Raw genomic sequence first — 142,009 nt, forward strand, 5'->3', positions numbered from 1 at the left:
CAACCATCTGCTTCAGGCTGGAGTCTTTCATTAATTAATTTACCTCAGTTTGCCTGAACAAATTCCAAAGTGCAGATGTTTTCTATTGGTTAAAAACAGAACATGCAAGAAGTATAGAGTGGAAAAAAAAGTTTTGTGAACCCTTTGGAATTACCTGGATTTCTGCATTAATTATTCATAAAATGTGGCCTGCTCTTCAGCTAAGTGATGACAATAGTCACATTACATTTACACACACACACATTTTCAGAACCGCTTGTCCCATACAGGGTCACGGAGCCTAACCTGGTAACACAGGGCGTAAGGCCGGAGGGGGAGGGGACACACCCAGGACGGGACGCCAGTCCATCGCAAGGCACCCCAAGCGGGACTCGAACCCCAGACCCACCGAAGAGCAGGACTGTGGTCCAACCCACTGCGCCACCGCACCCCCCTCTCATTACATTTACATTTGCTGTAATTATATATATTTATTCAGCAGATGCTTTTTTTTCCAAAGTGACTTCCATCAAACTCTATGTAGTGTTATCAGTCCACACACCTTATTCACCATGGTGACTTACACTGCTAGATACACAACTTACAATGGGTCACTCATCCATACATCAGTGGAACACACTCTTTCTATCACTCACACACTATGGGTGAACCTGAACGGCATGTCTTTGGACTGTGGGAGGAAACCAGAGCACCTGAAGGAAACCCACACAGACATGGGAAGAAAGTGCAAACTCTATACAGACTGAGCGGAGATTGAACACGTGGCTTCCTGCACCACCCAGGTGCTGTGCGGCAGCAGTGCTGCTGGCTTTGCCCCCCGCACCTGCCCCCGCCCTTAGTAGCATGCATATGTCAATAGACAAACACAGCGTCACAACCACACCCACACCTCAACCAGAAGAACCTGACTCTAATTAGAGCAACTGGCTATAAAGGGCAACAGTCCACTACTGCCCAGTTGCAGAATCTCACTTGAGACAACTGTCTCCTCTGCGCTCTTGAACCTACCTCAAGCCATGCATTCCTCCTCTTTGCTCCCAAGCCCAGCTTCACATCTCCCTGCTCACAATTTCGACCCCATCCTTGAATCCTTGCTCTAGCCCTGTCTCCCGATCGACCGAACATTTGCCAGTCCTCAACTACGTGAACCAGCCTAGTCTTTTGGTTTTGAATAAACGATCCTGCACTTGGGTCCAGCTTCCTCTGTTTGCCTTGACACACAATCTGCTTAAAACAATAACACACAAATATTTGTGTTTCTTGTCAATACTGAATACATCATTCAAACATTCACAGTCCAGGCTGGGAAAAAAGTACACGATCCTTGAGGTTAATGACTCTTCCAACAGATGTTAAGAGGCACCAGGGCAACCCAGAATGTCTATCTTTATCATCTCCTAGTGGTCTCAACTCAGATCTCCAGCCAACTTACCAAACTGGGCTCTAGAAATAGCTGTGTAAAGGGTTGTGGGATATTTCATTTTTCTTTGCGGATCAATCACTGGTGAACTTCAGCCTTTTAATAAAAAAATTTTGATGTGCCAAGTACAGACATCTATAAATATCTAAAACTCTCTACTTTTTGAAGTAGAGCTTATTATGGAAACCACTCTTTGCACCACACATCTCCAGGGGCCCGATTTCTGCATGACATACCATTTTATGAAGCACCTGCTATTGGTATCTCTGCCTGCCCCTCCCTCAGCACCCAGGAACAGAATTTTAAGTTCTCTCAAAGAGTCTACCTTACTCCAGTGCGTCTTCATAGGATATTCCCAGGAACATCTGAGCTGTGCCTCAAAGCCCCTCCCAGCACTTTGACACATCTATTCTGGAAATATGATAAGATACAAGTTTACTGGACTGGGGTTCGATATCTCCAAAACTATTCTCTTGTAAAATCACAGCAAAAAGTGCTTTCTTGATGATGTTATGGTATGTAGGCTATGCACTCCTACAAATTTGGCAAAGAAAAGTATTTTAATTTCAACACTAGAAATCCCCTCTGCAAATATGTGGATGACTGTACGTAAATGTTTGTACTCTAGAATCACATGTCTGCGAAAGTGTCTCTTTCTCCTTATGTAATGAACACATTGTATTTTCTATGAAATGTACATCGCTTTACAGAGAAGCATCTGCTAAATGAATCAATGTAAATGTAAAAAATGTAAATGTAGTAAATGTAAATGTAATAAATGTAAATCACCGAAGTACGGAAAAGGATGGCGTGCCCCCTCCAGGTAAGGGGAGACAATTTGCCCCAGGTGGAGGAGTTCAAGTATCTTGGGGTCTTGTTCACGAGTGGGGGGAGAAGGGAGCGTGAGATCGACCGCAGACTGGGAGCAGCGGCAGCAGTAATGCGGTCGGTGTACTGGAATGTAGTGGTGAAGGGGGAGCTGAGCCATAAGGCGAAGCTCTCCATTTACCGGTCGATCTACGTCCTTACCTTCACCTATGGTCGTGAACTTTGGGTAATGACCGAAAGAATAAGATTGCGGATACAGGCAGCTGAAATGAATTTTCTCCACAGGGTGTTGGGACTCATTCTCCGTAATAGGGTGAGGAGTTCGGACATCCGGGAGGAGCTCAGAGTAGAGCGGCTACTCCTTCACATTGAGATGAGCCAGTTGAGGTGGTTCAGGCATCTGATAAGGGTGCCCCCTGGGTGCCTCCCTTTGGAGGTATACCGGGCACGGCCAACTGGGACGAGGCCCCGAGGTCAGCCCAGGACCCCCTGGAGGGATTATATCTCACAGTTGGCCTGGGAACGGCTGGGGATCCCAATTCCAATAACCGTCTTGGATAGATTGAATGTTTCAGCGTATTTTCATTGTTTTCCTGTCAGTTGCAGGATTTTGCGTAAAAGCACATATGAGTATTGCATTAAGTCATGGAATTCATAATGAAAGTGAGAGATAATGAGAAAGAGAATGGGTATCCACCGTAAATGGTGCGGCTGAGGAGTGCAACGGCAGCTGGAGGGGAATGTAGAACAACAGATCAAGTTTGACTGGCCATCCATGTATGGATCCTACGTTCTGGCTGGTATCTCAATAAGAGAAGTGGTCTGGCTTCCATATGGGGCAGATAGTTTCATTCTTAATCAGAATCCATCCGTGCAAGAAAACGTCAAAGACGGCTGAGTGAAAGAGTGCATCGCTGAGTTAAATACTGAACTATGACAGCATAAGAAAATGATCTGAGCAAAGGGATTACACATAACTGTATGAGAGACTAAAAACAGTCAGCACTACCCCATGAGAAGGTACAGTAAAAGAACAGGAGGGCAGTCATATGATGGTAGCGTTAAATACCTGGTTCAAGAACACTTCTGTGGTCCAGTTGAAGTCAAAGTTATTACCGTGCATATGTAGTAGAGATCTATACAGCACAACAAAATGCTTGCATGTCTCCCACAGGCTGAAAAAAATTATTAATACTGATTAGACAGTAGATACGCAGACATTAAGTAGAACACCAAACAAACAGACAATAAATGCAACACTGAAAAATCATATACAGCTGGACAGCATGTAGAGAAATGCACATTAGCTCAGAGGAGGGGAGAGAGTAGAAACTGTTTATGCAGGGTGCCTGTTGTCTTTATTAATACTGTTTGCCTTTCTAAGGCAATGTGCATTTTATACGCAGTATATATGTCTTCTACTGACGGCAGCTGAGATCCATGATGTTCTGGAACAACCTCACCACCCTTTGTGGTGCTTTGCAGTCTTGGGCTGAGCTGCTGTTGTACCAAGATATGATGTGATGTCCAGATGGACTCAGCTGTGCACCCATAGACGGTTGTGCAAAGAGACCGAGAGCTACGGACTCTCCTCGGAGATCTGAGGAAGCAAAGGCGCTCGTAAGCTCTCTTGCCCAAGGTATGCTGCAGCCACTTTGGGTCCTCGGAGATGATGACGCCGAGAAATTTAAATCTACTGACGCTCTCCACAGCGTCCCTCCCCCTGGCATAGTTGGGCATGTGATCAGCGCCCTTCCAAAAATCCAGGACCAGCTCCTTGGTTTTGCTGAGGAACACTGAGGGACAGATGGTTATCCTGGTGCCACTCCTCTCTGTGCTGCGTCTCATCATTGTTGGCGATGAGGCCTGTGATGGTGGGGATGTGAGTAAATATAAAGATGGAGCTGTGTTTGGTCGCAAAGGGACCATGGAGTACAGCAAGCGCCTCGTACTCCATAAATACAACAGAAAGCGGAAGTAACCTAAGGAAATTCTACTGGAGCAATTTAGGGTAAGTACCTCACTCAAAGGTACAGCAGCAACCTGTGAGATTTGAACTTCTTGCTTTCAGAACCAAAGGCACACCACTAACCAACAAACTAACACTTTTCATGATGATGATGCATCTCTTTCTGTTCTGTTCCATTTAAACTTTACTTTAGTAACCCCTGGGAAAGTCACATTTTATTTACATTAGGTTGCTGACGAGTTTAAGCAAGGAGATTAGCAGCAGTTTACATCAGAAATATAGATTTATAACCAGTTGTTACATGTTTTCCGAAGGATTAGCCTTGGCGAGTGCGCTCTTGTCCTATATTTAGAATTTCAAAGCGGGTATTGTGTTTATATTGCTGCAAAGTTGTGTTTACTGTTGCCATGTAATTTAAATTTATGTCTCTGCTCACCGAGCAGATTGCAGAGCCACTGATTTGCAACAGTATTCATGCAGTGGGGACTTCGCAAAAGCTGTGTTCCCAGTTTATTTTTCTTAAGCAAAAAAATGCTTGAAAAGCATGTTGAGTGGTACTGGATGAAGAGTTTTGTCATGTAAACAACGCTGTTGTTCCGCCTGCAATGGAATCAGTAGGAATGTTAAGTAACATTCATAAAAGTTGAATTGCCGATCTGAATCGGTATGCTTTGGGGAAAGGAAACTTGATCTTAGACATCATGCAATGTTCAAATTTGGGAGCAGTGACTGACCGAAAACAAAATGTAACAAATCTAATCTTGTAACATTAGCGTTCAAGTTCTGTGTTTTGTTTTTAACCCACGGGATACACTTTTTCATTCAAAAGTTTACTGTAAGGGAATAGTCACGCCAACTACAGTCATAGCAACAGGAATTGCTGCAATGATCTCAGAAGGAATACGTAAATAACGTGATGGGAAGTTGTACATACGGTCGTAAAGCAATTTTAAAATGACAGCTGATGCATGACCTTAATGTCTCTTAAGAGCTTCATTGACTCAGAGTAAATTCATAGAGACTGAGTGCTTCCTGAAGCCAGTTAATGGGCTTTCCATTCATAATCTCTCTGCAGTGTAGTTCCTGGTCACAGGAGCGTTCCTTTCCCGTTCCTAGAAAAGCGCAAGCCTCAATCCTTCTTGCGAATGATTTATTCTTTATATATATATATACGTTGAAGTATTACAAAAAGCCAATAACATATTCCATGTCGATAAAGCTGTAAACAGATGTAACAGTCATAATGCAGTACAAACTGATGAATCCATTTGAATTTGTGTTCATATTAGGCATGGGATAGAGGGCCTTTGTGTAAAAATAGGGTGGGGTAAGTGCCCCCGAGTCCAGTTTAACTCAAAATGACTGAGAAAATGATTTTTGTGGTGAGGGAGGAGCTGGAAGTTGTTTACTGGTGCTTCCTCCTGCGCTTGTCTTTGGATTGACAACTCGGAAAGAATGTGCAAATTCTACGCTCGAACCAACATCCAAAGGCGCGGATCCAGCAGTGTGAGGCACAGGCGATACCCACTTTGAACCTTACCAGTATTTTTTTTTTCTGATTTGCTGTATTTTAGAGTGCTCTTCTCACCAGAATGACGCTGTTCGCTGAAAAAGGTGGCTGTGAATGATTAAAAATTACTGTCTGAGAAAGGGTACTCCAACAACCGACACTAACCTTTACTCGGTTTTTCAAGTGTGAAAACGTGCTTGTGTGCATCAAAATTTTGAAGGCACAGCAACGTTTCTGGACATTTACGGTGGCGCTGCAAGGAAAGGTCGTTCCTACAAGACTCCCCATCCTGCTTAATTTCTGTGTCTGGTGATTCACTTGCAGACGAGAAATCCAATTCAATTCAAATTTGCTTGGGCGGTATTTAAAAATTTTCTGTTGAAATGGCTCTCGTAATCTTGTTAGCTGCCAGTGATGAAACAAATGCTTTGTGCACGATAGTTTTAAAGCGATTCGGAGCAGGCACATCAGCAGTCGTGTAACTGTGTTAACGCACACTGTCAGAAACCGCTTGTCCTGAGTTGGGTCGCGGCAAGCCGGACCCTAACCCAGCAGCACAGGGCGCAAGGCTGGGGGGGGGAGGGGGACACACCCAGGACGGGACGCCAGCCCATCACAAGGCACCCCAAGCAGGACTCGAACCCCAGACCTGCCAGAGAGCGGAACCCGGCCAAACCCGCTGCACCACCACACCCCCCCTACCTATGTTAAGCCCTTCCCGAATTTGAAGGGGATAAAAAAAGGGCAAATCACACAAATAAAAACTTCCACTCTATCCAAATTTCAAGATGGATAGATAGTTCTTTTTTGAACTAGTTTCTGGAAAACTCCGTGGCTTGGTCATATGACTTCAATACGGCTTCTTGAGGGAAAGCCCTCTCCAGTGATGTTTGTTGGTTATTCACGTCAGTTCTCACACTGCTTCATTTGTGCTTTTGAGGCTCATGGGCTAGGAATTCAAACACATCTGTGAACTAGGGACAGCATACTGAGTGATGTCTGTTGCTAATTCATCTTGTTAGAACAAACATGGAGCGATAATGCCATTTAGCACACAAGTGACTCTTATGGCAACTATTAACTTGTCTTTAGAGTTAAGTCAGCACGGAGTCATTATCTTTTTTCAGCCTCATCTTAACGAAATGCAAATGTTTAACCTCCACAGCCAAACTCCCCTGGTACTTACATTTACATTTATTCATTTTAGCAGATGCTTTTCTCCAAAGCGACGTACATCTCAGAGAATACAATTTGTGCATTACATTAGGTGAAAGAGACATAGTTGCAGATGTGTGATTCTTAAAGGCGTTGTGGCTGTTTTGGGCCTCTATGGAGGTAGCCCTACGCGAAGGAGACAAACAGGTCGCTGCAGAGTGCAATCCCCAAGAGATAAGTTCCCCGGTGCTCCACAAAAAAAACCAGCCAGATGTATATTCAGGCTATCAGGAGATTTAATGAGGAAGAATGCGATGTCTTCATTATAACAGGCCCCGACTTGCAGCCTCAGAGGCTCTGTTCTTGATTCCACCACCCCTGATCCCAGCGGAAGCCCTTCAAGTACACTGACCTTTAACAACGTATTCCAACCCCGGGTGGGAATGCACTGGGCCTCGGCGAAGGCCGCATCCATAACACTGCAAGCAGCCCCTAAGTCCACGAACACCTGCGCTGATATCCAATTAATGCCCCAGGAGAAAGTGATGGGCACCAGCAGCTGTGTGGCTGGTTGGAGGAGTTTTGTTCTGGGTGACGGTTTCTGGGAGATGGTAGAGCGGAGCAGGTGGCTCAGAAGTGTTCGGGGCTGCTGCAATACAAGTACAGCCCTCCCCAAAGCCAGTGCTGCCTCTCTTCGCTGGTCAACCTTTCGCGCCCAATCTGACGGGGTCTGCCAGGGTTGCTGCGTTCGTTCCCGGGCCAGATTGTCGATCAAGATTGCATCGTCGACAAATTGATCGAAGGTCCAATGCTCACCCCGGTAGGCGAGCTTAACTTAGATTCAAGGATTCCAACCATTGCGGAAGCTACCTGGAAGGGCTGCGGGGTTTCAGTCACTTTCTACCACGCTTGTGTGAAATTCCAGAGCATCCAGAGCATCCAGAGCATCCACACCACCACAGGTTGCCCTGTTGAATCCTTATCAGGCAGGCTATTCTTCCGGAGAGCGGGTGGTCCAAGACCGCCTCGAGCTGCCTTTTAAACCGCTCATTGGTGGTGGGGGTACTTTCTCCCTCTGATGTGAGTTTTGATTATGCAGCTGCTACATTTGAGACATTAGTCTTTTTCCTCATTTTCAGTCAAATTGCATTAAAGTATGTGGCAGCTGGTAGCACAGTGCTTAGAGCTGCTGCCTTTGGACCCCCGAGATCACAGATTTGAATCGCCGCCATCTGTAGCACCCTTGAACGAGGCACTAACCTTCAACCGTTCCAGTTAAAAGTAGCCAGCTTTATAAATAGGTAAATAATTGAGGAAGCTTAACAGTGTAAGTTGCTTTGAAGAAAATCATGAAGTATGTGTAAAAGTTTCCCTTGTTTTTGATTAAAAGCTGATAACCTATTCCATGTGGATCAAGCTATAAAGTTATCTATCTTCACTATTTGGGAAATATTTGTAAGTACTATTTATACTGGATCACTCATCCATACATCAGTGGAACACACACACTCTCTCTGTCACTCACACACTATGGGGGAACCTGAACAGCATGTCTTTGGACTGTGGGAGGAAACCTGAGTACCTAGAGAAAACCCATGCAGACACAAGGAGAGCATGCGAACTCCACACAGAGTGAGCAGGGATTGAACCCATGTTGTCTCGCACCACCCAGGCAGTGTGAGACAGCAGCACTACTCTCTGTGTCGCCGTGCTGCCCGGCAAACAAAGTTACATGCTGATTAATATGCTAATTACACTTTTTAGCAAACTAGAGTGTGTGATGGGCAACAATGGCAGCACACAAAAATTTTTATTTTTTTTTGGAAGGAAACATATTTAAAACAAAGGCTGTGCCAAAAATAGTTTTATGGCAGAGTTCCACAAATGATAAGCGAGTAGTAATCGTGACAATGCAATGCGGAATGTAACTTCTGAATAGCAGTGCATCCCACTGGTTTCTCCCTGTGACGATTACCGACCCTAAAGGGCGTACTGACTACATCTTCAGCCTAACCCTAAATGTAGCCAGCATCACCACACACACGAACACACACGTTACACATTCATCCAAATTCCAAAAGGTACAGTGTGCCGGCTCCATGTCCACCTGCACTTCGCACATACGCTGCCGTCGTAGTCTTTGAAGGGATGTCTGCACCAGGTGATACCTGCTTCTGAGATTAATAAATATTTGTTTAATGACATCAGTTTCAGCACTTGTTTACTCTGGACGTGAAAGAGTTTGCGTGAGGGGTGAGTAGGGTGATCCACAATGCTGGTGGCTTTGCGGATGCAGCGTGCGCTGCAAATGTCTGTGATGGAGGGGAGAGAGACCCCGATTTTCTTCTCCAGCTGTCCTCACTATCGGCTGCAGGGTCTTGCGATCCGAAATGGTGCAATTACCAAATGAGGCAGCGATGCAGCCGCTCGGGATGCTCTCGAAAATCCCTCTGTAGAATGTGGTGAGGATGCGGGGTGGGAGATGGGCCTTTCTCAACCTTCGCAGAAAGTAGAGATGCTCCTGGGCTTTCTTGGCTATGAGGCTGGTGTTGAGGGACCAGGTGAGGTTTTCCACCAGGTGAACACCAAGGAATTTGGCGCTCTTGACGATCTCCACGGAGGAACCACCGATGCTCAGCGGAGAGTGGTCGCTCCGTGCTTTCCTGAAGACAAACACCGTCTCTTTTGTTTTGTCTATTCAGAGACAGGTTGTTCGCTCTGCACGAGTCCATTAGCCGCTGCACCTCCTCTCTGTATGCTGACTCATCGTTCTTCCTCATGAAGCCCACCACGGCCGTGTCATCGGCAAATCGAATGTGGCTGAGAGATTCCGTGTAAGTCACCTTGGGTGAGTAAAGCGTGGCCTGGTTACACCTCATAGCGCTCATTGGAAGTTTCTTTGGGAAAAAAGTGTCTGCAGAATAAAGAAATGTAACTATTAAAACAGCTGAACTGACTCATTAAAGAAATTTTATGAAATCAGACTAAAATAACAGGGTTTTACTTTTTTTCAGATTTTGAGCATTTAATCTGACTGGCCTTTTCTGTGTGTTAGACAGATGGACAGTGTTACCTCATGTCTGGGCTTTATTGCTAATGTGATTAATTTAGGTAGCGCTTAGGGGCAATGACTAACAGTCCTGCATTCAACTTCCAGTTGTGTGATTGTTGTTTTGCCTTTAAACATTGCAATTACTCCTCAGTTACATGACTTTTGTTCAAATGCTCATCCTTCGTAGCACTGGTGCCCCAAAGTGCCTGGGCTGGGCATTCACATGTCAGCCATGTGGTTCAGTATACTGTATGCTGAGTGCTCACATTTATTTCTTCCAGGTGCTCTAGATTGTTCCGCCATAAAGACGTGTTTCAGATGTATTGGTCACTCTAAATCACCTGTAGCGTGCCTGTGTGTGAATGAATGAGAGTGCCTCATTGCCCTGCAGCGGACTGGTCTCCCAAACAGGGTGGACTCTGCCTTCTACCCTATGCTTTCACGAATGTGGCTAGCAGCACAGATTGAGCGGAAGCAACGAGAAGACAGGTCATTCTTTTCTTTTCCATCGATGTGATTAGTCTGCTTGGCAATGCACTTTATTGTCAAAAAAGATTTATTTTATTGAAAAAGTAAGTTGATTTCCTTTTCCATGAGTTAAGATTCTGTCTTTAAATTGGCAAGATTTACCATGTTTGAGAATATTTTAAAAAAAAAAAAAAAAACAAACAAAAAGCTAAATTTCAATAAAATTAACTTCAGTACTTGACTTCTTGAATGTCCGTGTAAAGTAACAGTCACGTACTCATATAATTACGTAACAGTACTTTGACATGAGAACTGCTTTTGACCACCCTTCCCATCTCTGCTATTTTTTGCACTTTTTGTTTTGCGTTAAAAAAATCAGAAAAAAAAAAAATCCATTTACATTTAATCATTTAGCAGATGCTTTTATCCAAAGCGACGTGCATCTCTGGGTAGAAACGATTACTATGTACAGTACAGTACAATACAGTTCATCCAAGTGTCCAAATGGATCATTTCGGTTATTTACCTAATGAGTCTAGCATTTCATCAGAAATGATCATTGCCCTTTCCTTTGCACTTTATATGTTCAGCGCCTGAAGTGTGTTATTAAATTATTAGATATGAATCACTGGAGCCTCGTTGAGTTGCAGAGCTCATGGGTCTGAGCACGCAAGCGCCTTGTGAGAAATGACGCAGGGCGGGAGTATTTAAACCCACCAGGAGCCTGTCTTGTCCATCATCACAGCGGGTATCCTCGTGCAGGTCTGCTCTCACACACACACACACACACACACACTCACTCACTCACTGCTGGACAGATGACACACTGACACGTTTGTTTGTTATAGCTCTCGCCACATGTAGTTATTCCATTCTGAAATACGTTTATAATCATTTTCAGGACCAGATTTGATTGCGTCGTGTTCGCACACACGGCTGGCACGCGACATAACACACACGTTCTTGGCTGAAGTCTGGTGTTTTGCTATGGAAAAACGAGGCTCTTTCTCTTTGCGCGTGACTTTGCTCATGTTCATCTCTCTGGTAAGTGGCTATTTTTTTTTTCCCAGTCTTTGAATATCTCAATTATTTGTTGTGCTAGAAAAATTATTTATCTCCACTCGCCGCCGTCTTATTCGTCTTCTTATAATAATAATAATTATTATTATTAGTTACTTGGTGACTTTTTTTATCCTCCCGGCCGGCGTTAAAAGTTTTCCCCCCCGGAGCCTCACTGACTTCTTCTTGCGCCTCGAACCAGCAACTGCTGAGTCAGCGAGTGTACGGTACCTGCGGCACCTTGCACGCGCCTGCCGTGTCTGTTTCGGTATTATATTACGCGACTAGAGATATGAATCAACGCCACTTTCGTTTCGCTGTGAATAATAAATCGTGACGCTCGCAAGTGGTGCGTCGGTCGGGCGCCGAACCAACCGCCCGCAGTAACGCGGCTCTGGCGGAGGTCCCGCAACGACGACGCGTTGCCCAATCCGATCAATCGCACACGCGCTCCCACGACACGTACGTGCTTCGCGTGTCCACTGTTTCGCGGGCTCGCGTGGGACACTCGATCCCTCGTCCGTTATTACGCAGCGGTGTGAGTGTGGGCTCCGGCCGCTGTGCACGTGGAGAGGGCTCGCGCGCTGCTGCGACAGATATCATGATACAGTGTAGCCTCGGACGATAGCGTGGTCGGTTCACGCGCGCCGCTCGCGCTCAACGTTAACGCACGAAACGCCCACACCGTGACGCGCGTCACTGTTCGTCGCGTCGCGTAACCGCGGGTGTGCGAAGGTAATCCGTCCCTGAAAGCTCCTTCGAGGTTAATTCTCTTAACCAAACTGCCGTAAACATGGGAATAAATTATCATAATAATAAACTGAATCATTTAAAACAGTGGCAAATTTTGTGTTTCCCGCAGAAACCCTTTTTATGCCAAAATATCACCAAATCCTACTGAATCGGACAGTAATATTAGTTATTAATAATATCAGCACAGCGATGCGTTTTCCTTTCCTTAATAATTGCTCAATAATTATTGACATTGATTGTTGACCGCATGCGCTCCTGCAGCTTTCTGTACGCTTAAAACATGAATATATGTATTACTGCGTGTAAATGTTACGCTGTTCAACCTTTAATGTGAAAAAGAAACATAACAGCAAAAGAAATCAGTGAACTTAACGCACATTGGTTCACACTCGCAGGTTGACTTTCCAAGGTGGGACCATGATTGCTGTGATTATGACAGGTGAAAGTGTGGTAAAACAAGGCCTGAAGATGGTTGAGAACTTTTGGCAGCACTGTGTGCGAAAAATCCAGATTCCTTCTTCAAACTCTGTCAGGCGAAGCAGAGGTTTTGATTTCCTTGGAAAGCAGAATTATTATAACCCCAGAGAGAATGTGGGGGTGTGACTTTTCAGTCCTTATAATATTATATATGCAGTGTATATGGAGTTCTGCAGATAAAACACCACATCTTATTACATGTGTAAAGTTCTGGTGAAGATCTTCACTTTTGGTATTTTACAATTTTTAAAATTAGCTTTTGAAGAAATAGCCAATTTGGCTTTCCAGATTTACATTCTCTAGTAGTCAGGGTAGCCTGTACTTTGGGTTGTTGCATCTAAGAACACCTGTGTGATTCAGTGTAAAAAATATTTATTTCCCAGAGGGTTTGGTTCATATCCTCTGAGGATATGAAAGTATGCCAGTGATTCATCTGTTTAAAGATTCTCAATTGCTCCCTTTTTCTGCTGCCCAGGTTGGTTCAGAACTGTCTGGCAACTGTCCGAGATGTGATCCTGGTAAGGTTTTTTTCGTTTTCTTGCATTGCTGCAATCTTTACACGTTAAATGGCAACCGGAAATGGGAGTACCCATTAATTTTACATGTTGTGCCTCGTTCTGTGCCCCCAGGCTTTATTCCCCAGGGCTGCAAGTGCATCCGCTGTCCAAAGAACACATACTGGTTGATGAGGCAGGGCCATGCCTTCTGCGAGCGATGTACCATGGTCTGCTCAGGTATTGACACGTCACCCTCACAGCCACGTTTCCTGTCAGTCTTTACCCTGTATAGAACCATGGCAGGTGTCTCTACTGCGTCACATACTTTGAACTGCAACGAAAGTACATGCCATGTGACTTGACACATGGCAGCATGGTACTTTAGCAGGTATTGCTGGCATTTTACAGTGCCTGTGCTAGGGTTCGGATGTCGGTTCAGATCCAGTTCAAGTCTATTGCACGGTATCCTCTGTTGCTTTGGTGTCCTCTCAGAGTCCGAAGACCATTTTCAGAGAGACTGGTGAGTCTAAATTGCCCAGTGTATGTCATTGTCCTGCAATGGACTGATGTCTCTCCAGGATGTGCACAATATGATACTGTATTCTTTCAGGATAGGCTCTGGACCACCACAACCCTGCACTCACATACACACATTTTCTGAAGCCACTTGTCCCATGTGAGGTCATAGGGAGCTGGAGCCTAACCTGGCAACACAGGGCATAAGGCTGGGGGGGGACACCCAGGACAGGGCAACAGTCCATCACAAGGCACACCAAGCGGGATTCAAACCCCAGACCCACCAGAGAGCAGGAACCGGCCAAACTCAGTGCGCCACCGCACCCTCCCAGCCCCATGCTGGAAAAGTCATTACTGATAATGAATATATGGGTGGTGTTCTGGTATATGAAGTGTATGTATTCATTATACATAATTATTAATTTGGTTATGTGCCAACGAGGCAAGAGTTGAGATCTTTGTAATTAGTTAAACGTCCAACAAGTGATTCGGGTCAGTGTTGGAGATCAAGAACATTAAGTCTGCAGACTGAAAAGTAAATGTACCACAGGCTACCTAAAAAGTTTCTAGTGGGGTTTTCGCATCAGCAAGAAGTTTGTGACACTCATTTGTTAATGTTTTTTCAAACAGCTCAGCGACACTTGGTGGAAGTAAGCGCCTGCACGAGCACCTCGAATCGCGAGTGCCACTGCCAGGCAGGTTTCTTCTGTACCAGTGCCGCACAGTACACTTGCCGAAGGTGCAAGCCATGTCCAGAGGGCACCTTCTCAAATGTCACTTCCCGTTCTAAGTCCTGCCAGTCATACACAGAGTGAGTACAGTATTTTATGTAACATTGCTGGGCTCTAAAATACCTTTATTTCTCAAAATACAGTTTTTCTGCACGGTCGGTGTAAAATGCAGCATGATCATAAATGTTTCTCTCGAAAAAAGAAATTTTCAATTTATTGATTAGCAAATTGCTAGTGAGTGAATTTCTGATTTTGATTTTCCATCCATTTGTTACTCCAGCTCAAATATATGTCAAACATTGTGATTCAAAATGTAATTGAGTTTTATAAAAAGGTAAATTGAACTTTTGTACATATTAGGTCCTTAATATTGGTAAACGTTTCTGATTAACATATAAATCACTGCTTTTTAAGGCTTTTGTTTAATATCGTATTTGCAGCTCACTAAAAAGACATCGCATGAACTAAAACTCTTCGACTCAAGATCGGGAAAAACATGTTTATCTTCATCTCGGACATAATCTAAATTGTCTTTTTTTGTGGGTCTGCATTTAGTTAAGTGTTGTAAAATGGTTACAAAACAGAAAAATTATTCTCAAAGGGGAAACCCCTGGAAACAGTGGCATTTCCAGCCTGTCACCAAACCTGACACTACAGATCTACATCAGATGGCCATATCCAGATTATTGCTGATGTGTTTTTTTTTTTTTTTTTGTAACTTTGAATGCAGATCCCAGGCTGTAGCTGAATCCTGATCTCCAGCTCGGGAAATGGTCTCCTAAATTTAGCTGAGATATAGGCTGAGTTCACATAACTGTTGGCCATGTAGAAATATTGTTGGGTTTCTATTCCGGTAAAATCCACTTGCTGGAACAGTGCTTGAATAAAGCACTCCAAGCCAATTGTTAATGTTTTTCCTTAAATCAATAATGTTGTTTTCTTCACGCTTTATTGAGAACTCTTCCTGGACTTGGAGTCCTCGTACTAACTCACCTTGTAACATTTACATTTATTTTTCAGCAAACGCTTTTCTCCAAAGGGACTTCCAATGAACTCTCTGTAATGTTACCAGCCCACACACCTTATTCATCAAGGTGACTTACACTGCTAGATACACTACTTACACTGGGTCACTCATCCAAAGATCAGTGGAACACACTCTTTCTGTCACTCACACACCATGGGGGAATCTGAACAGCATGTCTTTGGAATGTGGAAGGAAACCAGAGCACCCAGAGGAAACCCACACAGACATGGGGAGAACATGCAGAATCCACAAAAACTGAGCAGGGCTCAAACCCATGTTCTCTCCTACCACCCCGGTGCTGTGAGACAACAGCGCTACTCACTGTGCTACCCCTACGTTACTCCTTGAAGAGCATCACTCTTCTTGGAAGCTGATGGACACACATAATAAGGGCTTTTCTGTGGAAATGTGTTCATTTCGATTTATAACTCCTCACAAGCAAAAAGTCATAACAATCAACAGGAATTTCAGATTATATCTTGAACCCTTGAACTGTCAGCGTTAATCACATTATTAATCTTGCTCTGGTCATCAAGAACATTACCTCTGCATGCATCATTAATGTCTCAGTTTACATAAGCTGTATATGAATATAGTTATCATCTAGCCTGTCTCCTGAGTCCAGTCAAAGCCTTCTCCAGAATCACATTGCTAAAAACAGGCATTGATTTTGGAAGTCAATCTCTTTGTCCATCTTAAAATATGTTCAAAATTGGTCAACTAGTTTTCAGATGTGTGAATGTCAGGAAAGAGTTATTTACCACTATATGCAGTCTTACCAGTTTATTTCTCTATGATTCACCCAAAAACTTGCTGTTCCTCCTTTAGCTCTGACAGTGTTGCAGGGTCTGATGCAGTGTAAGCGGTTTCCTCCCTCCGGCCATGTCTGAATTTATAATGTTTGTGCACAGAGGGAAGGAAACAACATTAATGTAATACAGTGACATTTGCTGCGTAATACAGATGTTTTTCCCTTACCATGCATATGTAACTACAGTATTTGCACCTGCGACTCAGTTAAAATGAATCTGATGTACAGTGTCAAGCAGAGGTCATTGGTAAGTCATCATAGGGACGTCACTGGAATCGTTCAGTTGTGGTTCAGCATTTTAAGGTTCTTTTGTCAATATGACTCTGACTGTTTTCCAGTTGCACCACTTTGGGAATGGCAGTGATTACAAAGGGAAGTAGGACTCACGATCAAGTGTGTGGCTCGCTCATGACTGCCCTTAAATAACCCCCGGTTACGAACTTTCAGCTAGCTATGGTAAGCATAAAAAGATTACATGTGCTATGCTCAAGCTCCTCACTCACGCATGCAAGGCGTGTCAGGGCACACCCTGGGCAGGACAGCAGTCCGTAGTAGGGTAGCTTCAAGTTCCTAAACTGTGTGAAAAATTGCTAAACTGAACCTGACTTATATGTTGAAAGAACACAGGTTACTCATTGCAGTGTGGCACTGTCCAAAAGCTTAGGTAATGGGTTCAAACAAAGCCAAGATGGACCTATTTTTAGAACTGGTCTTATTACTATAACCATGAACACGCTTATCAAACAATGTTAGTGTATCTAACGTAACTGGATTGTGTTTATCCACTGGGTCATGGACAGTAAATCTGCTTCTATGATGGTTAAAAAAAATCAGTGTAAATGACTGTTCCTTGACTGTTCAACTGTCAAACTGGCAGCATCTGCGGTGGACAACTGGTAGCCTAGTGTCCCTGGAGCTTGCTGTTTTGCCCTCAGTCAAAGTCTTTAATCTCATTTGGTAACTAAAAAAATCAAATTAAAATTGAATTAGCAAAAATAAATTGTAATATATTAAAAGTGTTCAGTCATATAAATGATTAGTTAACTGAAAGCTCTGCAGTTTGCTTTCGATAAAAGCCTGGAAATGTAACACTTTTTTTTTTTTTTTTTAAATTAACTGACAAGTCATCAAGAGAGATTCAGCCGGAAGAACTTGTTCACGTTTAGGAGAAATTTGAAGTGAGAAATCCCCTGCTGTGTTGAGACTATATGTTTGCCACCCCCCCCCCTTAAACAAAATGGGTTGTCACTGAGACAGTCTTCCAGTCCAAAAACCACCGGCCCTTTGACTCTGACTTAAGACCAGTGCAGTTTTGTCACACATGGATGTTTGATTTCATTACATGCCTCTTTTTTCCTCCTTTCCAGCCAAATGCAAAGCAATCTGAGATGTGGAGACTTGGGCAACAGGGGCTGTTGAAGCAAGAAAGAAGTCCATTTAAGAAAAAAGCCAAAGAATGTAGATATGAAAAATTTAGCAAACCTCAGCAAAAAAGGATGCAAAATACTGCTGTCTCCATCATACAACAGCATATCATTTTTTTAAAATATATCTCTATTTATTTTGTGAGTTATTGTATTCTTAGCGGCTTACAAGTGCTGTATACAGATGACACATTTCTGGAAAAGTGTTACAGGAAGCAGTCTTTCTTGGGGTCTGATTCAGCCTGTTGATTAATGCCTTCCTAAGTCCCAGGTTAGTCATGTCAACTTTACCAGTCAAACCACATCAGTTACAAGCCCTGGTGTTATCTTATATTTGCATTTATTCAGCAACATACATGTCGGAGAAAATACAATGTGTGTATTACATCAGCAGAAAGAGAGACGTAGATGCAGACGCGTGATTATTATCCGTTATTCAACAATTACAATCATGAAAAGCTTGATTATAAATCTTGGAAAAGGATCTTCAATGCAGTCATCAAGTCTAGGTCACAAAATTTACATAATGAGTGAAAATGCAGACCATACTAAATCAAAACCACACCACTACACTTCTAAGATCATCAGTACCATGTTTCAAGAAATTACAGCAAGTTAATCTGGGGGAAAAAAAAAAAAAACTTGTCAGTTTTTTTTCTTTTTTTGTGCAGCTCTTCAACTTGTGAAGCTGGCAGTGAACTACTGAGATTTGTAAAATTTTAAGCCAGTGAAATACTTTGTTGTTAGTCTAAGTTCAGGTTTCAAGTCTGTTGTCATAGGTACAAGTACTGTGTACAAGGATCATGAAATTCTTCTTGAATGTTTCTCCACAGACTATGAACAAAAACAATAGAAATACTGCACATACTGTTTATGTACATGATTTGCACCCAAGGATTGCACTGCTATTTGAAAGTACAAAGTGAACTGATAAACTTAAGTAGTAATGAGCCCTAGCACTGGTTATTTTAGCTTTAACATATTTTCTAAAAAACAAAAAAAAAAAAAAGCAAGTAAAATCTATTTATACACATGTAACTGCCTCAACCCTACCTTGCATTATAGTTACTTTTCACAAATAATACACAGTATTGTCCAGAGGCAGCCGAACAGCCATAAAAGAATGTTGCATACCCTGTAGCGATTTGGAACTATGAATGGTTGACGTGTAAATAACGACTGATTTATCCTGTAAACATTTCCATTTTAAATTAAAATACCGGGCAAACATCCATTCTGTCTCTTTACTTTATCGAGCAGCACTTTGTCAATATAGCCTAATAAGCAAATTAGAGTTACGGACTGGCGTCCCGTCCTGGGTGTGTCCCCTTCCCCCTCTGGCCTTACGCCCTGTGTTGCCGGGTAGGCTCCGGTTCCCCGTGACCCCGTATGGGACGAGCGGTTCTGAAAATGTGTGTGTATGAAATACAATACTTCAACACGTCTTCAGTTTGAACATCCAATTATTTGCCTTCAACTGTAATTTCCAGGGATCAAGAAAGTTGTTCCTTAAGATTCTTTAAAATTGAGGCTTTAATGTGAAGTGCTATAGAATGCAGTATACCTCTACCTCCACAATATTGGCACTGGAAGTCTGTTCGTAACTTGAATTGTTCATAAGTCCAACCATTTTGTCATAATCAATAAAAGCAGCTAAAACCTTCTGTTTATTCACTGCTCAGTTTCTGTTTAAAATATTCTCTTTTTATCAACAGCTCATACAATGTAGAATTTCGGTGTTTCTCTATTGTGGAAACATAGGGCACTCTGTCATTAGTCCGTCATGGGATTTTCATTATTATTATCTTCAAGTAACCTCAAAATTGTAAAAACACACACACTCTCTCTCTCTGTCACTCTGTCACTCACACACTATGGGTGAACCTGAACAGAATGTCTTTGGAGTGTGGGAGGAAACCAGAGCACCCAGAGGAAACCCACACAGACATGGGGAGAACATGCAAACTCCACACTGACTGAGTGGGGATCAAACCCATGTTCTGTTGCACCACCCAGGTGATGTCAGACAGCAGCGCTACTCACTGTGGCACCGTGCCACCCATAAACAAAAAGTACACTGCAAGACTTTTAATGTTTGCATTGATTTCCAACAACTGTACATGCCATAAATACTGTTCAACACCCATGAGATGGGACTGGTCCTCCACAGCTCACTGAAGTTGTGTGACCCTAAAACAGTGCCTTCCAATTTCTATTTTATCTGAATGAGTTTTGCTGCCAACTAATGGCAGAAAAGAGTAATACAGGCCATTTCTGCTCCACAAAGGATAAATGTTAGAAAATAGAATGACGATGAAGAAGAAATTAAAAATTAAGTGGAAAATGTACATATGTATGTACGTTTGTAACTCATATTTTTGTAACATGAGGTATAAATGGAATGAGAAATGCTTCACAGGATCCTTAGTCACTTTCAGTTCAAAGACCAAAGGAAATGGGTGGAACAGTGAGTAGCGCTGCTTTTTCACACCAGCTGGGTGGTGTGAAAGGATGTGGGCTCAATCCTCACTCAGTTTGTGTGGAGTTTGCATGTTTCCTTTGGGTGCTCTGGTTTCCTCCCCCAGTCCAAAGACATGCTGTTCAGGTTCACCCATAGTGTGTGAGTGACAGAGAGAGTGTGTGTGTGTTCCACGATGTATAGATGAGTGACCCAATGAAAGTAGTGTATCTAGAGTGTAAGTCATCTTGGTGAATAAGGTGTGTGGGCTGATAGTAACACTACATAAAGTTCATTGGCAGTTGCTTTGGAGAAAAGTGTCTGCTAAATAAATGTTAAAAGAGCAATCTGTTTTTTGTACTGCTGTTCAGGGACTTTTAGAAAGAAGGGTTAGTTAGTAGGGTGAGTTAGTCTTTTGTAAGAAGTGAATAGAACTGTTGTCTCAAAGCACCCAGCTGGTGCAAGAAGATATGGGTACCAACCCTGCTCAACCTCTGCAGAGTTTGAATGTATTACCAGGGAAACCTTGGGTTTCCCTCAGGTACTCCTCTTTCCTCCCACAGTCCAAAGATTTGTGTTTCAAGTCAGTTCGTGGCACTAATGAAATGCCCTTGGAGTGTGTGTGCTAAATACACACACACATTTTCGGAACCGCTTGTCCCATACGGGGTCACGGGGAACCGGAGCCTACCCGGCAACACAGGGCGTAAGGGGAGGGGACACACCCAGGATAAGACGCCAGTCCGCCGCAAGGCACCCCAAGCGGGACTCAAACCCCAGACCCACTGGAGAGTAGGACCTGGTCCAACCCACTGCGCCACCACACCCCCGTGTGCTAAATATATACACACACACACACACACACACACACACACACACACACATTTTCAGAACCGCTTGTCCCAGATGGGGTCACGGGGAACCGGAGCCTAACCCGGCAACACAGGGCGTAAGGCCGGAGGGGGAAGGGGACACACCCAGGACGGGACGCCAGTCCGCCGCAAGGCACCCCAAGCGGGATTCGAACCCCAGACCCAGTGGAGAGCAGGACTGTGGTCCAACCCACTGCGCCACCGCACCCCCAATGTGTGCTAAATAAATAAATGTAAATTTACTACCACCTGCCGGCGGATTGAGGAAGTGCAACTAAAGTTTCATGACCGTTTTGAGGGGATTAGTCAGTTTCTTCAATTTTTGAAAAGATATGACTTAAGTTCATTACACTTTTCCACAATTGCTTAATGCAAGTCCTAAAACAAAGCTCACGTTTTCAAACCAACTAATGGAACCCACAAAACACAGCACATTTTATCCACAAAATACTCGAACACACTGAAAATACATCACAGCATGACCAAAAAAAAAATATTTAATCCACTCCAACACTGTAAAATACAACTATGATAATGCAGTTAGTATTTAAACTATTGGAAGCAAATAACTTAATGTCTTTTTTGGTATGACATTTTCGGCTGAATTAATGATTTCTGAATTATTTCACTAAATTCTTTCTGTAATTAGCAATTCCCGAAAAGGGAAGTTTTGTATGAGAGTGAAAACAGATGCCACACAAAATAATTACTGTAAACATGTTTTTTATGAGTTCCACATATATCACTATACTGTTTGCACAAAATTCAAAATTAAGTCAATTCAGCAGCAAAGTACAACAAAAGATATTTTAGCCCTATAAAATGTAACAGCAATACAAAAGAAAAATACAGGTTAAAAAATATTTGTATATGATTAGAGATATAAAGTATTTCACTCAGCATATATTTTTCTGACATATTCTCATGCTACGGATTTCAGTCTTGCCACATGTTCTTATCAGCATCACATTTTATGTGACCTTTTTCAATGCAGTGCAGGAAGAGGAGCTGCTCCCAGATATCAGATATCTACAAAACCTAATCATCCGCTACCCCCCAACCAGACTGGTAGGCGCCTCCACCTCTGCCCTTTTGTTGATCCCATGCAAAAAGGTCCAAAAGCAAAAGCATGGAGGTTCTCGGTTCTGGCACCATTGTGGTGGAACGACCTCCCCCTCTCACTCAGAACTGCTGAATCTCTGTCCACATTTAAAAAGGGTCTTAAAACTTACCTTTTCCATCCACACTCACTTCACCCATCATCTCTTAAGTTCATGTAAGGTGTAAGTGTTCATGCACTGTAACTTTGAGATCATACCTGTTTAACAACAGAAAAACCTTCACGCAGCTACTCGTGTAATGAAAATGTTCAAAAGAAAATTAGGAATGGGATTAGGAATTGTTCATATTCAGGTAAAGTTTTATGCACCTACTCGTGTGATGAACATTGGTTCATATGGTGGAAAGAAACAAACTGTACTTAAGAACCACTTGGTAGCATCTAAGTCTTTATTCCTGTTAATGTAATGAACACATTATGTTTTCTATGAGATGTACGTCGCTTTGGAGAAAAGTGTCTACTAAATGAGATGCATGGTGGTTAGAGCTCCTCCTTTAACATTTATTTAGCTTATGCTTTTTCCAAAGTGACTTATGATGTTAAGGTTATAATTACTTACCCATCTATACAGCTGCGTAATATTACTAGAGCAATTTAGGGTGAGTACCATACTCCAGGGTACTACAACTAGAGGTGGGGATTAAACCTGCAACCTTTCAAACCCAAGGCAGAAGCGCTAACCCCTACATTACCAGCTGTTCAATACTTTTGTGCCAGCAGGTTGTAGGTTCAAATCCCATTTCCCGCTGTAGTACCTGTGAGAGGTATGTACCAAATAGCTCCAGCAGAACTACAGAGCTGCATAAATGGGTAAGAAGTTGTAGGTAGCTTAATGTTGTAAGTTTCTTTGGAAGAAAGAATCAGCTAAATGAATAAATGTAAATGGTGGATCCACTCCTCTCAGTCTTCTGCGGTGATTCCCTCAAACACTAGGGCCAGCAAAAACATTATGAGGCCAGTGATGGCACTCATCCATGCAGAAAAAAAACTTCTGATCAAGTTCAGGAAGAGAGGATACAGTGGAAGGAAATGTGCTTCTGAAACAATCGCTGGAAGGAATTCCAGCATCACGCAGTCATACACTGAAACAAATCCCTTGATATGGCAATGTGTTGAAAACTAGCATGATCCCTGAAAACAACACAGCCAGAGGAGGACTGGTGTTAGATGGACCTACTTCTGGAACACCACCAGCTATACTCTCACAACACCTGGTGCAAGACGATGTGGGTTTGATGCCCATTTGGGCTGTGTGGAGTTTGCATGTTCTCCCCACGTGTTCGCCTGGGTTTCCTCTGGGTGCTCTGGTTGCCTCCTATGGTCCAAAGACATGTGTTTCAAGTGAATTTGTGACTCTAAAAATGCCCATAGCATGTTTGTGTGTAAGCAAGAGCATGTTGCTCTTGATGTATAGATGAGTGAAAGTTCTAAAAATGTACACAATATTTTGATCATTGTATTTAAGCAGCAGAGAAAAACTGTATTACACCTAAATTATTAAAATCTTTTTCCCGTGCAAAATTTAACAAATTCAGTTCTGAAATTGAACACAGTTCAATAAATTACATTTACTTTTATTTATTTATCAGACGCTTTTCTCCAAAGCGACTTCAAATGAACTCTATGTAGTGTTACTATCAGCCCACACACCTTATTCACCGTGGTGACTTACACTGCTAGATACACTACTTAAACTGGGTCACTCATCCATTCATCAGTGGAACACACTATCTATGTCACTCACACACTATGGGGGAACTTGAACAGCACGTCTTTGCACTTTTTTCCTCTAAATTATCCGCTAGAGGCAACCAAAGCGGCAAAATTGTCCATACAGGGTAAGAATGTTGTGTATTATTGACAACACAGCAGGTAGTTATAGGTGCCTCCTTGCAATTGAGTGTGCAAATTGCATTTATTAATTTAGCTGATGCTTTTCTCCAAAGCAGCTTACAACTATTTACCCATTTATACAGCTAGGTAACATTACCGGAGTGATCTAGGGTACACAGCTTGCTTAAGGGTACTGCAGCTGGAGGTGGGAATCAAACCTGTGACCTTTGGGTCCAAAGGAAGCAGTTCTAATCATACACTTTCAACTGTCCCACAAACCACACCCTGCTTGCAGTACCTTTGATCAGGGTATTTATCTCTCTTTGAAAAAAGTTTGCCAGTCTATAAATGGGTAAATAATTGTAAGTGGTTTAACACTGTGTTCCTGAGGAGAACAGCTATGACATGCAATACTGAATGTAAAAGTAATGTCCACATGTCCTGGCCTAACAGGACCCCCAGCGTTTAAGCAACCTTACCCCCTCCCCCCCCCCCCCCCCAAAAAAAAAAAAAAAAAAAAAAAGTGTAATAACAGTTAGGTCCTGTTGCTGATATTTTTGGTTTCCCAGTAGCTGAGAAGTTGTTTTTCCTTCTACACAGTTCTTGTAAGAGCCGCCCTCGGGCCCGTATCACCATCAACATTCCACTTCAGCGCTCCGGGAGCGCAGAGTCAACGATTACCGCATTATACAGCATAGAGGCGCATAAGAAAAAAAAAAAATCACCATGTTTACCGCGCGGGGTTTTGGGGGAGGGTGGATCTGCGAAGCAGTGAACATTTTTGGATCATCTGAGGAAACTCCGCGAAAGCAAACTGAGTGCCACTGCCTAAGGGATGTCCTGACAATTAAAAAAAAAAAATGTCTGATGAATTATCATGTGCGTGCGTGAATTATCATCATCTGTTGAGTAGAAATTTAAGTGCTCCTGCGTGCCGAGGCCGTTATATTACGACTGGAGTGGTGACTTTGAAGCGCGAAAAAAAAAAAGTTGGGTCACCGGCGAAAGCGAAAGCTCGTGAAGGCTCGTGACAGCTCCGCTCTCCTTGGTCGCGGGACTAGAAGATGACCTGGCCTTTCGGACATGCACCTGCACCTCTTCAGAACGGAGAATTTTTCCATTTTCTCTACCATTGTGCTGGACCGTTTCAGCAACGCAAAAAACAGAGTTCACGCACGAAACCATTGTTTAAACAACATTTCAATTTGCAAAGTAAGTCTGTTTATTACAAAATAATGATTCTATTTATCACCGAATGCTTTGAGAATAAGTGTGTCGGAAATGTGCATGCCAATAAAATCACACTGAATTGAAATATAGAATTAAAAAGTTGCAGAAATGAAATATTTTTGGTAATGCAAGAGAAACTAAGGGAAACAGATAATTTAAGCAATGTAAAAGTATGAACAGAGTTTATTTCAGTGGTACAAGCATATCGACATATTAACAGCCACACTTCACAGTCAATTCGTCTTTTTTCTGTCACGTTTTTACGGTATGAGTATAATTTTAAAAGAAAAATTCTAATTTTTTACTTCAGGAAATTTGTCAGATAGCTTGTTTTCCAGATGACCCTGAAATGTTTCATTTCGAGCTTTTCAACAATTCTTTAAGGAAAAAAAGGATTTTGCCTCATTTAGTGAGTACAGTTACGGTTACTTAATGCAAAAATGAAGTGGAGCACAGTTGTGAATATAAGCCTGCCTGGAGTATATTCTTACACGGACCCTTCTGTACAGCTGTTTTGTGTTTTATATACATCCGAAATATGTATTGGTGTGTGCGCGGGGGCGCCTGTGACGTCACTCACTCAGTTCGCCTTTGCTTTCAGTTATTGCGAAAGATCGGGGCGCTCGAGGAAGGGGGCGGATACGGTGAGCGCCGAGCGGCGCCAGCCTATGGTGTCCAAGAGCGCGCGGTAAAATAAAGGAACGGTGGAGCGCGAGCAGCCGCTGACAGCGACATTCCGTTGGGGGACGCGCTGAACGCGACTGGGACGCGTCACCGAGCGGTAAACATGTCCGGGACGGTTGTGTGTCTCCTGCTCGGGGCGGCGCTGCGTCTGATTGACACTGAGGTGCGTTTTACTATTATGTTTTATCATGTCATTATTATTATTATTATTATTATTATTATTATTGCTACTGAATTTCTTTTCACGTTAACTTATTGGTTGCCGAAAGAAAGATCCAGCGCGGACGCGTTTGTGTTCACTTCACTTGGCTTTTAGGGTGAGCGAGATTTCCTTGTTCGGGGACGGAGTGTGAACACACTGATTTACCAGTTTGCGCACTTGTTGACTTGCGCGCATTTGGCACCGGGAGTCTTCCTGGTACCTGTCCTGGGGAGGTTGGGGGGGGGCAGGAATCGCAGATTCCAAAAAAAAAAAAAGTATTATTATTATTTGTGTCATTTCCAATAAGTTAATTGACTCGCCCAGGTGTTAAAACCCCGCAGCCTGCCACCAGGTGCCACGCCGTGCAAATTATTAAAGTTATAAAAGTGAAGATCATGGTAAACTATGGTGTTTCTTCTTGAATTCTTTTGAAAACCAAGAAATCACCTGCAAAACTAGTCTGTTGCCCGATATAATTAATACCGCGCTGAGCAAGGAAATTTTGTGGTTAAGTGACATACAACACAATGCTGAGGTAAGGGAAAAGGAAATAAGATAAGGGCTCTTACTTATCTCTTTGAAATACAACTAAACTTGTGGCTGAGCTTGTTGTCATGATATTATCAATACTGAGCTGGTGTTCAAAATAATACTGGGATTTATTAAATTGCCCCATATTTGCTAGTAGATTAATTTAGGACCCTCTACCTCAAAATTAAATCCCATTTTACAGAACAAAATTCAGTCATATGACTTAAATGCAAAAATGCTGTTCCTCCCAGAGTTGTGTTATAGAAAAAGTCCTTGTTCCTACTTCTCACGTTCGTGTTTAAATGTTCGCCACATGACGCCTTTGAGTGCGGTGCTTTGGGACAGCGTTGTAACACTGGCGCTGTGATGTCCGGTAAGGCCTCTGTCCCTTTCGCTGACTGCAGGCCGACATGCGTTATAGTTTCTCGCGGCAGTCGAGACAATATGTGCACTCTACTGTGAGAATAAGGAAGTTATTTCATTGAGAGACCAATGACACCAGCAAGTGTGACAAATGTGGTCTGATGCGGGGCGTATTCCAACCTTACACCACACGGTGCTGACGATAATGGGAGGGATTATATGTAGGTGTATCGTAAGAGAGGAGGATCATCTTAAAAATATTGCAATGCACATGTCTGTGCACGTCTGCCATCCTTGAGAAATCATTGCAGGACAAAAAATAACATTGACATTTTTAGATTTTTATACACTGGGCGGTACTTTAAGTCATGTCGCGGGGGCCCTCGGAGCTTTGCTGAGAGACCATTTCCTGTTGACGGCTTTGGGCTCGGGCAGCTGGGGTTTGGTATTATTAACTATTTACAGCATGTGGATTCCTAACAGTCCACGACAAGCTCCTTGCACCGACCGCAGGGTCAACTGTTATTTGTTCTGAGCCCCAGCTTGGTTTTACTGACAAGCCTCCCCAGGGCAGTGACTATAAGCGTATTCGTGAGTGTGTGAGACACTGAATTCATAAGTGTATTCATTTATCTGACACCTTTGCCGCACATGACTCACAAAGTAAGGCTTGAACACTAAACTAGTTACAGTAATCTGCTCATTTTCACTGGAACAGCTCAAGGTCAGGACCTTACTCAAGGGTAGTACAGGAGGGGTCCAGCCCAGGTCCTGTTGCTGCAAAGCAACAACTTCAACCACTATAATACCTGCTTTTACTGTATAAACCTTGATAGCTCTTGTTGAATTGATTACATTTATATATTTAGCAGATGCTTTTTGTCCAAAGCGACTTCCAATGAACTCTATGTAGTGTTATCGGCCCACATATCTTATTCACCAAGGTAACTTACACTGCTAGATACACTACTTACACTGGGTCACTCATCCATACATGAGTGGAACACTAATTAGTAAATTACTCCAAAACTGTTGTGATGTACTACACCGCTGGGGTTATACTGCAACGTGATGTTAACTGTGGCTGTTGGTTCGTTCTGAAATGTGGCATGTCATTTTAAAAGTGTGTAAATAGGGGACGTGGAGGGGTACGTACATCACTCTGGTTTAAACCATGTCTGCACTTGTTCTCTTTTCACGCTACCATGGTTGACATTTGATGCAGGGATCCGCCTTGAAAATGCTTAACGCTTCCTCAGAAAGGGGACCGGGGTTGCCTCTTTCGGATTTCTCACGTTTTTTTTTTTTTTTTCTATGTAAAAAATTGCATAAATACCTAAGTTGAGCAAGATCCAGCTCCCATGACTGCTGCTGTTGATACCATAACCGAAACATTGTGCCAAACTCCATATAATGAAAGAACACTCTCCGTTGTGTTCTTCAGGCCTCCAGTTTGCCTTCTGCTCCCAGTCCTTCTGGCCAATGCGAGGACACCACCAGATATCTAGAGAAAGAACTAAATCTCTGCTGTACACTCTGTAAACCAGGTAGGTTTACACTGTTTTCAACTCTTCTCCCCTTGACAGGGTTGGGTAGCTTAAAAAGAGTTTGGGGATAAATTACAGATGCATATTTCTGAAGGTAACACTTGTGTGTATGACAAAAATAAATATCACCGGAGAGCAGGTTTATTTTACATATGATGCTTCAGCCAGTAAAACCACATTATATATTTCGCACATATCATAAATCCAGTGACACAACCCTTTGACCAATATAATCCTTAGACGGGGTTTCAGTCCTTACTGCAATATTCTTCCATCAGCAGTATGTCCTTGAAAATGTTTTTCCTTCCATTTATTCAGCATCAAAGAAATTCATAATTTGCCAATAAACAGTTGGTTGGAAAGCCATTAGTAAATGCTTAGCTAACATTTACATTTATTTATTTAGCAGAAGCTTTTCAACAAACCGACTTCCAATGAACTCTGTGTAGTGTTATCAGCCCACACACCTTATTCACCGAGGTAGGGAAGTCTGTGTACTAACGGTAGTGTAGTGGTAAAAGTTCTTGCCTAGCAGTGCAACCAAGTCCCTGCTCATAGTCTAGTACCCCTGATTAAGGTACTTATGCTGAACTGATGCAGTAAAAGTTACCCATCTATAAATGGGTAAGTCATTGTATGCTGGTCAGTGTACAAACTTAACATTGTACCTTGGAGAAAGATTTCAGGCATATGAAAAAATAAGAACATTGATGTTAATGCTGTATCTGATATATAAATTAAAGCTACACAGCCTCTTCTAAAATGTTTCTGTTATAAAGCAATCTAGGGACAGGTTATGACCCGGAGCAGCTGAAATGAGTATGTCTGGTTAGCTGCTAATCCGTTAAGTTTCCCTGAAGTGTGTGCATCTTCCCAGAACTGACAGGCTAGCAGAGAACCAGGCATCATAAGATCATAAAAGCTTCTCTGAAACGAGTGAAGCATGTTTGCATGACCTTAACCCTGAACAGCACTTTTTGTATCGACTGCCGGCGTGCAATCGTGCATCTTTCAGTAAATTGGCCGTTACCGTGAGCCGACGTGCGTCATAGTTGAGGAGCAGCCTCTGCATCAAATGTTGCATTGTGCTTGCCCTTCCTGTGCAGTGACGCCAGAGCCGCTGTGCTGGTTTTGCACAGGAACCCACAGCGTATGGGAATCCCATCCATTTGCCCAACAAAGCGGTTTTGTGTGACAAGTTGTGGATTACAGGGTGTAGTCATTCTTCCTTCTCAAAGCTTTACTGCCAGCGCAGCAGCATCCTCACCTTTACTTCCGCTGACTACAGTCTTATTCTTTGTGTGAGGCGTAAAACACAAAATTCTCAAAGGTCACCAGAATGAAGGTTCTCTTCAACCACAATTTTGCCTTTTTTTTTGTTTTTTCAAAGAGTGCATTGAATCTGTGCTGGGCAATCTTGTGGCACAAGGCCATTGGCCAAAAGTCCTCATGCTACAATAGTTTAAAATATAATATTCTAGCAGGGAAACAGACTGGTTAACACCGGTGCCTTAAAACTCCTGGGCTGTGGGTTCAGACTTTGACCTGAATCCAGCTCAGTGTGGAATTTGCATGTTCTTCCCATGTTCCCCATGTGTTTCCTCCAGCAGCACCCAAGGTGATCTGGTCGCTGTATAAATAGGTGAATGATTTGAGGCACAGGTCTCCATTGCATAATGATATTACAAAAACACCCCTGCACATGCCTAGGGGAGCAAACATCTCTGCAAATGTTGTTTCCTTCTCCTCTGCATCTTGTGTGATTCGTAGGCATGTGTGAACTCCAAAGCATCTCTGGGAAATATTAAGACTCTTTCTACCGTACTACGAAACCACTGTCTAACGTAATAAAAAAACCCTGAAGCAAAAGAGTATGTGTCAAAGGATGTTAAAAAGCAAAAAGGCAAAGGAAAACCTTCCCCATCGGTTTTAAACTTAAGGTGATAAAACATGTAGAAATGCCTTGAAAGACTGTATCATTACAAATTGCTTTGTGTGTTTTATTTCAGTAATTTATTGCAAACTGATATGTTATGGATGTCTCAGGAGAGAGGGGGTGCAAAATTTAATATTGCATGAATTAGTTAATTGACAGCTGGTAGCCTAGTAGTTAGAGCTGCTGCCTTTGCACTTAAAGGTTGCCGGTTTCAATTCCTGGCAGTAGTACCCATGAGCGAGGTATCCATCCATCCATCTTCCATCCCGCTTATCCTAATAGGGTCGCGGTACTTATGCTGAATTACCACACAATATAAATGAGTAAATATCTGTAAGTACCTTAACATTGTAAGTTGCTTTGGGGAAAAGCATCAGCTAAATGAGTAAATGTAATTGGATTAATAGCCTTGTTAGGTAGTGTTCCGTTAATGTTATTTTTTAATTCTCATCAAGCAACAGTTACGGTGGCCCATCACAGGAGAAGAGTAATAATATTATAGCATAATAATAGTATACAGGAAGAATGGTAATATGGTAAATTAGGGGGGAAAGCAATGGGAAAAGGGAGTATGAAAATGTATGTAAGTATCTTTAAACACGGGTCTTAAGCCTGGACTTAAAGGTGTCCGGATTAGTTGTGATATTTTATTATTTTAAATTAGTTTTTTTCAGAGTTTATAGTATAAGGCTGGATTGTGACATGTTCAATGGAAAAAATGTGCACCTTTTATTCATCAGAAACAAATGATTTATTCCTCCCATCTCAGTTAACACTAATTTATGAGTTAATGAGAATTCTTGACTGCAGATTTCCAAGAATGAATTACAGTCTTTATGTGAGGGAAGCGTCGTTTTTAGTGCACTCTGTCTAGCTTGGCATGTCGGAGAAAGGTGTCCGAAAAGTAGCAGCTGGCAATAAGTGTGTGGTGTTTAGGAGAGAACCATTTGCTGATTGAATAAGCATAAATGTCTATGAATTCTGCAATATCTGGTGTGCAACCTTGTGATGATTCTGTAACATCCATACAGGGATGCGCCTGAAGGTAAAGTGCAGCTCCACCTCAGACACTGTCTGCGAGCCATGCCCACATGGCAGTTACATTGAGCAGATGAACTACTTTCCCAGATGCTTCCGGTGCTCACAGTGCAAAATCGGTGAGTGTCCTGGGCCTTTATTGCACGTGATGGGTGCTTTTGATGCTCATCTCTTTCTTTGTTTTGCTCAGGAACTTAGGATGTTCTTTTCGCAGCCTGCATGTAAGCAGTTAAACTTAGTGTTGTATGTGAAGTAGATTGCAGTATTTTTGTGTACATGTCCTTGTGTCCACGTGCTGAAGAGCATACAGCGAAAAGTATGAGTCCACTGGCAGGAAGCCTGTTCTGGATCACATTCGACGCTGAGTCAACTAGTTAGGTCAGCAAATGAAGCATCGTGTCCTCCCAGCTCCTCCCGAAGATGCAGGACACACGTGGGTCACTTTGTTTTCACCCTTCTGCGCAGTCTGTCCCGCAGAAGTGGTCCAGGTAGCCCAGGTGGACTCGCATATTCGGCTGGCGCTCCAGATGTCAGTCACCCCCCCGAAGGCCAATGGCTTGCAATGTTCTTGTCTGTGCAGATAGGGGCTTGCAGTACCTGCAGAAGTGCAACAGCTCAACTCCATCTACGTGCATGTGCCAGGAGGGGATGTTCTGCATATTCAGAGGTCCCAGCAGCGACTGCAAAGAGTGCAAGCCGTTCACCCGCTGCCCTCCCGGCCACGGAGTCTCCCGGACAGGTGCGCTGGAAACAAACTTTGATTGAAAGTACAAACTGCAGCGTCTTTTTATATTAAATCTTACACTCGTCATTACGTGGTGTAGAATGTCATTCTCATATTTTTTGCTCCTGTGTGTTTTCTGATTCCAATGAAAGTAGAGTCAAGCCAAGGGTATGTGTCCGTGTGTGTTTGTCCAAGACAGTGATGACTATCATCATGTCATGTTGCAGGGATGGAGAATTCGGATGTAAAATGCTCTCCCTGCCCCGAGGGAACGTTCTCTGAAAAATCCTCCTACACTGAGAAATGCCAGCGTCACACGGAGTGAGTGGCCAGTACACACACACACACACACACACACACACACACACACACACCTATATCCATATGCACATTTGGCAGATACACAAAAATGCAAAAAGCACGGAAAAAGATATCCACACTTTTCCGTGTCTCATGTTGGGACTCCTTGACTGTTATGTGAAATAAACTGATGCAAAACTTGAAAACATATGAGAGTTTATTAGCAAAATGTTTCGGTACCTATAATAATCTCACAGATTTTTTTTTCTTGAAAATGTCTCCGGTTTTGCAAGTCTTGAAATTGTTTGGAGAAAAGTTTTGGGAAAAAAATTATTATTATTATTATAATAATAATAATAATACATTTTCAGTTATTTGAGCAAAAAAAATCAGCATTTATTTCTCTGTACATGAGAAACAAATAAATGTTGAACTTTTTACAAACTGTTCCTGTTTCCATACGTGTATCTATGTTCCATTAGTACTTGCCACCGCAATCAGGGTTTGAGGACCTGCTCTTTTACCAGGGCTATAAGCTCATGTTCCTTTTGGCTGGGCAAGACTCTGACCAGTTTAGTGTCATTTTTCATCCACTGTCCCCCAGCTGTGAATCCCAAGGAAGGAGCGTCCTTTCGCCTGGAGACGCTACGTCAGATGCCAAATGCGGAGCTGTGGTGAGGCCAACCTTGACCTCTGACCCCAGGACCACATCCACCACCCAAACAGTGTCCACTGGGAGCACTGGGAGATCCACTGTCAGCTCCACTGTCGGCTCCATTGTCAGCTCCACTGGCTTCCTCGTACCCAGAGTGCGTGGGACAGAACCCCAGGACCGCAAATGGATTATGGGTAAGGCAGCTGAAACCCTCTCAGTAAACTACTCATACTGAAGGTTTTATACCTAACAGGTCATGTTAATAGGAAGTGTCATGAAAAGTGGAAGTAAGAGCACTGACTGGAGGGACATGGCTGTGCAGGGGGGTCACTGAGAGTGTAGGGGTTACAGCTGCTGCCTTTCAATCTAAAGGTTACTGGTTCGATTCCCCCAAAATGCTGTAGTACCCTTGAGCAAGGTACTTACCTTGGAAGTGTTCCAGTAGAATTACCCAGCTCATTAAATTGTAGGAAGCTCAATCTTTTGTAAGTCACTTGAGAAAAGTGTTGAATGAATGCAACTGTGGCAAAACACAGATATTCTGCTGTGGGGGAAGTGGGTGGTGTGCAGATTAGATCTGTACCCTTATAGCCTGTAAGTCCTTAGTGTGAAACCCCCCTCTTGCTGTACTGCTCTAGATCAAAGCCCTTAACTTGAACTGCTGCGGTGAAAGTTGTCCAGCCCTATAAAATGGTAAAGCAATTTAAGTAGCTTGGTACAGAAACCTAGCATGGTAGCCTGAAATGGAGAAAAGCAGGAGCTAAATAAAGGGTCATAATATTAAACTGATGCTTCAGTTGTGGGCAGAAGTTTTGGCACCCCTGTCTTGAACCGAAGTCTAACAAGTAAGTTAAGTTCTGACCCCTCGCAAAAAAACAATGCACTATTGAATGCGCTTGGAAGGGTATGCAAACTTTTGCACAAGCCATATTGTATGTTTTATTTTTCTCTCAATTTGTTAAATTCAGCAAATAAGCAGTGATTGTGCATTAGAATGTGCAGAAATATATCATGTTTACATTTGTTCCCTGCAGAGGTTGGGTCAACTTCTCACAAAATTGACTAAAACGTTTCATTGGACTAGGGGTGCTTAAACTTTTGCAAACAACTCTACAATTATTTATATTGCACGGTTATATGATGGCGTTAATAATGATTTTTCATTTTTGTCCAAGGATTTGATGGCTTTACTACTTTTCTGTTTTTTGCTAAATATATAGAACAGCACAGGCCCAGTGGTGGGAAGTGAAACAGTTTCTTCTCTTCCTCTTCCTTATTCTCCCTGTTGCCATGACAACTGAGTTCTTTGTGTTTCTGCAGTGTGCGGAGTTTCGGTGGCAGCCGCCGCTGTCGTCCTCCTTTCCGTTGCGTGGATGCTGAGCAGGAAGAGAGGTACGGTCTGAAAAGTTGTCTTCAAGCAGACTGTCGCACGGCAAGATGCGCACGCTTCTCGCAGCTTGCAGAAGTTGGCGGTGCCTGGGCGTTATTTACGCAGCCAGCTGACTCAGCGCTTGAGCAATTCTCGAGGCGCTTCGCACAATGGGAAAATGTCACGCATTTCGTACGTTCCTTTAATGTAACTTTCGATTTCCCTCTTTCTTTTTATAGCTCTTGGAAGGGCAGCCAGTCAGGTGAGTTTCACGCTGCTCTGGCGTTAATCCAGATTTGTGGTCTAACTAAGGCTGAGAAATGAAGACATATGGGGTAGTGGTTGGTGCTATCGGATCCCGGTCGAAGGACCTGGGTTCAAATCTCACTGCTGCTGTAGGACCCTGGGTCAAAATACTCAGCTGATGCAACAAAAATTACCATACTGTATAAATGAGTAAATCATTGTAAGGGTAGATCATTGTACATACTCTGAAGTAATACAGTGAAATTTAAGATTTTGAGCAATGATGGGAGAGCACACTTCAAGCTTACCGAAAGACTGTTTCTCGGGACGGATGCATTTTGGCGGGAAAGCCTTACATTCACATTTACATTTATTCGTTTAGGGGGGTGCAGTGGCGCAGTGGGTTGGACCGGGTCCTGCTTTCCAGTGGGTCTGGGGTTTGAATCCCTCTTGGGGTGCCTTGCGACGAACTGGCCTCCTGCCCTGGGTGTGTCCCCTCCGCCCTGTGTTGCCGGGCCGGGCTCCGGCTCGCCGCGACCGCGTACGGCACAAGCGGTTTCAGATAATGTGTGTGTGTGTGTGTGTGTTTATTCATTAGCAGACGCTTTTCTCCAAAGCGACGTACATCTCATAGAAAATACAATTTGTTCATTACATTAACAGAAAGAGAGACATCGATTCAACGAGTTTGTTACTTTCCAACATATGAACCAATGTTCATCACACGAGTAGCTGCATAAAACTTTATCCGAATATCCACGATTCCTGATCACCCTCCTAGTAATTTTTTTTTTTCTTTTCTGATACATATAAACATTTACGTACATTACAGGAGTAGCTGTGTAAAGGTTTATCATGAGATCATGGGCGAAGTGAGTCTGGAAGAGGTCAGTTTTGAGACCCTTTTTAAATGTGGACAGGGATTCGGCAGTTCTGAGTGAGAGGGGGAGATCGTTCCGCCAGGACGGAGCCAGAACCAAGAACCTTCGTGCTTTACGCTTCGTGCGTGGGACCACCGAGCAGGCAGATGTGGAAGAACATAGCGGTCTGGTTGAGGCGTTGAGCGAATGATCAAGCCTTGTAGCCTTCTTCAGCATACCCATTTGTAACAAAAGGAATGCATATATTGTATGTACTTCTAAAGTCAATAAAATGGGCATCAGACTCAATGACCCTACAAATATACAGTACAGCAGTGAAATGCAAACTGAAAAAATAAACTTTCAATACATCACGCTAAATAAAGAACCGGTGAGTTGGGAATCAGAAAAAGACGGACGCTTTGCGTGTAAGAAGTCGGCCGCTGCAAATATGAGGACATAAACACGGTGTACGTTGAGGGACGGCTTTCCGAAACAAGCCCATCCCGGAAAATAAAGCCTGGCGGTAAGCTTGGAAGTGTGTTACTACAAATTGAGCGCGTCTTTTTGTTTTTACTGTGCAATTTACCCACATGTGTGAATGAGTAAATTATTGTAATCTGCTTAGCGCAGAAACTTCAGTTGATTTCGGCAGCAAAGGACCCCAGATGTGAGAGTGGTTCTGACTGGACCGAAGCCACTTTTGATCCTTTCTCAGCTGTATGTTTTCCCCTCCCCATCAGTCCCCTGCTTGCAAGAAAAAAGCCTTGGATCTGCAGGACGGTCGTCCCGCCGGCATTGGCAGCCGGCTGCTGGAGCGTACGCGACCGGGCGGCTCCGTGGCGGGACAGGCGCTGTCGCCGTGCCAGGAGGACAGCCTCTGGGGGCTGCTGCTTCCCAGGGAGAAGGACCCCAAGGAGAGGCACGTGTCAGCGAGCGAGGGCCAGAAGGCGGCCCGCTGAAAGGGTCCGCGGCTGCCAGTTTTCTAGGGGTTACGCACCGTGAGCCAACGGAGAAGTGGTCTGGAGGAGTTGTTTGGAGGGGAGCGGCCTTGGTGGACACATGGTCCTACGAATGGCTCAGATCCGTTGACTGGAACCGGACCCTCTGTCCATGTTGCCCCTAAACACACGCCGGAGAGCGTGTCCATGTGCTACGTTTTCTGGAGATGGGAGGCAAAGGAACACTTTGTACTGCCTGCGGTCCAGGACCTTGACCAAACGGTGCTTTTTTTAATCCTCAGTCAAAGGAGAAAACATATCTGACCGCTGTTTTCGTAGTTTGGTTTATTATGTCTGTGATTGCTGTCTTTAAATTGGTGTTAAATGTGCAGAAAAGAAAGAAATTATAGATTTTTTCAAGTGCCGAAACCAAGAATTTTTGTTTATGCTTTGGGGTACATTTTTGAGTCATTTGGAAAGTGTGCGTCTTTGCTGTTCACCGGCAAGTCGTTTGTAGTGAATAATGAACTATATAGTCTATATCGATTGCTGTAATTTCATCATTTCTCTTCTGTTAGTATTACCACACCTGGGGGGGGGCATCACTACTGCAAAGAATTTATATGTGTTAATGTGATATAAGCCTTTTATTTTTAACTTTGCACTGTCTCAGAAGCCATGTTCTATACGTTTCCATATTTTTTGTAAATAAATGTAAATAAAATGTTATGAACAATTAATGATTTTTCAATTTTGATTTGAATTTTGAATGGTTTTTTTTTATGCTTCTGAAGGGGTTTTAGCTTTATGGATAAATCAGTCACTTTTGAAAAAAATTGCTATTATTATTATTATTATTATTATTATTATTATTATTTAGTAAAAATATTTATTCTTGTGGGGTGTGGTGGTGCAGTGGGTTGGACCACAGTCCTGCTCTCTGGTGGGTCTGGGGTTTGAGTCCTGCTTGGGGTGCCTTCTGATGGACTGGTGTCCTGTCCTGGGTGTGTCCCCTCCCCCTCTGGCATTATGTCCTGTGTTACTGGGTAGGCTCTGCGACCCCGTATGGGACAAGAGGTTCTGAAAATGTGTGTGTGTGTGTTGCACTATGTATTCTAACAGTTCAATAGTGTCACCTAGTGGTCATAAAACAGTTTTGCTACTTACAGTTAAAAGGTGTTCGGAGAGAGATTTACAGGAATACATCTTCAAGTTCAATGCCAGTAATAAAACTTATTTTAAAAAGGGAGGTGGGGTGTGGTGGCATGACAAGTTCAGCCAGCGCCTGCTGTGTGGTGGGTCTGGGGTTCGAGTCCTGCTTGGGGTGCCTTGTGGTGGGCTGGCGTCCTGTCTTGGGTGTGTCCCCCTTTGGTCTTGCGCCCTGTGTTGCCAGGTTAGTCTCCACCTTGCCACTATCCGAGCGGTTGTTGACAATGGATGAATTTTAAAAAGGTAACTCTATCCAAGGGCGGCACACTGATATGGTGGGTACTACTGCAGCCTCCCAGTGACTGAGCTGTTCTGGCATAGGTTTGAATCCAGCTCAGGTTATGTGGAGTTTGTGTAGGTTTCCTGCAGATGCTCTGGTTTCCTCTCACTGTGCAAAGACATGCAGTTCAGGTGTACTTTGCCATGATAAACTGACTCGAGTTTGTGTGTGTGCGTGGCTGCCCTGCCTGCGATGGACTGGTGACCCATCGAGGGTGTGTACCCCCCACAGCCTTGCACCCAGTGATTCCAGGATAGGCTCTGGACCACTGCAACTTTGACCAGGACAAGTGGTTAGTGAGAGTGAACGAATGGACGACATCCAAATCATTTCTCACATATGGCGGAAAATGAGAGAGCAAGAAATTTTGAAGGAATATGTAATTAATGTTCATGTACAAAAACACAGTTTTTATTCTCCTATTTTTGTAGAAAATTTTTTAAAAAGAAAATTATTTTCCATTTCTGATTCCTAACTCACCAGACATTATTTTTCAAAAGTATGTTTCAAGCATTATACACGTCTATACAGCTTAGTTGCCACCAGGCAGATTCCAACGTCTTGTTTTAATACACACACACACACACACACACACACACACACACACACACACACAGGGCCGTCTCAGCGGAGGGACAACTTTGAAACCAGATTGATATCCATCTAGGAGATGGGTCTGGGTGAGGAAACCAGAGAGCTGATCACAGTCCGCTCTAGAGTTTTAGACAGGAAGGAGAGGAGGGAGACCGATCTGTAGTTTTGGACCAAATTGGGATCCAGGGAGGGTTTCTTTAACAGAGGTGAAATGAGAGTGGTTTTGAAGACAGCTGGGAAACAGCCAGAGGAGAGCGAGGAGTTATGATCTTAGAGATGAAGGTGGGAAATGTTCTGCAGGAGTGACGATGGGATCGGATCAAGCGAGCAGGTGGTGGCTCTGTACGATATCAGGTGAGGTGTTTTGTTCCTTTCCACTGTGGCCAGTTGACTTACTTATTTTCTCTTATCCTTCGGCACTGTCAGTGCATCTGTGTACTTGTTGTATGTATATGTATGTTGTGTTTCTTTTTTCTACTCTATACTATGAGCCATTGGGAAGCGAAGCCAAATTCCTTGGATGTGTGTATATATTTGGCCAAATTAATCAAATTCTGATTACAACTTCAGTAATTGTATACTCACCATTGTATTTACATTTATTTATTTAGCAGACACTTTTCTCCAAAGAGACTTCCAATGAACTCTATGTAGTGTTACACACCTTATTCACCGCGGTGACTTACACTGCTAGATACATTACTTACACCGGGTCACTCATCCATACATCAGTGGAACACAAACACTCTGAGGGAACCTGAACAGCATGACTTTGGAGTGTGGGAGGAAACCAGAGCACCCAGAGAAAACCCACAGACACGGGGAGAACATGCAAACTCCACACAGACAGAGTGGGGATCCGACCCATGTCCTCTTGCACCACCCAGGTGCCGTGAGACAGCAACGCTATTTGCCGTGCCACCACGCCGCACCGTATCTGCTTCACATCTCCTGATCCAATGTTCAGCGCTCTGTGTCACTGTGTGAGAAGAGCTCTGTGGAAATAAATTGAACTGAGCTGAAGCGCCGGCATGCGCTGGGTTTGCTGCGATGGGCATGTGAAAAACTCACCTCTGTGTTTTCAGTCACAGGCTTTCTCACCGCAGCAGTCCGTCTGGTCACTGAAAAAACGAAACCGTGCCGTATCGCCACCATCGCCTGCTTCTTTCTGGATTGAGCGCATCTCGTTTCCACGAACCGAGCATCACTCGTCCTTCCTGTGGTCGTTTTCACTGCTTCCTGCGCAGGGCGAGCCGTCTGTCGCTGGAGAGAAAAACAGGGTGCGAGTGAGACTGCGCGATTTTTTTTCGTCCTCGGCCTGTGGGCGTTCGCGAGCCGCGGCCGCTCTCATGAGGAGAACCCCTCGCATCCTGGGGAATTTCAATCAACAGGCCCCATAGCTTCATGCCCAAGGTTTGCACAGAAGGTCAGGAGTTTTGCTGTGGTTTACCCGTCACCATATATGGAACAGCAAATCATTACCAGCAGCGTGGAAATGCTGGTCTTCTCGGTAATTAATGGTCTTCTCTCAATGACCCGCCACGGTGTCGGGATCCCGAAGAGGCGCTAACTCATTATCGCCATCCATCTGCATTTACAGAAGGAGCAGCACCGGGTTTTCCGGTCCCTCGGTTCGCAACGCAGTGTAAGGAAATTTTAAAAAACCAGTTACACGCGTACCTCAGTTTACAACACAACTGGGGCGTGATGATGTCTGTTCACAACTCGGAACTGTTTGTAAGTCCATCCGCTATGTCACAACCAATAAAAGCTTAACAGAGTAAGACAGGTACAGTGGTGACTGGATGCCAGTTTATTTTACTTAATTTTTTAAAATCTTATTTTATTTCATTAATGAAGTAACACTGAAGTCTACTTTAAAATTACAAAAAAAACTCATCTCCACAACCTCCTGTTCACTGTGCCGATATACACGTACTGTAATTGTTAATATTATTTTCACCTTTTCTACTTGACACTTTTGTCTAAGGCAATTTTCAGTGTTAAATAATACATCTTTTACTGATTTGCCCGTTTTTACAGGATGATGCTCTTCCTGTATCAATTTTGGGCACAAATTTTTATCATGGGTGCTACAGCAGGAATAAAACAGAAAGTCACACCTACTTTACTGTAGTAGTAGTAGTAGTAGTAGTAATAATAATAATAATAATAATAATAATAATACCCATGTAAGCAGCATATAAATGAGCTGGCAGGCTCAAACTTTGATCTTTTGAAAAAATCTGCCTGAAATGTGGTTGGCCTGGGGAAAGAAGGAATGACATCACTACCGTCATCGAAAGGATCAGAATGACTGAGCATAACCTATGTCAGGATTCAAATGCCCTTTGTGTCTTTAAGAACTGATGTGCTAAGAGCTGCGTTCCAAAAACTGTAATATTGTATTGAAAACCAAGCAGATGTTTATCAGCACCGCTTAGAAGAGAATTTGGATTTATCATGGTGTAAACCTTTTATATGGGGATTATTTTATATAGGTGGTACTCTGCCACAGTGGGTAGCGCTAGTGCCTCAGTCCTCCAGGTGCTCTGGTCTCCTCCCACAGTCCAAAGATGTTTTTCTGGTGAATTCGTGACCCTACATTGCCCTTAGAGTGTGTGAATCTGAACTCCTCACCCGGAACCATCTCCTCAGTTGTTATCAGTTTTGTTTCAAAGTTGGTCACTCCACAGAAACAGAACTTCTGGCGGTGCCTGATGCTCTCCAGTCCGCTAGAGCTGCCTCCCTCTCCTCGGTCCTCATCCTCCTCGATCTGTCTGCGGCATTTGACACCGTCAACCACCGGAGTCTACTCTCCTCTCTTAGTCAGCTTGGGATCAAAGGAGCGACACTAAGATGGTTTGAGTCCTACCTCTCTGACAGATCCTATCGAGTGGTCTGGCGGAGCTCTCGTTCTTCTCCTCTGCCTCGCTCAACCGGTGTCCTGCAGGGCTCGGTATTGGATCCTCTTCTTTTCTCGATCTACACCTCCTCCCTCGGTCTGGTCATAGCCTCCCATGGATTCAAATACCACTGCTATGCTGATGATACCCAGCTCTTCCTCTCCTTTCCACCTGGTACGTCAGATATCTCCACATGCATATGATCTCCACCTCCAACTCAACCTCTCCAAAACAGAGATTCTTTACCTCCCAGCTGGCTTGTCCTTTTGTCACAATCTGTCGATCAAACTGGACAACTCACTCATTGCACCTAGTTCCTTGGCTAAGAGTCTGGAAGTAACGATTGACACGAGTCTGTCATTCTCTCAGCACATCGAAGCCACAACCCAGTCCTGCAGATACATCCTGCATAGTATTTGTCGGATCCGTCCCGACCTCACAATTGACTCTGCCCAACTACTTGTCCAGGCCATGGTGACTTCCCGTCTGGACTACTGCAACTCTCTCCTGTGTAGCCTTCCTGCTACTGCCATCAAACCTCTCCAGCTTCTACAAAATGCTGCTGCACGAGTTGTGTTTGATTTGCCAAAGCATTCCCACATATCTCCTCTTCTCATTTCTCTGCACTGGCTTCCTATAGCTGCCCGAATCAAATTCAAGACCCTGGTTATTGTCTATAAATGCGTCAATAGAACTGCTCCAAGCTATTTACAAGACCTGATCAACCGCTACATTCCAACCAGACCCCTTCGCTTGTCTACTTCTGCTCGCTTGGTAAGAAAGGTAAAGGACAGAGGTTCTCGGTTCTGGCTTCATTGTGGTGGAATGACCTTCCCCTCTCACTCAGAACTGCGGAAACTCTGTCAACATTCAAGAAGTGTCTGAAAACTCACATTTTCCAGACACACTTTGCCTATGATCTCTCCAGCTCATATATGGTGTAAAAGTTCATGCACCATATCTCTATGATCATCCCCAGATAAGCCTTTACACAGCCACTGCTTCTGTATTGTATGTAAATGTTTGTGTACTTTTTAAAAAAAAAAATTGTAGGAAGGTGATCAGTACTAGTCTATCCTGAGTTTTGTGCACCTACTCATGTGATGACATCGGTGCATAAAGTGGAAAGAAACAAACTAGTTTTACTTAAGAATCACACGTCTGCAATTATGTCTCTTTCTCCCAATGTAATGAACAGATTGCATTTTCTGTGAGATGTACGTCGCTTTGGAGAAAAGCATCTGCTAAATGAAGAAATGTAAATGTGTGTGTGTGCTACTGCCCTGCAATGGACTGGCATCCCCTCCAGGCTACGTACTGCTGTTAACCCAACACTTCAGAGATAGACTCTGAACCACCACGACCCTGCACTGGTCAAGCGGTTACTGCAACGAAGGGGTGACCAAAGGTATCTTCTGTGCCTAATCAGTTTTATAGATCTCTAGTGTCTCGCTATAAATTTGACACTATTTCTGAACGCGTTCAGTGTACCAGGTAACCAAGGTCATGGTTGTCAAGCAGAAAACAATTGTTCAGCCATGAACAGAACCCATTTCCAGATGTTGACCTGCTACCTAGGAAGGTCTCGATGTTGGAATTGAATTCTTTCGCACCACACCCCCACACCCCCCACAAGCAGAAGATCATCTCGGCAAAGCTCTATCTGATGATACGGCTTACTGGAGCTGCCTTTTTCTGTTAAAGATAGAGGTGAGATGCGATACAATCAGGACGCTGCTGTGACAGTTTCTTTCTGAACCCTTCCTACGTACAGGGTAGGATGGTAAGTTCCCACTTGTTTTATTCACCGTGCTTCTCATCAAATATCACGACAAACGTCACCCCTTCTTTTGCCGCTTATCTGTATTCTCTCTTCTTTTTGGCCACGAAAGAGATACAGATGTGCACTTATTTAACCAAGAAAACTCTGAATCTCTCCATTTTCTTTGTCACTGTTATATCATATTATTTTGAAGACATCTGCGTATTTTTCCATGGCTTGTGATTTATATGCACTGCATCACTTACATGTAAATACTGATGATTATTGTGCATCCTGAGTTTTTGCAAGTCTCCCCTAATTAAAACTTTTGTAATGTTTTCTTCTGATAATTCTGCACTGCATAGTTTGGTTAATTATTTTAATATTTACAAAAATTAATGAAAGATGGGTTAACGGTCACTTCTACCTTTATGTTCTCAGAGTTTTGCATCACTTTGGAGGAAAGAGTGTATCAAAAGTTGATTTTTCGTTTATAAAGGAAATAAAAAGTCTGCCTAATTTCCTGCCGCATCAGTTCCTGTTTTTTTTTTTTGGCCTAAAGGTCCAAGAACACCATAGAGTGCAGTTTAAGGATCAGTTTATGGAAAATGCAGACAGTTCTAATCCGTCTAAATAATGTTATTGATCATCCTCACTTCTTTCAGTTAAACACAGAGCAGCGACAGCATCAGGCTGCACTAATGAATATTTGATCACATTCCTTGCGATGTATCGTTCTCTGGCTGATCAAATTGTAGAGAAAACCACAATTTGGAAACTCGAAAAAAAAATCGATTTTTTTAATTCTCACAAAGCTTTACAACCACTTACATTATTTCTGGTATGGTTTTGAATTGACTGATGTTAGTATTTGAGACTGAATCCGCACCATTGGCTCATTTGAAGAGGACAGGCTTATAGAAGAATAAATATCGCTGAATAAATATGTACAAGCCTTCTTAAAAACATTTACAAGCTGCCTTTTATTTGACGTTTTCTCCCCGCAGGAGTTGATCATACTTCTTTGCTACACTTTACGAAACTATTTGACTTATTTTTATTGTTTTTACTACCACTGTTTTCACATAGCTCAGCTGATGCTTTTACCAAATGCAGCTTACAACTTTGAACAAGTTACAAAGGATACCTTTTATATCCTTGGTAACATGACCCTTTATTTCTCAAGCTCCCATCTTTGTTCCGAGACTGAAAACAAACTGAATCTGACATATTTTGGAGTGCCGCCCACTCTCCCAGCCTCCAACCAGCACCGGGTGGCCCATCTCCTCCACAGTGGCTGCATAACGGCACCCAGCTGCTCTACGAAATTTCTTTCTTAGAGCAACGCTGAGAACATAACTCTTAACCTGGCTGAAGTCCAGGCCATGATGGTTATACAGTACTGTGCTGATGAAACATAAATATTACGCACAAGACATATAGATAGTCCATACATATATGTTACAATGTTGTTCTACGGATTAACAGCTAGATAATTTTACTATGAATGCACCTTTGTAAAGTGGGTATCGGGTTTGTTTTTCTTACTCTGCCCTATAGAAACATTCAGCTGACAAGCTCATCGATTATTTTCTCTTGTAATTAAAATGTAAGAAATAAAACATCCGTGTTAAGAAACACAACTAACATGATGCCATTTAGCATCATTTAAAATGCTGAACTCTGCCTTTGAACACAGTCATGGGCTGAGAGAGATTCTGTAAGTTTGGTAGGGTTTCGTGGAGAACAGGGATAATCTGGAATCACCACATAGGAGTAATCTGGAATCACTGCGTCCAGGAGGAGGTCCAGAATATTGTCAGATGTGATGAGATCACGTCGATCACGTCACCCTTTACTTTGGCCTACAGGATCCCCCGATTGAGAACACTGAATTAAAGCTCCTTGAGTCTCTGCGGTTGAGTCTGTGGAAGGCAGGAGGAGCATGGCGTCAGCCCTAGCGACTCGCTGGTCAGTCCAATGACTCGATGTCGAGCGTCTGCGCACGTGGGTCGACCTTCTCCAGCTGCTCCAGCTTGTCCCTCAGCTCCTGGGCGCAGCCAGACAACTCCATGCTGTCCAAGGCGGCGTAGATCTCGGCCAGCTCCGATCCACCCCTCTGGCTCCACAGCCGCAGCATTTGGTACTGCCGCTCCAGGTAGGTTGGTCCCGCCTCGAACTCCACCCGCTCCATCTGGCCGTCAGGAACATGCAGCAGCCGCAGGAACTCCTTCCAGCGCCGCACGGGCACCTCCCGGATGATGGCATACAGCACAGGTGGTGGGAAGCGCTCGCTCTGGGAGTCTTGTCTCTGCACTGCAGGCAACGGATGGGCGGAACGATCAGTCCAGGGATGCCTGCACACTGGGTGCAATCTGTATTTATATAAACTGACTCCTTAGACATACAAACATACATACAAACACAGCAGGGACAGGAATTCTGTTCATAAATCGATTCGTCCCTAAGTCCAAAATCACTTTCGCCAACAAATCACAGTTAATAGAAGCTTAATAATATAGGCATTTTGATTTAGACAAGTGTTTGACAAGACAAGTGTTGGCTTAGACAACTGTGTCACCCTGCAAACCAGCAAAATGTTAGTCATCTTATTGATCACCTGCACTCACAAACTCAAGACAGGAGTTGTAAACACTGTGGAAGACTCTGGGGTCGAGGTTATTCGGTCTCAGTGCATTTTATTGACCTCTATAGGCTGGATAGGTCGCATTTGCTCCACTAAAGACAAAAATTTTAGAAAATGTTAAGAAAGTGGGGGCGCGGTGACGCAGTGGGTTGGACCGGGTCCTGCTCTCCGGTGGGTCTGGGGTTCGAGTCCCGCTTGGGGTGCCTTGTGGCGGACTGGAGTCCCGTCCTGGGTGTGTCCCCTCCCCCTCCGGGCTTACGCCCTGTGTTGCCGGGTAGGCTCCAGTTCCCCGCGACCCCATATGGGACGAGCGGTTCTGAGAATGTGTATGTGTGTGTGTGTGTGTGTGTGTGTGTGTGTGTGTGTGTGTGTGTGTGTGTGTGTGTGTGTGTGTCAATCAACTGGAATATGTGTCTTTGAAAATTCTTAATGATTCGGAATTCAAGGAGCTAGGGGCTCTAAGTGGGATAGGTTGTGGCATAGTGGTTAAAGCTGGTGTCTTTGGACCCAAAGGTGGAAGGTTTTAATCTTGCCTAGAGCTGTAGTATCTAAATAACAAGGTACTTCTCCTAAACTGTTCCAGATAAATTACCCAGCTGTATAAATGGGAGCATAACTGTAAGTACCTCATCGTTGTATGTTGCTACAGACAAATGTAAATGAGCTGCATAGCAGCTTCTGCTGACATACAGTATTAATAATGCACAAAATCTTGAAAAAAGTGGTCTCAAATTGTAACCCTTAGGTATTATACGAAAGATGGTTTTTTTGGTTCCGTATGGAGCCCCAGTGTTTCAAAGAACACGCAAAACAGGGTTTGTTAAGGTAGATCCTCACATCTGTTTAACACTGAAATTGCTCTGAATATAGATACTAAATAGAATACTACCATAGTAAAATTAGTTTACTTCAAAGTAATTAATATACAGTTTTGGGGCCCTTAATGATCCACATATGGTACCCCACCGGCATCGTCATAACCAGCGTTGGATGCCTTTTGAAGACTGAAGAATGCATGGCATCTATTTTAACTGGATGCAAATAGATGCAACCAATGCAAGATATATCATGATATTTGAGCAAGAAAAAAAAAAAAACTGAAAGCCTGAAAGCAAGAAGTTCATTTGCAGACTGTTTTTCTGTGAACGCCTTGTATCTGTTGATTGTTATCAACTTTTCAAACAGCCTTGACCGTGGGGCCTTAAACACAAGTAAAGCGCAACCGAACAGATGAGCCCTTATCGGAAACAAAAAAAAAAAAAAAAAAACACAATTCTGCTGATGTTGGTTTCAGAACACAAGATGCAAAATTCACCAGGACTTCAAAAGAAAACCTCCACGCGGATGACTGGTGTGTTGGAAGCATCAAACGCAGCCAGGGAACCGTCTAAACCCAATGTGACCGCGGTCATCAGTGCTGTTTCCAACAACTATTTCAAAGACACATGAATCTAAAACATTTTATGACACTGTTTTAAAGACTATGACTTGTGTATGACCTGTCAAAATGTTTTCATGTATCTCCCCTTCTCATCTTTTCACATCCATTGCCTTTCTGTAGCTCCCTGTATGAAGTTCAAGACTCTGGTTATGGCCTATGAGACCGTGAATGGTTCTGCTCCTGATACCTACAGGACTTGTTCGCTTGCTACGCACCAACCGGACTGCTACACTCCTCCATCTCTGATCCCACACGCAAGAGGCCCATAATCCAAAGGAAGGTTCTCGGTTCTGCCTTCACTGAGCTCCCTCTTTCACCCAGAACTGCTGAGTTGCTCTCACCAATAAAGAAGGGTGTCAGAACAGATCGTTTTTGGATTTACTTCCCTCTTGAAAAAAAATCCCTCTCCCTATCAATTCTATAGCCAGCTACCCATGTAATGTAAAGTGGTAAAAACACTTGCATTGCCCTAATTAACTATAATTCGAAAAATCCCATGTCTGCAGCCCTGTCTTTTCACCTCTCGGCGAAATGCACTTTTGTTTACTTTGAGTTGTCCATTGCATTGGATAAAAGCATCTGTCAAATAAATAAACGTACATGTAAGTGTAAATACAAAGCACCGTAGGTAGCACTGTGGTAAAGGCCATCGCCTTACACTGGGAAGATGCCCTGTTCAGACCCCTCCTTCTGTTACATACCCTTGATTAAGGTATTTACCCAGAAATGATACAATAAAAATCACTGCTCTATATAAAAGGTTACAAAATAGTAAGTAACCTGTTGTACAAATCTAAACAATGTACATTGCCTTGGACAAAGGGGTCAGATAAATAAATGTTAGCAATAATTGTTATCAAGCAGTTGTGGTTAAATTCCGTTCATCTTTGTCAAGTGTAATTTCGAGGGTGTCACTCATCACCTAGCAATGTCCTGACCCCGGGAATCGCAGAATATCAATACTGAGACAGAACTCATGGTTTTACCAAAGCTCGATTACTTTTTAAGCGTAGGGAATTGACATCAACAGCGTTGACGAGCCTGGAATGTTGAGTGTGCTGAGGTCTGGGTGGGAGTGTCAACATCTTGCAGGCTTTTTTCTCCTCAGGTTGCTGGGATGTCTCAGCGCAACTGGAAACCTGGCAGGAAAGAAAGATTTCAAACAGCCTTTTAGTGTGTGAGCGAGATAACGGTCAGGTGTGTTTCGTTGTCGGTGCTTCTCCCGCAACCTATTTTGATGTCAGCCAATGGTAAGAAGTAGAGCAGGAAGTGGTACTTTACTGGTAAAAGCCTGCCAGGGGTTCCTTAGAATTTGCATTGTATGGCATGTGAGTCATTGGCCATCAAGGAGGTAACAATATCCAACAGAATTTCAATGAATCGGTGGTGCAGCGGCACTTCTTGTCAAGCCACTATCTTTTCAGGCACCGCGAGGAAGATGCTTCAACGAAATGTGACTTTTTTAACCAAATAGCTTGTTTTTGCAATGCGCACGAGTCAAGCGCTATAAATAAGAAAGTAAATATTAAATGCCAGCAAAAACAATCATTTGGACAGTGTCTGGCTTAGTGATTAGAGACGCCACCTTTGGACTTAAAGGATTCAGGTCTGAATCCTCCTCTCTTGGTCTTAGCGCTGAGCAATGTGCTGATCCTGAATAAATGCAGTAAAGATTACCCAGCTGTGTAAATAGGAAATTCATTGTAAGTAGCTTGTTTCAAGTCACTTTTGATAAATAAATGGAAAAAAAAATGCATTCATTTCTTGGAACATAATATAAACATAATAAAATATGTTTGCATATATAAATTAAAAACAATGAATGCTTGCATGTAGAAATATAACTGCTAGTTTTGAACCTCAATTGTTAAACAGTGTATGTGTTAAATGAGAGTCAAAAATGAATAAACAAATGAAAGTGAAATGAATTTGCAAAAATATCAGGTTTTGACTGTAAATGATTCACCGGTGCGAAATTAAAATCAGAAAGAAGGGGTGTTATACGTACCGCAGGTACCGGGTCGCTGTGCCTCACACAAGATTTTTCGGCTAAATAAAAAAAAAAAAAATTGCTTCATCAGTTCATTAAGCTCCTAATGGCTACTATCAATTTTACCTATGAGCAATTAATGTTTTTGTGCGCTGAATGATTTTTCGTCTCATGTATTCAATTCATCCCTTCTCTTCAGGTGACAGCTGCACTGTAACTATTGAAGAATGACTTAGTTATGTTGACTATGTGATACGTGCTGTTTAAGTGATACCACGCTCACCTCACTCATTGAGCACTCACCTGGGGAGGTGGAGTTTGGTGCCTCTGGTGTCATGGTTATAGTTGTGTACATGGACTTTGGGGGCTTGGAGTACAGTTGTAGACACCAGCAGCAAGGTGTGCCCCTACGTTGAGTCCAGATGTAGAATGTTGGGGCGATCAATGCCCCAAGCACCAGAATTGCCACAGAGAGAAGCAACATGGGGATGATCAACTGGTCGGTGTTTGCATACGGTGTGACGATGGGGTTTGGACCTGAGGAGTGCACAAGGACGCATGGATGAAAGACACACCGTCCAGAAATACAGACACATTCAAGTTGATCTCTTCACATCTCTCTTAGAAGAATGTATCAACATCAAGGCTGGTTATGGCCTAAATGAGTGTCAAAGGATCTGTTCCCCAGGACCTAAAAAACCTGATAACCTCCTACATCCACTGCTCCACTGTTGGAGGCTTTGTGGTCCTACGCCCAAGAGGTCTAGAATTAAAAATCCATAGGTTCTCATTTTTAGCTCTAGTGCGGTGAAATAAACTCCCTCTATCACTCAGAGCTGCTGAATCCTTCCCACCATTAAAGGAAGATGTCAAAATCCACCTCTTTCAGTCCCGCTCCTGTTCTTCTGACTACATAATAAACTTGCGTCACATATTTTTTCATGCCAGCTATATGTAAATAATGAGTGCCAGAAATATGTTGCGAAAAGCATTCTTTTACTTTATACATCACTTTGGAGAAAAGTGTCATAGAATGAATAAATGTAAATGTAAATCCACCATAAGGGATGATTTTCAGACCACACACACACACACACACATTGTCAGAACCGCTTGTCCCATACGGGGTCACGGGGAACCGGAGCCTACCCGGCAACACAGGGCGTAAGGCCGGAAGGGGAGGGGGACACACCCAGGACGGGACGCCAGTCCGCCGCAAGGCACCCCAAGCGGGACTCGAACCCCAGACCCACCCGAGAGCAGGACTGTGGCCCAACCCACTGCGCCACCGCGCCCCCTGTGATTTTCAGACCAGGTTTTGGTAAAGCTGCTCACTCTTCACTGCCCGTAAGCAAACCAAACTAAGGATGTCAAATGACCACAGTGCACTAACCACTGGCCAACAGCCGTCAGTTATGTTCAAACACTTAAGTGACAACAGATTTCAAATCAGCTCTGTCATTTTTAAGAGTACATACCTGCTGTAGTATGAGGGGGGTTTTTTTCAGGCTTTGGTCTGAAAAAGGGGAACAGGATGAATTCAGATTAACGGGAAGAAAACTGACATTTTTCAGGAGGAGCTTATTTGATATATGCTCAAGTTATTAATAGATACAAAACAAATACTTTTAAGCCCAAGGTTCAGCACAAGTAATGGTAGTGCAGTAATTAAGAGTGCCTGCTGGTAAACAGCGGTTTTTTTCATCTGAAGTGCCAGTGTGAGGATAGTTCTTATCCTGAACTACTCTGGTAAAAAAAAAAAAGCTGAATAACTGGGTAAAATTGTAAGGTGTTTTGGATGGAGGAGCTCAGTCCTAAAGTGCAACTGTGAGGGGTCACTGATATAGCAGCGAAGGTCTGGTTCATGTCACATGATCCGTTATCGGCCAACAGCTCCTGCGCATTGTTATTTGCACAGAGATCATATTAGTCAAAACAATTCCAATGGTGTCTCACATTTATTTTTAACACTTTCTTTCCTGAGAACTGAACTTTGAGACACAAACTGAGGACTTTCAGGACTCGGCTGCACGCTTAAAAGCGACCGCGCAACCTTTACCAGCAAGAATGTGAAACTTTAAACAGCTTATGCTCTTGGAAATCGTGTTGTGTCAAGGTGCCGCGTTCTTCTTGCTTGGAACCGCCTAGGGCGTTAAATGACAGGAAACTCTGATAAATGTGTGCTTATCTCGGCCTGAAAATCCACAACTCACAGATTATTAATAAGAAGATGCAGTTAGGGTTAGCTCCTCGAATTAATTACTGTGATTTATTTTTTTTTTCCAGATTAAACAGACTGTGGAACAAAAAGGAAAATTTGCCGTAATGGGCCGAACATCATTTAAGAAATTATGCAGTGGACAAACATACATGACTGGTGTGTGCAAAATGCAAATTAGACCAGCGCGGTTTCATTTAGATCCTTTTCTTTTTTTTAAAAAAAGTGCTGACATTAAATTATTTATCCGCTTTACGTTTGAGCAGGTTTCTCCTTCTGAAAGCTGTGCGGCTGTATTGCGCAACAAATGAGTACTCGCTGAATACTACAATAAATTCATATCTGGGAGAGTGTCATGCTGCCATGAAACAATGTTAAGAATCCTTCAAGTTTTAACAAACACTTAGCGTTGTTTTCATATAGAATCAGTCTATATGATAACAATGTGCTCATGTGCACACTGGGAAAATTGCTTGTTTTGGAAAATGGCAAAAAACTGCCATTTTTATCCAAAGCAGCTTAATTTCTCTGTTTTATACAAACATTGTAATGAGAGCATCTCTTTAGAAACGAACAGGCAGCATTCTGATTGCAAGTGTAAGTGTTTTGCTGCTCTCTGTGTATGGCCATACACTAACCACTTATATACCATACTGACACACGTTTGTGGGTCTAACAAAAGGACAAACAAATGTACTGGGCTTTAGAGTACTACGTAGTACAAACAAACAAACCATCTGAAACCGCTTGTCCCATACGGGGTAGAGGGGGAGGCGGAGCCTAACCCGGAAACACAGGGCGAAAGGCTGGAGGGGGTGGGGACACACCCAGGACAGGGAGCCAGTCCATCGCAGGGCATCCCAAGCGGAACTCGAACCCCAGACCCACCGGAGAGCAGGACCCGGTCCAACCCACTGTGCCACCACACCCCCCTTTGTGTAGTATAGGTGTGGTGAAAAACCATAGTGTACTGTATCCATTTTTTAGAGGCCCCAGAAAAACCCGACGACTTTTTAGGTGATACCCCTGCTATTGTTACGATTGCTGTCCTCTTTGAATTTTATGGGTAGGCTCTGATAAAGTAACAAATATGACATTGTAAGTGTCTATGTAAGTTTTATAATGGATAAAGGAGCATTTTAAATTGCGTGGACTCAAAAAGAAGGCACTTGGGCAGTTTCATGTGAAGAGCGAAGTTGAGTAGAATGCCGGGTGGAAATGAAGAGATTTACACAGAAGATGCTCGTGATGTTTTAGATTCATGGTTCTCTTACTTTTCGTCCTTCATACCTAATGGGCAAAAAATACAGAAAATGAGATTAGAACCAATAATATGCTGGTGCGGTGGTGACAAGAAGTGAAGCAGGGAAAACGGTGACATCACAGGCTTTTGAGATAAAAAAACCACATTAAAACTATATTTTTTACCTAATGAATTTTTTAAAAGTGCTTATTTCATGAACGTTAATAAAATATGTCACACATGAAGAAAATCCACATTTTGACATTCGGTCCAAGCATAAGGTATAATTTTATTTGCAGTTCCGCTTCGAGTGCACATGAAGTATCATTTTTAGGCTTTCCACTTTATGCCCTTACAGGAAAAGTCTGTAGATGTGTTTCGCCGAGCGTATCCTTCCTTGCAACCGCACTCAACGTCAGAGGTCCGTGTGCACGCGCTCACCATCACCTTTGACACTGAGGAGCAGAGATCAGTGTTAAGCATCACTTCTCACCATGCCTTCAGCCAGCTTTGCACCATTTATCCATTCCCTGGGTTACAGCTTCTGTCTGCACTGATGCTGATCCTGCATCACCCAACCAAATTGCACAATTCACACAGGGCCTCCGTAATACAGACATCCCTCGACTTTTGCAAATAGACGGTTCTTCCACTCCTTACGTAAGTCGAAGTTTACGTATGTGGGATTCCCCCTCCCCCTCCATTACAGAGGCAAGCCTTCTCATTTCCTTTGCATTTGCATGAAGCAGATCACAGGATATAACATCAAAGATCGCCAGCAGGACGGCAGCCTGGACAGAGCCGATGAGCTGAATTTGTTCTTTAACAGGTTCAGCACTGGACCCCCTGCTGGCCCTCCCCACACCGGACCAGTCTTCACACCCTCTTTGTCACCCTCTTATGCCTTGCATCGTACCCACTCCCACCCCCCACAGTGTACGTCTGACCACAACCCCCCAACTCCAACCCCTATGAATGTGACCATCGGCCAGGTGAGAAGACAGCTGGAGAGACTCTATCAAGGCAAGGCGGCAGGCCCGGATCACATCAGCCCCCGGGTCCTGAGGTCCTGTGCGGCCCAGCTGTCTGGCATCCTGCAACACATCTTCAACCTGAGTCTGTTGCAGGAAAGGATTCCTGTGCTATGGAAGACATCGTGTTTAGTACCGGTGCCAAAGATAGCCATCCCATCTGGCCCCAGTGACTTCAGACCAGTTGCCCTAACGTCACATGTTATGAAGGTACTGGAGAGACTGGTGCTGATACAGCTGAGACCACAGGTTAAATCTAGTCTGGACCCTCTTCAGTTTGCCTATCGGCCTCATGTGGGTGTGGATGATGCCGTCGCTTATCTGCTGCATCGAGCTCATTCTCACTTGGATGGTAGCGGCAGCACTGTGAGGATCATGTTTTTTGACTTCTCCAGTGCCTTTAATATCATCCAACCTCTTTTGTTGAGTGAGAAGCTGCTGGGGATGGGTGTCAGTGCATCTACGGTCTCCTGGATCTCTGACTATCTGTCAGACAGGCCTCAGTTTGTACGGCTGGGGAGCTTCCTGTCTGATGTTTTGGTTAGCAACACAGGAGCGCCACAGGGAACTGTTCTGTCACCATTCCTGTTCACTCTGTACACCTCCGATTTTCAGTATGATACTGAATCATGCCATTTGCAGAAGTTCTTTGATGACTCTGCAGTGGTGGGGTGTATTAGAGATGGACAGGAGTTGGAGTATAGGCACCTGGTGGATAACTTTGTGGAGTGGTGCAGCAGGAATCATCTGCTCCTAAATGTCAAGAAGACCAAGGAGATGGTCGTCGACTTTAGGAAGACAAGAACTGCAGTCAGACCCATAAAGATCCTGGGGGAGGAGGTTGAGACTGTTCAGAAATACAAATACTTAGGTGTCCACTTGAACAGCAGTCTGGACTGGAGGGACCACACTGATGCTGTGTACAAGAAGGGAATGAGCAGACTCTATTTTCTGAGGAAGCTCAGATCTTTCAATGTGTGCAGCAAGATGCTGGAGATCTTCTACCAGTCTGTTGTTGCGAGCGCCATCTACTTTGCCGTGGTCTGCTGGGGGAGCAGCATCAATGCCAGAGATGCAGGCAGGGTGAACAAGATCATCCGTAAGGCCGGCAGCATCATTGGACAGAACATGGAGACGTTTGAGTCGGTGAGAAATAGGAGGTCACTGAACAAACTGCTCTCCATCATGGACACTCCTTCCCACCCACTGCACAGCACGCTGCAGAGACAGCGAAGCTCATTTTCTAAAAGACTCATTCAGCTCCGCTGCCGTAAAGAACGGTTCAGGAAATCATTTCTATTGTTCGCAATAACTTTGTACAACAGCTCACCTCTGTGTGACAGATGAACTATTCAGCACTATTGTTAGTTCATTTTGTTAATACTTCATGATGACTATATTACCGTTTTGTACAACTTGCACTTTACTGTTGCACTACATACTGTTTTAATTTATTTAATATACTTTTTATTCTTTTATTTTTCCAACAGTATACATAATTGCACATATATTTTTATCTTGTATTTTTAACTTGGATTTTTCCACTTGTTTTATATGTTTTTTAAATATATGTTGCAAGTATTTATCTGACTTGTGTTCTGCTGCTGTAACATAATAATTTCCCTTGTGGGATCAATAAAGTATATCTATCTATCTATCTATCTATTTGTTGCAAACATGGGTATTAAAAAATAACACAATATCACACACATTTTCAGAACCGCTTGTCCCATACAGGGTCGCAGGGAACCAGAGCCTACCCGGCAACACAGGGCGTAAGGCCGGAGGGGACACACCCAGGACGGGACGCCAGTCCATCGCAAGGCACCCCAAGTGGGACTCGAACCCCAGACCCACCGGAGAGCAGGACTGCAGTCCAACCCACTGCGCCACCGCACCCCCTCTAACACAATATCATTCTCTAGTAAATGTCAGACATATTAAATACTATAATAAGACATAGGCCTAGTCAATTAAAGAAATTTTTACATTTCGATAAACTAGAAATTTAACTTAAAAAAGAGACTACTTCTGCATACGATGCATGTACGGTATTTACTGTGTGCTTACCCTATACCTAGTAGTATGCCGGAACACAAGAGGGTGCTGTTGTTGCGTAATTTATCATTTTTCCATCTCATTTATTGCACCTTGACGTTTTTTCGTTATTATTGTTGTTTTCGTGCTAGCTGTTCCTTTCACATGCGCCTTCGTACATGCATTTACATTTATTCATTTAGCAGACGCTTTCGTCCAAAGCGATGTACATCTCAGCAAAAGTACAATTTATGCGTTACATTAAGAGAAGGAAACATAGCTGCAGACATGAAAGTCTCAAGCAAACCTAGTTTGTTCCCTACCACTTGCTGCACCGAGGCTCATCGCAACATGCAACATCCTTTACTCGTATTGCTTTATTTATAGTCGACACGGCTAAACCTTGTTCCCGTGCCATAGATGATAAAATTTGTCCAGCTTCATACTTCCTTATTATGTAATTTCATCTCCAAATCGATTGCTGTACGCTTGCAAGACGGTTCTCGTTTTTCTTCAAGCGCACTTTTACCATGAGGCATTGTGAATAATGAAAAGGGTAGAAATATGCGAAAAAGCACTACATTAACGATATGATGCCATACGTTCAGTTCTCAAAACACGCAAGAACTGGGAAGATGTAGCTTCCTGCCTTGTCTGGCTATGCTGACTTGAGCATAACGTATTTCAGATATTTTGCGTAAGCTCTATCCGTAAATAAATTGTATGCCAGGAGTTTTTTTACGTAGATCCGGATTTTATGTAACTGAAATTTACTTAACTGGAGGGTTGTCTGTACACTAAAATTCCCTTTCTAGAACCTTTTGTTTTCCTTTCCTCAGTTGCTAGGTGGAATCTCTCTGTATAGCTAACTGCTTTCTCTGTTTTTCTTTGCTTTATTTCATTCCTGCTGGTGTCAACCATGTGCGCTCAGTTCTTCAGGGTTCGGTTTGACCTTATTAAGAAGAGACTAGACCCCCTCCCTGAACACTGCAAACATTAACATTTCTGAAGTAAACAGACCACTGCCAAGCCCCGCTCCCCCACCACCACCCTGAGGTCACTCCGGTGGTTCCCTTAGTCACACTGTACAGCCTCCTCATTTATGTAGCTCTTGGTGATCTAACAACCTACACCAGCCACGGCTTTTGGCTCACGTACACATACTCACTTTGACTCAGTGAGTGTGTGTTTGAATTTACCACAGCAGCGGTCAGAAAGGAGAAGAAAGTTCAGTGACTCAAGTTCTTACCTTTTTCATCACACGTTTTACACGGAATGCAGTCCTTTCTGTAGTTCCTGATAGCAGTGTAGGTATCGTCAGAGCAAGGGGTACACCGGAATAGATTTCCCGTACAGTTCTCTAGTTTATGGTAACCTGGTAAGACAGGCAAAAAAATAGGAATGAACTAGTTTGGATTGCACAAATAGATGAGAAATCATCCCATCCATAATTTTCCCCCCGGTGCTAAGAATTTGCATAGAATGGTAATGTGCCACATTCAAAGATAGACTCCTTCCATAATCTCATAGACCAAAGAATTTTCATACTGCAGATCAAAAAATTTGGAATGAGGGAAGTTATTCCAGAATATCTCTACACACATTTTGGACCTGATTTCAAACAATTGTGCAGGGATTGCTGCTTTTCCACCAACATTGTGAGGTAAAACTGTTAGAACCACTGTGTCGATGTCTGAATTCCTTTTTCGCCCACCTGGAGGACAGTGGGAACAGCACTGCTTCGGGTCTCGCTCCAGGTCCTCCTTGGTGCAGTTTCTCAGGTCTCTCGACTGTCTCGGTCTCCTGAGCACTGGACCCTTAGTGCGAATGAAGTCGGAGGCCCCGCCCACTACGTTTTGGAAGGAACCTCTATTGAAGGTCGAGGAGACCAGAGGCAATGGCAAGACCTGGAAGAAATGGATTCCATGTCTAAGGCAATGGGCAGCACAGCAGGAGCATAAGGAGGTCACAAGCAAGAAGAAGCCATTCTAACTCATTTAAAAGAGCCTGGAGAATGAGGTCAAACCATATCAGTAGGGATTTTGTTCCCAACTCCAACTATTTATTGATGGTTCGAGCCCCCAGGCGAGCTCTGCTGCTGTACCTTTGAGCAAAGTAACTGAAGCAAACTACTTCATTGAAATATCCAAGGTTACAAAAGGGTTCGAGTGCAGAGTTTAAAGTGTAAAAGCCTCAGCTAAGAAGTAGAGTTATAATGGCAATAAAGAGGTAGTGTAGTGGATAAGAGCCAAGGGGTGCAGTGGCGCAGTGGGTTGGACCACAGTCCTGCTCTCCGGTGGGTCTGGGATTCAAGTCCCGCTTGGGGTGCCTTGCGATGGACTGGCGTCCTGTCCTGGGTGTGTCCCTTCCCTCTCCGGCCTTACGCCCTGTGTTACCGGGTAGGCTCCGGTTCCCCGTGGCCCTGTATGGGACAAGCGGTTCTGAAAATGTGTGTGTGTGTGTGTGTGTGTGTGTGTGTGTGTGTGTGTGTGTGGTGGATAGTGCTACTGCCTTTCAGTAATAGGCCTTGGGTTTGAATCCCTGCTCCTCCTGTAGGACCCTAGAGTCAGATATACAACATGAATTGATACAGTACAAATTACCCAGCTATATATATGAGTAAATATATATAATTAGGGGGTGCGGTGGCGCAGTGGGTTAGACCACAGTCCTGCTCTCCAGTGGGTCTGGGGTTCAAGTCCCGCTTGGGGTGCCTTGTGGCGGACTGGCGTCCCGTCCTGGGTATGTCCCCTTCCCCCTCCGGCCTTACGCCCTGTGTTGCCGGGTAGGCTCCGGTTCCCCGTGACCCCGTATGGGACAAGCGGTTCTGAAAATGTGTGTGTGTGTGTATATATAATTAGCTCAGTGTACGTGTAAATCCAGCATTGTAAGTCACCTTGGAGAAAGGTTTCCGCTGAACAATTTCTGTTGAACTTTTTAAGATGTTATTGAGGAAACTGTTCAGTTGCGTTAATCTGAATGTGAATATCTGGTCAGATGTCTGATCTGTTTGTTCTCTGAGCTTCTTGCAGAATTAATATGTCCTCTTTTAAGATAGAAGTAAAGTAACTGGCTGAGGTGTTTACTGGACTTAGGGCCCTAAGGCTCACATTGCCCCCAGTGTGCCTGTGGGACAATGTAAGACTGTATGTGGTAAAAGTACTACAAGTGGCATGAGACACCTTAGAGAAAAGAGTTTGGCAAAGCAAATAAATCAGGGATGGACAACAAAGCCCCACAAGGATTGCAGAGCCTTGGGGTGTCCTTGAACTTCATGGATTATTTAGTTATTAAAATAAAATATATTTTATGTCTGGAACTGGGGATGAATGGTGAATTTACATTTACTCATTTGACAGATGCTTTTCCCCTAAAAAACTATTTGGAGAATGAAAGGTGAATCCAATAGGAAAACTTTACAATCCAGGGACACAATAATCAACGTGCAGTTTGATTGTCCTGCGTACTTTTTAACGTGTTACCTATATAGTAATGCATTAGTTGAATAGCTTAAACACTTTAAAGCACTTTTCCTATTAACTGGCCCTAATTCATTGCTTAATATTGAAAATCCAGTTGCAAATGATTATTCCATTATAAAACCACCTTAAATGATGCTGAAGATAAGGAAAAAAACATTATGCAACACATTAAAGTAAAAAGAATAACAATTAATAACAACATATACAAAATAAACTAAAAATTATGATTTCATTAAGTAACCTTATCATGATATTGTGCACAGAATTTCTTGAGGAAGTAAGGGCAGTAACATGGACAGAGTGATATTTTCAGCTCTGCGTGATCAAATAGAATAAATATAGAATAAATATAGAATAAATATTTTGCACCGTGGTTTCAGACAAACCTAATGCTAAAGAAATATCTTGCTGCCTCTGTGTGTATGATTTGCCTTCTTCCTTTGCACAGCTAACATTTGCCTTAACTTTTTTCTTTTAAAAAGCCATTTCTTACAAATACAACACTATAACAAATAAATGAATGGTTGCACAATGAAACTGCAACGGTGCAAAGGATGATTTAAACACAAACAGGTGAGACCGAAGAATGTCAGACCACACTTGACAGCATGGGTACCCTTTTCCCACAATGCAGTGCACCTCATAATCTCTGTCATACAGCAGCTTGGCTCAACATGGCGTATGATCTCGGTTCATCACTGGATCAAATGTTGCGACCTGGAATGGATGTCCCATATTGGATGAATGGAAATCTGGACCGATTTACAATATGTGGTATTAATATCAGCGGACCGGATACATCAAAATCTAAGTACTGGGAGACTGGGGGAAGAGCGCATATATGCATAACACAGTATTTTTATAGTTTTGAAATTTTTCACATTTTCAGAGTTACAGAGCAATGGAGAAGAGCTAGAAAACTGGAAGTCATACGAGCTTGATCAACAATCACAGGTTTGTTTTAGGTGCAGAGATCACCATGGCTCACATTTGTGACTTACGGTTTACAGTTCAGAATATTTTTCACCGCAGACAAGGATGAATGCCTGACACACACAGACAGACACACACACAAGGCTCAGGCCAGTCCATCTGAAACCAGTTTAGTAAGTAATCCAAGAGAAGATTTCAATGATTGGATGTCAAAACAGATACGAGGGAGGGCGACCATACTCGCAAGACTGACTAAAGGGAAGCATCGACCCCACTGGCACAAAATAACTGCCTTTCAACATAGACTAAACGCTTCAAGCCAGCCTAAATTTGTCCCCCAATTTTTGTGTTTAACTGCATTGAGTAATATTGTGAATAGTTGTCCCTCCAATACATAACAAGCTGTCATGCGCTGGCTGCGTGAGTCAATGTGAAAATAGTCCAAGCCTTAATGAAGGCTCAACATCGCCCAAAAGGACATCCCTTGTTTCTGCAGTATGGCAATAAATCTAAGAAAATGATAAATTAGAAGGTAAAAACAGTTTGCAGGAAGTCCAGTTGTCACACTCATCAGCTCAGTGGCATGGTATCAAATACACACCTAAAATATAACCATAGCTTGATGGATCAGTAATCCTTTCTGCTTTGATGACTTCCGCTATGACTATTTTACCCAAATGGACCTATGGTTTTACCCTTTTTCAGCTGGAAAGTTCCAAAGTAGTTCAGAGCAAGTACCACACCCAATTGTACTATGCCTTCTGGCACCAGACACAAGACTATGTTTCACATTTACTCATTCAGGTGACGCTTGTCTCCAATGAGACTTACAATATTAAGCTGCCTACAGCTATTTTCCTCTTTATACAGCAGGGTAATTTTTACCGTAGCAATTTAGGGTAGGTCGCTCACTCAAGGGTACTACAGCGGGAGGACGGATTCAGACCTTAGTTTTTCAGGGCATTTTTCAAAGTCAGCACTATCTACTAAGCTATCCACTGCCACTCACACCCCCCCCCCCCCCCCCCAGCCAATGCACTCATTTTTATGGTTCCATATCATTTAACTCTTAGATCATTTGTTATAAATGTTTTGAAAGACTTGGTTTTGTTGTTTTTCTCTTACCATATGCACCAATAATAAGATTTAAAGAGCGTAGAATCATAAAACTACAAAATTTCCCAACAATGTGCGTATCATAATACTGTGACAAAGGTTCTCTCTCGGATGGGTCGTGACGCAGCGGGTTTGGCCAGGTCCTGCTCGCCAGTGGGTGTGGGGTTCGAGTCCTGCTTAGGGTGCCTTGTGATGAACTGGGGTCCTGTCCTGGGTGTGTCCCCTGCCCCCAGTGTTGCCGGGTTAGGCTCCGGCTCGTCGTGAGCCCGCATACACAAGTGGTTTCTGACAGTGTGTGAGATTCTCTCTCTCTGCTTTCATTTATTCCTATAACTTAATGATCACAACTCCAGCCACAAAACTACTCGCCCTCCACCTGCCAGTGGTGTAACACAGAAATGAGGAAGATATTAAATAAAACATATAATAAATAAGAACCACCGAATAATAGTTATTGTGGAGCAAAACAGGAAGCTGTTAATGTTTTTTTAACTGTCACCTTTGATCGAGACGGCCTTTAGTTTTAGACAGTTAACTTTATCATCACTGACCCATTTACAGAGCAGGACATTATGATATGAACTCTGGGTAAATGCCTTGATCGACAGCATTACAGCATGAGGGGAATTTGAACCCGGGACCTTCAAAGAAACAACCCTAACCACAGCACCACCTCAGGTGTACTCTCCCCAGAGTCGACTGCAAGCGTTGAGGTTCCATCAGCCCAGAAAGGAAGCTCTTTGGACAACGATGACTTTCGTGAAAATCCAGATGTCTAAATCGATAATGAACGTGAGACAAGGTTTCGCAATAACAGCTGCTGACTGGGGAACAGGCGTGTTCGCCCAGCCACCGGTGGAGCAAATTAACTTCCTCTAGATGGTTCTCTTCATTGTAAATTCCTCATCGTGCTAAACACAGCAAATGCCTCATCAAATGGAAAAATCCAGAAATAAATCCCAGACAGACCAGTCCCTTGAAAGCTGCTAAAGCACACGTTTCCGTGGGCCACTCGTACCTAATGACACAAAACCGACAGAATTTGGTGTGGCAAAAAAATCTACATAGATAGATGTGCAACAAACAACACACAGTGAAAAATAACACAACACCCCCCGCCCCGACTTCCAACGGCTCCGCTGCGCCTACAAACCCTCACCGGCTTCAATATTCTGACCTAAGTGAGCTGCACTTGTTCGGATATTATTTATTTTAGATTATTTGATTACTGAATTCAGAGTTGCTGCCTGTGACACTACAAGGCACCATTGATCCTCACTCTGAAAATATACTTAAAAAGGCAACTATTTTTCACTTAAACTGTTAGTTAACATACAAAACCTCAACTATAAATTAAGCACTGATGATGATGATGATGATGATGATGATGAGAACACTTACCCATAACAGGAACCAAGCAGATAACTTCATGTTTATCCGTTACACACACACATACACACACACACACATACGCACACACACACACCGACGTTCATATAAATTACAAAAAGCAAATCACTCAAACACAGATTGCCATGTTTACGCCGGAGACTGGCACAGCTGAAAAAGAAGAGACGCAGAGGAAGGCAAATAAATAATCATGAAGCAGTCATTGTTGCCACCTCTTCTGCGAAGTGACATGTGAGTCAATATCAGCACGAGTGTTTGTGGGAGGTACCTTATAGCTTTGACCTCTCACATGAGATCATGAAGGGAAGTACATATTTGGAAGATGTTTAGAGAAAGCAAAAGAAAGCGCTGCGGCTCTTTTATCTTCGAGCGTCTGAGCCGATGACTGAGGCCGAGAAGAGGCGTCAGATGTCATAACCTACTTTTTCCTTTTTTTCATTTCAGATGGAGAGATTTTGATAAAAAGCATCAGATTCCATATCGGACCTACAATAGATGACCACCAAATTTGCATCGTGTGTAATAAGCTTAGCGACACCGCTTGCAAACAATCATAACCTACTTTACTGAGCACCCTTCCACCTGCAGTGAAAGCACGTGTAAATGCCATGAGAGCTGGGATTTTTAAAAGAAAAAGAAAAAAAACTGTGGTTTGAATACTGCCTGAGCAAACAGAAAAAAACCACAGAAGAACAGTGGGCACACACACACGAAACAGTTGAGTTGTTGTAATGATTCACAGTATTTTCCATGAAGCAGTTTCTGATGCCTCGCATGATCGAAATGGGGAAATATAAAGATGATATAGAGAATTTCTGCCTTTGCATTTGTGACCTTATGATCAATATAATAGAGATGAATGAGCTTGAGGGAAGAAAAAATGTTTTGTAACGTGCAAACGATATTATTTGCAATGATTCAGTGAGGTCATAGGTGTGTGGTGGGTGGATAGGACGTAACTGTGATTTACGGAACAAATATTAAGTGATAATGACTAAATTGTCCTATAACATGTCCAAATCCCCGGACACGAGACGACTCCAGCTTCATGTTGTCTATGCTGAGATAACTTACAAAATAAAGAAATGTGGACCAGAATGGGAAAATACACACACACACACACACACACACACACACACACACACATTTTCAGAACCGCTTGTCCCATACGGGGTCACGGGGAACCGGAGCCTAACCCGGCAACTCAGGGCGTAAGGCTGGAGGGGGAAGGGACACACCCAGGACAGGACGCCAGTCCGTCGCAAGGCACCCCAAGCGGGACTCGAACCCCACACCCACCGGAGAGCAGGACTGTGGTCCAACCCACTGCGCCACCGCACCCCCTCCGGGAAAATACAAACGTCAGCATTTTTTTAGGGCTTGACTATAGAGACACCCTTCATTTACATAACAGGGTTAATTTGTTCCATGAATTTATCCCACTAAGCAAGTTCCATTGTGATGAAATTTTATTACCATTAGTTTTCGTGGGGGGGTGCGGTGGCGCAGTGAGTTGGACCACGGTCCTGCTCTCTGGGGTTCGAGTCCCGCTTGGGGTGCCTTGCAGTGGACTGGTGTCCCGTCCTGGGTGTGTCCCCTCCCCTTCCGGCCCTACGCCCTGTGCCACCGGGTAGGCTCCGGTTCCCCGCGACCCCATATGGGACGAGCGGTTCTGAAAATGTGTGTGTGTGTGTGTGTGTGTAGTTCTCGTGGAAGAAAAGAAAAAAAAAAAGATTGGTTCCTGGACCAAAAATATCATTTCGAAATTATCTTCTATTTCTTTTCAGTTTGTCTTCATCTTTCCTTGCAGTCTTTCCCACCACCGTTTGCCTTTTTTTAAATCAGCTTTTTCTGAGATATACTGAAAATGTGGTTCAAAGATGGTTTCGCAAAAATAAAGTTCATAAGTTCACTGCCTTTGTCTTTCACTCCGCACAAGACATGAATTCTATGCTGTTAGGGACGCTCTGCAGCATTGCGATAAACGTCTGACGTAAGATCATCTTCATATGGTGGCCACATGAAGGCTTTAGTTACACTAGTGATCATTGTTTTCAGAGTGATGTCTTAGAGGCTCATGCATTAGATTTAGCCAGAAAACAGCTAGACTGACATCACCAAGTGACAAAAATCCTTTGGGTTTGGGACACCAAGTCTGCGTCTCTGTCCCAGAGAGTGTGGTACAAGCCATTTGTACAGAATAAAATCCCCACTGTGGAAGTAAAATGACCACGTAACAAAATAGGCCTATTGATAAAAAAACGGAAATATATTTCATATGCCAACGTAAAGGTTTTTCGCTGTATGGGGACAAGTCGTGTAAAGTATGACTGTTCAGCAGAAGACCTCATGAGGATGCTGTGCAACACGACCTCAGATATGTAGGAGAAAGAAGTGACTATTTATGCCGATGGTTGCCGTTGTTCTTTTTTCCAGCGCTTCCATAAAGTTTTTAGCTTATAATATTGCAGTGCAACAGTCCAGGTTCAAAGTTGCCGAATGCCAGGGACCTGAACGTGACCGCTCTTAAGTTACACGTCCTCTTGGGCCAGCACTGTTAAATCAGTGTTTCAAGCTGTGCTTGAACTGCACGTGATTCCCATGCTCACCCTCAGAGGTGACCATGGCAAGTAGAACCGCATCTGTAACTAGGGAGGGAGATGTGTTGATGGTGGGAGTCAGCGGGCAGCCCCATGCCCACAAGAGAGTCGGCTACGGGTCCCTCCTTTGAAGAGAGAACAGCAGCAGCAGCGAGTCACGCCGCAGCAGAACATCTTTTTTTACTTTTCATGCCAAGTGTCGTCAGTGAAAACAGCTGCGGTCAGGCTGATGCGTTTATGGAAAGAGTGGCCCACGCTCACTTGTAAAGCATAGCTTCAGCACTGTCTTGAACAAGTTAAAATATGATCCATTTCATCAAAGGCATTTCCAGACTCCAGTGTCACCCAAGATGATTTCTTCTCAAGGGCTTTAGAAATGAATAGGCTGACCAGCCCCAGTGGTCAGCCTAGAATTCCGAGCGCTGGGACCAAGGAACCCTCCTCTCCTGCCCATCTGGGCAGTGGGCAACGTGACGCGGCTTCTCTAAAACCAGGTTGCCCTTTACTGTGAGCATGTTGCGGTAGCAGAGGCAGTGACCTTTTTTTAACAGATCGTTGAAAAATAGGCAGAAAGTCGCACCACCCAAGATTTCGAAAGACCACGATGTGCTCTGTGAGTTCAGCATCCACCTGTTTCACTTCCTGGTACCACAAACATCTTGAAAGCAGCATGTCTGGAGAGATACGGAGACCAGCGTCAAGTGCATGACGGCTCTGGCTCTGCACCCGCTCCAAAGTACGTTATTTGTTTAGGTGATGCCATCATCAGGCACATGGGGAACTGAACAAGAGGGAATGCCCGAGGGAACACTGTAACATTACTGGCCAAGCCATGGAGAAAGAAAGCAGTGGAACTTGGACTTTTTCAGTTATGTGCAGAGATGGTCTCTGAAAAAAAGATGATGGCTGGAGGTCTTGCTGGAAAGTCCTGTGTTGTGTTAATAAGCACATGTCACCACAGCATTTTTGAAGAGTCCCTTAAAGGACCCCAGTTATGAACCAAATGTATTATAGCTTTGACCACTAGGTGTCACTGTATATTACTTGAAGGCACCACTGTGACAAATATTAAGTATGCTTTTATATGAAAAACAATACAATAATACAATTTAAAAAAAAAAAAAAACTGTAAATCCATGCTGCATCTGGGCTGGGACAGTGAATCCAAACCAAAGAGCGATTTTTCAGAGAGAGAGAGAGAGAGAGAGAGAGATTCCCGTTTTCCCCCAAAGAAGCAATCCATAAAACAATCAATCCCGATTTTTGTTCATCTGCTGTTTGTATTGAAATCACATTCTCCAATGCATTTTTTATTTATATTTCAACAAAGCAGCTTAATATGGCGAACGAGTTATTTTTCTGAGGGAAAATAATTAATCGTTTTGCTGACATCTTGAAAAAAAAAATGTGTGGTCTTTAATGGATAATTATCTCTTTTCCTTGTCTTTCTGTACATCCCTTGACAGGCATGATAAATAAAAATAAAAATGTTCTAAAAAATGCTTGTCTCTTTTTTTTTGACAAAGCAGCCCAAGATACAATAAAACAAGGTCTTTATCTAATAAGAACTGCCATTCCATGCCATACCCTGTCATTCTGTGCCCAAAAGACTGGACCTGCTGCTCTTCTCATGACAATATGTAATTTACCACTGCAGTGTTGTATATATACAGAATTTACTGAAACTACACACACACACGCACAGAGGGTCTGATTATATACATATGTCTAGAGAGATATACACACAAATATACAGAGATTACACAAAAATAGAGACATATCTGTAAATGTATGGCTAATTAGATAATTAATCTTTTTGCTGATTTCATACAGCTTGGTGATAAACCCACTTCTGTTAATGCAGGATTACTGAGCTCATCGGGAGTTTACGATTAATTAGGCAACCGGTTATGCAATTTTAGTGATCGCTTATGTCTCAGATCTACCGGCTTATGCGAGGTTATAGCAATGAGATGTATTCTGAAATATCAAAAAGTGGAGTTTGCTTCATGTGAAAAATATATGTATTTAGCGCAGTGCATTATAGAAACACACTTCAAAGAACTCCGCTGGTTCAAAAGAATTTTCTTAAGGCGTATTATCGTATGGTGATTGACGACACTTTAGTTTATTAATAATCCCCTTCGTGGAACAAATAGGTCGCTGCTACACAGACCGAAATGGGACGATGTTGATGTCATATTCCTTGGATTTATTAGTCATGCTTTCTATCGCAGCAGAGGGAACTGAAAGGTCCGCACGCGCGCAGCTTTTTGGCGGGTATTAATTATGTGCGCACGACTGTCCGACCGGGCGGCCCGTAACAGAAGAAGAGATGAGAAAACGATATAATAAAACGAAGCACGTGTATGATAATAATGGGGTACAAAATAAGAAAGAAAGAGAGAGAGAAAGAAAGAAAGAAAAAGGTCGGATGCGGACGCGGACACGCAGAGCGCACATCCCGTCCGCACGCGCACAGTAGCTCTTTTGTTTCTCGTCACGTCGCGTCCTCATCCGCTCGCGCGTCAAGCGCAACATTACCGCGCTGCGCACGTGCCGACCGAGCGGGTGGGGGCGGGAGAGCCGCGGACGTTCCGGAGGCGCCGAAGCCGTTCTCGGCGCCGCCGAGCGCGCGCGCACCCGCGCGCGCGCGAGGACAATGCTCGCACGCGCACGCCTGCAGCACCCAGAAGTGAACGGCAGGCGACCCGGAAGATGTGAAGCGGCAGCGAAGCCAGGCACAAACGGCGTCGCGACCTTTTTATAACGTACTGCGCGAGTGCAAGACGACAGAGCCGCCGGCCGCCTGCAAGGTCAGTGTGCAGCAGTCGCCCTCCTTTTTCGGCGCGTGGCCCGCGTTCGGCCCGCTTCGGCCCGCTTCCGAATGCGCTGCATCGCATCCCCCCCCGCTGCCGCCGCCGCCGCTGCTACTGCTCCCTTCCTTCCTTCCCTTCGGTCGCGGAAGAAAAGTTGGAAATGACAAACAAAAAAAAAAAAAGAAAATGGTACATCATGCAAAGCGCATATTTCTGCAAAACGGAACTCGCGTGAATTACTAAATACTGGCGATAAGATCCGTCTTAGGTCTGCGCTGCCAACACTGTGAATGTAAGTAAGGCGGACGGACGCGCCTAGGAGGTGTCGCTTTGCAAGGCATGATTGTTATAGGAAGTGTCTGGGGTTTTTTTTTTTTTTTTTTAACCGGGCTATTCAAACCCGCTTTTCTTCGTAAACAATCGCTGATGCTCTTTATGCAAATGACCCGGTGCGACATTGACGCCTCGCGCGCGCTCGGACCCGCGTCCTTTTATCGAGGCCAATTGTGACGAATTTTTTTTTTTTTTTCTTTCCTCCTTCTACTTGTTTTGATCTGCAGAATATGGCGTCCAATCCTTATAAAAATAAAGACGGGGCTGCCATTTTTGTTTTCCTTTTGTCTGGAAATTGTAATAAAAGTGTGCGGGAATGCGGCACGTGCCGAGCTCGCGGCTTCTTCTTGCTGCGCCAGTCGAACATTCGCGTCTTTAATCGAACGTCCGCTTTTTGCGCCCTGAGTTAGTTTGCGCGCGGTTTGCGCCGCGGGACTTTGAGAGTTGGGCAACTTTTGTTGCACTTGTGCGCTGTGGACGTTTTACTGCGTTTACCATGGCATTATTAGCGCCGCAGCAGAATAACTGTGTCGTTAATGAAGAGTGAAGCAAACTATCACATTAAGTCGATTAAATTCACTTTGGCAAATTAAATGACTATTTCCAAAATATGAACTAATTTTTTTTCCTCATCTCAATTTAGATCAAAGTATGAGTTGCAGACTTTTTTGGAAACGCTTGAGATTCTGTTTTAAAAGTCGGAGAAACGAAAATAAAAAATAATTTTTAAAAAGCTCGGTGGTGCCGAAATGCACAATTGTTTGCCGTTGCTCCTTAGTGACACAAAGTTAAATTTGACAAATTTGCTGTTATCCGGATTCAGTGATCTAAATGGTCATGGTACTTTTTATTAATAGTAGAGCGCTGAGAATTGTATGTGTAGGAAGTACCCTATATATTTATATTTACAATTCTGTATACGTTATCTTTTAAATAAATACGCTCTTTTTGCTTCTAAAGCAGCAGATTATCCAGTAATGGGAAAAATACTAGAAAATTATTCCAGCAGACATTGCACATTGCTCATTTCTAAAACCACTTTTAAACCTTTAAAATAAAGGCATGATAAATTTAGTCGTTATGATTAATCCCCAATATGAACAAGTAGTTTTCTGTAATTCCTGTTGTTCTTCCTTTTTATTTTGTCACTTTCATAGTGGCCCCATAACCTCAGTATTGATGCCCCACCTCCGTCTCGTTCAGATACGGTATTACAGTTGCTCCATACCTGGTTGAGATAATCAACATGCCCTAAATGAAAGAAATCACATGCATCTATGGTAAGATTAAATAATACCCTAAAGCTACTAGACATTATCCCAGGAAAAACACTGGAAGCACTAAATTCGGGTAGTCGATGCGGAACGAAGTACCGTGATGAGAATCATTAATGCTGGTAACTGGCTAACTGGTGACGTTTTCAATTATTACATAAAGACCTGTTGAAAATGTTCAGTAGCGTTCCAATGTTGTCCATCTCATCGCACGGGGTGTGTATCCATTAACTATCGTTAACACGTTCAAACTTGGGTCACGGTGGTCCGGAGCTTATCGCAGAAACACGCGGCACAAGGCTGCGCCGTATACACGTTTACGTTTCTTCATTTAGCGGATGCTTTTTCGTTATTTACAATGTAGCTTTACCCAATCTACGTTACCGTGCTAGGTACACTACACTAAACTTCCCGCAATCGTATGGCACAGCAATGTAACACACACGGCGCAGGCAGTTTAGAGTCGCCGGTCTGTCCGAAACACATGTCTTTGGACTGTGGGAGGAAACCAGAGCACCCGGAGAAAACCCACACAGACGCAGGGAGAACGCGCAAGCTCTAACGGACCGTGGGGATCGAACCCACGTCGGAATGTACGGTCCAGATGCTGTGAGGCAGCACGGCTACCCACTGCACCACCATGCTTCCACCAGGATATGTATGGCATAAATACAGCTTAATAAACATATTTATCAGATACAGATGGTCTTTGCTCCACAATGCCCCACTTTACGTTGTTTTGCGGATACTTCGCTTTTTATTTGTGACCACATCTCACTATAAATCTCTCTAATAACACAGATGTTACTGTACATTGAGTTAAAATAGTCTTGTACAATTATAAAACGGTGTCCTGAAAATCCAGTGCTTGTGTACAAACTAGCAGATGTGATTCCCGCCCACTAAGTGAGAGTGACAACGTAACAATTTGCCCTTAATATCGAATAAAGAGAAAACAAGCATGTCTAAATATATGTGCAATTCCCTTTGTGATGGGAAGGAAATTTTTTTGGGGTTGGGTTTACAGGTAAATGTCTTTTACAGTACACGTGTGAATGTGCTTTCTACCGTGGTGACAAGATGTTTGCTGCTGCCTCCTGTTATGACTGCCTTCGATCTCCTCTGCTACAATAATCTGCATGCAGCATCCAAAAAAATGCCTGGCTGCAGTAACTGTTACTTATTATTACATCAGTACAGTAGTGAAGAATTAGAATGGAAGGCTATCAAATGCAGTAATAATTACATAAGAAGGGTAAGGTAAGGGTAAAGTGTAATTGATCAGTGTTTTCTGCGCTCCGTACATCACACGCTGTCCATCTCCATGGAGCAGTTTGTTGTCTCCGGTTTGCATCATTTGCGACACTTGCCTTTTTTTTTTTTTTTGTGTGTAGTTTAGATTCATTCACCATGACCTAACTTTTTATATTTCCTTTATTCATTTCAAATATACATACATACACACACTGTCTGAAACCGCTTGTCCCAAGCGGGGAGCCGGAGCCTAACCCGGCAACGCATGGTGTAGGGCTGGAGGGGGACGGGACGCCAGTCCATCGCAAGGCACCCCAAGCGGGACTCGAACCCCAGACCCGCTAGAGAGCAGGACCCGATCAAACTCACTGCACCACCCCAGCCCCGTTTCAAATATATTGTTTAATCATCCCAGGTATCTTTAAAAGTTCACCAAACAGAAAGGGCTGATTGGATCTGAATGCTTTCCATTGTTTATTATAGGAAGATATTATAGATCTAAATGTAGGATCATAAGACAGCTGGTAGCATAGTAGTTAGAGCTGCTGCCTTTCACTCCAAAGGTTGTAGGTTTGATCCCCACCTCTGACCGTAGTACCTAGATCTCTAAAAACCCTACTTACCCTAAGTTGCTCCAGTAAAATTACCCAACTGTATAAATGGGTAAATAATTGTAACCTTAACAATATAAGTTGCTTTGGAGAAAAACATCAGCTAAACGAATAAATGTCGATACTACGTATATTATAGAGGCCACTTGTTATTATGCACACCGGTGACATACAGACACAATCTTTACTTTTCTAAGGGCATTTTTGACACTACCTTACCACAGCCTGTTTTAGTGGATTTAGAAGCATGTTTTTAAATTTTACTGTAAGGAAATTGTTCAGATTCTTCGAAATGGGAGAGTTTGTCGTTCTTCGAGGGGTTTTGCCGTTTTTAACTCGTGCCGGGCGTCGCCGAATTACTTCCGTTATTGTCCTCATTTAGACTTCCTTTTAGTTCTACGCCATTTGTAAGACCTTACGACTGGTGTTCCTTCTAGGTTTTCTTCTTGCATTATTCATTGGAACTCGAAGAAAATTAATTGGTTAATTAAATCCGTTCACCGGTGAGCGATTTGGGGCCCGAAGCAACTGCAGTTCATCGCCCTGTGCTGGGTTTTTTTTTTTTTTTGGAATGCATAGGTGCTAGAAAGCCACCGGGGATGCTTCGTTCCCCTTCAGTGCTCATTAAGGAATCGGTTAAACTTAATTGAGCCGATAATAATTGGAAACGGCAGCTTATTTTTGTCAGAAATGGCGAAGATGCCCGATGAGGGTCTGCAAGCTGTCCCGTCTCTAAAGCGGCTCCGATGACCCGTCTGCAATTCCGACGCTCCCTCCCCCTCCCTCCATCCCATTGGAAAAGAGGGCGGAGCCAAAGGGACAGGAATCGGATGTGTGTCGGCAACCGTCATCTATCCCCCTTGCGTGTCGTCTCTAGAGCCAGCAGAGCGTCTCGGGGAACAAGTGCAAGTTCCAGCAAATTCTCTCTTTCGATACCACATCCAGGAGCTCCGCCATAAAAGATACTCAGTCGCCAGGAAATATTCTTCTGCATTTTGTTTGTTGTGTGTATCTGGGTTTGGGGTTTTTTTTTTTTTTTTTTTTTTAAATTAATCATATCTACAGTAAGAATAAACATGTATGAAGATGCATGAATATCACTTGAATAATTATGCTATTGTTCTTGGAGTATTTAAAAAAAAAAAAAGGGCTGCTGAAAGTATTTAATAAAATGCATTTATATATAACACACTTTTTTTTTTTTTAATAAATATTTTTCTGGCACGCACTGTCATTGTAGTCCTCCCTGTCGATGTGCGGTGTAGAAATAAGAACAGTCACAGTGTCGCAGGCCTATTTAAAGTTAAAGATTGTCATCTCCCCAGGAAAAAAAAAAAAGAAACAGAATTTTTGAGCAATTTCGAAGAAGCCGAGGCTTTAGTGGGATGATAATTTTTGTGCGAAATGCCCTTGGATGTGTGGGGTTCTGAGCGTCTCTCGAAATAAAAGGCTGTCTGTGAAGAGGAATAATCACGACCTCTCGAGCGTCGCCGTCTCCGGCGAGACGTTCGCGGCTTTCAATTTCCGCCTTTGAGAATATTCTGCTGAATCAAGTAAACAGAAGCCGAGGCCCCTTTTCATGTCTTCTGTGTTGAAAACTTCACCGTTTCCTGCAAGTGGAAATACATGTAAATCAAATTCTGAGATACACTCATCTTAACCACTGTTGATATATATGACGTATAATTTTTTTTTGTGCTCCTAAGTTTTGGGATTAATGAAGAATAGTTGTTGAACTGAGTGGAATCAATGAGTAATACCACAAGTAAATTTTTAATCACAGCAAAAAGAAAAAAAGATGAAAAAACCTGAAGTGCTACAGGATTGTTTAAGCACAGTGATTCCACGAAGCACATTTACACACCTGCCTGTTATTGTCTGGGTAATGAACGAAAAATCCTTGTCTCCTATGTCTCAGGATGGCAGAGCCTCGATTTAATAATCCATATTTCTGGCCGCCGCCTCCCTCCATGCCTGGCCAGGTGAGAACTTCCGTCCTCCGTCAGGCCCTCTCCCCATAGGGACTGTAAAATCTTCTCTTATTGCAGGTATTAGGATGACGATCATGGTGATTTTTGGGTACCGGTCTGAAGTCAAGAGGATGCTTGAGAACTTCCGGACATGAGGAGACGGGTGTCTCCACGCCGTACGGGGGTGGACGTATGGCAAAGAGCGTAAAACGTGACCGGTGAAGCGGGTCTCACGGGTGCTTCTTCTCGGAGCATCCTGGAAAATCGGGCTAGAGAAGCACCTTTTGCAGCAAAGGCTTGGGAAGTTCTTGCGGTGAAAGCTCAACGAGCGAAACCCATATTCGTATTATAATTTGAAGAAAAGGGGAAAAAAAAATCGTGTGCAAAGCAGTCGTCGGTTCTACTTGGAATTTCCGCATCATTAGAAATTCTTGGGCAAGTGGAATAATTTCTGGGTGTCACTCACTTTTGAAAGCAAATGCGGAAAGACTGTATCGTAAAGGCTGTTATTAATAGTGGAGTTTTGTTACCGGTTCGGGTCTAAGAGTTATGATTGCGATCGCTTGAACCGCAGGATACTTTCGCTGCTCTGGTGACGAATGATGAATCTTGGCCACGTTTTTCCTCAGCCGTCTGTCGCTACGGCTCTTGTACAGGTAGAGCTCGTCGACCGCGTCGCAAGACCGCTCGCCGAACGCGTTTCGGCCACGGCGGCGTACCCCTTACGGCTGTCGAACGTGGCTTTCGCATTCACGCGTTCCGTACTTAATTTGTACGTATCTCCTGGAAACGACACCGGCGTGCAGGAAACTGTCGCCATGGTGGATTTTCTACCGCGTCACAGCTATTTCGCCGCGCCGCAGATGTAGATTTCATCGTATGGTTCACCGCGCCGCTGGCACTCGAGTCGCGATCGTGGCGATTGACGCATGCCGGACCGTTACTCTTTTTTTCCTTTTCAAGCTTTGCAGACTTGACGTGGTTTTTTGGCATCGTTTTCGTCCTCGCGCCGTAGCTTCTTTTTCCGAATGGCCGGATCGGGTAAAAGTTCGCAGACGAAGCGTAAAACGGAACGGCGATCTGCGCAATTGTTACCCGGCGGCCTTTTCTTCGTCGAGGGAAAGAAAGTGTTCCAAACTCTTGTCCCGGTCCAGTTAAGACCCCGGCGGAGATGCGTCACCGGTGTTTGAAATTGCAGAAAATAAAAATGAAAAATTGTGTTCGGTCAAAAACGTTCCGGAGAAACGGCACTCGGTTTGGGAAAAGAAACGAAGATCCTTTGAAATTGTTCCGTTTTCCACGGAAGAAAAATGAGATGCGTGATTGATTGGTTTTGAACATTTGCTCCCCAAGTTTTCATAGCGAAATACGCGTTTTCAAAGCGTCCCATCCCACCGTGACGTTGGTCATAGCGGCTAAAACGTGAAACGTGTTCGGCATCGTGGATTAATTTCAGTTGTCGTCTAAATTTGTACCTGTATTTAACACAGTACTTTGTCTCTCTGCCTCTTACATTTCACTCTGCTGCTGTTTTTGTTAATTGTGCGTTTTTCCATATGTTGAGCTGCTGTTTGTCTCGACTCTTTCAGCTAGATAACCTCGTGCTGATCAATAAGATTAAAGAGCAGCTGATGGCGGAGAAGATCAGGCCTCCACACCTGCCGCACACTTCCGTTCCCTCCCAGCAGCCCCTGCTGGTCCCCGGCTCGCCCTCGGAAGGCGGCCAGCACGCCGTGCCTGTGCCCAAGCTCCAGCAGGTGGCGACTCTCCACTCGCACGGCTCGTCGCAGCCCGACATCGCCTTGCATGCTCGCCCCGCCTCCAGCACTGTGACAGGTACTGGTGCCTGCCTGGCGCTGCCCGTTCGCGGGAGCGCCGTGGCGCCGGCGGCGCCGGCGTTCCGGAACGTTCCGCGGAGCCGCGTCTGCGGCCGCGCCCGTTTCGCTGCTTCGCCGGCACAAATCCGAAACGGCGTACGGCTGCGGACCCCCCCCCCAACCCCCACCCCCCACGTTGCCGGATTTGAAGTGGGAACCTCGCGGCGCTAGTTGTTGAGGCCACTCGTGACAGGGCTTGGAGGAGCGGAGAAACGTCCACCGCGATGTGCGTCTCGTGCGTGCGCGTATTGCCCGTAAACCTGTTTTTCCTCCCCATCTGCAACAGGCCTTATTCTCGGTGATGTAAACTTGAATCTGGACGATAAGTCGGCGTTGAAAGCGAAGGGACTGCGAGAAGACTGGCATCTGCGGCAGATTGTAGACCAGCCCTCGAGAATGAACCACATTTCAGGTAACGTCCGGACGTGTCTTTGGCGCGGGGTGCTTCCTTTCGCATTTCCTATTTTAATACAGCTTTCGCACGCGATGCTCCGTCTTCAAACTTGCGCTGGCTCCTCGGCTTAGGGGCCAAATTGAGACGGGAATTCGCTGTCTTCGGAGTTCGGTTTGTCATTCAAAATCACTCCCGCTACTACGTCATAATCAACAGCAAGTTAATACAGAGTTCCCTCGACTTACTTACAGATCACGTTATGTGAAAGTCTAGGCTATAGTTATAACGAACAATAAATACAGTTTCCTTCCCCCCCCCCCCCTTTTTTTTTTTTATTTTATTTTATTAAATAACGGCTTAGAACAGGAGGGTGGTGCGGTGGCGCAGCGGGTTTCTCCGAGTCCTGCTTTCTGGTGGGTCTGGGGTTCGAGGCTTGGGGTGCCATGCTGCGAACTGGCGTCCCGTCCTGGGTGTGTCCCCTCCCCCTCCAGCCTTGCGCCCTGTGCTGCTGGGTTAGGCTCCTGTTCGCCGCGACCCCACTCGGGACAAGCGGCATCGGCCGCTGTGTTTGTGTGTGTGTGTGGGTTTGAAGCAGGGGTCTCAAACTCATAAATGTCAGAGATCCAACCGCAGCTCTCATGCTCAGCATGGGGGACAGCGCAGTCCTTCCGCTCACCAGTGATGTAACAGGGAAACAACAATTTTAAACCCTTCTCTTTCACATTTGAGCATTTACACACACACACACACACACACACACACACACACACACGTACATATGACATCTGACATCATATTCTTTCATAACTGCTATTCTTCGTTCAGGCAGGTGGCGTATCCATTATACTTGCCAAGAAAAGGTACATTTTTCTTGAAATTGTCCCAGCTCAAGATCGGCCTTTCTTTTTCGTTTCGAAAGGGCCTCCCTGTAAGGGAAACCTAGCTGTTAACTTCCGAACAGGGTGTAGCTGAGGAGGCTTTGCTTAGTTTTAAAAAGCAGAACAATGATGGGCACTGAAAGCACACGCAGCAAAGCGCTTTGTTCAATGTCAGCGTGGTTTCAAGCAAACGAGTTTACTCACGGGCGGGATGCGTTGGCCTCCTCGCGTCGTCTTTTGTGCCGGTATTGACCCACGGGCCCGGTAGTTTGAGACCCCTGGTTCAGAGCCATCAGCTTGCAATTGAAGGACATGGGTTCTGATCCCATTCCTGCTGTACTTTCCATGAAAATAACCAACTCTATAAATTGGTAAGAAATTAAGTTTAGTTTGCAAACCTGACATTGTAAATTGTCGAGAATAAAAGTAATGACCCAAAATAAAAATATGAAGTCCCTGCAAACTCCCGTTCGTTGCCGACTGCTGGAACAATTTATTCTCTAATCACCAACTCTCAAGGCACCAGTTATGGAAAGGAAATGAGTTGAATGGGGTCCCGCCCTAATATTCTGTTTCGGTGCGTTTTACCGCCATCTGTTGGCCGGCTGCATGAACACGGGTTGCGTTTGTTCCTCTGCGAAGAGAAATTTTGAGAGGCATTTAAAAAAAAATACCAGATAGCATTCATAATTTTAGAACATAGTCATAACCGGACTGCCACAGTACTTACTTATAGGACCATTTATTTAAAAAGAAACCGAAAAATTGACAGTTCAGGGGTCGAGGTGGCTTAATCGGGCCAATGCTTTGAGATGCGCGTGTGTTTTAGGAGCAGTTTGTTTTTTGCCCGTCCCGCAGGTCTCTCGCTGTCGTCTCGCAACGCCAGCCACAACACCTCAGAGGCGATCACCCCCACCACGCCCACCTCCAGCAGCCAGAACCGAATGGGTGGAGCGCCGTCCCAGAATGTCATTTCCGGATTAGCCAGCGGTGCGGGAATGGAGCCTCTCAAGAACGGGGGCCTGGCAGGGTTGCTGGGGCCGCCACCCAAAATGCCGCGCGGACGCAAGAAGATCAAGGCGGAGAACGGCTCCGGGCCTCTGCTGGTCGTGCCGTATCCCATTCTGGCCGCGGGCACCGACCAGTCCGCGGTCACCATTACGGCCAAGGAGGGGAAAACCTACAGGTGAGGAAGTTGCGCTTCGCTCCACGGCTGACGCCGCACACTCTGCCGGGTCCTAACCGGATACGCCGTCCTCGTCACCGGTGGCGGGAAGGTTCTCGGGAATAAAATCGTTCTTGACCGAACCTGGCGACGAAACGGAAGCGAGTCGTTACTGGCGATCGGTGCGATCCATTTCCTGAGCTAAGACAAGTGATAGACTCTATTTCTGATATCAGTCTAAGAAGAAAGTGAGCCGGAAAAGAAAAAATTAGTCTTATCTGTGCTTGGGGCAACTCTTTGGCACCTTGAGGAGTACCTGTCACAACCCCCCGCTCCATTGCTGACCGCAGACTGCGAAGTTTTAGCCGGAGGCCGCGTCTTTGAAGCTTTTGAGGGTTCGCTGGCTCGGTCAGGTTTCCCTGGATAAATTATTAATCGATAATTAATAGGCTTGATGTGTAGAAATATACGAGAACCATCTCGGCGGGCTTCCAGTTCGGATGGTCTGACGGAGAAACATGACAGGATGTTTGAGAGCAACCGGTCAGTACAGCGCAGCTTTACGTCACTTATTATGGCTGAATGTAAAAAAAAAAGTTTTATTGTTTAAAGTTTAAAATGTGTTTTTCCCGCAGTTTGGTGGGCTGAGGTGTGTTTGTGAAGAGGAGGTTTTTATTATGCAGTGGTTTGATGTAGGGGCAGTACGTGGCCTAGTGATCGGAGCGGCATCAGGTCACGGGTTCATATCCCACCTCCTGCTCCAATACACCTGATCAAGGTGTTTAGCCCGAATTGATGCAGTAAAAATTACCCTGCTGGACCGATGGGTAAGACATTGTCATTTGGAGGAAATAGTTGGCTAAGTGATTTGAGAAACATCTAGAAGGTGTAAGGAGCTTCTTTGGCCACCAGGGGGTGATAGTGAAGAACGAGAACATTTTATTGTCTGCCAGACTAGTAATAGAATCCTTAGCTTGACTCTTGACTCTCATACACATTGAATAATTTCTCTTTGTGTTTCTTTTCCTGCAGTCTGTCTTTGATAGGCCATATATGTGTGTGTGTGTGTGTGTGTGTGTTCTCACGGTGGGTCCCTAACAGCCCCACAGAGGTAGTATGTGACTCGCACGCCCGCACACACACTTTTGCGTGCCACGCAGGTGCAAGGTGTGCCCGCTGACCTTCTTCAGCAAGTCGGACATGCAGATCCACTCCAAGTCGCACACGGAGGCCAAGCCGCACAAGTGCCCCCACTGCTCCAAGTCGTTCGCCAGCGCCTCCTACCTGGCCCAGCACCTGCGCATACACCTGGACGTGAAGCCCTACCACTGCTCCTACTGCGAGAGGTCCTTCCGCCAGCTCTCCCACCTGCAGCAGCACACCAGGTCGGCGCTCTCGGTCAGCCCGCGTCTCGCATCTGCTCTCGCCATGTTGTTCCTGTCGGTGGCCAGCAGGGGGCGCAGTTACCGTTGCACGCTAAGCCACGAGGAAATTCAAATGTTCAGATGCGGTATGTGTAGGAGAAAGGAGTTTACCGTGTTATTTACCGCCTTTCCTGTGATCGCATTCCTTTTTTGTAGTGTTCCCCGCATCATTTCGCTTGGACTGTTGATTTTTGAGCGAGAAATGACCTTAAATAAAGTTAGTTATTGAGGTAGGAAGGGGGCAGTTTAGAAGAGTTGTCTACATGGATTGAATGATTTATTGAAATAAAGTGCGGAAGAAACGCATGTATGAGTAATAACTTGAAAAGTAAAAGCCACAGGAAATTTCTTTGGTTTGCTCTGTTCCGGTGTTCGGCTTTACCTCTTTCTTTTTAAACCACCATCAAGGTAAGTAGGTCAGAGACAGAAGTCCTGTCCCTTTTCTGTAGCGCCATCTTCTGGCCAAAGTGTGGTTGTGCTGTATTTCTGGCCTTGTCATAATAAGGTGTGATGTGTCACATAAATACAGACCAATAATTTTACTACGGAGTACCCTGGTGTGCAGTGATCGCCTGCTGCTGAGCAAAATCATAAGGAAACGCGTTACTGCTCCGGTGCACGACTGACAGCCCGATTCGTGTTGACCAAACCTTCTCTTCGCTTTCAATCTAAGCTGCTCTTATAATTTTCCTCGTGTTTAAGGGGGTTTTCGGCTGATTTCGTGCTGCCGAAACACCGTTTCTTCCTGGACTGTCGTCACACGATTGTTCTCTTGTGATCTTGGCAGCACTTCCGATATCAGGAAACATCATCGCTGTGAAATGTGTTGCGCCTCAGGTGTTTCTTGTTTTACGTGCTTTATTGTATATAACAATAGGTTCTTACAAGTCTCCACCATTGATGTTGTTTGTTTTTTTTTTTTTTTCCCTTTTCTTTAATTTAAGAATTCATACAGGCGATCGACCATATAAATGCGCCCATCCCGGATGCGAAAAGGCCTTCACCCAGCTCTCGAACCTTCAGGTGCTTACAGGGGGGTTGGAACGGGTTGAGTTTGAGTTCGCCGCCTTGACATACTATGAAACGCATGAAATGTGTTCAAAGATGCAAATACCACGTTTGGTGGATACGTTCACTCATTTTTATTGGGAAATACGAGTTAACGGCGCTCATGAGAAATAGCATATGTGACTGTCGTACTTTTAAAGCGCCAAGTATTGCAGCGGTTAAGGACATGGACTTGTAACCGGAAGGTTGCAGGTTCACATTCCACTCTACTTGGTGCTGTAGTGGATGCAGTATCTTTAATCAAAGCTACTTACCCAGAAGGAAAAAAAAATGTATGCATGGGTCATGCGTGGCATAAAAGTGTCAGCTAATGAACAGTTAAGAATGAATAACACTATTTATTTTTTTGCCTTTTCCATTCAGCTTTGTTAGCTTAGTCATGCTTTTTGGCGTTCATACTATGTGTCAGTTTTTAGAAAATTTAGAAAAGTGTTCCATGTTCTTGAAACCTGCACATTTTGACACCGGGTTCCAAGCATCGAACATTTCGGTACCTGTAATTTAGTACTTCCTAGAATGTTCTGGTGCCTTCTAGAATCTTCCAGTGGCTTTAAAGTACCAAGCTAAAAGAGACACTCTAGAAGAACTGGTGGCATTTTTGCAATCAGGAAACCTTAATCATAATCAATACAAAAATGGACATAACTAAGAACTTTGGGGAAAAAAAATGTAGTTACTTTGTGTAATTTGTCATCTTCAGCCTTGTAGCGAGCGCGGTCGTTCTGAGACGGTCTCGTCTTTTCTCTCCCCGTGCAGTCGCACCAGAGGCAGCACAACAAAGACAAGCCGTACAAGTGTCCGAACTGCTACCGGGCCTACGCGGACTCGGCCTCGCTGCAGATCCACCTCTCGGCGCACGCCATCAAAAACGGCAAGGCGTTCTGCTGCAGCGTGTGCGGCCGGGCGTACACCTCCGTGAGTAGCGTCGCTCGGCGGGACGCTTCCCGCCCCTCCGCGCGCATCGGCGCACCGTTGTTTCCGCGCGTCTTAACCCTCCCGCACGTTGCGCGTTCCCGTGTGCGGACATCTGTCAGAGTTGCGCCTTAACCTGTCCGCAGTTATACGTCCGTATCCGTAAGTGCCGCGCAGCCTCCGAAATGTCTGCATTAACGTATTGCTGTCGAAATATACGAGAACCATCTTGGAAGTACTCGTTTTAGATAAAATGGTACGTAACCGAGACGGTACGAGAACAGCGCCTGGGAAGACGGATCTCGGATGACATCCGACTGAACCGTGAGCGCGGATCCTCTCGGCGGCTGTTAAAACGTAACCGGGGTGAAAAAGGTTATTTTACTGGTTTAACAGGTTCGTACCGAGTGAAATACTTGGGTTTGTCGGCGAGTTTCACTTAAAGTTGATCTCGCGTAGATGATGTAGAAATGCGTTGCAAAAAACGTCGCTTATCGTAGTACCAGAGACACTGTGGTTTCGGGTGACATATCGCCCTAAACCATCGAGAAAAATAAGCGCGAACAAACAGGAAAAGCTACGTCTTTTGAGATCCTGTCACGGTGTAGCGTTTTACTCCGACACAGAGGGTCCTTTTTGCCTCTCTTTCGCTCTGTTCTCTCAGGGCGGTTCAGTCCAGCTGAGCAGTATCAATATGGACTAGTTCATAATCGGACGAAAGGGAAATTCAAAGCTCTGTGCATATTTTCCCGTTTCTACGGCTGAGTATGTCGCTGTGCGTGTTGCGCCATTTGTGCCACATGCCGTTTCCTGCCCATGTAGAATATTCAGTATGTAAAGCGCACGGGCTCCTCCGCTCACAAGCATAATTGGGAGTGGAAGTCTGTTCGTTACGCCAAAGTCACTTTTAGCCACATAGTCGCAATCAGTAAAAGTTTTTAATAAAGCAGGTTTCCCTCAAATTTTTCATTAGTTAAGTTTTGTGAAAATGTTGATTGTACATAAAGTAAAAATATTTTGAAAGACTTTTGATTTTACGTTTTGCTTAGTTCCAAGATAGATTAAAACTAATTTAAAATTACTTGAAGAAAAAATGTCGTCTCTGCGAGCTCGCGTTCAGTGCCGATTGTTGACTGAATCACCCGCGAACGTGGGAAATGCACTTGTTTCCCTTTTTTTCCCCATTATCGACATAGAACATCATACTCGCCGACTAACCTAGCCATAAACGCCAAGGGATTGAGTAGAACTAATTTGGTCCCGTATTCTGTTGTGTTTGGCTGTTTTACTGCCACCTATTGGCTGGAGGCAGAAGTGCAGATTGTTTGCTCAGCTACAGACAAAAATTTTAAAAAATAAATAATTAACATTAGAATTTCTGAAAATGCTTAACTTGACTTGATAAAATGGTATTTAATGCTGAGATCATGGCTCTGGAGCCATTTGGTGCACGGCCTGCCGTTGTGAAGACGCGTTCGAAAAGCAGTCTCGGCTGTTGTGTCGATGCTGCCTAAACAAATAAACGGATTAAAGGCCAAATTTTTCCCTGCATGGTAATTTACATCCTGTCAGTCAGGCTCTCTCTCATTTGGTATCTGTACATAAACCGTTGTGAGATCGCCCCATCAAGTCATCTTCCATTTGCCCTGGTTGTGTTTTCAGGAGACCTACCTGACAAAGCACATGTCCAAGCACACGGTGGTGGAGCATCTGGTGAGCCAGCATTCCCCGCAGCGGACAGACTCCCCGAACATCCCCATCCGCATCGCGCTCATCTGAGCGCCGTCTCCGCACAGGGCCGGCGAGCTCCCGCCTCCCCCCCCACCCCCCCAAGCCCAAGTACTCGGTGCTCTTGTTTGTTCCAAAAAAAAAATGTGCCCGACAGCAACTTTTTACCGAGAATCAGCTCCCTTTTTTTGTGTGATTATGAGGAGAAATCCAAAAAGATTCTAGAGCACTTTTCATGTTTTAGTCTTGTTGTGTTGGTCTTTAAAGACGAAACAAACACAAGTATTTTCTAAGGCAGCTAAGGGTTGTCATAGTGCATAGTATATTACAAGTACTTTTACCGCATTTAAAAACACTTGGTTCTTTTTCCCATTTGTATAATAAGTCTCTCTTAATTTCTTTGCATTATGGTGAATTAAAAAAATTGTATCCGAGCGAAGACACATTAAGTAAGAGCTAAACTGACCAAGAGCAAGTTTTTTTCCCGTAGTAAGAATGTGGTGTCGTCCACTGCTTTAAATAGGCCAGCCGAAAATATTAAAAAGAAGCAATGAATATTTTTTTAAGTCTTCGAGCAAATAGCAACTGTGACAATGACATGAACTGACATGCTTTCGGGGAAGGGATGTCGATTTCTTGCCTGTTCTGCTCTCAATCTCTCTTTATGCAGCCCTGTATAATGGAGACGCTGCAGACGGGTTCGTACACCTGACTGGCTCTTAGTAGCAGCTTCATATTTTAAATACATCCGTATGTATGTTCCATTTAGTGGCATTTGAATCTCTGCATGTTTCTGCGAACATGTTTCTTTACGTAGCTACTGTAACTTGATTGTGAATATTTTTTTTTTTGTTTGTTTGTTTTATTAAATGTATTCATCTTTGTGACTGTTTTCAGCGATCAGTCCTAATCAGTATTGGCAAATCCAACAGAACTTTATAAATGTTTTGGGGAACATTTATAAAAATATGGATTTAACTTTTTTTTTTCTTTCTTTTTTTCCCCCCGAAAGAGAAAGTTTGAATGCTGAATGACACTAATATATTTGACTGGTGTTCGTAAGAGCATAGAAAGAGTTATGCTGGTTTTAATTGTCTAATGACAAGTGGAGGCAGCAAGAAAAGGGTTTTTAATGTCGAGAAAAAAAACGTCAGCTATCGGACTTCACGGAAGTACACGTTTGAGGCGTCCCTTTGAGCGCATCGGGCACTTAGGGGAACCTCGGCACGTTCGCATGTTGTTCTGTAAATTCGGTTCGGTCAGATTGGCGTGGCCGTAATCAACTCTGACTGACATGTTCGGGCAAGCGTCACTTTAACAGTAATAACAGATGGTGACATTAAAAGGTAAAGGGAAAAAAAAAAAAATTTCCTTGGATGTACTGCAAAGCATCGCCACAATGGTTTCTCCAATTGAGACTTTGTTTACATATTCTGTATATTTTCTTTTGAATAAAACTGCCAACAAAAACAGACCCTCTTTTTTAAATGGAGTAAATGGGAATATGTATGTTTATGCTTTAAAAAGAAAAAAAGAAAAAAAGAAAAAAAAACCTTATTACTGTTTTGTAATTCAAATTTTAAGACCAGACTTCTGTTTTGGGTTTCCAGATAAATTCTGTACAGTTGTGTATAAAAGACTTCCTTCATAATCCTTTTACTCTCATGTTTAGATATTAATAATTTGTTATTTTTATACACATTTAAGCCTTAACTATGTTACTGTATGACCATATTTACTTCCCCCTCCCCACATTGTTTGCTGTTCTGTACGTAGTACTGTTAGCATGGAATATACTGTAAATACTCTAACAGTTAACCCATTTTCTATATTAAAATCATTATATAGCTCTGTATACTGATTTTTTTTTTTCCCCCCTCCATTTTCTCTTGAATAGTGGTTTCGAAGGTAAATGACGGCGTGGGTTCAGTTAGCGCTCAAACGATGTCGTCTGTGAGAAAAGAACAGTGAAAAAGGAAATGGTAAAACAATTTATACGTCTTTATTTAATAAATGCAGACTTAAATCATTGTTTGTAAATTGGTTAGAACAAGGCTGTGGCTTTGATTTTTAACTCATGGGGAAAGTGCTTTTTCAGCGCCATTAACAAATACAGGTGGCTTTAAATATTTGGCAAGTGGGAACTCATTTCGTGGCCTCCGGTTAAACCGCAAGGAATTTCTCACCGCAGGAAGAGAGCAAATGACACACTGTCTAGATTTGAAAAGTAAATAACCACCTCCATAGCAAACAGTTAAATGCTCAGATATGAAAACAGTTACCTACCTTTTGGTGCATTGTTAGGGAACAGGCTTTCGGTTAAGCTTGTGGTTTTATTCACAACCGCAAACACACAAATCTTTTCTTTACGTGCAAAGACTTTGCTACACTAACTTTTTCCACATAGAAAAAAAATTTTTCATTCAATAAATCAATCTGTGCTCGCTGAAACATTTACATTTAGTCATTCAGCAGATACTTGTCCCCCAAAAGTGCTTTTCGCTGTAGACAATAATGCTATATGTCACAATAGCATCAGTCCTCCATGAAGCTGTTTCACTTTTTTTTTTTTTTAATAACATATTCTTGTAGATGCAGAATGTGCAAGAAATTTAAAATCAATACAACACTCAGTCCTCAAGGGACATGATCGGACTGACCCCCCACCCTCAACAACAACCTGTTTATCAGAAATAAAATAGCGAACTGCTACGATTATCCTCGGTCCTGCATGGACTTTAAGACACCGTTGTGGTGATCAGTTGTTGTTTCTGTTATTACCTATAGAGGGCAGATGTGTTCGGTAGGTACAGGAAGGATACAGAGGCAGCAAGGAAGCGGATTTAGAGGAGATACAAAAACGCACATGGTTGTAAAAACCCAGCGTGAACATTAAACGAGGCTACGTGCCAGTTAACAAAATCATTCTCAGTGTGCTTATTGAGTAAACAAAACATGGTACCAGGAGTGCTCTGAGCAGATGACGGCCGCGAGGATTACGATGGATGCTGTTAGACCGCCTGAGTCCTTGAAACTAACCGGGAACGTCGACAGCAGCTGGCGGGCGTTCAAGCAGCAATTTTCGCTGTATATGCAAGCGGTTAGGCTGGATAACAAGCCAGATGCGCGAAAGATTGCGTTGCTTCTGACGGTGGCTGGACCTCAGGCACTAGACGTGTACAACACCTTCACATTCGCAAGACCTGGGGATGGAGAGGTTTTTGAGGAAGTCGTCAGGAAATTTGACGAGCACTGCTCGCCCAAGAAAAATGAGACGTACGAGAGGTATGTGTTCCGCTCGCGTGTTCAGTTTCCAGGAGAAAGCTTCGACTCTTTCTTAACTGACCTGAAGCTAAAAGCGAGAACGTGCAACTTTGGTGTTTTGACTGATTCGCTGATTAGGGATCAAATTGTCTTTGGCATTCACGAGAAGAAAGTGAGGGAACGACTGCTTAGGGAAATGGAGCTAACGTTAGACGATGCTGTCAAGATTTGTCATGCGAGTGAACTTGCTTTGCTGCATTCGAAAACTTTCGGTGACAAAGTGAGCGCTGCTGTTCCTGACAGTCTAGTAGTCGGCGCTGTCGCTCCACAAATGAAAAAGCGAAGTGCACGATCCACGCCGAGGACAGGCACTGAGGCATTCAGTTGTAAAAGATGTGGTTCGGTGCATCAACCCAGGCGATGCCCGGCTTATGGGAAGCAATGTGCAAAATGCAAAGGTATGAACCACTTTGCCAAACAATGTTTCTCAAAGAAGAATAAGTCGAAGTCAACAACAAATGTGCATGCTGTGGAAGAGACGGAATTGTCAGAGACTTTCTTTGTGGGGATGATCAACGGTGATACAGAAAGTGTTCAGCGCTGCAATGAGACTGAAGAAGAAAATGTCTCAAATGTGGACGGTGTGTCTGGGGATAAATGGATTGTGTCATTAGACATAAATGGATCCATTGTCTCACTGAAACTTGATACTGGAGCCAAGGCCAATCTGATAAGCACAAGTGACATAAGGGAGATGAAAATTAGACCTCACATTCGGAAAAGTCCAGTGTCGCTTAAAGCTTACAATGGGCAGGACATAAAGACTCAAGGTGTGTGTAGACTCAAAGTACGTGTAAAGAGCAAAATTCATCGCCTTGTCTTTGTTGTAGTCCCAGATGATCATCACTCCCTGCTTGGTGACAAAGCCTGTGAGGAGTTAGGATTCGTCAGACGAGTGTATTGCATCAATAGTCATGATGTAGCATTGGCACAACAGGAAACTCCAAATGATATTGTCTGCAAATTTGAGGATGTTTTCCAGGGGCTGGGAGCTCTCCCATTTACTTACAAAATTCAGCTTAGAGAAGATGCTCAGCCTGTGATACATGCTCCAAGAAGAGTGTCAGCACCACTAAAAGATAAACTAAAAAAGGAGCTTGACAGGATGACAGCTCTGGGAGTTATAAAGAAAGTGGAGGAACCCACAGACTGGGTGAACTCCATGGTTTGTGTGAAGAAGCAGAATGGTGATTTGAGGATATGCATGGATCCTCGAGATTTAAATGCGAATATAAAAAGAGAGCATTACCAGATTCCAAAGCGTGAGGAGATTACCAGTGAGATGGCTGGTGCTAAATATTTCAGCAAACTTGATGCTTCTCAAGGGTTCAGGCAATTAAAACTTCACAAGGACAACACCAAATACTGCGCATTCAACTCACCATTTGGACGTTATTCCTTCCTACGACTCCCCTTTGGCATAATATCAGCATCTGAAATCTTTCATCGTGCCATGGAGCACATCATAGAAGGGCTTAGTGGAGTTCGTGCATATGTTGATGACATAGTGGTATGGGGATCGTCATTACAGGAGCACAACGAGAGGCTTCTGAAGCTACTTCTCAGAATTAGGGAATATGGACTGCGGCTCAACAAAGCCAAGTGTCAGTTTGGTGTAACTGAAATTACCTTTCTGGGCGACAAGTTGTCAGGACATGGTGTAGGGCCTGATAGAGGTAAAATACAGGCAATCCTTGACATGCCGAGTCCAGTGGATAAGAAAGGTGTGCTGCGGATCATGGGGATGGTGAACTTTGTTGGTAAATTCATTCCAAATCTCTCCACGAAAACAGCTAGACTCAGGGAACTGCTGAGTCACAAAAACGAGTTTCGATGGACAAGCAAGCATGAGGAAGAATGGAATATCCTCAAGTCAACGTTGACAACGGCACCAGTTCTTGTATACTTTGATGCGTCCAAGAAGATCAAAATCTCCACAGATGCATCAAAATATGGGCTAGGCGCAGTCTTGCTCCAAGAAGAGGCTCACGTCTGGAAACCAGTAGCTTATGCCTCCAGAACAATGTCGCAATCTGAAAGCCGATATGCTCAGATAGAGAAAGAGTGCTTGGGACTTGTGTTTGGATTTGAGAGATTTCATGATTACGTATATGGTTTACCATCATTCACTGCTGAAACAGATCACAAGCCTTTAATAGCAATCATTCGAAAGAATCTGAATGAGATGTCTCCACGCATTCAGCGTCTAATGATGAGACTGCAGCGTTATGACTTTGAACTAGTGTACACTCCAGGGAAGTACATTGTTTTAGCTGATGCATTGTCTCGCGCACCATCAGCATGCGAATCGCATGAAGTGAGCTCTACTGAAGTTGATGTGGACATGCATATGAATGTTGTTGTGGAAAGCCTTCCAGTGTCTGATCAGAAGTCCAAGCAAATAGCTGAAGAGACGAGAAAAGATCCAGTTCTGCAGACGGTGATTACAAATTTGAACAATGGATGGGTCAAGAGTTCCTGTCCACAGTTCTACAATGTTCGAGCCGAGCTCAGTGTAGCAAATGGTCTTCTGTTGAGACAAAACAGAATTGTAATTCCACAGGTCCTGAGAAAGGAAATGCTTTGCAGGATCCATGAAGGACATCTTGGAATAGAGAAATGCAAGAGAAGATCAAGGGATGCAATATATTGGCCTGGAATGAATGCTGACATTGAGAAAATGGTCAGTACGTGTGAAATTTGTCTCAAGCATCAGAACAAGCAGGCAAGAGAGCCCTTGATCACAGTGGACTTAAGTATCCATGGCAAAAGGTAGGTACTGATCTGTTCCATTTCAATGGGAAGGACTACCTTTTGGTAGTGGACTATTTTTCCAGTTACCCTGAGATAGCACTGTTGTCCAATTCTTCAAGTGCATGTGTGATACAGCACATGAAATCCGTTTTTGCCAGGCATGGCATTCCGACTGTGGTGATGAGTGACAATGGTCCTTGTTACAGTTCAAGTGAGTTTCAGGACTTTGCTGCTCACTATGATTTCCAGCATGTGACTTCAAGTCCTCAGTTTCCTCAGTCCAATGGGAAGGCGGAGAAAGGAGTGCACATTGTGAAGCAATTGCTCAAGAAGGCATCAGAGAGCAAATCAGATCCATATTTAGCTCTTCTGAGTTATCGCGCATCGCCTCTGGAACATGGTGCATCTCCTGCAGAACTCTTGATGGGTCGTAAAATCAGGACAACACTTCCTTACAGAGGTGACATAAAGCAAGATGTAATAAAGGACATTGCAATGAAACAAAAAGCTCTACAAAAGAGACAGAAGACAAACTACGACAAGAATACCAAAAGACTGGAACCGTTATCAGAGCATGACGTTGTCAGGTTTGGGGATTCAAACCACTGGGACAGGAAAGCTGTTGTACTGGAAGAAGTGAATCCGAGATCATACGTGGTTAGAGCAGAAAATGGACAGGTCTTCAGGAGAAATTGTAGGAGTCTTCTCAAGACACAAGAAACAAGCCAACCATTGGATGATCCTCAGAGAGAAGAGGTTCAAGCCTCATCACAGGATCAAGTGCCTTTGAGTACACAAGCTTCCTCGTCCATAGCACCTGACAATGATCACTCTGCCGGGACGAGTGATTCTCCGGTACTAAGAAGATCACTGCGAACCATAAAGAAACCCGACAGACTTAATTTGTAGATGCCTGTTTTCTGTGGCATTTGTGCATATAGAATATGTATAATTTTGAAATTTTATGGTTTCTGTAATACTTGGCTATCTGTTGTAATATAGTATCTATTATGTTTTAGTTCTGTTTATTAAGGTTTCTACTTTCAAAGGAAAGGGGATGTGGTGATCAGTTGTTGTTTCTGTTATTACCTATAGAGGGCAGATGTGTTCGGTAGGTACAGGAAGGATACCTAGGTAGCAAGGAAGCGGATTTAGCAGAGATACGTAAAAAAAGCACATGGTTGTGAAAACTCAGCGTGAACATTAAACGAGGCTACGTGCCAGTTAACAATATCATTCTCAGTGTGTTTATTGAGTAAACACAACAACCGCTTCCTACTGACCTGACCGCCAACAAACGTGTGTGTACCGCGATTGCCCACCTTCATGCTCCACACTTCACAAAGTATGTGGCATTAGCATATGTTTATTGAACAAATATTCCTTTCTAGAACTTAATTCTACAATTAGATGTTCACCCACATGTGCTGGAACTAACAGACACGTGTACCGATAACAGTCACATGGTTTATAGCCTTCTAGGCATTTCTAGGCGTCACTTGGGCAAAAAAAAAAAAAAAAAAGTTAAAGCAATCAAAGTGACTCTAACCTGAACCACGTCAAGTAAATTTCGCTTGAATGACTAATAAAATTGTTCAAAAAACAAAAGTACATTTCAAAATTACAGTTGTGCTTGTTACATAGAGAGCTGACAGTGTAGTGGTCAGAGCTGCTGCCTTTAGACCTGAAGGTTGCTGGTTCAAATCTCACCATTAGCTATAGTACCCATGAGCAAGATACTTACCCTGAATTGTTCCAGTAAAATTACCCAGCTGTATAAGTGAGTAAATAATTGTAAGTTGCTTAGGAGAAAAATGTCAAGCAGATGTTACTGGTGTCACATGTTAACAACTGTTCTCTCAGATGTGGTGAGTTACTCCCTACTACTTGGGTTTGGATCCCACATCCCGTTATAGTTCTTTTCAAAAGATGCATAGCCTAAAAATGACAAAGCTGTAAAAATAGTATGTTAGCACTATAAGAAACTTTAGAGGAAAGTGTCAGCAGTATGGGGAATAAAAAAAACCTTCTGGTTGAGCTTCCTACACCCCTGGAAACCAGAAAACACATTTAAATTACATTTAGCTGACATTTTTCTCCAAATGAACGTACACTTAAGTTATTTACCCATTTATACAGCAGGGTAATTTTACTGGAGCAATTTAAGGTAAGAACCTTTCTCAAGGGTACTACAGCTGGTGAGTGAACCTGCAACCTTTGGATCGAAAGGCAATAGCTTTAGCCACTACATTACCAGTTGTCACTTCTGCTTAGTTCAGTTGCACTTAACTTGCACTTACATCCTTGCATTCTAACCTGGATTCAGTTTTGGAAATGAAACCTTAGTAATAAATTCTTCAGACTGAAAAATCTCGTATCTTTCGAATATGTTAAGAATTTGCATAGATGCAATAGGGTGATGTAGCTTCTGCGAATGGATTTGAAGTTTCCGCTGGTCAAAATTATTCCCTATGAAGGCTGAAGCTCTTAAGAACATTAATTCTGCCAAATACTTAAATAGGTAAAGATGTAAACGAGGCTGAGTCTTCTTTAATCTTAATCACCGATGAGTAGTTGGTGTCTACAAGACAACTGCGATTGCGACTAAACAGAGGCACCCAGGTTTCCAAAACCAGAATTTGTTGGTTTAAAGGGGAAACACCAGGTAGAATTAACATGGTTATTCAACTGCATGGCTGGAGATGATGATGATGATGATGATGATGATGATGATTATCAATAATAATTATAATAATTGACATAAATGAGAGTAATATTCACCGGAAAGCCTCTGCCACAGCTCCATGTCCTTTCTAACCAGAATATCAATGTAACATTAGCAATGGAATATCACTTAAACAGCTAATTTCGACAACATTAGCTATACCGTATACGTTGTATTCAAGCCAGTTCTTGGCACTGTTTACTTTCGGTGTGCTAAATTTATCTTTCTTTAACTAGATAATTGTGAAAACAACTAGACTGACAACAAGCACGTTCATGGAATGCGACTAACCTAAGTGGATTTTACTTTTCTCTCACCTTTTCCCACTTATTTGTTACTTTGCATCTGGGTTTTTAGTAGTGTGAGCATTCCGTGATAATAACTGCCAACTTAAAGGTTGTCTGTTCAAATCCCAGTTCCCCCAATGCTCTGAGGAAAGGTATTTATTCTGAACTTCTCTTGTATAAATACATTGCTGTTTGAATTTACATTACTTTATTTAGCAGATGCTTTTCTCCAAAGCAACTGTCCAATGAACTCTATGTAGTGTCATCAGCCCGCACACCGTATTCACCACGGTGACTTACACTGCTAGATACACTACTTACACTGGGTCACTCATCCATTACCACTGTGTCCCCCCCGGGTTACTCATCCATTACCACTGTAAACCCTCCCTGGATTCCAATCTGGTTGAAAATTACAGACCGGTCTCTCTCCTCTCCTTCCTGTCTAAAACCCTAGAGTAGATGGCCTGTGATCAACTGTCTGATTTCCTCACCCGGAACCATCTCTTCGATGGTTATCAGTCTGGTTTCAAAGTTGGTCACTCCACTGAGACAGCCCTTCTGGCGGTGTCTGATGCTCTCCAAGCTGCTAGAACCGCCTCCCTCTCCTCGGTTCTCATCCTCCTCGATCTGTCTGCGGCATTCGACACAGTCAACCACCGGATTCTACTCTCCTCTCTTAGTCAGCTTGGGATCAAAGGAGCGACACTAAGATGGTTTGAGTCCTACCTCTCTGACAGATCCTATCGAGTGGTCTGGCAGAGCTCTCGTTCTTCTCCTCTGCCTCTCTCAACCAGCGTCCCGCAGGGCTCTGTATTGGGTCCTCTTCTCTTCTCGATCTACACCTCCTCCCTCAGCCCAGTTATAGCCTCCCATGGATTCAAATACCATTGCTATGCTGATGATACCCAGCTCTTCCTCTCCTTTCCACCTGGTGCGTCAGACATCTCCCCACGCATTGCTGCCTGCCTGTCAGACATCTCTTCATGGATGTCTGATCCCCACCTTCAACTCACCTCTCCAAAACAGAGATTCTTCACCTCCCAGCTGGCCTGTCCTCCTGTCACGATCTTTCGATCAAACTAGACAACTCACTCATTTTGCCTACCTCCTCGGCTAAGAGTCTGGGAGTAATGTTTGACTCAAGTCTATCTTTCTCTCAGCACATTGAAGCCACAACCTGGTCCTGCAGATACATCCTGCATAATATTCGTAGGCTCCGTCCCTACCTCACAATTGACTCTGCCCAACTACTTGTGCAGGCCATGGTGACTTCCCATCTGGATACTGTAACTCTCTCCTGTGTGGTGTTCCTGCTACTGCCATCAAACCTCTGCAGCTTCTACAAAATGCTGCTGCACGAGTTGTGTTTGATTTGCCAAAGCATTCCCACATATCTCCTCTTCTCATTTCTCTGCACTGGCTTCCTATAGCTGCCCGAATCAAATTCAAGACCCTGGTTATTATCTACAAATGCATCAACAGAACTGCTCCCAGCCATATACAGATCTTGATCAACTGCTACACCCCAATTAGACCCCTTCACTCGTCTGCTTCTGCTCGCTTGGTGGTCCCGCGAACGAAAGGTAAAGCACGGACTGTGGGGATTCGCAGGAGGGGGTCTTTGGTCTCGAACTCGAAGCAGCCATAAAACGCATTCAGTTCGTTAGTGAGAGACGCAGTGGCACCTGTCAATGACCGCCTCTGTGGTTTATAATCTGTTAAAGTTTGGATTCCCTGCCACAGCCTACGTGCATCTTGAGTGCAGTTAAACTCTGATTCCACCTTCCTGCTATATTCCCGTTTCGCGCTGGCGATGGCTTTGTGGAGCTCGTACTTACACTTCTTGTACGCGTCTGTGTCTCCGGACTGAAACGTGCAGGTTCGCGAGCGGATCTTATTCCGGCGGTAATCCATGATTTTTGGTTCGGGAATGAGTGGACTGTTTTATGGGGTATGCAGACACTTACACGGTACTGGATGAAATCCGTGACCACTGTGGCATACTCATCCAGATTGGAGGATGAGTTCCTGAACATGTCCCAGTCCACGGAGTCAAAGCAGTCCTGGAGCCTTTTTTCCGCTTCTGGTGTCCAGCGCTGCACAGTGAGCGTCACAGGCTCCTCTCTGTATAACCTGGGGAAACAGAGCAAAGTGGTTAAACCTGCTACCTTTCAGTCAATAGACACAACCTTGAATATTTTGTTTGTGTTTTTGACTTGACAAAGCATTCCCTTCTATCTCCTCTACCCATTTCTCTGCACTGGCTTCCTATAGCTGCCCGGATCAAATTTAAGACCCTGGTTATGGCCTACGAATGCATCCATACAACTGCTCCCAGATATCTACAAGGCTTGATCATTTGCTACATGCCAAACAGACTGCTTCGCTCTTCCACATGTGCCCGCTTGGTGGTCCCCCGTACGAAAGGTAAAGCACAGAGGTTCTCAGTTCTGGCTCCGTTGTGGTAGAACGACCTCCCCTTCTCACTCAGAACTGCTGAATCCCTGTCCACATTTAAAAAGGGTCTGACAACTCACCTCTACCAGACTCACTTCACCTGTAATCTCTTAAGTACATGTAAGGTATAAATGTTCATGCACTGTAACTTTAAGATCACAAGCCTTTACACAGCTACTCCTGTAATGTACATGAATGTTTATATGTGCCTTAAAAGAATTACTAGTAAGGTGATCAGGAATGGTCGCTATTCTGATAAAGTTTTATGCAGCTACTCATGTGATGAACATTGGTTCATATGGTGAAATAAACTGTACTTAAGAATCACACATCTGCATCTAAGTGTCTCTTTCTCCTAATGTAATGTACAAATTGTTAGTGGGTGATGCACATATGCTCAGTCTGAACCCAGAACAGCTGATGCCCCCCCCCCCAATGGAAAAAATAAAGACAGGCTGCTGCCACCTGAGGGGCCGTGACAAGAACTGCAAAAGCAGCTGGTGCGGGTTCTAGGGGTGGTCCGGGTGGAGGGGTGCTGGTTTAAATATAAAATGTATTAAAAATGTAGTTATGGTTTGTTCTCCCTGCATGGGCCCCTGTTCTCATTTTAGTTTCTGTTGCACGATCAGAGAAACTCTGTTTTAATCGGAAATTTTGTCTGTGTGTGTTCGGGGGAGGAGCCAAGGGCACTTTAAGGTTGGACTATTATTCGGCCCCCTTCTAAATTTAGAACACTCAAGGACAAGCCAATGAATGCAGTTTTTGATTTTTTTTTTTTTTTTAATTAAATTATAGCTCTATCTACGCCAGAGGAAACTTGCGCGTGATTCCTCAAAAATATAAACAGCAGTTGTTATTTTAAAAAAAAAATAAATAAAAATAAATAAATAAAACACGTAACTAAATGCCTTATTTGGTTCCAGCTCACACACAGAGAGAGACAGGACTTTTCGTCGCTCCACCTGAATGACACTGCTCTTTTTTTCCGCCCCCGCCTTTCTCTTGAATTATTCAGCTGTTTGAACGCAAGGCCGAGAAACTGATCGCGCCTCCACCCGGGAGGAAGTTTTGGGAAAAGAATCGCGGCCCAAAGGTAGCGGAGCGGAGGCTTAGCTTGCTCGGCCGGCGCAGGTTCCCCGCGCGCTGCTTTGCGACACACAGCGCTTGTTCCTCCGATGAGGCGAGACGAGACGAGGCAGGACACACCCCTGCAGCTCGAGACATGCATCACGAGTCCGCAGTTTTAACAGTGTGTGTTCCTGCGCGGGCCACCCAGGAGCTGCGGGCATGACGTGGAAAGGCAGTAAGTAGCGCGCGCGTGCCGCTCGACCGACTCCACAGATGCGGAGTCCTGCCGCGCCTTTCGCCTCATTACGGCAGTTTTTATTTTCCGAATTCGTACAAGTGCGGCTTCTTGGCGGAGAATCGCTGCGCTCTCCGACAGCCAGGGGTGGGGTGCCGAACTTTAAAGGGGCGGTCGCGTGCTCTAGGAGAACCGAGAAGTGCTGTTTTTTTACCCCCCGCGCGCGCGAGAGTACACAAACCCGTGACCGCGCTTGGGTCGCGCTCCGGAGCCGCGCGCGTTACTTTATTACCGTTAATTACCGACGGAGCGGAGCGCGCGCGCTGGGAAGCTGTCGCGTGTACTTTTGCACGGAAAGTTTAACGGAAGCTTATTATTGGTTATATTTGTCAGTTCTCCCCCCCCCCCAAAAAAAAGATAGTTTTTGGTTTCAGTTATATAAAAAAAAAAAAAAAAAAAAAAAAAAGTGCTATCCAAGTGAGAACTTTTTGCCTGGCGCGCTGGGGGTCGGTACGCTGACGGTGATACTAGTCGAGTCGGCAGGGAGGAAACGAGGAAACGCCGGATGAATGAGGTTTTTCACTGAAATCTGTTTTAGTTTCGGATGAAATCGAAGATGAATGAAGAATCATATAGAATGTGGATGAATTCGGCCCGTTTGGACAGAATCGTGGCAATGCCATGGGACGTTTCGCGGTTCTGTTGAGTGTAAATTCGGGTTCTTCTTCCACACGACTTTGCCTTCAGGTGAGCACCTCCACGTGGCTTTCAATCAATGCCAACAAAAGAGGGGGTGTAAAAGGAAAAGTTAAAACTAGTAGGTCGGTTTATTTCCCTCATGCAGGTCTTTAAATGTCACTTTTACACGAGGACTTGAAGGGGCGGTTTTAAAAGCCACCGCCGTCTTGAAGTTTGACGGATTGCGCAAAATTCGGGTTTCGCGTCCGGAGCGCAGCAGGTACAGCGATCATGTTGTGTCCGAACCTCCTTGGGGGGGGGAAAAAGATACCGTGTATGTGACAGTTTACCTTACCTGGGGGGCCGAGTAGCGCAGGCTGCCTTTGAAATGAGCCCCAAGCTTAAACATTAGACCTTACTCTGGTATAAATATTAATACCAGAGTAATTACATCAGATATATTTTAATTTTGTGACATAGTCACACATCCCCGTGTTCCAGTGCAGTATTTATGGACTTTCCGTGACCATGATTCCATAATCATGGGCTCTGTGGTCTGGAAAAAAGGTTCTAAAACCTGTGGTCTAGATGTGGGACCCGGTGGATGTGGTGCTACAGTTTGCAGAAGTGGTACATTTATCCACACTGAAGTATTAATGTAAATGAATCTAAAAGTGGGAGCTCTTCTTCACGCTACAGTTATATTTGTACAGTATTTGAACCCACATTGATTATGCTGCAGTCTTTCCAAAGCATATCTGAAGTGTCAAAGTGCACATTGTAGCGCAACGTGTAACGAAACGACGTATAGCTGGACTGTCTTGTGCTGTCAGTTTGCCCGGTTCCTATCAGCTGGACCGTGATCCGGTGCAATAATGAACAGATCCTCATTGCTGTTGTAAAACACCGCAGAAACAAAGTGTCAAAGCAGCCCAAAGTGACCTTTATCTAACGAAAAGTGACATATTGGCAATAACTGATAGCTTGTCATTACTGTCATTATTATTGTTGGTTTGGAAAGTGACATTGAAATGTGTAATTTTTGGTGTACGTGAGTGGAAAAAAGTCCACTCGCTTTTCGCATGCAGGAGAACTGTGGGAACCGTGAGAACCGTGAGCAGCTGTGAGCCTCATGTTGCTGTCCTTACCTGTCCGAACCTGCGCGCGATTTCAACCCAACATGAAGGTCTTCAAAGTCAGGTGAGGGTGGACCTACCGGGCCTCCTGGCAAGATGGGTTTCTCCCAACAGAGTAACGTTGCTCTAGACATCGAGTGGAAACACTTTTACAGTTCGCCACTAGTAATGTCCTGTCTCATGAAAGTTCTGTATTTTTAAGAAATGAAAAAAACAATTTTTCCCTCCAAATTTGATATTTGGATTTAGTCTTTACATTTATTCATTTAGCTGATGCTTTTCTCAAAAGCAACTTATAGCAGTAGTCTGTCTACAATTATTTACCCATTTGTACAGCTGGGTTATTTTACTGGAGCGGTTTTAGCTTCCTTTAAGTAACTTGCTGAAGGGTACTACAGCCAGAGGTGGGGATCGAACCTGTGACCTTTGGGTCCAAAGGCAGTAGCTCTAACCGCTATGCTAGCAGCTGCCTCGGCTGCCTTTTTCTGTGTAGATCTCCAAAAATTTTGTACATCAACTCAAGTTTTCTGAGCTTCCGTTGACATATTGAGGCTGGCATTTTGAGCGATCCGTCCAATGATATTAAATTTATTGTCTATAATATAACCTTGGCTTGGAGATGTATATATGTTTTATGTTGGGTGATTTTTTTTTTTTAATGGGGCAGCACAGTGGTGCAGCAGTTAGCAGTGCTGCCTCACAGCACCTGGATAGTTTGGATGTTGGTTCGAATCTGGCTTAGCCTGTTTAGAGTTTGGATGTTCTTCCTGTGTATGCAAGGGTTTTCTATGGGTGCTCTTGTTTCCTCCCGCAGTCCAAACACGTGCAGTTCAAGTGAATTTGATGCTCTGAATTGCCTGTGGTGTGAGTGAGTGAGTGAGTGAGTGAGTGAGAGAGAGAGAGAGAGGGACTACCCTGTGATAGACAGGCACCCCATCCAGGCTGTACGTGCCCTCAGCCTTACACCCTGTTATTCCAGGATAGGCTCCAGACCACTGAAACTGTGACCAGGACAAGCAGTTAAAGAAAATGAGGTTGATTTATAACTGTTTTTAGAGTAATTCTTGTGAAATCAAAATACTTTTTTGTTCTGAACAGATTAGCTTTATTTTTTAAAGGTTGCAGGTTCAATTGCCACCTTCAGCTCTAGTACCCTTGAGCAAGGTACTTACCCTAAATTGCTCCAGTAAAATTACCCAGCTGCCTAAATGGGTAAGTAATGTAATATACCTATAATAATAATAATATTAATAATGTAAGTACCTTAACATTGTGAGTCACTTTGGAGAAAGGAATTATGTAAATAAACGAATGTGAACTTGCGATGAACTCATTTGTTCTCCACTCAGGCCACGATCCAAAATAGGTTGTGTTATAGTCGTGTTCCTGCTGATTTCTGTTGGATTCCTTGGTCGTTTTCTCATAAGGTAAGCATGTATTGATGTTCAAACATTTTTTCTCTGCTACTGTAATTTTAAAAAAAAGATGTTAACTTGTAGTTTTCCTGGATGCCTGTGTTGCATATATGTTCAGGTTTGTCCAAGAGTTGGTGGCCATGGGTAAATGCCCTTTGCCTGCCAATGAGAAGTTAAAGTCTGGGACTCATATTGACAACTCTCTAGATTTATGGTAAGTGAACTGACTGTAGACACGCAGCAGAGTAAATAGTATGGAAGATCCGTTTTCTTATCTATGCATTACTGTTGAGTAATAGGAAGGAACAAGAACTGGGTGCGGCTCATTTCGGTTATCTGGACACTCTTTAAAGGTGAGAGTTTGGGCGAAGGAGAGACTTGCAAGATGTTGGAGGTGTCCACTGTGCGTTGTTATCTACAGACCTGAAGCTTCAGATTTTGAAATCTGAGAATTGGTAGATGTTTGAGGAAAAGTGCAGAGTTCTTGCGTTTGCACATGGATTTACTTTTTGTCTGTTTGTTGCGACTTTAGTTCGACAGCTTCAGGGCCAGTGCCTGTTCACGAATGAACCGCTTTACTATAAGCGTTCCTTCTGATCCTTTAATCACCAGTTATGGGGAGCAGAAACCAAAAAAAAAAAAAAAAAATGGAAGTCCATCCACTGCTGTCACTTCAAAATCTGACTCACGTTTTGGTTGGGTCCATCAGCAGAGGATGGCAGCAACTAAACGAAATACAAATGCAAGAAGGTGCAGGAGAGGAGTCGTCTACCTGCACAAAGTTGAGGGAGTCTGGTTTGAAGCCCAACTACTGTTGGGTTAATAGGAGACCTGGCTCATTGCTGACGTGAACGTCCAGCGTAACTGCTCTCCACGCTGAATCTGGACTCCAAAGCCACAGCGGAATTTGTGCAGTAAATCCAGAAAACATCATGTCGTGTCCATCACACGAAGCACACTGACATGAACCCTGATGATTACCAGCACAGTAGCCTGTATGAAAACCCTCATTTAAGGTTATAGAAACATCTTTGCTAAACTGATGGGCTTCTTAACAGATCAAGCTTGGCTCTTGAGATGAAAGGTCAACTTGCAGTCATGGATATGCTGCAGGCCGCGTGTATTTAGGCCGTACGTAGTTTCAAAGCAAGGCTTAACAGTCGATTTTTCCGACGGTGTCTTTTCTCTCACAATAACAAGAAGGAATTGACTCACTGAAGTGTCACTGAAAACCGCAAGTGTCTCACAGCCCCCCACAACTCCATTATTTTCCACTGTAGAGAACCTTTTCCTGTTCTTGGTGGCTTTCCACATACATGCTGTTTCTTGTATCAGGTCCAGAATCGATGTTCAGACATGCACCTACTGGAGAGCACCTATCATGTGGGAGGGGATGTTTGACCCACAAGTCTATGACAGATACCACAGTAAAAAGGGCACCTCCGTCGCGCTCACCGTGTTTGCTGTCGGAAGGTAGGTTTGGGTGACCCCCCCACCCACTCCGATTGAACCAAGTAAGGAAGTAGAACCAGATGCGTAAATCATAATCATTTAAAAAGATAGTATAAACCTCAAAATCTAACTTCTAATTTATGCAAGAATAATCACCATACCAATATGGTTTACATAACTGTCAGGCAGGACTTTACATGTGACATGTTTACTATTGCTGTTCTCACTAATTAGTCTTGTAGCATTAAAGGTTGTAGATCAGTTTTATTCCAATATATTCATTTTTTTTTTTTTTTTTTTTTTTAGCACAAGATAATGGTTGAAATGAAGATCATGTTTCATTCTGCATAAACATCTAGTACCAGTTTATCAATGGTTGCATTGTTTGAATAGTGCTTTGGTAACATTTAGCAGATTTTTTCCCCCAAAGCATCATACATTCTATGTAAGTGAAGTATAAATAGCAAAACGGGTGATGGAATGTTTAACTTGTGTAGGTGTCTCAAACTAGGCAGGGAAATGGGTCTAAAAGAGATCATCTAAGACCCTTCCTTCATGCTGGATGGGATTCAGCAGCTCTGAGGGAGAAGGTAGCTTGTTTCTAGACAAGGTTGTTTTGTTTTTTTTTTTTTTTTTTTCTTTTCTTTTCATTTTTATAAATGCTGCAATAAATACTACTAATACTGACCTCTGAAAATGTATCAATCACCTATAAAATAATCAGTCTATACTGATGGAAGGCGAAGGATCATGTTGCCACACAAGAACAGCCTCTTCATTGGTGACCTTTTGATGAATGTTAACATTTTCCAGGCCACAAGCATTAAGGGTTAACCATACTGTGATATATTAACCTTTTTGGTTCTTCTCTCGAGAGCACTCTTGGATTATGCGAACGCACATCACTGTTCTTCACAGGTACCTGGAGGTCTACCTGCAAGATTTCCTTACCTCTGCAGAGAAGCACTTCATGACAGGTTTACCTGTGACCTACTACATTTTCACAGACACACCAAAGTGGGTGCCTACCATCCCTCTGGCTTTAGGACGGACCATGAAGATCATAGAGGTAGAAGGACATGATCGCTGGCAGGACATCTCCATGTCGCGCATGAAGAGTATTGCAGACGTCATAGAGTCGCACATCCGACACCGGAACCAGTACGTCTTCTGCTTCGATGTGGACCAGACTTTCGTGGGACGATTTGGCTCCGAGGCGCTCGGAGACACGGTGGCCCTTCTGCATGCATTCTACTACCACCGCTACCAGAAGGAGTACAGCTACGACCGCAACCCCAAGTCAGTGGCGTACATGGAGAAGGGCGACTTCTACTACCATGCCGCCATCTTTGGGGGCACATGGCAGGGGGTAAAGAACATAACCGAAAGCTGCTACCAGGGAATTGTGAAGGACAAGGAGAATGAAGTGGAGGCACTGTGGCATGACGAAAGTCACCTTAACAAGTACTTTTGGCTACACAAGCCTAGCAAGATACTGTCCCCCGAGTACTGCTGGTCCACCCTGATCGGCTACCGCTGGGACATCCACGTTCATCGCCTGCTGTGGGCGGAAAAATATTACACAAGACTCCGAAGAGAAGACAAGTTGAGCACTAAAGGGAAAGAGGTCCCCGAAGCGCAGTGATGAGTGTAATAGCATTGCAAAAAACAAGTAGGTGAAGAGTTGTTGTAACTTTAAGAATGTGGTGATGTCAACACATTGATCCAATACTTGGATCAGGTCATCATTCAGGGCGAGAACCCCATGTCCTTCCAGAGCTGGCACAGCTCTGGGCTTTGAGTGAGTTGTATCTTGTTTATTCTGCACTTTCGAGATGTAGATTGCAGGCCATGAGAGAATTACATATTAATTTCTTGCAGGAACACAAAGGGGGATATCTCACCTGAAATGCGATCACTGCAGCCCTAAGACTACTGAATGTAATCCCACCACTTGAATGCCTTCTCTGTGATTTGATTCCACTGCAGTCATTTTTCTTTACAGAATAAACACACATTGCCATTTATGGAAAATATGTCCTTTATTTCAGTTTTGTCATTGACATGATTAGTCCACGCTAAACATACCATAGCTCTGACACATTTGGGAGGGGGGGATAAGTCAAATTAGTGTCCTTTTAGAAGCATGGAACTTCAGGCAATGAATAAAAATACTGTTTGGGGAAAATGCTCAAGTATTGTTCCTGAAAAAAGCTGTGAATGCACAGCTGACCTGTCAAAATCAGGACTCGCCGGGAGCAGTCAAAGTGTGGTTGTCCATTGTGAATGCGGAGACCGCGATACGGATCAGGTGCTACTTGGTGTCATGCTGTCATTGCAAGGCCGACATCTCCTTTCGTAGCTCTGCTTTGCCTGCATCCGGCATGATTTGCTTATGAGGACGACATTGCAGTAAAATGCTCACGCAAATGTGTAGAAAAACAACCCAAATGTGTAGAAAAACAACCTTAATTATCCACACATGAAGAGTTTAGCTAATGGTTTGACAAAGTGATGGTTTTTATGTATACGCCCTTCGGTTAACGTCCCTTCAGTACCTTACCTCACATACATTTAGAAACGGGTTTGACTGGCCTGTTGATGCGGCATCTGAACAATAAATGTTACTACACAAAGGGTAATACCTGCAACCCTCAGTCTGAATAACTGTCCTCAGCGGCCTAAAAGCTGTCTGGAGATTTTACACCAATCCTGTGTAATGGCAGTTTGGCACTACTTATTGTAAAGGTGAAGAGGCCTTTGTATGTTTCAAAAAATATGCCTACCACCTGTAAATTCTCTCTCCTCCAAAACTTGCTAGCTGGGGTTTACCAACAGCTACCACAGTGGCAGCCATGCTACCCATAATGCATCAGTCCTGCTGTAATGCACTTGTATGCCAGTGCAAGCTCTTACACTTTTGTCCAACTTTCAAATCTCAGTCTGGCACCATTTCCCTGCATTGTGTTACAAATCACTGTTCAAAGCAATGGAGTCAATCCAGCAATCACTGCAAAAAGGTGTACAGTACATCAGCACCACCATCGTCCAATATCACACTGCTTCAAAGGACACGTCTGTGCATTTTTAGCCAAGTACTTATAAACTGCGCCACCGAAATGGGAGGAACGTTAATGCATCTACTTGATGCTTTTGGATTATCTCATTATTTCTGTATTCAGTACCTTCGGGCTGAGAATACATTTTATGGAAGGAGAATAAAGGTAGTAAAGGATAATTATTAAAGTGGCCTTAACATTTCTTTCCCAGAATATTAAGATTTTAATGGAAAAAGACTTGACATACAACTTCAAGAAAAGAATGCATTCCACTTGAACTGCAACTTCTCATGTACTATTTGGGTGTAAGTCAGTACACACACTGTGGAGAGACTCCACGAAACGAGGGCTTTTACTCTCTCTCGCGTATTCAATACAGCAACAATACCTGCTCTTAGGTTAAGCTGTGCTCTGATGCCACAAGCATTAGGGTGGTTTTATCTGTACAAGTTGCAGGTGGACAGAAATATGATATAAAGCCTTACCTAATAAAGTGCTTCAGTCTCCCATATTTGTGCTGCAGCACAGGGATTGTCGATCAAATACTGTGGTACACGGTAATGGAGAACTGTGGCAATAGCAGTGTAACAATGGAACAGATATTATATTCCTGTTCATAAAACACACACAGCACAACATAAAAGTAAACCTTTGTCCCACGCCTAAATAAAACTCTGTACAGTTGTTCTGTTGCTTTGGCTTTTACGTTTCGTTGGAAAACGGATACAGGATTCGTGAGAAAGCAGAACATGTGAGCTGCAGTGTGAGGGCTGCTCCAGCAATGTAAACACATTGGGTATTCCACAGGTCAGATTGCGCTGAGCTCAGTTGCACCTCAGTATCACCGCTTAACGGTGTGACTGAACTCATTATTTAGACATATACACTGTATATAAATACTATAGAAGATTTCTCATTTTATGACAAAATGGCAAACAATAAAAATCCTGTTGTTCCATTACAGTATGCAAAATACCATAATAATCACAATTTAAAAACAGGAAGAAGCAGCAGACCCTGAGTACATCAGCAGTTTTAGAGATTTTCTTTAGGAATCCCCACTTTAAAAACACATCTGAGCCCTCTTGTGATTTTTATGGTACTTTACACTGGATTTAACTGATTTTCTGAACGCTGGGGCAGTAATCTGACACTCACACCTCCCCTGTGGCAGTAACCTGACCCTCACACCTCCCCACTAGACAAACCCATGCTCCCATCAAGGTCCTGTGCGGCAAGCGGTGCTACAGGGGAGGTCAGGTTCAGGTAGCCGATCTCAGAGGACTGGGCAGAGGCCGCTGGAAGGGAGCACTTGCTACTTTCTGAATGCTCTGCTGCTACTTTCACCCGGCGGAAGGCGTCCACAATGCTCAGTGTGTCACATGCACCTATACTGTGGGGACAAATAGACATAAAATGTTTAAAAATGTGTACGTCTCTCAACATATCAAAGCCACAATCCCGTCCTGCAGGTACATCCTGCACAACATTTGCTGAATCCATCCTTATCTAACAACTTCTACATAACTCCTGATCCAGGTCATGGGTGATATTCTGCCTGGACTACTACAGTTCCTTCCTGTCGGGTCTTCAGGCCTCTGCCATCAAATCGCTCTAGTTTATACAGAACGCTGCTGCACGAGTCGTGTTTGACCTGTTGAAATGCCCCCATGTAACCAATGGTTGCGGATTCCTGCATGGATCAAATTCAAGGCTGGTTAAAACGAACAAAACCATCAACGCATCTACTCCCCAATATCTATAAAACCTTATCACACCTCCTCCGTGAACCGCCACCTTATCGTGGTGGAGGGGTTTGAGTGCCTGAATGAGTCCAGGAGCTATGTTGTCTGGGGCTACATGCCCCTGGTAGGGTCTCCCATGGCAGACAGGTCCTGGATGACAGACGAGACAAAGCGCGGTTCAAAAACCCCTTATGACAAAAAAATCAAGGCGTCCGTTTACCCCGCCCGGTATGGGGTCACCGGGGCCCCACCCTGGAGCCAGGCCTGGGGGGGGGGCTCGCATGCGAGCGCCTGGTGGCCAGGTCTATGCCCACGGGGCCTGGCCGGGCTCAGCCCGAAGCCACAACGTGGAGCCGCTCTTCGGTGGGCTCACCACCTGCCGGAGAAACCATAAGGGGCCGGTGCGTTGTGATTTGGGCGGTGGTCGGGGCCGAGTGCCCGGCCGACCCAAACCTCGGGCGCCAACTCTGGTTTTTGGGACTTGGAATGTCACCTCACTGGCGGGGAAGGAGCCTGAGCTGGTGCGGGAAGTTGAGAGATACCGTCTAGATATAGTCGGGCTCACTTCCACTCACAGCTTGGGTTCTGGAACCACTCTACTCGATCGAGGGTGGACTCTCCACTATTCTGGCGTTGCCCAAGGTGAGAGGCGGCGGGCTGGTGTGGGCTTATTAATAGCCCCCCAGTTCAGCCGCCATGTGTTGGAGTCTACCCCGGTGAATGAGAGGGTCATCTCCCTACGCCTTCGGGTCAGGGAACGGTCTCTCACTGTCGTTTGTGCTTATGCGCCTAGCGGCAGTGTAGAGTACCCGGCCTTTTTAGAGTCCCTGGGGGGCGTGCTGGAAAGCGCTCCCACTGGGGACTCTGTCGTTCTACTGGGGGACTTTAACGCCCACGTGGGCAGCGACAGTGATACCTGGAGGGGCGTGATTGGGAGGAACGGCCTCCCTGATCTGAACCCGAGCGGTGAGTTGTTATTGGATTTCTGTGCTAGTCGCGGTTTATCCATAACGAACACCATGTTCATGCATAAGGGTGTCCACCAGTGCACTTGGCACCAGGACACCCTAGGTCGGAGGTCGATGATCGACTTTGTAGTCGTTTCTTCTGACCTTCGGCCATATGTCTTGGACACTCGGGTGAAGAGAGGGGCTGAGCTGTCAACTGATCACCACCTGGTGGTGAGTTGGATTCGATGGCGGGGGAAAAAGCTGGACAGACCTGGCAGGCCCAAACGCATAGTGAGGGTCTGTTGGGAACGTTTGGCGGAGGCCCCTGTCAGAGAGGTCTTCAACTCCCACCTCCGACAGAGCTTCAACCAGGTCCCGAGGGAGGTGGGGGACATTGAGTCCGAATGGACTATGTTCCGCTCCTCCATTGTCGGTGCGGCGGTTCGGAGCTGCGGCCATAAGGTCTCCGGTGCCTGTCGCGGCGGCAATCCCCGAACACGGTGGTGGACACCGGAAGTAAGGGATGCCGTCAAGCTGAAGAAGGAGTTCTATCGGGCCTGGCTGGCTCATGGGACTCCTGAAGCAGCTGACGGGTACCGACGGGCCAAACGGTGCGCGGCTCTGGCAGTCGCCGCGGCAAAAACTCGGGCTTGGGAGGAGTTCGGTGAGGCCATGGAGGAAGACTTTCGGTCGGCCTCAAAGAGATTCTGGCAAACCGTCCGGCGACTCAGAGGGAGGAAGCGGTGTTCCACGAACACTGTTTACAGTGGAAGTGGTGCGCTGCTGACCTCAGCTGAGGATGTTCTCGGGCGGTGGAAGGAGTACTTTGAGGATCTCCTCAATCCCTCCGACACGCCTTCCGTAGAGGAAGCTGAGGCTGGGGACTCGGAGGGGGACTCGTCCATTACCCTGGCTGAAGTTGCTGAGGTAGTCAAAAAACTCCTCGGTGGCAAGGCTCCGGGGGTGGATGAGATCCGCCCCGAGTTTCTCAAGTCTCTGGATGTTGTGGGGCTGTCTTGGCTGACACGCCTCTGCAGCATCGCGTGGAGTTCGGGAACGGTGCCTCTGGACTGGCAGACCGGGGTGGTGGTCCCTCTTTTTAAGAAGGGGGACCGGAGATTGTGTTCCAACTACAGGGGGATCACACTCCTTAGCCTCCCTGGGAAAGTCTATGCCAGGGTACTGGAAAGGAGAATCCGACCGATAGTCGAACCTCGGATTCAGGAGGAACAATGCGGCTTTCGCCCTGGCCGTGGAACACTGGACCAGCTCTATACCCTCACTAGGGTGTTGGAGGGTTCGTGGGAGTTTGCCCAACCAGTCCATATGTGTTTTGTGGACCTGGAGAAGGCATTCGACCGTGTCCCTCGTGGCATCCTGTGGGGGGTGCTTCGGGATTATGGGGTTCGGGGCTCGTTGCTACGGGCTGTTCGTTCCCTGTATGACCGGAGCAGGAGCTTGGTTCGCATTGCCGGCAGTAAGTCAGACCTGTTCCCGGTGCATGTTGGACTCCGCCAGGGCTGCCCTTTGTCACCGATTCTGTTCATTATTTTTATGGACAGAATTTCTAGGCGCAGTCAGGGAACGGAGGGTGTCTGCTTTGGTGGCCGCGAGATCTCGTCTCTGCTTTTTGCGGACGATGTGGTCCTGTTGGCTTCATCAAGTCAAGACTTGCAGCGTGCACTGGGGAGGTTTGCAGCCGAGTGCGAAGCGGCGGGGATGAGAATCAGCACCTCCAAATCCGAGGCCATGGTTCTCAGTCGGAAAAAGGTGGATTGCTCCCTCCGGGTTAGGGGGGAGTTGCTCCCTCAAGTGGAGGAGTTTAAGTATCTTGGGGTCTTGTTCACGAGTGAGGGAAAAATGGAGCGGCAGGTCGACAGACGGATCGGTGCGGCGTCTGCAGTAATGCGGTCATTGTACCGGTCTGTTGTGGTGAAGAGGGAGCTGAGTCGTAAGGCGAAGCTCTCAATTTACCGGTCGATCTACGTTCCTACCCTCACCTATGGTCATGAACTCTGGATCATGACCGAAAGAATGAGATCGCGGATACAAGCGGCAGAAATGAGTTTCCTCCGCAGAGTGGCTGGGCGCACCCTTAGGGATAGGGTGAGGAGCTCAGTCACCCGGGAGGAGCTCGGAGTAGAGCCGCTGCTCCTCCGCATCGAGAGGAGCCAGTTGAGGTGGCTCGGGCATCTGTTCCGGATGCCTCCTGGACGCCTCCCTGGGGAGGTGCTCCGGGCTTGCCCCACTGGGAGGAGGCCTCGGGGCAGACCCAGGACACGTTGGAGAGACTATGTCTCCCGGCTGGCCTGGGAACGCCTTGGGGTTCCCCCAGAGGAACTGGAGGAGGTGTGCGGGGAGAGGGAGGTCTGGAGTACTCTGCTCGGACTGCTGCCCCCGCGACCCGGCCCCGGATAAAAGCGGAGGAAGATGGATGGATGGATGGACCTTATCACACACTACAGCCCAACCAGACAGCTACACCCCTACACCTCTGCCTGCTTGGTGATTCCACGCACAAGAAGGCCCAAAATCAAAAACACAAAGGTTTTTGGTTCTGGCTCTGATTTGGTGGAATGACCTCCCCCTCTTAGAATTGTGACTCTCTACATGTAAGAACTGGGGTAGCACAGCAAGGAGCGCTGCTGTTTCACAGCACCTGGGTGGTGCGAGAGGATGTGGGTTCAATTCCCACTCAGTCTGTATGGAGTTTGCATGTTCTCTGTGTGGGTTTTCTCTGGGTACTCTGGTTTCCTCCCACACTCCAAAGACATGGTGTTCAGGTTCCCCCATAGTGTGTGAGTGACAGAGAGAGTGTGTTCCACTGATGTATGGATGAGTGACCCATGGTAAGTAGTGTATCTAGCAGTGTAAGTCACCACGGTGAATAAGGTGTGTGGGCTGATAACACTACATAGAGTTCATTAGAAGTCACTTTGGAGAAAAGCATCTGTAAATGTAAGGGTCTCAAAAACAACCTCTTTCAGACTCATTTCTCCCCATTCTTATCAGTTCTTGATAAACATGTACCTGTTTTGTTTAATAATTTTTTTAAACAATTTGTTTAATAATGGAAAAGCCTATATACACCAACTCACGTGTTGTACCCTGGTTCATATGGTGGACTGTGACAAATTCACTGTACTGTACAATCATGTGTCTGCATCCAAATCTCTCCTTCTCTTAGCGTAATGCAATGTTTTTTTTTTTTGATGTGTCGTTTTGGAAAGAAGGGCTTGCTCAGTGACAATGGAAAAAAAAATGTGTGTGTGTATGTTTTTAACTGTGTTATACGTTAAAACTTCAGCTAACATATCACAGACATAGAAAGGATTCCAGAGCAAAAGTAAATATACCTTGGATGCGCTGTTTGCAGAAGGCTGTCAGTGAGGAGAAAACTTTCTGAAGGAAATTTTTTCTTGACATCCTAAAAGCAAAAGATGAATGAGAACACTTCAGCATTAGAAAAGAAAAGCTACTTGAGTAAACCCATTGGTCCATCCAAGAATTTACACTTACCAGTCTAAACTATTTTTTTTTTTTTTTTTTTTTTTTTTAAACACAGCTAAAGATTTCTTTGTGGTGCAAACACAACAACCTGGAACTTAATACCAGTAAGACAGTGGAGATGACAGTTGACTTCAATAAAGTTCCTTCTCCTCTGCCACCACTCACTATCCAAGGTTGTACTGTGTCCAGCACCGATTCCTTCAAGTTCCATGGCACTACCATTTGCAAAGACTTGAAGTAGGAGAAGAACATCACTACCGTAACAAAGAAAGCCCAGCAGAGGATGTACTTTCTCCGCCAACTAAGGAAGCACAACCTGCCGAAGGAACTGCTGTGCCAATTCTACAGGACCACCACTGAATCCATACTATGTTCATCAATCACTGTCTGGTTTGGCTCTGCCACCCAATCAGACAAGCGACGCCTTCACATACTGGTTAAGTCGGCAGAGCGCATCGCCGGGACCAACCTGTCCTCCCTCCAGGACCTGTACATGTCCCGTGTCAGGAAACGGGCTGAGAAAATCGTAGGGGACCCCTCACACCTCGCTCACTGTCTGTTTACCCTACTTCCCTCGGGCAGGCGATACAGACTAATCAAAACAAGAACTGCCAGACACCAAAACAGCTTTTTCCCGGCAGCCATAAAGATTCTAAACACCCTACTATAACCTCAACCTTCACTGGACTTTTTACTACTACTGTACCCTACTTGTCCAGCATTACACCCATGTGCAGTATGTTCTTACATCTTTTGTACAATATCATGTGCAATGTTTCCTTATATCCTTTGTGCAATATCATATCCATGTGCAATATGTTTGTTATATCTTTGAGTAACATCATACCCATGTGCAATATGTTCTCCAGATAACTGACCATCGCTGCACTATAATGTCACTTTATGATACAGGTCAACACGTACTTTTTTCTATGCTTGGTCATTTAGTTGTATTATGTCTGCATGGTTTTATGTTCTGTCTGCATTATACTATGTTCTTGTCTGCTGCATTATTGGTAATCATGTTTGTATTAGTCTATGTCTAGTTCAGTATGTGCGTATGTAGCCTGTATGTGTGAATGTGCACTGCAGGTTTGCTCTAAACCGGAAACAAATTCCTTGTATGCTCAGGTATACTTGGCCAATAAAGCTGATTCTGATTTTGATTTTCCATTTGTAGCACAAGTATTTACAATAGTTACTGCAGAACATTGCAAATATTGTAAATCACTAAAAAAAGATGCCTCGGTTTGATATTCCTTTACTTTATTAAATGACAATATTTCCCAGTTCATAGTTGCTGATGTGCAATACCAATCCAAACTACAGTCATGCACCACTTAATGACGTTTCGCTTACTGACTGAAAGAATATACGACAATGGGTCCATAAGATTATAATGGAGACGAAAAATTCTCATCGACAAGTGATGTCGTAGCTGCCGTACTGTTGTAGCGCAACGTTGCGTGTTTGTGGCGGTGCTGCTGTAAACAAATCTACTGCTCTGCCTGTCGTATATAATTACAGCACATACAATTATGTACAGTACATAATACTTGATAATGACAAACACCTGTTGCTGGTTTATGTATTTACTGTACTTATCGTTATTTTAGTGTACTCTTTCTTCTTGTGAAAACTTTACTGTAAAAGAGTAGGCCTATGCTGTTTTACACCAGGAGCAGTGTTGTAAATCTTGTGTTTACCGTGTCTCTTGACTGCATTGAGGCTAAACCATCTAGGTTTGTGTAAGTACACTCTATGATTTTCGCACAACAACGAAATTACCTAACAACGAATTTCTCAGTATCCCCATCGTTAAGCAACACGTCTGTATCTGTAAAAGCTAAGTCTGCATTCTGAAGAATCAAAAATTTAGAGAAGTTTTTTCACTGAATTATTTACAGAAAATTATATGACATAAAACATTGCCAGTTATTAAAAAAGCTAGCTGCCAACAACTGTTCCCTGATTTTGGTGTGGTTTCCTCTGTATCTCAGGACTGCTGAGTCCCTTTCAGAATTCAAAGAAGGCTTCAAAACATTTCTGTTGCAATCCCACTTGTCTGTTGATCTCCTAACAGCCATATAAATTTACATGACAACATCCAAGCCCACTCGCTATTTGTATTTCCTGTTTGAAATGATGCTGGAGGCCATCAAAAACAGTGGTACCAAACGGTACTCTGATCACCATGTATCTCAAACTCCTAGATACTGTCTGCTGTGAGAAGCTATTTTGATTACTCCAAGTTGTATGTCATTTGAAGAAGAAATGGTACTGTACTTATGTTCATGATCTACAGTTAGACTTATTTCTGTGTATCTGCAGAAGCTGGAAACCATGTGATTAATCCTTCGGCAAAATATCTGACAATTAGTTCTGCAACGAGACCTAAAACAGTGCCAGATCCCATGCGTTTCCTGAAACTATGGGAAATGGAGAGGGAGGGGAGTATGAATGTTGTCAGAGGTTTTAACAGCAGGAAAAGTCAAAAACATGACTCCAGTGTTCATCTATCAGTATTCTAGCAAACTTTATGGATATTATGAATTAGCAAATTCACTGTGCCAGCCTTCACTGGGGAGAAGTTGTACTATATGGCACATGGCCAAGTTAAATTTTGCCAGGATTCATTTGTGAATCTGTGATTTATGCAAAAAAATGGACAAATAAGAAAAAAAGGGAGAGCACACTGAAGCGTAGTGAAAACACACACACACACACACACACACACACACGCACACATTTTCAGAACCGCTCATCCCATACGGGGTCACGGGGAACCGGAGCCTACCCGGGAACACAGGGGTGTAAGGCCAGAGGGGGAGGGAACACACCCAGGACGGGACGCCAGTCCATCGCAAGGCACCCCAAGCGGGACTTGAACCCCAGACCCACCAGAGAGCAGGACTGTGGTCCAACCCACTGCGCCACCGCACCCCCCTTTATGTAGTGAAAACAATATACTTTCATTTAAACTGTGCTGTATGAATTTAAGTATTTATTTCACTAAGCTTAAGAGCTCCTTCCCATCTAACTAGGCAGCCTATTTTTGGCATCTAGCACCCATTCTAGAGAGCCTTTTCATGATTCTGATGGAGAAAAACGTAGGCAAGCATTTTAATATGTACTAAAACCGTTTTTCGCTCAAGTCTTTGGTGACGACGATAGCCGTGTACGTACCTCCATGCTGCAGGCCAATTGGGCGTTCCTCAAGGCTCGCTCCAGGGATCCCACATGATTGGACAGCAGCAGTGTTCTGTCCTGGAGCTGCCTGTTTTCCTCCTCCAGAAAGTTCACCCTGAAAGATCCAGGATGCAAAAAAATCCACCATCCTCCACATTAGGGCTGTTAATTGTGATCATTGGCGGGCCATTTTTGTGGAGTTTTTCCCAGCAATATCTTATTCTTCATTAGTAATTCTAAATGTGAACTCTTATCAGGTAGTGGAAAAAAATACATGAATGAATGTGTAACTGAAGAGAAAGACTCGTAAAAACAATCAAACCATCTAAACTATGTTGTTCCGGGATGGAATGAGAACCTGTATGGTAGATATCAAATTATCGTGCAGCATTTCGGAACTTCAAATTCAAGTCAATTTATAGTCTACCATAGCTACTACACCAGAGCCAGGAGCGAACTGACTGCATGTGGGTCTACAGCAGAACACGGCAGCAGGGGGAGAGCGGTACCTCTGCTGCACCGCAGAGGCCAGACGAGAGCTGCTGCTGCCCGTCTCCTCGGCCTCGTTCAGCCTCCGCTGTAATTCGCCTTTCTCGAGCAGCAGCTTCTCGTTCTCCGCCATGAACGTCCTCGTAAAGACCCGCTCCTGTGCATGGAATAAACACAATCATGACACGGCCCGTGCTGGCGCCCAGAGTTATGCACTAGGCGTGCTGGTGGAATCCCACCTTTTCAGAGAGGGTGGTGGCCAAGGCCAGGTCATTTTCCAGCTTCTGGTTCCGCTCATCGCGCAGCACCATCTCCTTGATGTAGATCTGCTTGGCTTTACGCAGCTTCAACTTGTGATGGGTCTGCTTTTCGTTGTATTTCCTAGCAACAGGATAGAAAACCTTGGTGGTGAGTGCAGGGGGAAAGTGGGGTGTATGCGAGTGGGGGGGCTGTGCATGCAATGCGCTTGCCTGATTTGGGCATCAAGTTGCTGGGAAACCTGCTGCAGTTCCTCGTGGAGTCGCTCAGACTCCTGCTGGCTGGAGGCCACCTGCTGCCGGAGATTGAGACACGTGTTCTGACTGAGCCGTACCTGGGGGACGAAGAGAAACAGAACATGATCACATGAACGGAGCCAAACAGTTGATGAGAACCCTCAAGGGAACAAATCAGCACTTGCCTGAAAAAAACACCCCAACTAGACAGCTCCTTTTTAAAACAAATACAGGTAGACATACATACATTGGTTCTTATGGTGGAAAAAAACAAACTGTACTTAAGAATCACACATCTGCAACTATGTCTCTCTTTCTCCTAATGTAATGCACACATTGTATTTTCTGTGAGATGTACGTCGCTTTGGAGAAAAGCATCTGCTAAGTGAATATTCGTAAATGTAGGCAGTCCTCGAATTGACGACCAGGGCCCATTCCGTTGAAAACCCCTTGCGCTGTATTATATAAATGGTAAGGGTATAAAAACAAGGTTGAATAAAAATAATTTTGCTATATTTTTTATACAATGTCAAAATAATACTAATGCAGAACAACAACAACAATAAGGTACAGTATTATAATTTCAATATTTTTCAGTATTCAAATTTAATGGGCTATTTAAAACAAACCAGCACCATGTTAACTGTGTGGAGTTTGCATGTTCTCCGTGTGTCTGCGTGGGTTTCCTCCAGGTGCTCCGGTTTCCTCCCACATTCCAAAGACATGCTGTTCAGGTTCCCCCATAGTGTATGAGTGTCACGGAGTGAGTGTGTTTCACTGATGATGCATGGATGAGTAACCCGTTGTCTTATTCATCCAGGTGTGTGGGCTAGTAACACTACACAGTATCCGTTGCGAGTCGCTTTGGACAAAAGCATCTGCTAAGTGAATAAATGTAAATATAAATGTAAATGTAACAGACAGGTAATGTCATCATAACAGACAATTAAAGTTGCTTCCATCAACAAACACAGACAAAACACAAAGTCTGAATACAAGAAAACGTCAGTTTAACCCCCAGGGTTTACAGTGATTTATTTTCCTGATGCCTCTCTCCATGGCAACTTACAATGGTAGGTTCGTACACTAAGCTACCAATAATTATTTTTTTCATTTATACAGGAGGGTACTTTTTTACTGTTTCAGTTGAGGTTAGGTTCCTTGATCAAGCATACTGGAGCAGGAATGGGGATTTGACCGCCGGTTCTTTTGATTGCAAGGTGACAGCTTTAAACACCACGCCACCTGCACCATAAATGAGAATCACCAGTTTCCGACAACGGCCATCGGGCAGGCCGAAGCAGAAAACGCTTATCTCCACGTCACCATACATTTAATATTTGGATTCATCACAAGCACTAAGACTAGATTTCTTTCTTTTCATATCACAGCTTTGTTATATCATTCTAAAAGAGGCATCTGGTCCCTGTGAGCTGAGACCACAACTAAAAATTAAAAAGTTTTGTACTGACTCTCAAGGCACATGCACTGCAGGAAGTAGTGTCCCCCCTCACGGGTCTGCGCTCTCTACTATCCCATTTTTTGTGTTTTGTGTGTGAAGGATATTGCGAATATGGGTCCTAAAGAACATAAGACGGGGGAAAAAAAAGTGGAAAAAGAAGCAAAATATTGAATGTGATTATTACAGTAAGAGGATTTTATTAAAACTTTATTTTGTACCATTTTATTGACACAATATAGTTATCAATATATTTACTCTGTCGTCATGAGTAATGACCTTAGGTATTTAGGTTGATTTTTGGGTGAACTTCAAATGGCTTTGAAACAATTTAGACTTTTTCTCATTTAAATTAATGTAATAGCTGTGCCCATTATTTGGATTTTTGATATAAAACCCATTTTCTGGACAACCGTTGGTGAACATAGTGAACAAGTAGCAGGATGTTATGGTATAAAGTGAAAAAGTTTCTCACTAAAGAAGGGAGAGAAGGTAAGTAGCCTGTTTCATCCCTCTGAGACAAAAAAAACAACGTGACATCAAAGCAAAATGTGACACACTGCTTTAAAGCAGCAGGGGAGTGTGGTGGTATGGTGGTGCAGTGGGTTTGAATGGGTCCTGTGCTCTGGTGGGTCGGGGGTTCGAGTCCTGCTTGCAGCGCCTTGTGATGGACTGGCATACCGTCCTGGGTGTATCCCCTCCCTCTCCAGCCTTGTGCCCTGTGTTGCTGGGTTAGGCTCCGGATTGCTGCAACCCTGCTTAGGATGGGGGATTCAGGCAGTGTGTGTGTGTTTAAATGCAGAAAAGTCCAAGGTCATAACACTACTTCAGAATAACAGGAGTTTCTTCAAAACTCATCAGCAGTTTGGTGAGACTGCTAGATCTTCTGTGCTTCCAGTGGAGAGAAACGCAATGGAAATTACATGCGGTGAATTTTTGGCACACATTTAGAAATTGCTCTTCGAGAAGGTGCTCTCTCAGACACTGAAGAACCCGTGTTTTGCTTCCCACAAAACTTATGTGAATGAGATAGTGACCCTTTTCTAAAAATGGGAGGGTGAAGGGCACCGTTGGAATGTGAGGATCCGTACACAAACTGCGACGTAGAACTCGGGAAACCACGCCAGGCATTTCAGAAATCCCCGAGGGATTTGACTGCGTTTGGCACCACTTGATTGTGGGAAACGGCATTCTCGAGAAAGAAAATATAAAACAACAAAATCCCCATAATCTGATAAATCATCCCATCTGTGTGCACTTGCCTGTACCTTTCCGGAATGGACTCCAAACTTAAAAACCCACGTGCAGTAGGGGACTGTCAACTCGACACAGTAAAAATTATTTTAAAATACACTATTGCAGAGAAGTATTTTCACTTTGCACATACATTTTAATTTCGTGCACAGTTCAAACTGTCAGTTTGCCAACTACTGCTATGCAAGTTTTCTTTTATTTTGCAATGATTTTGTACCTGCTTGGGCTTTATTAACACATGGTTTTATACCTTTGAACACATTCCTACGTTTTATATCTTTGCAATGAAACCTGAAGCTCATAAAAAACAGACTACAACTAAAACACTTGAAACAGACGCGTGTGTCCGTCGTTCATGACCATAGATGAGGGCAGGAGCACAGACCAAGATGTCAGTAAACTGTTACTCCAACACATGCACAGGTATGAAGAGCTGGACAAGTACAGCAGGTTGTTCTGAGAAACAGACATAGGTAAAGCATCAGTTTATTACAGGTAAATATGACAGCACTGCAGCCAGCACATCTCCATGGTTACCGTGGTATGTGGTAAGGTGGCCCGGATTGCTGGTGTTGATAAGGCTACTGCTTTTTCTTATCTGGGATGGAGGTCGCTAACAAGCTGTGACAAGAGGCCTTAAGCGCTACTGAATATATAAGTAGCTGCACAACTCATTTTAAAACCTGCAAAAATAACAGGGAGACATAAAACTAAACACTGGAGAAGCTCAGTAGCGCTTAAGGCCTGTTGTCACAGTTTTATACCTTTGAACGCATTCCTACATTTTATATCTTTGCAATGAAACCTGAAGCTCATAAAAAACAGACTACAACTAAAACACCTGAAACAGACGGGTGTGTCCGTTGTCAAGGGTTGAGCTCAGTACCCTGACCAGAGAGAAACGTCAGATGGTTGGATTCTGTTTTGTTAACGGAACCGCACATTCTTGCCTTTGCACACCATCATAGCCCTTGAGTAAACACGTGAATAGCCTCATGTCCATCTCTAGAATATGTGAAGAACTGCTTTCAAATGTGGCCAAAGTACACATTTAAACTGAAAACTGGGTGTCAAAGCCGTGAAGACAGCCAGTAACTTCTGCTGCATTTGGACCTTTATATACTGCAAAAGAGTACTTGTGTTGAACCACGGTGTGGTTAATGACTTATTTGCTCAAGAGTGGACTTTCACTTCTGTGTCTTTCTTTACAGCCCTCACTAGATGACTTACTGAAAAATATGCAAAGGCCAAAACAAGTTGACGCAGTTCTGGAAGGTACAGCATTTACATGTTACATTACGTTTATTTATTTAGCAGATACTTTTCTCCAAAGCAAGTTCCAATGAACTCTATGTAGTGTTATCAGTCCACACACCTTATTCACCACACAGACTTATACTGCTAGATACACTACTTACAATAGATCACTCATCCATACATCAGTGGAACACACACACACACTCTCTCTGTCACTCACACACTATAGGTGAACCTGAGCAGCATGTCTTCGGACTGTGGGAGGAAACCAGAGCACCCAGAGGAAACCCAGGCAGACATGAGGAGAACATGTAAACTCCACACAGACTGAGCAGGGATTTAACCCACATCTTGTCACATCACCCAGGTGCTGTGATACAGCAGCGCTATTCACTGCGCCACCGTGCCACCCATGTTACATTACTTACAATATTGCACTACTTCCATTTACTTACTCATTTATACAGCTGGTTAATTTTTACTAAAGCAGTTTTAGGGTAAATACCTTGCTCAGGCGCACTACAGCTGAAGGTGGGATTTGAATTGGTGGCATTTGGGTCCAAAGGCAGCAGCTGTGACCACTACGCTGCCAGCTGTCCCCTATACATTATTTAAAAAAATATTACTCCTTTAATTCATTGTAGCTGTATTGGATTTTTTTTTTTTACAGAACCTAACCTGTAAATAAATCACAGGTTGTCTGTGTTACTTAGCTTTTATTTACTGAGATTTTGTAACAAAGGTAACTTTGGAGTTGCATTCACATTTACATTGAATTAATTAATTTATTCATTTAGCAGATGCTTTTCTCCAAAGCGCCATCCAACGTATGTTTCTTAAAGTTCAGTCACCAGAGTTTTACAAACATAAATTACACACTTAACTGGATATAGAATTGAAGGGGAGTAATTTTTTAAATGTAATAATGCAGTGAAAGTTTACGGTACAGATGAGCGATCAGGAGAAAAGTGAGCCCAAAAGAGACGTGTTTTCAGACCCTTGTTGATTTACAAACAAATCAAATAGGTTAAGAACAGAACAAATTTGCAAAATGACTTCTGCTCTATACTCTGTTTTGTAAGTTATTCAGCCAGTGTAAATAAACGAGCAATAGATGAATTAAAATAGTAATTACAAGGATATCTGCAATATATTTACAAAAAAAATTCTATACTGCAGATACTTTTGACTTAAGCTCATAAATAAGCAAATAAACAGAACGACTAATTCGCCTAGAGCTGGCAAAGACCGTGATCCAAGGTCGTCCGTTACTTTCAGCACCTTCTCTCTACTGCCGTTTCTGTGGTAAACTGGTTCGAGGGATGTATTACAGAACTCAAGGTTCTACGGAACAGCTCGGCACATTCCTGTAGACATCTGGAGCCCATTTTCCAGAGTTGTCCGCTGTTTAAAGTCCAATTCTGGCAAAGTCCCATGTCACAATGGGTTGCTTCGAAAGTTATAGGCATGTATTGCTGCCTTTATGACCCACCATTTAAAAAAAACACACAAAATTTTTTATTAGCAGTTAGAACCTTGGATCCCTGAATAGATGTTTTCGTTGAAATCTATAATGTGTGCACTAATTCATTTAGCAGATGCTTTTCTGCAAAGCAACGTATAACTAGGAGTAAAATATGCTAGAGTAAATACAAGTGTCTCAACGACCGATTCTGCTGGAACCCCTATATGGAAGCTACGATTCATGATAATATTCCCACTGCGTTACGCTCAATGTTCCTTGCGAAAGATAAACGATGTGTGATCATGCAGTCATGTTTGTCCTGAATAATCACAACAGCTGAAAATCAGAGCTCCGAGAAAGCTGACCTTTCTGCTCCACCCCTAGCCCCACCCCTGGCCCCACTTCCTGACCCCCCCCCAAGCCCATTCCCCAGCCCTGTACCAACCTCTTCCGCGGCAGTTGCGCGCTCGCTCTCCAGCACCTCCAGCCGCGTCTCCAGCTGCTTCAGGCGGCGGCCGAGCTCCAAGCTGGAGCGGCTCGCAGCGCCCTCCTTCGACTGCAGGGAGTGCAGCTGCTGCAGAAGCTCCTCCTCCCTCTGTTCCAGCAGTTTCCTGAGAAGGCAAGTGGAGGGAATGTGGGAACAGAAACCGTCTGGAAAACAGACTCAACTAAATGGCTGGATAGAACAAACAACAAAGAACTGCAACGAAGAAATGCCACTCCGTCCAGCAGGTTGCGCTGCTTAAAGAGATGTCACCAGTTCAAGAGGAAAATCGCATTTAAAGCAACATCAGAGCTCAAAAAGCACAAGCTTAAGATCTGGAAAATTTCTTTTAGACCCCCCCCTTATCGCTCAGTTTTAATTGTAGCCAATCACTAGCTTGTCAATCTCAAATCAAATCAAGACTGGTGAACATACTTCCTCTGATAGTCAAGGATGACCATTTATTCGTCTAGCTGACACTTTTCTCCAAAAGTGCAGACACACACACACACACACACACACACACACACACACACACACACACACACACACACACACACACACACACTCTGAAACTTCTTGTCCCGAGCAGGATCGCAGTGAGCCGGAGCCTAGCCCAGCAACAGAGGGCATAAGGCTCGGACACACACACACACCACACACACACACACACACACACACACACACCCAAGACAGGACGCCAATCCGTCACAAGATACCCCAAGCGGGACTTGAACCCCAGCTGGGGAGCAGGACCCTTCCAAACCCACTGTGCCACCGCACCCCCCACCCTTTCTCCAAAGAGACTTGCAATATTAAGCTACCAACAATTATTTGCCCTTTTATTCAGCATGATAATTTTACTGGAGCAATTTAGGGTAAGTACCTTGCACCTTACTTACCTCTGGAGCTGGTCCTCCTGCAGCTTGGCCCGGAGCTCGGAAAGCGTGTCTGACATCTCCCTCATGTCCTTCTCCAGCCTGCTGGCCTCCTGCGCACGCGTCTCCTCCAGCCGCAGCTGGTGAAGGAGGCTCTTGACCTGCTGCTGGAGCTCAAGCACCTGGCGAAAGAGGACTCAGGAAGGTGATAACCTGGCATTCAGACCCACACGGCTCACCTGCATTTACACTCAAGTGATCACAAGCGCCTCAATTTTTACCGTATGTGACCATTTTTATCTCATATATGGTGGCACTGTACCAAGGAAATGTAAATAAAAATTATTATTATAATACAGACAAGCAGGTGGTAGCATACTGGTTTGAGCTGCCACCTTTTGACTCCACAGGTTTGAATCCCACAAGCTTCTACAGCACCCTGGATGGATTTAGTTTTCTCATCTAAATGGCTCCATGAGCTCAATTTTACTCTGTGCAGGGAAATTCATTTTTATTATTATGCTTTGTCCAAAGTGTTAGATGATAAACTTTATCATTTCATTGATTTAAACAGACAGATAGGCTTTATTGTATCAATTCAGGGTAAGTACCTCGATCAAGGTTAATACTGCATGAGCAGAGAATCGAACCTTTGGTCCTTCAACTGCAAGGAGACAATCCCAACCACTACACCACCTGTTGCCCTTGATATGGCTTCCTCTTTAGACAAGTTCTTCCACAGTTCAGGCAGCAGCTTTACCTTCTTGTCAGCGGCTATGACTCTGATCCGCTCTGTGTTTAGCTCTTCCTGCAGGCCATCGTGGGCCTGCTGAATCTGGGCACAGCGGGTTGCCTCCAGCTCCAGCTCCCGCACCCTGTGCCGCAGTCGCTCTGTCTCGGTGGACTGCACCTGGTTGCTCTGCTCCAGCTGATTCACCTTGGACTGGGCCTGCTTCAGCTCGGCACTAAGCTGGGGAGCGCGCGTGCACACGTGTGCACACACACACACACACACACACACACACACAAAGAAACAAATGCACACTCACTGTGGAGTTCAGTGTGACCTGTGAATCACTGTATTGTCAATTCTGCTAAAATACTTGCTTTAATTATTTAACTTGGATATGACATCGATAATATTGGAATACTGCCAACATAATCCAAACTTTTTGGGGTGTGATTTCAGAACAACAGGTGATCACATTCCAGAAATTCAAACTGGCAGTTTTGCATTAGTGTTTCATTTCAAACTGCACTACAGTAAAACACAGTAGGCCACACTGATAAGACTGCATGGGAACCCTTCTGGTGTTCAAGTGGAGATCCCAAAAAGGGCTGTAAAAAACGGAACTAAAGCCGGATGTTATAAAGCACTTTGAAAGAAACATGACTATCAAAAAGTGAACATCCTTTCAGAATTTTCATGTTTCATCATATTTTGCATTATGTTTTTAGTAGCTTTTGCACCATGTTCTAATTTAATTTGGGGTATGATGCTTGCTTGCCTATTTACTTACTTACTTTTTAGCTCATTTACCTACTCATATCTTGCGTCACCGCATACATGTTTGGACACGTGTCAAATGTATGTATTTATGCACTGATTGCTGCGGTAACCTAGTGGAATTTCCCTCTGGGATTAATTAAGTTTAATTAATTTGTTCACAATTACTTTTTAGCAGGTGGCAATGGTAGTACTTTATGCACTCTGCCCTAAACCCCATTTTGGTCTCCAGAGAAACTTATTTTTAATTATGCAAATTTTTACAATGTTTCACAAGAACACAACTGATGTGTTAAAGAGAACTGGTTATATTTTTTAAAACTACCCAAATCAGGAAGAGTAAGCATATCCCATACAGATGCTCAATCTGCATCATCCTGAATAACCACCATGAAAATCTTTTAAAAAAAAAACCCCAGAAAATAGTGCACCTTGATCTTCTCCTGGTCCAGAAGGGCATTGTGCCTCTTAAGGTCCAGGTTCTTCTCCCTCTCGTATCGCAGCTCCTTCTCGGCTGAGGTGAAGAGGCCTTGAACGCGCTGCAGCTCCTGCCGCAGCTGCTTGCTCTCCTCTCCCTTCTGCTGAAGCAGGGAATCTTGGGACTTAAGGAGCAAACATTGCATCACTCACATTTTGAAGGACGAGAACTTTGCCAGGAAATGTATACTGACCAGAGCAAACGGACGGGTTCCTACCTTGGCCCTGGCCTGTGCCTCACTGATCTGGGCCTGGAGAGCCAGCTGGTTCTGCCGAGCCAGGAGTCTCTCCTCCTCCAGGGTGTTCTGCAGCCAGCTCACCTCCACGTGCAGCGAATCCAACTGGAAGGGGTCAAGAGGCTCTCCCTTACAGCACTTTTCACATGAACAGGAAAGCTGGATGGACACTAACTCGAGCGTCTACCCATCACTTCAATAGCACAAGACCACCGTGTTCACAACACTCACACTGGTAGTACACCGGCTCCTTAGCTTACAAACATAACCGGGATCAGAAATTTAGTCATAATTCCATTTGTTTGTAAATAAAAAGCCACTAAGTCACAATCAATAAAAAGGTGCTTCTTCTGAAGTCTCTCCATTTATTCTGTAAATGTGTAAGTTCCAGTAGCCATAGTCAATAAAAATACTCTCATTTCTTTTAACATTGTTAACTCTGAAATTAAAATCTGTTTAAAATGACTGAAAATATTTCTTCTCCACAAGTTTCTATTTAATGTTAGTTTTGGAGTGATCCGATCCACCCAATAACAGTCATCATTTTGTCATTGATCACCTACAATCAAGAGAACCATATACAAGGTGTAAACACTTCAGAAGTGAGTGGATTGGCAACTCCACCTCCAGCACCACCATACTGAACACCGGCGCTCCCCAAGGCTGTGTGCTCAGTCCACTGCTGTTTACCCTAGTGAATCATGACTGTGCTGCAAGGTACAGTTCAAATCGTATCATCAAGTTTGCTGACGACATTACAGTTGTGGGCCTCATCAGGAACAATGATGAGTCGGCATACAGAGAGGAGGTGAACCAGCTCGCAGAATGGCGTAAAGATCAACATTTAGAGAGAGATTGTTATAAGACTAAAGAGACAATTGCTGATTTCAGGAGGACCCGAGCAGACCACTCACCTCTGCACATCAATGGAACAACTGTGGAGAGAGTCAAGAGCTTCAAGTTTCTTGGTGTGCTACATGACGGAGGACCTCTCCTGGACCCTGAACACCACCTGCCTAGCCAAGAAGGCCCAGCAGCGTCTCCACTTCTTACGGAGGCTGAAGAGAGCCAAACTCCCCCCTCCCATCCTCACCACTTTCTACAGAGGAACGACAGAGTGCGTCCTGACCAGGTGTCTCACCGTGTGGTACGGGAACTGCACAGTCTCTGACCACAAGACCCTACAGCGAGTGGCAAGAAGAGCTGAAAAGATCATCGGAGTTCCTCTCCCTGCCATTGACAACAGATACAAAAACCACTGCATCCGCAGGCCACCAGCATTGTGGACGACCCCTCTCACCCCTCTCATAGACTCTTCGCCCTGTTGCCATCTGGCAGGAGGTACAGGAGCATCCGTGTCACCACCAGCAGACTCCACAACAGTTTCTTCCCTCAGGCAGTCAGATTACTCAACACCCAGCTGCCTCCCAATGCTTACCTGGCTCCATCGAACAATTAACTCAGCACTACACTACTCCACAACTGCCTACAGCTCGCAGCCATACCCACATCCACGCCCTGTCATGTGTATTTATTGTCTTGTGCTATGTTCTGTGTTGCACCATGGTCTCCGAAGACACAACATTTAGTTCCACTGTACACAAGCTGGATAGAGGACTGACAATAAAAACAACTTGAACTTGAATTGAGGAGGTCCCAAACTCCTACCCTGTTTTTTTTCTCTTTACTGCCATCTGTTGGCTCTAAATCAACCGAGGTCACTTTTGCTCCACTAACAAACTGAAATTTTAGAAAATAGTTAAATCTGGACATTACAAGACACTATAAATAAAGTGGAAAATGTTTGTATCTTCGAAAATTGTCAGTCTAACACAAGAAGCCAGTGTACTTTATTGTGTATGTACGTCTGAAAATGCATAATTGGGACCCAACTCCTGCTCAGCATTTTTTCCGAGTGCAGAGCAGTACAGGCCATCTGCGTATTCTCCTGCTGAAGACCAAAGGCAATATGACAGGTAGTGCCTTTTTTTTAATCCTTCACTCATCCTCAAAACCACCATTCTCATAAGCTGATTATATGTCAATTACCGTAGTACACGGAAAGAACAAATCACTGCTCAATTAATGGATTAATGATATTCCTAAATTAATAAACATAATGTATCACTATTATTCTTAGAAAATTATCGATATGCTAAAGTGTGACAAAAAGAGACCTACATTCCCTACGCCCTCATTGTCCACAGGAGGTGTCGGAGAAGGACCGCTTCTCCCCCGGGTGCCAGAATTGGGCTTTGCCTGGCTCTCCTCCGGATGGGAGCCCTGGTATTCCTCCCTGAGGCGCCGCAGCTCCAGCTTCAACCGCTCACGCTCCGCCTGCGCCCGGCGCTCTTCCTGAGCCTGAAGCTCAGCCACCCGACCACGCTCCACAACCAGCTGAGCCCTGGAACGACCATGGCGAACTGTCAGCATCATCCTCATCAACATCATTTAGTTTAATTTTCCACAAACCCAATTTGTATTTTTCCACACTCATACACCATCAGTTCACTTTTCACTATTTCCTCCAAAGGTACAATGGCTGGGCCCCTCCTGCCACCTGACCTGATCCATCTTTTAGATGGTCCCCTTCTAGAACCACGGGTCCTACTGCCCACACTAAGAAATTATGAGCCTTTATAAGCCTGTCACAAACAGGCATTATGGGAATGATGAAACTGCCCCTCCCCCACCTGAGACTCTCGCATTCTTTCTGGAGGCCTGACACCTCGGACCCCAGCAGTCCCACGCGATCGCTCAGTTCGGATGCCTGCCCCTTGCTGGCCCGCAGCTCCTCCTGGGCCCGATCGCATGCCGTCGTCTGCAGGTGGAGGTCACGGCGAAGGGAGTCCTCGGCACGCTCAAGCTGAGAGACCTACTCCGAGTGAGATGGGTGAAAGCAAAGAGACGGTGCTCATCAGCGTAAAATCGCTCACATACAAAACACCTCAATTACCTCAGCAAATGTGACATTTTTACAGTGTCCCAAGACATAACACACTGCTAATGGTCACGTCATAAGCCATCTGGGCATTTATTAACTTCTCAATGTCATCCCTGTAAGGGAAAAATAAATCCTACACACATTAAGTAACAATTTGAAATCTTTTAAGTGGCCAGCAGGTGGCTCAGTGGTTTGAGCTGCCACCTTGGACTCAAAGGACCGGACGTCAAATCCCTTGTCCTGCTGTAGTACCCTTGGTCAAGATACCTACCCTGAATTAATACGGTGAAAATTACCCAGCTGTATAAATGGGTAAATCAGTGTAAGTAACTTAGTAAACAGAGATAATGCTCTAAGTCACCTTGTACAAATGCATCTGGCTAAATGAATGAATAATAATTGTACAATCACCTTTTCTTCTAAAGTCTCCTTTTCACCCTTTACTTGAGCAAATCTTGCATTTAAAGATTTTGCTTCATCTTGCATGCGTTCAACATCCAGTCTTAGCTTCTTCAGCTCCTTCTCACCTTTGAGGAGCTCCTGAAAGTGGAAAAGAAAAACACAGACAACTTGTCAACCTGGTCAAACTTCATTACTGTTGTCCTGCAGTTTGTAATGCATGGTGGACAACCAAATGGACAATACAGTAAAAATGCTGATGTCTTTATTAATGCCTTCCCACTGTGCTTTCGGGTCTCTCTGCTATACCTCCTTGTCCGTCTTGATCGCCACCTGAGCTTTGGCCAGATCCAACTCCAGCTGCTTCCTCCACTCCTTCTCCTCCACAAGACGGCCCTCCAACACCTCCAGCCGCACCTGGCCGTTGCTCCTCAACTGGGGGAGGGAGCATAAATGGAAGTGGGAAATTCTAAGAAAGTAAGCATTTATTTGGCAAAACCTATCACCGGGGCACATGTGCTTCCCAAAACATTTGTTTCACATTCCGCCATTGTTGTAATGCATCAAATTTCACTGTGTTAAATACTCAGCTGTTGAACGCCACATGGTAAAAAGCAGCTGTTGTGCCCTGCCTTCTTTGCAACCCCGCGAATCAGAGGGCATTATGTGGGTGGGCTCAGCCCCGACTGGGCAAGCAACATGGTCTTCACAAGTGGCAGCCAATAACATAGCAGCTACCCACTGAGGTCATGTACTGAGCAGCCAAAGCAAAAACATGCCAAACCTGAATGCTCTTCTACCCTAGAGGGAACCTATTCATTCCACCACTAGATTTGATGGATTTAGATCCATTTGGTTAAAACTGGGTAATGACTGACTGCAGGTTCACAGAGGGAAAGATGAAAGGCTTTATAAACAATGTATTTTATAAATTATCTGCGCTCACCTGTTCTGGACAAATCTCTTTGCCGACATTCCCGTTTTTCGGCAGCGACTCCTGGGAAACCAATTTAGCCTCCAAGTGTTTTATCTGTGGGAATTAAAGTCATGCATTCATTGTCAAGTGCTGGGCGGCAGCGGGGAATCAAACAAGTTTATTGAAATAAACATAATGCAAATGATGTGCATTTGTATAAAAACAAAGCTGGATTTGCCCACGTTTCACCTGTATTTGGCCATCGTCCATGTGGGAAACAGAAGTTTTCGCTGCAGTTTTAGCACCTAATTTGACAAGTATCTTCGTAGCATCTTACTATACAAATAAGACAGTCTATCTTAATCTAGGCTTAACCCTGCGTGAATATAAGAGTTCTGCACGTAACACAAGTGTGCTGTAGAGCAAAAAAGTTCTTCATTTTTTGGATACCCAAAGTTATGTACAGCAAAATAATAAAGGTGATTCGGTTTTGATTAGCTGATGCTATGACTCAAAGTGACTTTGAGTATATGAACTATTTGTAATGGTTTGCATTTAATGTTAGAGAGGGCTGAACTAAAGACCAGTTCAGAACACTCAACCCTTTTCCTAAACCACTTAATTAAACCTAGAAACTGAGAACCATTTCCAACTGCATCAGTGCCACAGAGAGGCCAGTCTTAGAACTTACTGAATCTACAAGGTACACCTACAGTTTTTTTAAGTACATCAATACCAGATGAGTACGTTAACTGGTGGGAAACATTCAGGTCTATGACAGCTTGACTATCCAGCAATGTGGTGACACATCAGGCTTGGGGGTCATCAGAATCACCCACCTTCCTTTGCAGACCCTCCACCTCACTCTCATGGTGTTCGCGTTCAGCCTTCCCCAAGTTCTGGGCCTCGCCCAGCAGGGACTCAAGCTCCTCATTGCGCTCCACCAGCTCTTCCTGCTCCGTCTGCAGCTTCTGCAATCGCCGCTGCAGCTCACGCACACGACAGTCCTTGTCCTCCAGCTGCTGAAGACACCTGAGCGGAAGCAGATGAGAACAGCAACGTTACAAATACTGAAAGGGAGCGGTTGATTCTTATTACTTATTATTTTTAAAAAATAATTGTTACGTACCAATACTATTATCTTTATGAGCCAATGTTATCTTTATGACCCAATGCCATCATTTTCCCCATATATCCAAGTCATACCAAATGCTTCACTGTTACCATTTATTGCTTTTTTTGATAAGTAAAAACTTCAGTTCGTTTAACTTTTAATTTTACTTCACTATGGAAATTTTTTTAGCCTACTGGGATTGCCAGAACAGTTTATAAAAATTTTGTATTGGCCACCTGTAGTAACGCAATATCTTTATATATTGCAATAAAAAACAGGCCAATATAGATTGCTGGACAATTTTGTACATTTATGGACATGTTCAACATAGTATATACATTTATGCCCCATCAACCTGCCCTAATTCGTTACTGAAAAACTTAACAACGCCATTACTTATTCCAACACTTCTGATGGGGATAATTCCAATTCCGTAGTAAACGGTTCCCATAATGCAATGTCTCACAGCTTCCGTCCCACAGAGCCACTTGGCACAATCTTCCATTACATTTATTTCTTTACTCATTTAGCGGACACTTTTCTCCAAAATAACTTACAATGATAAGCTACCTACAATTACTTTAACACCTATACTGCTGGTTAAGTTTATTGGAGCAGTGTAGGGTAAGTATCTTGCTCAAGGGTGCTACAGCACTAGGTGAGATTCAAACCAGTGACCTTTTAATAAGGCAGCAGCTCTACCCACTACGGTATCAGCCGCCCTGAATGTCTCAATTTATCACATCCAACCGAGAAGTGGAAATACCACACATCAGGAGACCAAATGATATGGGAAGCGTGTATTGATTGGTGAGACACAGCAACAAAACAAGACAGCCACAGGTACATCTGTTTTTCAGCAGCCAGACAACAGTTTTCAACACTCTATAGCAATAATGTAAGAGTGACATTGGCCTATAATTTTTTAAGGAACTGCAGACTTCTAAGAAGTTTAAATGCCTCGAAAGACGTGACTCTGCTATCGAATTACCTTTTATGAACCAGGTTGGGATCTCGAGGTGTCAGAGCTGTCTCGGGCGTGGTGGACACAGCCTGAGACCCATCGCTGTTCTCCCGCTGACAGACAGCACAGACAAGAGGACAACATGCTCACACTTCAGACCTATTCAAGAAATACAGGTCTATATACATCCCCACACACACCGTAGCCAAACAGAGGATCAGGAGCAGCAATCACCTGTCCCAGGTAAGGTGACAATGTTTCCAAGGGAATTCTGGTCACATGCTGTGAATCTCCTTTAGTATTTTCAATCTGCAAATCATCAGAACACATAAACTAAACTCCATATCCTCCTTGGGTTACAATGGTAGTAAATTTTCAAAACACATTTTTTCAGAAAAATATATATTTTTTTAAATATTGCACATTTTTCATGTTAATTGTTCTAAAATTTACATTTGCAGCAGTGCAAACACAACCTGTAGGGCCACCCAGAATCAAAAGGTGTCAGTAAAGCAGAACTAGGGGTGTCTTAAGTGTCTGCAGCTTGGATAAATTCAGGAGGAGACCATGTATACACACATGAGCAACCAGACTGTTCTGACCTTCGCAATCCCAAGCGTTTTGTCATTTGCGTGAAAGATGTGGAAGAATCGTGTTTCATTTAAGGCAAGTAAATATGGTAAAACAGAAATGTCAAATGACATCTCTGCTTCCCTGCACAGTATTACATATAGCCTAAACGGTACCATTTCCAGAAGGGTCTTTCTCTCAGAGTCCAGGACACGAACCCGTCCTCTCAGCGCCCTGATCTCCTGGTCCAGCCTCTCATTGTGCTCCTTGGCTTTCTGAAGCTCCGCAACATCTAGGGTGGACAAAAGTGGATAGGGACATGGACAAACTCAGACCAGCATTCCACGCCGAGCGTAATGAACTTCTCAGATTTAGGAAGGACTGAGGCTGGAAGTGTACTCAGAGGTGTGGGGCTGCTGCGGCTCACCTCGCTCTTTCAGCGTGTCCACTTCCTGTTGGAGCAGCTCCACCTGCTGGGCAGCTTCGCATAGTTCTGACTCTGAAACAAAAACACAACAGAACCCCAGTGGTCTCCGGTGCTAAAGGTATTGAACACCTCACCATCAGGTATTCATAACTGTAATGCACGTACACCCTTACATTTACAGTGTCACCGAATTATGAACAAATTTGCAACCAGAAATCCATCTGTAACTCAATTTGTTTGTAAATCTAACCACTGTGTCAAACATTTTCCAGTTCAGTTACTTTAACTGCATTTAAGAATAATTAGATATACTTTAATTTATTTACAGGTTAAGTTCCATAAATACCAGAAATAAAGCTATAATTAACTAAAAAGTTGCTGTAAGACTTTATTCCATTTTCAACACTCTTACGGAGGGTTCCAGTGGCCCAGAGCTTATCCTGCAAACAGCGTTCAAGGCAGGGTTATGAACTTGAAATAACATGTGCCACATTTGTCACCATCTGGCCACTTTGAGCTTGCTGTATTACCTATACAATCAATAAAGGCATAAGAAATGTATCAACTTATTTGATGGTTAGATTCTGTAGAAGTCTCAGATACAGCTGCATTAAACTACAAAAGCTACACTGAGATTAAAACTAAAGTTATCGAAAATAAAATCTTCAAAATTTACCGCCAAATGCCAACTATTCGTGCCATAAACATGTGCAACATTGATCATCTTGTTACTAAACACATCAGTCACAAACACCTGACACAGGCTGAAAGCATTATGGAAGTGAGTTGAATTAATCTAGTCTCAGTGGAAAAACGGACAAGTGGAAAATATAAACAGAAAAATCACTGTTTCTTAGGAAATTAGTAAATTGGACAGTTGCGATACGAGGACCAGTGTATCCAGATACACATGCCTCACAAAGAGACTCAAGTTTACAAAGTTACCCCAGAGTTTACACAACCCCATGATGGGGACAGCTGCAGTCCAGCAGAAGAGCTCAAAGGTGGCTCAAAGGGGCAGTGTCTCTCACCATGGACTGCCTGCGTTTTCCTAGCGGAGTCCAACTCGTCAGTCAGATGGCGGATCTCCTGGTGGGCCATGGCCAACCGACGGGAAGCCTCGTCGAGATCTCGCTCCAGGCGCTGCCGTTCCGCATGCTCCTCGGGCATCGCCTCGCCTTGGACCTTAGCGGTTAAACCCCAACAGATTAGACCGTGACGTCTTGGTGCAGATAAAGAGTAGCTGCCGAACCCTCTGTCGACCGGCTCGCCCATTTTGGCAAGTTAGCAACAAGCATCCAGAAACATGCACCGAAATGACGGCTAACACTGTGAAGGAGAAGGGAGCTGGACTTTCTCCGTCTTGTGGGACGACTCCCACACACTGGCATTCTTTACATAGTCAATGTGGGGCAGCAAGCCAGACAAAACCCTTCAACCGGACCCCCTAGTGATTCCCGCCATATCCATTCCCCCTGTGAAAAACGCCACTGGTAGGGCAGTTAAACGGGTTGTTGAGTTAGGGACATGCAGTGCTGGAGACATCATGCCTGTGGACGGGAGCCATGCCTTTCCCACTGTCTGGCTAAGATGTAGTTAGTGTACCTCTGTGTCCCGGTTTATAGTAGGCAACATGCTGAATGGGTTCAGAAAATAACGCAACATTAATTTACAGGTCAGGTGCTGGGTTTCTACAGCAAAGAGACTCGAGTTGGTGTGTAAAGGCATCTGGACAGGCTTTGCCTTACATTTGTTTTTATTACTATAACAACGGAGACAGTTTGGTGGTTTAGCAGCCAAGAAAGTTCTAGCACTTCCACATGGCTCCTTGATTTGGAGTCTGATTTCAGTATCTGTTAAAGCCATAGCAGAAGACACACAGGCTCCTTGGATTACGACACAGTTGGGAAGTCTGTTCGTAATTCCGTTTTACATGTTACTACAAAGTCAAATTTACTACCAAGTCACAGTCAATAAAAGCTGCATAATGCACATGTCCCTCAATTTCTTTGCAGTTCAGACTCTGTTACAAGCTATAGATAAATACAGTAATACATACGGTAATAAATAAAAAATATTGTCTTCACAAAGTGCTATTCCATGCAGACTGTTGATCAGTTTATTCTATATACTGTACATGTGGAACGTTCTTCACATTGTTATTCATCATTGACACTAGGGAACACCAGCTGTAAACACTTTGGATGTGAGGTAAACTAATCCGGTCCAACTCTATTGGAGTGCACTTTACTGCCCCTATTGGCCGAATGTATAAATACAGGTAATTTCCCCAAAACAAGCAAAATTTGGAGAAATAAAAATCTATTCTCTACATTTCAATTTTAGAAAAATTTATAAGAAAATGTAACAGAAGGAACTAAACTGAAAAATGTAATTGCTTTTGTAATTTTACTGTTCATAATAACACAAGGAGCCAGTGTATATGTATGGAAGAAAAATCTAGTCATGAGCATTCTGGTGCAGCGCTCCAAGGAATGCTAACGAGGCAGACAAAATGAGGCAAAAGCAGTTTGTGACTTTAGGGGGAAAAAACATCTTAAACTGAAAAGGGTTTTAAAAAAATTAATAATAAAAATCATAATTTCCATTGGCAGTACCAACAATTGCCTCCTATTAGACTGTTAAATGTTCTTGAGAGGGAGGATTTTCTTTCTGATTCAGTCCCAGAACACCATGTTGCCTTCCATACACTCGCACACAGACAGTTTAGCTAGACGATGGAGTTGGACATACGGAGGCACCCATTTTCGTGCCCTTGGATGCCTTGCGAACTCCGAACAGCTTCTTCCAAGGGCTGTGGGCTGGCGACGGTTGCTCCTTGAGGGAAAACATGGGTGCGACACGTTCACGGGACGTGACTAAGGCCAAGATCTGAACTGTCAGCTGGGTGATGAAGCCGACTGTTGTAAAAAGGGCTGAAAAGGAACCAGTTCACCTTGGTTGCACTACTCTTGGCAGGCTGTTCGCTCTCCTTCTGTTGCTGCACGTCCCCCTGCACGGTGTTTCCGATGGGGTCCAGACCCTCCTGAGTCGAGAAAGAGGCAGAATAGGCGCTGAATACACATGTGCGGCCCAGCAATTCACACAGAGGTCACAAGGATCCGGTACCTCTTGTGGTATCTCCCTCGGGTGACCTGTCAAGCTCTGGGTGTCAAGCTTCCGATCAGTGGCCTCCAACCTCTCCAGGAGTGTGGATCTTTCCACCAGCAGGTATGCCACCTGCTCACTGGGGCTGCTGTAGCTGATCTCAGCCAAGCCCTCCTGGTCCAGCATCTCCACTACCTCCTTCAACTGGGCATCTGAGGGAAGGAACAAAATGACAAATGCATTGTACCATCAGACCATCAAATGTAGACATTTTTTTTTTGGCCTGAGGCTGTTGAACACACCGTGCTGGAGCTTCATCTGCTGCAGTTCGGAGTGCAGCTGTTCATTCTCGTGCTCGTACTCTGCCATCAGCAACTCCCGCTCCTCCAGCAAGCCACGAATATGTTCCATGTAGTTCTCCACCTGGAAGAGGAAGCGCTGTCAACCACCTCCAAGGATACTAAGCCAGACAGCATACTTCACAGTTTGGTAAAGCTCAACTTAGTTGGTTGGTTGGTTGGATGGATGGATGGCCAAAGAGAAACTATGAGGTATCATACATGAGCCACGTTAAGGTACATAAGACATCACAATTCCAGCATTATGGAACAATGAGAGACCCATCATAAGTTTCAGCACAGTTTAGGGGAGGGGCTTTGCAAGTATGGTTGAGGTGCAGTCACAGGGATGTTACTACAGCTCAACAGAACTTCTTCCCCACCACTCCACCCACCCAACCCCCACATCCCCACTGGTACCTCTTTCATCTCAGCCGCCTGCTGCATCCGCAGAGCCTGCAGGTCCTGAGAGGTCGACTGCAGGCTGCTCTCGCTGCTCTGCAACAGACGCCAGAGGTGGAGCTGGCGCTCCACTGGCGAGGCCCCAGGTCCGAGTCCATCCTCCTGCAGACGCTGGTCAATCTCCGCCAGCTCCGTCTCCTGGAGGACCAAAACGGGTGTTTGACTCAATTTATCACCTCATGTAAAATTTACTTAGAGCCACTGTCTTGCACCTGATGGATCCAGATCCGAATCCCAGCCTCTGCTGTAGTACCTTCAATCATGGTACTTACACTGGAATGATACAGTAAAAATAATCCAGCAGTACGAACCCTCAGATCATTGTAAGAAACATACTGCAAAAGCCTCTCATTGTACAATGGTTCGGAGAAAAGCATCAGGTCACTGAATGAATAAATAAATTGTTAAAATGCTCCAATGAAACAAAAAACCATCTTATCTGAGTACCTGTCACCTGTAGCGCAGGTAACAGAGAAACAATGGAGCTGAAACCTATAAGATACTGGCTGTAATCCCAAGGGGGGTAGGAATAAAAACTAAATTCACACAGCAGTGCAGAAAATTTCCTCCCTTCGAAATGTTTTAAAAAACATAAAACAGATAATTTCGTTCAAGAAATAGAAGTGTAAACTTCAGAGGAGTGAACACATTTTTTGTGAAATAGGGAAGACTGGGTATTGAAAGAGCGGGAACGAGGACATCAATGAGCACCCTGCTACAAAGAAAGATGTCAAAGAAAAGCACCCGATGTTTTGCACAAGTTTTCATCATCTGAAAAGATGAAGATGATGAGAGTACAGGGGAAGGACACAGATGTGACCTTTATTATTTCTTACGAAAGTTCTACATTCTTCTGAAACAGTTACACAATTCCCCTTTCAGAGCGACCAAAGTCATACTGTAAGAACTTGTGCATTTAAAAGATGCCACCGCCTCCTCCTGCGACGGGAGGGCAGGTGGGGCACTTGGACCGCTATCTCACTGCAAACCCTCAACGTCTCGGGCAGGAAGATCTGCACACAAAGGAATCATGGGTAGTCAGTAGTCACCGAACAGCGCTATCAAACAGTGTCATGTGGACACGAGTAACACAATATTTCAAATATTTCAAGAAGTCCTGACCTTGCTGGCGCATCCTTGAGACAGACAACCAACGCAGTAGAAAGATTCATCTGTAAAAATGGGTAATGTTGCAAATTCACTTGAACGAAAGCAAATTTAAAATAATAATAATAATAATGATGCTGGACAGTAGAGAGCACAGTGGCTAAGGACACAAACCTGTAAAATGATGGTCCAAGCAGGGACCTGGTGAATTTCCCCTGTACAAATTACTTCCATGCAATTCAGTCCGTCCATCCTCTATCACTGATGCAAGGTCATGGTGCTCCAGAGTCTATCCCGCAAGCATAAGGTAAAGTACACCATGGATGGAACATGAGTCCCGCACAGCAGACTGGGCACATACACGCACGCATGCACACACACGTTTTCTCACAATTATACACCTTACAGGCAACTTAAGCATCTTAACTTAAGGACATAGCGGTTAGCGCTGCTGCCTTTAAATCTAACCATCACAGGTTTGATCCCCACCTCCGGCTGTGTAGTGCCCTTCAGCAAGGTACTTACCCTAAAATTGCTCCAGTAAAATTACCAAGCCGTATAAATGGGTAAATAACTGTAACCTTAACACTGTAAGTCACTTTGGAGAAAAGTGTAGATTAAATGAATAAATGTAAGAGTCACCAACACACATCTTTGGACGACTGGAGGAAACCCATGAGAAGGAAATGCAGACTGAGCTGAATCTGAACCCACAGCCCAGAAGATGTGAGACACCAGGACTATCCACTGCACCACCATGTAAACCTTCACACAACCTAATAGTTTTATTGTTTTTTTTTGCTGTGAAAACAGCACTTTGTATGACCATCTATGTATGTGCTGCAGGTCAGCTAAGTGTTCTCTCCACATTTTGGGCCACAAAACTGCGGACATGGTGAAGGTTAAAGCCTCCGTTTCTAAGGCTTCACCTTTGAACGCTGCAGACATGGTAAACTTGTCTTTAACTTCTGAACTGACTCATACCGGGTTAGTTTTCCCCTTCGCTTCACTGGTTAATGGTTGACGTGCACTGTATAAAACCCCTTGTGTCTCCGGAATGATCTAATACCTCCCTCATCTCCTTCCCTTTGAACCAGGGGGTGGGGAGACAGGGAAACTGTTCAAAACTAAATTTATCGTGAAAAACAATTTCTAAAAAAAGATGAGCTCAGATGAGAGAATCATCGATCGCAAATATTACATTTCTCCTTACAGACAATACTTAAAGTCTGATAAGCAAGTAAAAAAAAAAATGATTAAAGGATTTCATATAGAATGGAGAGAGAAAACCTTCACTATTGGTTTCCCAGATAATAAAAGAGTTCTATAATGAATTAAATGTATTTCACGCAATTGGTATGATTTAGATATACTAGAAAATAGTGACATACATTCATACTTCAGTTTCTCAAAGCATTTCTAATTTACAATCATTTAAAGATGAAGGCATGAAGCATACATTACCTAAAGAACAATTTATTGTTACAGAAATTAATTTCCATTCATAATTTCAGATTATTTACATCCTCTGGTCACGCGGCTTTCTCGGAAACACAGGAGCACTTCCTGACTTTGGCTTAGAACCGATAACCTCCCGGTTAGAATTACAGCCTCTTGTTCTTTAGATCACCATCATCGCAGCTACACTGTTTCTGTCCTGCAAGCGACTAGTAACACAGTACAAAAAACTGTAACTGTATCACCAAGGCCAGACCTCCATGGATTATTTGCCACTCGAAATGATGTGGTAACTAAGTAATTTGTTTCTTTAAGAAGGATAAAGACAAATGCCCCAGCTGCCAAGTACAGCCTTTGTGGGTCTCCCTGAGAATTTGCCTTAATCCCCAGAAGGGGGGGCAGACTGATCTGGCAAAGCAACTCAGCAAAACAAAAGAAAGAATGTGTTAAAAGCAATACGAACAAAAAGCGGCACGTTCAAAAGGCATGGGGAGGACACACGAAAAGGCCCCTGGGTTTAATTATAGGACACGTGTTTTGTGATGCATCCTTCCACCTGCCCTGCCTGCCACACTTGGGGACATCCGATACGCAGCCTTGGTTATGCACGAAACATGAAACACACACACACACAATTCCACAGACAGCTGGGGGACAGCATGATCCCGCCAAGTGGGGGGTACCGCAATGTGCCACACAGCTTTATCCATTCCAACCAAGAGCTCAAAGATGACACTGTGCTATTTTACACAGTATACCCCACGTAAGGTGAGGCTGCAGTTGATCTCGACCTTTCCGATTAAAACATCTGCCACATCTCAAAGTGGATGCGAGCGAACGACAGCCCGATACACGGGGTCACAACAGTGGCCAAACTTCGCGACGTCACGAGACGGATCGATCGGGGGCGGGTGACTGTCGTGTTCCTCACGTGCAGCTGTTAGGAAGTCTCCACCAGCATTACTGTTCACGCACCAAAGACAATCTCAAACTTCATACTTACTTACTATAATTCTGACCAACAACAGCTGTATTTGAAACAGAAACCTAGGGCGGCGCGTTCTGCGGTGAGTGAGTCTAAGTGCCACGGCGCGCCGCGTTATATGAGCGCTGGCGAACCTGTTCATTTCTGAGTTACGGGGCGTTAAGGGGCAGAAACGGGTCGGTATCGGGGTGAGAAACGGGTGAGAAGCGCACACACCGTCGCGTCGGTGGGTGCCACAACGGCGCGGTCCGCAGGCGCGACTTCCCGCGACTCCGCCCACAAATAACACAACATTTCCATCCCACTGTTCGACAAGACGATTTTTTTTTTTTTTTTTTTTTTTTTTTTAAAAAAGGCTTTCCGAGTTCCGCGCAGTTTGCTTTACCTCTTTGCGCTCCATCATCATGTCGCTTTACTCCGGACTGCATTTACCACAAAGAGAGAGAGAGAGAGAGTTCGGTTCCACAACTTGTTTTCTCGAGTTTTCGTGAGGAAAACGGTGCAAGTCAGTCGCCTCAGTCGGTCACTCGGTCCGACCCTCCCCGCGCCATCTCCTCGACGCGGCTTTGTTGACCGTTTCCAGGACGAGCGGAGTAGTAGAGAGCTCCCCCGGGGAGGAGGAGTAAGAAGAAGAAGAATGAGGAGGAGGAGGAGGAACGGCTGCAGCAGCAGCAGGCGCGCGAGCAGCGCGTGCCATCATCATCATCGCGACGCCCCGATCGCACGTTCGAACGTTGCGAAGGCCACGCGCCGCGTCCCGCCGCGAGGACTTGGTCGCAGGCATCTGGCTTCACGCGCTCGCCGTTGTCCGATTTCCAAAAAAGGCGAAGAGGGAACTTTCCCTTTTCTAGACGATTCCACGGGGAGGGGTTTTTTTTTGTCAAATCTTAAAATGTCCGACGCGGTTCGGATCTTCGTAGCCTATAGGGAGACCCATGCCTCGCGTGTCATGATCGCGAGCGCGTCCTCTCGGTGTGCACGGGCCGGGGTGTGAGAAGCGCGAGCGCCGCAAGCGGTCTCCTTCTGCTCCTCGGAGGACCGTCGTCGGCTGTGCGATTCGGTGCGGATACGTCCCACCTCCGCGGACATCCTGACTGGTGGGCACGGTGACGGTGCGTTCCTCGTGTTGAGTCCAGTGTTGAGTCCAACGGCACGACGAGGGACAAGTTCCACCGCTGGACCTCGAACTACTTCTTCTGTGGTTACGTGGCCAGGTAAAATGAGGTAATGCAATGCGCATCCGACCTGCGGCTCGAAAACTTTTTACCGTAAAACGTGGTTCCCTTCTTCTTATCATGCCACGAGACACCGCGTGCTAACAGTACCTGCGCTCCTCACCTCGTCGACGACTGCAGATCGCACGAGGACCTGCTGCGCGAGCTCCTGTGCAAAGCCTGGTGTTAAGTATTTAAAAACGTTGACAACGTTGTTGTCCACGAATAGCTAGTAGTAACGAGCGGCGGTGGCCTAAAGCCCGCGCCGAGCGCGAGCTGACCTCCGGCATGAGGGTCATCTGCCTTCCTCGGAGTGGGCAGTCTAGCGGTCCAGACCCCACGCCGTGCGCCCTCACTAATGAGATAAGTTACTGGAGATGCGCTGCAGCGCGAGCCGACAGAGACTAGCGTAGAACGCTCCCGAGGCGGCCATGAGTTACCATGGCAACGGAACAAACCATTCGCCGCGCATGGGGGTATGAAAGGCTGGGAATGTACCAATACTACCGTGGAGTTCTGTTCATCCTATTATTATTATTGTTGTTGTTGTTGTTGTTATATTTAATTTATTATACTTTGCTCTATCTATCATGTTCTCACCTTTTGAGTTATGTTGACTTTATCCACATGATTACACAAACTTTGTATGTAAAAATGACACAAAGCTACTTACAAGTTCTTACTCAATATTGATACTTAAGTAAACATTTTTTTCAAATGTTATAACCCCTGAAACATGGTTACGTTTTTCTAATAATTAATTTATCTCTAGATTGTTGGTATAGCCTATACACACTATACTACATGCTAACAGAATTTGGCTGGTGATTTAACATAAAGGGACAGAAGGGGACAAATGTGACTTTTCGTAAAAGACCTTTTTAATGATCTAACAAACGCTGTTCAGGTAAGTGTGTGTCCTGTCACATTCCCAGAACAGATACGATAAAGTGCCAGGAGCACAACTGGGGTGCCACAAGACACGTCTTATGAAGGCCTACTCCAGTAGTTTCTCTCAGTGGCCTGAAAACAAGGAAGGCCGGTAGGAAGCCGTTTATCATCGGTGAAAGACAAGTCAAAGTCTTGTTCCCACACTTTTCTCAATGCATCACAAGAACAAGTAATAATACAGTATATAATGTAGAGGTTGTACACCTGGAACAGTCAGGAGACGTGAGCAGTCTTTCCGCTTTGGCCTAGCTTTACGTAGCCAACTCTCTTGGGCTACTCTTCATTGCGACGTGCCAAGACCAATTATGAGAGTCATCATTTGATCTGTGACTAGATGTATCTGAAATCCATTCCTGGAGCCCAGTGGAAGGTCAAGGGTAGACCTGGGTTAAGAGCAACAGGAGACCACAATGATAATCTGGTTGAAAACCTCAAGAATTTCCTAACGCATTTCCAAGGTGGAAGAGTATTGAGTAAAACGGAAGTCTCAAGTAAAGACTGAGTCGTACTGATTGTGTGAATAAAGGTGAAGTCCTTAAGTCTTGAATAACAAAAGAATGACTTCATGCCAACTCACCGCGATGCCAACTCACCGCGAATCCAACTTGACCTGAACTCGTGCACTGAATGCAGCCCAAAAATAAAATATCATAATCCCACCTTTCTCTCTGGGTTGGGAGGAGCTTGAAAAATTGAAATCTGGGCTTTTTGTTTCAGAGAAATCTAGGAATCAGGTATCTCATCTTTTAAATATCTCAGTAGACAAGGAGTGTTTTGGAAAAGATAAAGCAAACAAGGTAAAGTATTCATCGTAATAACCTTAATTGTCCCAAATAAAGAAATTATTAAGGAAGTCGATGTAGGTACTCTTCAACCTTCTCAATCAAAGGTGAGTAGTTGGTATTAACCAGCTGACTGAGGTCAAGCTAGTATCCGATCGTATCCGAGCAACTATACCCAAGCGAGTCTAAGCAAAGCAATTTTTTCCATGGACACCATTTACATTGTCAACACTCTGTTGCCCCATAAACCCTGGTAACACCACCATGGGAGGGACACCAGCTGCTAGGCTACAGCCACGTAGCTACCTATGATGAGAGTGAGTGGCAAACAGCCACTTGACACCCATTTAGCCAATGAGATGTAAAGCTCTGAGACTGACAGATCGGTTGTCCAATTGGAGTTTTCCATTTGCCGTGATGTCAGGAGGAGAGCTGTATAAAAGCATTCTCTTTTGAGCAGTGTAGATAGTGATATGCAGTTATTGTTCTGGAGCCTTTGAGTCAATTTTCTGTAGTTAAAACTCGTTTAAACTGAACTTTTAAAATGAGGGAGATCGTCCACCTGCAAGCCGGCCAGTGTGGAAACCAGATTGGAGCGAAGGTTGGTGGGCAATTTGTAAAAACAGGTGCTTTATAAGTTTAACCTAAAATAGAATTTGATGTGACATGTATAAGGTCTTAGAAATGTTTTCTTGGAGCCAGTGCCTCACTTCACGTCTTTACCTTCTTGGCCGATTCATGAAATTAAGATTAATGGCATGGGTAAGTATGTTATTTGATTGTAGCTGTGTTAGGAAGTGAAATTTGGATGCTATAATTAAATTATTTTCAGCACTGTTTTGACTTGCCCTGTTCAGTTTGCTGTGGGTTGTCGTGGCAACCACATTTGCCAAACACTCCACTGGGCACCAAGCGCCCCCTGCCAGAGCTCACCGTTGTCTCTGATGGTTCCCTGTGCCTTTTCAGTTCTGGGAGGTGATCAGCGATGAGCATGGGATTGATCCCACTGGCACCTACCATGGAGACAGTGACCTCCAGCTGGAGAGGATCAACGTCTATTACAACGAAGCC

At 44.2% G+C, this 142,009-nt stretch overlaps 7 protein-coding genes across 18 annotated transcripts in view; 5 read left to right on the forward strand and 2 right to left on the reverse strand.

Moving 5' to 3' along the window:
* The first annotated feature begins 11,120 nt into the window (after positions 1 to 11,120).
* Positions 11,121 to 17,658, forward strand: LOC108924903 (tumor necrosis factor receptor superfamily member 6B-like). The gene is made up of 7 exons (XM_018736535.1): positions 11,121 to 11,164; positions 11,304 to 11,446; positions 13,167 to 13,209; positions 13,321 to 13,425; positions 14,335 to 14,515; positions 16,612 to 16,729; positions 17,641 to 17,658. The coding sequence occupies exons 2-6, from the start codon at positions 11,390 to 11,392 to the stop codon at positions 16,697 to 16,699; spliced, it is 474 nt and encodes a 157-aa protein (XP_018592051.1). The 5' UTR covers positions 11,121 to 11,164; positions 11,304 to 11,389; the 3' UTR covers positions 16,700 to 16,729; positions 17,641 to 17,658.
* Positions 17,659 to 24,987: 7,329 nt separating this feature from the next.
* LOC108924936 (tumor necrosis factor receptor superfamily member 1B-like) lies at positions 24,988 to 37,265 on the forward strand. Of its 3 annotated transcripts, XM_018736607.2 has the most exons (10): positions 25,120 to 25,192; positions 25,812 to 26,057; positions 28,435 to 28,537; positions 31,505 to 31,630; positions 32,092 to 32,250; positions 32,463 to 32,556; positions 33,140 to 33,384; positions 34,511 to 34,582; positions 34,799 to 34,821; positions 36,409 to 37,265. In XM_018736607.2, the coding sequence occupies exons 2-10, from the start codon at positions 25,998 to 26,000 to the stop codon at positions 36,625 to 36,627; spliced, it is 1,101 nt and encodes a 366-aa protein (XP_018592123.2). In that variant the 5' UTR covers positions 25,120 to 25,192; positions 25,812 to 25,997; the 3' UTR covers positions 36,628 to 37,265. The 3 variants fall into 3 exon arrangements, with proteins under 3 accessions (XP_018592122.2, XP_018592124.1, XP_018592123.2); XM_018736606.2 differs by lacking the exon at positions 25,812 to 26,057 and having other exon boundaries at positions 24,988 to 25,192; XM_018736608.1 differs by lacking the exons at positions 25,812 to 26,057; positions 34,799 to 34,821; positions 36,409 to 37,265 and having other exon boundaries at positions 24,988 to 25,192; positions 34,511 to 34,765.
* Positions 37,266 to 44,160: 6,895 nt separating this feature from the next.
* LOC108924871 (tumor necrosis factor receptor superfamily member 25) lies at positions 44,161 to 62,970 on the reverse strand. The gene is made up of 10 exons (XM_018736504.2): positions 62,897 to 62,970; positions 57,679 to 57,871; positions 57,214 to 57,339; positions 53,253 to 53,351; positions 52,928 to 52,943; positions 50,914 to 50,951; positions 49,739 to 49,972; positions 49,454 to 49,494; positions 48,446 to 48,584; positions 44,161 to 45,673 (listed from the first exon to the last, which is right to left on the reverse strand). Exons 1-10 carry the CDS (start codon positions 62,924 to 62,926, stop codon positions 45,330 to 45,332), a joined length of 1,260 nt encoding a protein of 419 aa, XP_018592020.1. The 5' UTR covers positions 62,927 to 62,970; the 3' UTR covers positions 44,161 to 45,329.
* Positions 62,971 to 68,112: 5,142 nt separating this feature from the next.
* Positions 68,113 to 85,166, forward strand: znf362b (zinc finger protein 362b). Of its 3 annotated transcripts, none has more exons than XM_029249625.1 (9): positions 68,113 to 68,321; positions 73,715 to 73,778; positions 75,356 to 75,602; positions 75,930 to 76,055; positions 77,774 to 78,101; positions 79,241 to 79,465; positions 80,449 to 80,527; positions 81,329 to 81,487; positions 83,147 to 85,166. In XM_029249625.1, exons 2-9 carry the CDS (start codon positions 73,716 to 73,718, stop codon positions 83,261 to 83,263), a joined length of 1,344 nt encoding a protein of 447 aa, XP_029105458.1. In that variant the 5' UTR covers positions 68,113 to 68,321; position 73,715; the 3' UTR covers positions 83,264 to 85,166. The 3 variants fall into 3 exon arrangements, with proteins under 3 accessions (XP_029105458.1, XP_029105459.1, XP_029105457.1); XM_029249624.1 differs by lacking the exon at positions 68,113 to 68,321 and adding an exon at positions 68,328 to 68,616; XM_029249626.1 differs by lacking the exon at positions 73,715 to 73,778 and having other exon boundaries at positions 68,114 to 68,321.
* Positions 85,167 to 95,664: 10,498 nt separating this feature from the next.
* On the forward strand, positions 95,665 to 103,188 carry LOC108924914 (alpha-1,3-galactosyltransferase 2-like). 5 transcript variants are annotated; one of them, XM_018736545.2, is made up of 6 exons: positions 95,665 to 96,065; positions 97,800 to 97,943; positions 99,229 to 99,306; positions 99,413 to 99,508; positions 100,630 to 100,767; positions 101,665 to 103,188. In XM_018736545.2, exons 2-6 carry the CDS (start codon positions 97,876 to 97,878, stop codon positions 102,389 to 102,391), a joined length of 1,107 nt encoding a protein of 368 aa, XP_018592061.1. In that variant the 5' UTR covers positions 95,665 to 96,065; positions 97,800 to 97,875; the 3' UTR covers positions 102,392 to 103,188. The 5 variants fall into 5 exon arrangements, with proteins under 5 accessions (XP_018592061.1, XP_018592062.1, XP_018592064.1 ...); XM_018736546.2 differs by having other exon boundaries at positions 97,832 to 97,943; XM_018736548.2 differs by having other exon boundaries at positions 95,665 to 95,855; positions 97,832 to 97,943.
* A 301-nt stretch (positions 103,189 to 103,489) lies between these two features.
* ccdc30 (coiled-coil domain containing 30) lies at positions 103,490 to 138,452 on the reverse strand. 3 transcript variants are annotated; one of them, XM_029249138.1, is made up of 30 exons: positions 138,377 to 138,397; positions 135,723 to 135,837; positions 135,564 to 135,613; positions 134,400 to 134,579; positions 133,944 to 134,064; positions 133,663 to 133,853; positions 133,490 to 133,579; positions 133,288 to 133,371; positions 131,565 to 131,718; positions 130,534 to 130,605; positions 130,283 to 130,398; positions 129,771 to 129,845; positions 129,564 to 129,649; positions 128,298 to 128,490; positions 127,489 to 127,572; positions 126,852 to 126,977; positions 126,555 to 126,683; positions 125,893 to 126,074; positions 125,381 to 125,603; positions 123,182 to 123,304; positions 122,918 to 123,088; positions 121,740 to 121,949; positions 121,004 to 121,161; positions 120,063 to 120,228; positions 114,159 to 114,280; positions 113,928 to 114,069; positions 113,709 to 113,845; positions 113,197 to 113,314; positions 109,857 to 109,927; positions 103,490 to 105,198 (listed from the first exon to the last, which is right to left on the reverse strand). In XM_029249138.1, the coding sequence occupies exons 1-30, from the start codon at positions 138,395 to 138,397 to the stop codon at positions 104,991 to 104,993; spliced, it is 3,918 nt and encodes a 1,305-aa protein (XP_029104971.1). In that variant the 3' UTR covers positions 103,490 to 104,990. The 3 variants fall into 3 exon arrangements, with proteins under 3 accessions (XP_029104971.1, XP_029104982.1, XP_029104992.1); XM_029249149.1 differs by lacking the exon at positions 133,288 to 133,371; XM_029249159.1 differs by lacking the exons at positions 135,564 to 135,613; positions 135,723 to 135,837 and having other exon boundaries at positions 138,377 to 138,452.
* A 684-nt stretch (positions 138,453 to 139,136) lies between these two features.
* Positions 139,137 to 142,009, forward strand: part of LOC108924913 (tubulin beta chain) — a 6,298-nt gene continuing 3,425 nt past the window's right edge. Inside the window, exons 1-2 of one of the 2 annotated variants that reach the window (XM_018736542.2) lie at positions 139,137 to 139,215; positions 141,905 to 142,009. The exon at positions 141,905 to 142,009 is cut by the window's right edge and continues 4 nt beyond it. Coding sequence is in view for 1 of the 2 variants with exons in the window: in XM_018736543.2 (XP_018592059.1) it covers positions 141,483 to 141,539; positions 141,905 to 142,009 (162 nt within the window). In the remaining variant the exon portion in view is untranslated. Of the gene's footprint in view, positions 139,216 to 141,482; positions 141,540 to 141,904 lie in introns of those variants that run through there. The other variant, XM_018736543.2, reaches the window with a different exon arrangement.

This window comes from Scleropages formosus, chromosome 2 (genome assembly GCF_900964775.1).
Source record: "Scleropages formosus chromosome 2, fSclFor1.1, whole genome shotgun sequence".
Taxonomy (NCBI): Eukaryota; Metazoa; Chordata; class Actinopteri; order Osteoglossiformes; family Osteoglossidae; genus Scleropages; species Scleropages formosus.

Excerpts from the sequence above, each read along its gene's own strand:
- LOC108924903 (XM_018736535.1), top strand. The coding sequence starts at position 11,390 with ATGGAAAAACGAGGCTCTTTCTCTTTGCGCGTGACTTTGCTCATGTTC. Across the intron at positions 13,210-13,320 it reads CTGTCCGAGATGTGATCCTG|GCTTTATTCCCCAGGGCTGC; the intron begins GTAAGGTTTTTT and ends CTGTGCCCCCAG. Across the intron at positions 13,426-14,334 it reads ATGTACCATGGTCTGCTCAG|CTCAGCGACACTTGGTGGAA; the intron begins GTATTGACACGT and ends TTTTTCAAACAG.
- znf362b (XM_029249624.1), top strand. Across the intron at positions 75,603-75,929 it reads CGCCTCCAGCACTGTGACAG|GCCTTATTCTCGGTGATGTA; the intron begins GTACTGGTGCCT and ends CATCTGCAACAG. Across the intron at positions 81,488-83,146 it reads GCGGCCGGGCGTACACCTCC|GAGACCTACCTGACAAAGCA; the intron begins GTGAGTAGCGTC and ends TTGTGTTTTCAG.
- LOC108924914 (XM_018736545.2), top strand. The coding sequence starts at position 97,876 with ATGTTGCTGTCCTTACCTGTCCGAACCTGCGCGCGATTTCAACCCAAC. Across the intron at positions 97,944-99,228 it reads ATGAAGGTCTTCAAAGTCAG|GCCACGATCCAAAATAGGTT; the intron begins GTGAGGGTGGAC and ends TTCTCCACTCAG. Across the intron at positions 99,307-99,412 it reads CTTGGTCGTTTTCTCATAAG|GTTTGTCCAAGAGTTGGTGG; the intron begins GTAAGCATGTAT and ends ATATATGTTCAG.
- LOC108924871 (XM_018736504.2), bottom strand. The coding sequence starts at position 62,926 with ATGAAGTTATCTGCTTGGTTCCTGTTATGG. Across the intron at positions 49,495-49,738 it reads ACCAAACTCCACCTCCCCAG|CCGAAAAATCTTGTGTGAGG; the intron begins GTGAGTGCTCAA and ends TTTTTTATTTAG. Across the intron at positions 45,674-48,445 it reads CAATTCCCTACGCTTAAAAA|TGCAGAGACAAGACTCCCAG; the intron begins GTAATCGAGCTT and ends CGTTGCCTGCAG.
- ccdc30 (XM_029249138.1), bottom strand. The coding sequence starts at position 138,397 with ATGATGATGGAGCGCAAAGAG. Across the intron at positions 134,580-135,563 it reads CTCAAGGATGCGCCAGCAAG|GAGACGGAGCTGGCGGAGAT; the intron begins GTCAGGACTTCT and ends TTGGTCCTCCAG. Across the intron at positions 133,372-133,489 it reads CCAAGAGTAGTGCAACCAAG|GAGCAACCGTCGCCAGCCCA; the intron begins GTGAACTGGTTC and ends TTTTCCCTCAAG.
- LOC108924936 (XM_018736606.2), top strand. The coding sequence starts at position 25,064 with ATGCACCTGCACCTCTTCAGAACGGAGAATTTTTCCATTTTCTCTACC. Across the intron at positions 25,193-28,434 it reads ACAACATTTCAATTTGCAAA|GCCTCCAGTTTGCCTTCTGC; the intron begins GTAAGTCTGTTT and ends TGTGTTCTTCAG. Across the intron at positions 33,385-34,510 it reads GGACCGCAAATGGATTATGG|TGTGCGGAGTTTCGGTGGCA; the intron begins GTAAGGCAGCTG and ends GTGTTTCTGCAG.